General features: G+C 39.7%; 1 protein-coding gene across 1 annotated transcript; it reads right to left on the reverse strand.

Moving 5' to 3' along the window:
- Positions 1-65504: 65504 nt before the first annotated feature.
- On the reverse strand, positions 65505-105121 carry SYT10 (synaptotagmin 10). Its single transcript, XM_075116746.1, has 7 exons — positions 104858-105121; positions 92191-92548; positions 85286-85850; positions 73267-73387; positions 72735-72906; positions 71123-71252; positions 65505-70076 (listed from the first exon to the last, which is right to left on the reverse strand). The coding sequence occupies exons 1-7, from the start codon at positions 105006-105008 to the stop codon at positions 70005-70007; spliced, it is 1569 nt and encodes a 522-aa protein (XP_074972847.1). The 5' UTR covers positions 105009-105121; the 3' UTR covers positions 65505-70004.
- Between the last annotated feature and the right edge of the window lie 39058 nt (positions 105122-144179).

Raw genomic sequence — 144179 nt, forward strand, 5'->3', positions numbered from 1 at the left:
GGGAAAGAAGGTAGTCAAAACTCTGAAACGCTGTGGAGGACATCCATGAAAGTATTTTAAACAACCTAAACTATAGAGGCATAACAGGGAGCTTTCTTTTACACATCGTATGAATTATCAACAGCTAAAGGTAGGAAGCAAAAGCTAGGAATAATTGTTCAGTTGTCGCAATAGAGAGTAATTACCATAGGGAGAATTGCTCTTGTATTGCTGTGTTTCAGCAGCCCTGTGAAAAATCTGGAAAGTGGAGAGATGCATAAGATAACAAGGACTGCTAATGATATAAAATTATTCAAACTTGTCAAAACTAAATTGACTGCAAAGAGTTACAGAAGGCTCTTATGATATTGAGTGATTGGAACATAAAGCAGCTGATGGAATTTCAATTCAATAAATGCGAAGTCATGCGCATGGGGAAAACACAGACCTAACTTTATATACAAACAAATGACGATAAGCTTGAAATGAGATATTGCCAGTTAGAAGTCACTGTAGATAATTCTCTGAAAACAGAGTAAACAGGTACATAAAAACTAGTAAAGCCCTTCTGCTGGATCTTAGGGGCAAGGGCCATCCTTTAAGAATTAAGAAATTCACCTTCCAACAGTCTTTGCTAACCAGGAGTTCTAGAATCCACTTGTAGATTCACTTTAACTGATGCCAAACCTAGTCAAGAATCATCTGGAATCATAGTTCATGTTCTGCGCAAACACTTTTGTAGTTTAAATTCCTGTCTGTGCTGCTTGGGAAATTCAGGATATGTATCAAGCAAAAATTTTATTTCAGTCCAGCCTGATGAGGTGAGGCAATGTGAACTCTAAGGACTCATGAAAAGCTTTGGTTCCAAAAAACCCAGTGGGATTTGAGAGAGCTCCATGCTGGGACATATGATAGGCAAAAAATGATGGAAACTTATTTGACTCTGTGCCTCTGAGAGGGTTGTCAGCCAAGGATGCATCTTAAAGGTTGTCCTATCAATTGTCATCATACAAAGGAGCAAGAATCTAAATATATGACCATTAATAATTCGCTTCAGAAACAGGAAGGCTGTTTTTTCACCAGCCCTCCCCCTTAGAGGTTTGTGCTCCGCCTATGTTACAAGTGCAACACACATAGCTGCTTACATTTTGATTGCTCTACTGCAGCAACCCCTTCTCCCACATGCTAGATTCAGTGTAGGGGTACTGCTGTGCACACACTTTTACCTTGCTTTCCCCCAAACACTGAGCAGAGAGTTGGAGTGACTGGTATACTGCCTGCACTATTCTTTAAGTAAATTTAAATGTATAGCAAGATAATACTGTGACTTCTTGAATTTCAGCTCTGGGTTATAGAACTGGTTCACCTACTTCCTCCTGTCAGATGAATTGTTTGCTTTCAGGCTAGGACCTAGGAGTTGAATTATAATAGCAATAAAGACTCATTATTTATTTAATTTAAATACTAGCCTGTTCTTTTAAGCAGCTTTTCCTAAGCCCAAAAGTGATGTTAGCTCGCTTTTAAAAATTACATTCTGGCACAGGATGTTCAACTTTTTTTCAGAATAAAAACCTTGTTTTTGTCTCTTTTGTAAAAGGCAATATATCCAAATGTAAGCAAACAAGAGCACTCTAAAACTGGACTCAACTGTAAGAATAAAACAGATTAAAAATAAAATAATGATGCAAGCCTTGATGTTGCAGAAAGCAAACATCAGTTCTTTAAAGAAAGGCCACAGACATTTGATAGTACAATGTTATATTGGTACATGTTTTATGCTGAGAGGAATTATTATGCAAAAGGCTTGTGTAGGCTTTTCTATCATCCTATATTAAAACATTGCGGAAGGGGAAACAAGCATACACAGTTTTTGTCTGAGGAACATGGGACAGAATATATGTTGTCCTAGTCAGGATTGCATTTGCTAAAAACCATTCAGGATGCAGAAGAACAGAGAAGTACCAATATAGGGTTCCTCTGTATTTGGTTCTTTTATGACTATCAAACTAAGGAGCATGTCATTTGTCATCGCGAGTCACTCGCTGGGCAGAGAGGGTTCAGTATCAATACCTTGTTGGACATATCTGATAGGACTCAATATAATTTGTTTTTTATAGTGTAGACAATGTAGGTGTTATTATTATTATGGTTGAGAAAGACTGTAGAACATGAACCCAGCTGTGTTACCGGGTATATGTAGAGACATAGAATAGCAGCAGTGTTATGGAAATTTTCATTCAAGCAGAAAAACTGAGTAAATCATGTTCACAGTATACTCAGGCAGAGTGGGGAGGGAGCTGGAGAAAGCCCAAGAAGTCACACAGAAAGTGTGACCCACATGTCATGTGCAAGGGTATATTAGTGCTTGGGTACTTCTTTGGGAGTCTGGCCACATTTGTAATGCTCTATGCCTAACTGGGGTTGAATCAGGAATATCAAAGCAATATTGTCAGTTTCTTACTAGCACACATACTGCCTCCCTGACTGAGCAAAAGAGTCTAAGGCTAAATCTGGGGCTCTCTGGTTGTCATTTGCCACTTGAAAGTGGGCTGTTGATTGGGCAACACAGGAGTTACTCTGGTTCAGCTGAGACTGCAGGCAGCTTGCAGCTGTCACAAATAAGTGAGCAATAAGTAACTTAGCTGGAACAATTTTCCTCCTCAAAAAAAAAAAAGAAAAGAAAATTAGAAGATGTGTGTGATTTAAGATTCTAAGGAAAACAGAGGTAGTTTGGGAAAGCTTAAGAAAATGTCTTTGCAAAGATGCAGAGAGGAAAGTAACAGTAAGAGGAGGAAATGCTGAAATAAGTTGAGTAGTACCAGCCTCAAACTATGAATTGTGGTCAGAACAAAAAGCTCATGAATCTGTAAAAACTTTGAACTGAAAGAGCTGGAGATGGCAAGTGCCATCTCTATGTTCCCAGCACATCTGGCCTACAGATCAGTGAGCTCTTGGTAACAGGTAGCACGTACCATTGCTTTGCTGGGGCACACCTGCATATACATCCAGTAGGGCCAGTCTGTATCAGGATGGGTCAGAGGCTGATTCGACTGCTTGGTTACATGCTAGTGTGGGTGTCATTTTGGGAAAGGAACCTGCAGTAGTGCAAAAAGAAGCAGGTTCTCCTCTATGACATTTTTGGGGTAGATACCAAACTATTCTCAGCATTCAGGGAATCCACTGGAGATAGACCCCAAATTAACATCTTAGTAGGATTCATTAATACAGTAAGTGGGCTTCCTGTGCAACTTCTCCATTGTCTTTCTTGTGACTAGCCACAAAACCCCACAGACAGCACTGCCTTGCTGCCTGCTTCCCTTGCCTCTGCCAGGAGGATCCCATGTTGCAGCCTTCACCTGAGCCAGGTCTGGAAGCTGTCCATTAGCTAGATGGGCAAGTGGGGAAGGTGGAGATGATATCAGAATTGAGGGAGATTAAGGAATATTGAAAAACTGGCTTTTGCTGGAGTTGACCAATATTTCTGAGAAAAGCAGAGGCTGCTGAATATTGGGCTCAAGCTCTCATAGCCACAAGTAGCTACAGGCACCTACATTATTAAATGAATCATCCTTTATTAGGTTTTGCTTACCATAAATTGACAGTCAACAGGCAAGCCAAAAATCATGAGTCCAAATACCACTCAGAATAAGCTAGAGGATAAACCGGGCTATCCACTCCAAATATTAATAGAAATGTGATGTCTTGCCTTTACCCTTGGGCAGAAAAGAATGTATGCATACAAACTTTTGATAGCCTGTGACAGTCTGACCCTATCAAAGCCAAGCAATACATGCAGCAACCATACTGCGGTGAGATCATTTAGGCCTATTGAAACATGTGCTCAAACTACTGGCCATTACATGCCGCAGGTTTCTTCTCATTGTGGATCACAAAGTTCTGTTGTCAGACTATAAGACTTTTGCATGCTAACAGCAGCATTTTACAGTAGTTTTTGCCACACTTTAAATTATATTGTCACAATTTGCAGAGGAATCAGAAAAGTCAGAATTGTATTTTGTTGTTTAAGTTGCAGGTATTTGAAAACCACTATTTGAATAACACCCTCTGCTGAAGGTTATGAATTATGGCTAGAGAAAAAATTATAACTACTGCATCCAGCTCTGGGGCCCCCAGCACAGGAAAGACATGGACCTTTAGAGGGCCCAGAGGAGTGCCACAAAAATGTTCAGAGGGCTGGAACACCTCTCCTGTGAAGAAAGACTGAGGGAGTTGGGGTTGTTTCACCTGGAGAAGGCTCCAGGGAGAACATATTGTGGGCTTTCAATACTTAAAGGGTGCTTATAAGAAAGATGAAGAGAGACTTTTTACCAGGGCCCACAGTGATAGGAAAAATGATAATGGTTTAAACTAAAAGAGGGTGGATTTAGATTAGCTATAAGGAAGAAATTCTTCACCATGAACGTGGTAAGGCACTGGAACAAGTTGCCCAAAGTTGTGGATGCCCCAACCCTGGAAGTGTTCAAGGCCAGGTTGGATGGGGCTTTTAGCAACCTGATCTAGTGAAAGATGTCCCTGCCCATGGCAGTGGGGTTGGACTAGATGATCTGTAAAGGTCCCTTCCAACCCAAACCATTCTATGATTATAAAACATTCCCTTGAAGAGAAAGATCTGTGTGGTTTTGAGGGAGATCCAGCAGAAGGTATTAAAATAGCAAGCTTTTTGAGTTCTCTTCATCACTTTTGGGCAAAGAAAATATGGATACCTCAGATCTCAACTGGGTCTTGTAAAGTTATGTGCAAAATATTTTCCAAGCATTTTTAATAATAAAGATATAATACTTTTATGACATACTTGAACTCAGTCCTCACCTTTCTGTCCTTAACTGCTGCTTTGCCCCAGGAGGCCAAAGATTTGTTGCTAGCAAATCACCATGCTATCAAAATTTTCCAAAGAGAAGTTTTGCTCTGAAAATAAGACATGCCTATTGGGAGAGACAGTGACTCTATTCAGTACCTGGCCTTCTCGCAAATTGTCATTACAGTTGCCCTTCTACCCTAGACTGCTTCCCATGAATCAGTCTTGGCATATCAGACATTACCACCGTCACTATAAGTTGTTCATCAGAGCTAACAAATATAGAAACCATGCAAGCCCTATTGAACACTGCACCTGTCCCTGCAAGAAATTCATCAGGATGGAAACACATTGAAAAATGCGATAGAACATGGCTTTGAAGTGTTATACCTGTTTCCAACCCAATTATGCCTTACTGAACACTGATAGCAACTTTGTGTTCATTCTCTGCAACATCCATCTACAATACCTAAATGTACCTCGCTCACATTTTAAAAAACATTGTATTGAAAAATTAAGTTAATTCATGGCATCATAAGCTTTTGGTCTTATGACTTTCAGTGTACAAATCTTCCAGTTACTAGAGTTCACCAACCTGTAGTCACTTTTTTAAAAGAAAAAAACCCTAACCATTTCCTTTTAATCAATGTCATCAGAAAATTTAAATTCATTACTCAGTTTAAACTGTGTAATTTTGCATTTTCAGTGTTAAAAATTATCACCTTGTGGATTTTTTCTTGAGCAAAACACTTTCTAATTTCTCAAAGAACTACCATATGAACTTTATAGTCTAAATAAAAAGCATTTCAAATGCTCTTTAAGTGCATATATAAACTACTTTCTTTATGGACCTGATGCTAAATATATTGTCAAATTTATGTGGGAATAAATGAGAATTTAAGAACATTAAATAGAAGCAATAGTGTATAACTACTTCAAGTAAGGAATGAATATTTTATATGTATTTTTTTCTTGCTGTCAGACAAGATGGAAACTTACTGAGGCCAATTTTGTATTGGAGTTCACAGCCCTATTTTATCTGATTACAATAGTTGCTCAAGGGCCATAAAATATTTTGATAGGAAAAAAACCTAATTCTCCTCATACAGGCTTCTGATGAACGATAGCAATAACAAGAACATTGCCAGCAGATCAAGGGAGGTGATCCTTCCCCTCTGCTCAGTGCTGGTGTGACCACATCTGGTGAGCTGGGTCCAGTACTGGGCTCCTCAGTACGAAAGGGAGTGGGCATACTGGAGCAAGTCTTGCCAAAGCCCATGAAGGTGGTTTAGGGCTTGGAGTATCTCTTATACAAGGGAACGCTGAGAGAGCTAGGACTGTTCAGCCTGGAGAAGGCTCAGGGGGATCTCATCTCTGTCCATGAATACCTGACTGGGGGGAGAGTAAAGAGGGCAGAGCCAGACTCTTCTCAGTGGTGCCCAGGGAAATAGGCAAAATCTGAAATACAGAAAACTCCATTTAAACATATGAAAAAACTTTTTTATTGTGAGGTTGACCAAACACTGGATCAGGTTTTCCAAAGAGATTGTGGAGTCTCCATGCTTGGAGCTATTAAAAATCTGACTGCACACAGCCTTGAATAATGTGGTGTAGCTGACCTTGCTTTGAGCAGGGCGGTTGGACCAGATGATCGCCAGAGATCCCTGGCAACCCCGGTAATTCTGCAGCAATACAAGCCTCTCAGACATGACTTGAACCTCAGTTCACTAATAGTAGAATATCTCCCTTTCAAATGGTAAGCATTTGCTGTTATGCTAGATACAGGAAAATCAACAAGATATTGATGGGGGACAGGAACTGGACTACCCGTCAAAACTGTAGATCAGAACATGTTCAGATTCTGTATTACAGTTGTACAGGTTTCTGGACAGGCTGTGTTTCCTCCCTGTATAAACAGGGGATAGATGCCGATTGAGCCCATTACCAACAGGGAATTGCAAAAAGGAATTAAATACAAATAAATGCATTTATCTCAGACCACAGATTCTAGGATTTTTTTTGTTTGTTTAAAATTTAGTGAAATTTCTGTGAATCACAGTAGAAAAGAGGAGATGAGAAGAACACAAAGTTCTGAAAAAAACTCCAAACCCCCAAACAAAACCCAAGACACCCAAATTTCTGAAGTTGCTCCCTGCCCCACAGAAAGGACTGTTTGATTTAATTTTCATTTTATTTGTGAAACTCCTAGATGTGACAAAGAATACTTTTGAAACTAAGAGGACTGCCTTCACCTCCTCAAGGAGAAATAAGAAGAGATGTGCTGCTCAGGGACATGCTTATTCTAGCCACTACCAACCTACTGCGCAGTGGTGTGGTAGTGCTGAATATAACCCTCAGCTGATAAAGCTTACTAATATTTCCTGGAAGCATCAGCAGCTGGTTATTACAGCTATAACGAGCTCTCCACTCAGACCACTCAGAGGCTTCTCTCAAGCATCCCTGCCATATCCAGTCACCACCATGCAAACAAAATCCTATTATCCTATGATCCACCATGGTCATATATCTCAAAATGGCAGGAGTGTGTTGAAGGCAATTAGTTCCCTCCAAAGCACTATAATCATAGGTGTTTAAGGGGTGCCATTGTCTCGAGTACTACAACACTGCTATCTTAACTGGACTAAAATACTGAATGATCTTTTCCCTTTCATCGTTCATGGTGATTACTTTCGAACTGTGGTGACAGCTCTTCTGGAGAGTAGCTGATTAGAACTAATAGTTGAATTAATCCTCTACCATCGGCCTGGTCATTTTCAGCCTGCAAATAAAAGAAATTTAAGTAACATTTTATGCCTCTATGTGCTAGAAAAAGGTAAGCCTCACCCTACTTCCACCAAGCACCAGTGGCACATTCTTCCCGCTATCATTCAATACGCTTGGGCCCTGCAGATGCTTTTGTCTCTGTGTTCACCCGGACCAAAACCAGTTCCCTTGTATTGCTTAAAGTGGGAACAGCTTTTTTTTTTGACTAGTGAGAAGTGCTGAGGTTCTGTAATTTTGTCAGTAATACTGATGCCAACCTATGCAAAATTTCCCATTCTATTTCTGTGATTAGTCAAAGGAGAGTCAGTTTTAGAGCTGGCATAATTAGCAGGTGTGATCTACTCTGAGCTGAGACTAACTTTTAGTGCCACATGCCCACTTTCAGTTCCTAACTCCACGTAGACAATTCTCAGCTTTGTGACTGCTGATGTGTCTAAGCCTAGCTCTGAGGCTGAGCCCTGACACTGTACTAGTGCAAGTGCCATTACTGGCATGAATCATGGTCATCTGCTGGCATCAGTGTGGTTCCTAGCACTGCTCAGAAGCTCATGGGCTCAGATATGACATCAATGTGGAGCTGAATGACACAAGACAATATTGAGAGGTGAGTACTTTCATTGACATGCCAATGTTTCCATGGCTCACGTCTCTTTCCCAGGATACGGCTGCCTTTCAGGTGCTCAGAGATTTGAGGACAGTGATTTCCATGTTGTAGGAGCAGCAAATATAAAGTTAAAGCCATTAAAAAAATATATATATATGTAGTGTAGTGCACTGCTGCATGGAAACTGACAGTAAGTTTCCAAGGCAGCCAAATAAAAAAAACAACAAGGCTAAAAAAGAGTGAAGTTCAAATAACATCGACTAACAGCTTGATGTGTTAAGGGGTAAAATTTGGAAAGTGCTTAACACCCAACTGGAAGTCAATGGCAGTTGTGCTCTTAAATCACCGAGGATCTTTCGAAAAGCCCAGCCAGGAGCACCATTACTTGATGCGTGTGACTGATTATTCATTGTTGTACGCAGCTGTCCTGCAGCTGCACTTTCATTCTATGCTGTTCTCTGCTCCAGGGCTGTTCCCCTCTTTTCACTCTCCCACAGGCACTGTGCTTCAGGGGACTGTTATTCCTCCTTCTCCTCTTCCTCTCCCCAGACTCCATGCAGCTGTATATCCACCCAACAGCCAAATATTTGAATGGTCTTTCTAATACCCAGGATTGTGATGCCAAAGGGGCATCTGTCTGCTCCCAGGGCCAGTGAGCAAAGAAGGTTTGGGCTGGCAGGGAACAGCAGGACCGGCCCCTTCCCACCCCTCATGAAAGGCAGATATTGCTGCATAGCAGCCCGAGTTGGCAGAAAAGAGGAGGAAGAGCCATGCGCTACGATGAGCATAGCTAATGCGGTCCCTAACAAGAGCTTTGAGAAAATGAAGGAGCAGAACTTGTTTTTAAAAGAAACAGTTCAAGAGTAGTTGGTTGTTACTTTGGCAGCTGCTACTACCAAACGGAACTGACCCATCTCAAGCAGAGTATTGTTTTCCAAGCTTTCCTCCTCTCCATTTACATTAAAAGCAAACAAAACACTCCAGCAATTTTTGCCTCAGGGTGTATGACAGCTCAGTAGACGTTGCAAGCAACCTACAAGTGCTGGTATTTCTTAGCAAAACTAATGGAAAATGCCAAAACAATAAGAAGTCTTCTTGGAAAAAAGTACAAATAAAGATGCAGGTTTGATATGCAGTTAAATATGGTGAAGATCATTATCTTTTGTAATAAAAAACATGCACTAGGAGAGATCTATAACATTATTAACTTCTAAAACCAGCAAACAACCCCCAAAATACAGCAGAATTTTTTCATTCATACATCTGGAAGCCTGTAACCAATTCTATAGGAGAAAGCAGTCTTCAAGACTGTGATAATAAAATACAAACAATAAAACCAAGCCAGTATATAATCAGTTTTATGAAGTCTTTTTTACCCCCTTTCTATGTTTGAAAATTTCCAGGTAGTGAAAGCTCCTCAGAGATCAAAATGTAATAACTATTTTATGGCAGCTGCCAAAGAAAAGTGCAAAACCAATATATTAACTGAAAATATTCTGAGCATGGATAGAGAAGTTTCCTCTTCCACTTCCAACGAACTGGAGCTTGGTTTCAGTGGATTTACCACTTTAGATGTAGTTTGAAAAAAAATTAATATGATCATTTTAAAACTAAAGGTTCTCAGTATCTATTAAGGAAGTAAACATGTCAAGTGTTCCTTTGATTTAGAGTATAACTGAGGCTTAAACTAGTGATTTATGTAGTTGATTTATAGTAAAGTCTTCTAGATATGAAAGGAGGAGATTTTTTTCTTTACTGAGGGAGATAAATCTCTATTTACCTTCTGTGCTTCAGCTGAAAATCGATCTCTGTCTTTGCAAAATTCATGTGAAAGCTCCTTCAGGACACTGACCCAGTGAGATCCCCAAGACAGAGGCCTTAGCTACAGAGACTTCATGCAGATTATCTTTCCGGTCTCAGCTATGAAGATTTCAGCATTGAATCAGGAGTAATGCAGAAAGTAGCTAAAATCAGAAAGCTTGACTGGAGCACTGGGGATCAGTGAGTGACGGTGGCTTCTTTTGTTGCTTTTAATAGTGAGGTTTGTCACCCCAAACTCTCAGTTCTCCAAAAAGATCCAACTTATTTTCAGAGTAATACTTTCTGAAAACTATTTTTGAGGGAATATGCTGCACACATTTATTTCACTGTTTTTGAGAGATTACAGAGGTAAGTTTTTAGAAAAAAAGAAAAATCAACAGATATTAGTAGGATATTTTTTATATAAACAATAATAAAGAAACAACTGACAGCTTAACAACCTGCAGTTAAATCCCAGATCTTTGACCCAGGATGTTTATGGCAGTGACTTGTACATCTTTACAACCTACCGCACATGCAGGTGAAGATTATGTCCATAGCCTGTGGCCTCGGTCTGATCTGACAAGCAGATCCACAGCACCACTGTGTGAAATCCAGCATGCTTGAAAACTCCCTACACTATACAGGATCAATGAAATAAACATTGCTTGTGTCGTAAACCCAGGGCACTCTAAACTGTCACAAGGCAGGAACTTTGAGAAGTCACACAGCCACAACAGCTTTTATTGCATGGGTGACAGATTTGCCGGGCAGACGAGGAGGAAGGAAGGGCAGAGACATGGAGGGAGGCATATTCCTGGCAAGAAAATACTGGAGCTCCACGGGACATCGCAAGCACTACTCATTCCAGATAGTGGGCAGTAAAGTCCATGGGACTGGAGACCAACAGATTCTTCTTGTCTCAAATTATAGAACCACAACATTGCAATCCTGTGGCTGGCTGAGTCAAAAAGTTACCAGACTCGGGGCAGGAAAGCATCCAGTCAGCATTGAACGGGAAAAATGTCCCTGGAGCAACAAGGATGACTTTTCTCTGGAGATACTGAATGAGATCAGTCAGTTTACATGGTGATTGACTGAAGGGCACTGAATCAAAAGAGCCGATACCACCAGAAAGGCTGGGCTACGGATCAGCAGGGGGGCCAGTCAAGTGAGGCACAGGAGAGGAAGAGTCATGAGGGAGCAGGCCAAAAAAGCCAGTAAAATACATCCTCATTCATCACTACTGAGCTGCTCTGGAAAAGGCCGCGCTTTTCCTACTTGTGTGTTTCTTTTGGTGTTTGACTAATCACATCCTGAAGGTCTTATCATATGAATAAACACCAACCTGTCTTTCTCTGAAGGTCACACTCGTTGTTTTCACACTTTACCCTTGACATCTGATAAACTCCGGTGATCAAGTAGAACTCTGTTATAAAACTACTTGTTATTACAGTTATAACTCTCAGCAGGCTTTAGTTAACTTTTTTCCAATTCCTTGCCCATCTTCAGATATCATCTTTGAGTTGTGATGAATTTTCCTGGCAAAGAAAATAGTTTTGTCTAAATTTTTAATACTTTTACTTTGACCTTTTTCTTCAGGCACAGATAAGGCACTTACAGTAATCTCCTCTGTCATACATTATCATATTTTCAGAGAAGTAGTTTTGAGAAGTCAAGTCGGTCATGGTATTTGATGTCACTCCAGCATTTCCCTCCTGGAGCTCTCTCTTTGTAGTGTTTAGAGCAGAATGGGATGAAGTTGTGGCAAATGTTTTAGTCTGCATTTCTCTCTAAATTATTCAGTACAAGATGAGGAAATTAAGCACACTGTAAGAGGAGACTGAACCAAGTCTGCAGAAGCATCATACCGAAACAAAAAATTTGGAAATAAAAGCCTATCAGCCATTTTAAAAGATAGAGTCAGAAAAGTCTGGAAATATTTTTGATTTACGACGTGTCATTTATTTCAGCTCCCTGGCACTGCAGGATAATTTTCTATACAATTTATGTTTTTTAATGTGGTTTTTTTCCTATTTAGTTCAAAAAGACATAAGCAGGGTGTTTTTTATAGTTTCCTTGAGAACAGAATTCCATCTCTTTTTCTTCTCAAACTATTTCAACTGTTTCTTATCTGACTTTTTTCCACATATATTGAATTAATATTTTTTCCACTGCTTCTAGTACCTCTGAGAGTCCTGCGTCATGTTTGTTCTCCTTCACTAAAATCCTCCAAGTGTTGTTGGTTCCTCACTCCTTTCACCCTCACTGTGATCAAAGAAATCTCTACATCTGAAAAAAAACCCACCACATTACAGTCTCTGGTTTTTTCCTACCACACAACATTTACATGTGCCTCTCTCCCTCTTTGGAAGAATTCAAAGCAGGCTGAATGCATGCAAGAAAGAAGAAATAGGAATAATGCAGCCATAATAAAGTAAATGGATCAAGGAGGCAACCAGTCAAATTTACATTGGTTGTGGTGGCAGTGTATTTTTTCCACAACTTAGTTATTTATAGGGAAATCAATAAAACACTTTGAGCCAGCTGTCATTGTGACAAGAATGGAAAAATACTAGCCTTCTTCTGATGGTGCAATATTTAAGTATTTCCCAAATGAATTATTCCTCTGATGATCTAAATAATCCAGCGTCAAATTAAACAACTGAAAGATTTGATTTCTTTTTTTAATAATATATGGAATCATTAGAAGTCCACGAGTATGTTTAAGCATCCATTTTTGTGTTGTGCTGCCCAACATTCATATCTGGTATGTTCCTTGTACATTGACATATCAAATACCTCTGAAATTAGAAAATATATTTTGTTGTCCATTTAAATTTTCAAGACAGTTTAACTGTATGCAGTATTTCCAGAAAAAAAAAGGCTTAATTTTTAGCTTTCCAATACATTCCTTTGCCAATGAGCCTCATACCTGCTTTATAATGCATGGAGTCAGTAACGAAACTGAGATCCTGCCCTGCCTGAGCAAGGACTTGAACTCCGCGTGAGCAGTCTGGTTGTTTTCCAAATGAATTATACCTGCCGCGTTTCTGGAGCTGAGGTAATCTCAGCCAATTCATTAGAATTTTTTACAGAGTTCTGCTTGCAGACATGCTGGTGGTGGTGAAGGTCCACAGAATCAGGTGGGCAGGCAGGAGCCCAAACGTCATGGGAGACCCCTGAGTGATGTGGGAACAGGGCCCTGCTCCAAGTTACTCCTAGTACAGTGTGACAGCGTGGTTTGAACGACACCAAGTAAACAGGTGTCGTGGTTCAGCCTCAGCTGGCAACTGAACACCACGCAGCCACTCGCTCACTTCCCCCCACCCCTGTGGGATGGGGAAGAGAATCGGACAAGCAAAAGAACTTGATGGGTTGAGATAAGCACAGTTTAATAATTACAATAAAATAATAATAATAATAATAATGATAATAATGACAATAATGTTAATATAATAAAATGGAAAAGGAAGGGAAAGGAAAAAAAGGAAAAGAAAACCCCCAGAAACACGAAGGATACAACCGCTCACCACCCGCCGACCGACGCTGCCCGTCCCCGAGCTGCGATTGCTTCCTCCCTCCCCCAGCCAGCTCCTCCCAGTAACATACTGGGCATGACATTACATGATATGGAATATCCCTTTGGCCACTTTGAACCCGCTCTCTTAGCTGTGCCCCCTCCCCTCCCAGCTTCTTGTGCACCCAGCAGAGCATGGGAAGCTAGAAATATCCTTGACTAGTACAAGCGCTACCCAGCAACAGCCCAAACATCTGTGTGTTATCTCAACATTTTTTTTTCCATGCTAAGTTCAAAGCACAGCACTATACCAGCTAGAGTGAAGAAAATTAACTCTATCCCAGCTAAAACCATGACAACAGGTTTTGCCTCCTTTATTCTGTGTACATCCCAAATCTGAGTGGTAACAGACACCAGTATAATTTAAGAACATGAAAAGGAACAAGTGATTCTTTGAACTTTTGGTGTGCAAATTCTTCTTTGGGTCATAAAACCTCACCATACCCTTTGGATAAATCCCCAAGGCTTCTGGGGTACCACTCAACTAACTCAAGGGTTATCTTGCATTGACTCAAGCATTATTCTCAGCTGGGCAGAATCTGATTGATCCATTTCAGCACCAGATCTCTCCCAGCACAGTTCATGACCCTTTTCTCAGAAGCTGCCACTTCAAGAGTGCTGTACATATGGAGGGACACAGGAGAGTAAAAGTTACTGGTACACAGTCAAGTAGCTGGAGTGCCCATGTGCTGCGTCAGAAGCAAACATCTCATATCTTGCAGAGCACAGCTCCCTGACCAGGTAATCCCACTCACGACCGGGCACAGGTAACATGGATGTGAAGGGACCCATTAGTTAAGGCCTTTCACATTACTAGATGAGGCACGAGAACTGAAGGCTCAGCATGGATGGACACAGATTCCTGAGACCTCTGCAGGCTTGTTGAGAGGAGCACAGCTTCCTCCCTGAAACCACAGCAACAATTGCATGGTTGACAACTACCGCAACCCAGGCATGACCTCGGCACACTTAGCTGCAGCTACTAAAATCTTGGTATTTTCCACTATTATTACAAAATATTTTGTGTCATAATTGTCACCTATGGCACCAAGTCAGAGCCTCCAGTGACTGGTTAGGTACTGCAGGATGGACAGCAGTCAGCAGTAACCAGAAGGCACTCAGGGGAAACTCCAGACTCTTGAGAGAATTTGGTAAAATTGTTTTAATATTTTAAAACAGGTATTTCAGCTGATGTCCTCAAGCCTTTCCAGGAACAAGCTTGTTCAAAATTTCTGTTTGCTGCTGGGTATTGCAGCCTGATGCCTGGACACAGCTATAGACCCTCAACTACTGTATCATAAAGAAAATAAAGAAATCCTGGAAAAGGTATCACTGTCATGAGCAGCTACCACTCTACATGCATTTTTCCCCTCTACATGCTGAAAGTTATAAGAAAAATAATAAAAAATCTGATTCATAAAAGTGAGTTACAAGTGTGTGACATGATGGGTATGTAATGGCTTTGCTGGCCCAGGAAAGATCAGCCTGCTGCCCTGCCCCTGCATTGAAGCCTGATCCACCAGGTCCTAGGACTTCTGACTTTGAAATACATTAGTACACGGAGGCACCAAGACATGTTCAAATTTTTTTTTTGTTTACTTCAGACAGAAATGACAATATGGAAAAGAATGCTACCAAGTGATGGAAGGACAACAGTCAAGGAACAGGCCGCACTGAAAAGCAGTATTACATTCATGTAATATTTTGGTGAAATTCCAGTCCTGACTTCATTTATTGCTTTTCTAAAATGAAATAGAGTTACAAGATGCTTTTGCTTGCTATGTTAATTATTAATTTTCCATATCTTCCAATTCTGTTTATTCAAATATTTCTCTCCTTTCTATCGGTCTTATAGCACTTTTCCCTACCTTGTACAGGTCTATCCTTACCTTCCCATCCCACTTTTTTCACCCCTCCTTGTGTTTAGGAATGAAGGAAGAATTAGTCCCGAGTATAAGAAATTGTGGCAAAAGTAGATAAGGTGACCAGCAAACCATAAAATAAGATAATTGTGCTTAGTAAAATAACCCTACTCCACTCATATTTCTATTTCCATTCCTGTAAGGTACTGCCCTGAACACAGATAAATTGAATCTCAGAATATTTTTCTTGTGAAGCTCATGGGACAATTCATTCTGAATTTTTATGGACTGACTCACCATATAGCTCAGCAAAGTAAGGATGAAAACCTGTGGTGTTGATTTCATACAAGAAGGTAATTATAATAAAAAGGGGGTGCATACTGTTATTCCTGTGGCCTAAATATAGCTGTTTTTTTTAAAAAAAAAAACCAACCCACTGTGGTCAATGATGGTACTGTTTCTGCCAGCAGAAAATTTTGGTCTACCCAAGTAATATTCTAGACATTTTAGTTCACTCACCTATTTCAAATCTGCATTAATGCCAATTACTGACTACTGAATCACATGCTGCCACCCCCATCACAGTCAGAGAATGTAAATACAGACCACAAGTTAAGCAGGAAAGGGCATAAATTACATTGGCCCAAGGACAGCTATGCAGAGCAATGGCCATGCGAAGGAGACATTGATCTTCTGGTTTTGTGCATGCATAAAAAAATACTTATTTTCATTGGACAGTTGAGGCAGTCAAAGATTTTCATATAGACTTTTGTTTTCCAAATATAAAAGAACTTTGTAAAAAAATAGTTTTACTTTTTGGTTCATTCCCTCTGTGTTTCAGCTGCATCATTGCTGAGTGCTATCTACTGTGTTAATGACAATTTCTATTAGCCTTGAAAATCTGAGCTTGGCAGCACTGCCTGTCTGTCATTTGCATTGTTTTTGCTCAGATACCCACCATGCCTGGAACTTACACCTGTCTGGTGTCATCAGTTCAATGCAGCAGCAGCCCAATTTGGAGTTACACCTTTTAATGCAATCAGCTTAGAACAGCTTTGTGTCTCCATTTCAAGGTTTGCCTCATTACATACTAATTGAATCTCATTTGCGGAAACATATGATCTAACAGTTATAGCAAACCTTAAACCTCAACAAACACAGGCTTGATTAATGAATACAGAATAAACTAGATTGCCTTTTTGTGTTTAATCACCATCAGGAGTTTCGTGGTCCTGTGATCTAAAGGCATCTTCCCCATTGACTTCAGATCCCATATGATTGTGAGTACCTCATCATTTTACTAAAACTTACTAATTATGAAAGCTCTTATGTGCCTCTTTTGCCCCCTGCAGAGGGCCTAGAAATTACTTTGAACTTGAACATACTGCTGTAGGGAGCATGGCAAAGAGCAGTCATGTTTCTCCTCTCAGGCACTTTTGTGGTACCTCTACTCTTCCCAACACCTTGTGCTAACATCACGCCCAGAGGTCAGGGTGAAGAAAAGCTTAGATGAAACTCAGCTGTAAAGTGACAAATGGTTTCTCATGATGCCAAAGCCTCTACTGTTGATTAGCAATTTCAAGAACCTGCCTTTCACCCTGCCCTAAGTTATTACTGTAAAAACAGAGGGGTTAAGTTTAATTATATTGCTGCAGCTTTGTTAGCAAATTGCAGACATTTCTATTTGAGTTTTTCCCTGGCAGTTTTGAAAAAGGGAAAATCTTTGCATATTTGCACTCAAATAAAAGCATAAGCTATATTTGTTCTGCTGTGTTTTCAAACATTCAGAATGACAGGTCATCCTGTCCAGTTTTAAATGTGCTCTAGTTTGCATTCCTCCTCCTCCTCAGTCTTTGTCTCTCATGCACACCTGGATGAGGAAGAATTCACTGAATTAACCTTTCATAGGTTAGGGTAAACCCTGGCTCTGGGTTTTAGGGGAGATTTGGAAAGAAGGCAAATTTTAAAAGCCTTTCAGTAGCAACAGAGAATATTTTTAGTTTCAGACTTTACACCAGGGGGATTAATTTCATTTTGTGCTGCTATATTTTCAGCAGAATCTTACTAGCATGGTGCACCAGGTGCTGATATTAAATCTATAACATCTACAATGAGCCAGTGAAAGCCATTTCAAGCTGGTAAATATTTACAGCCAGTACTCAAAAAGGAAGTAAGAGAAGTTATATTGTCTTCAACTTTAATTTCAAAGATCTGGTCTTGTTAAGAACACTACCTGTGCATACTTTTCCTTTCAAAAGTAAGTGATGTGGTACATTGCAAAAATCCCCATAATGAATGATGGTACAAAATCACTAGGGAAAATTAATATCTGCTGAAGAATAATCTTTAAAAACCCCAGTCAGAATGGTATATTAGCTATCTGTACTGATAAGGAAAGTGAACATGCTTCCTCCCTCACTGGGAACCTCACTCAGGATGTGGCTCCTTGTCAGTGAAGGTCCTCACTGGGAATCTTGCAAGATCCCATGACCCAATGGCTACTCCTTCTGAGGCAGCACATCTACTTGGTTTAGCAGGATATAGGGTAAGGAATGCAATTTAGTAGCGTTGACACATGAGTGCAAAGTTGGGAGAAAATTACACTCAGATACTTTCCATCCTATCCAGAGTGTGCTGGTTTTGACTGGGATAAGGTTAATTTTCTTCATAGTAGCTTGCATGGGGCTATGTTTTAGATTTGTGCTGAAAACAGTGCCGATAATACAGGGATGTTTTCGTTACTGCTGAGCAGCACTTACACAGTGTCAAGGCCTTTTCTGCCTCTCGCCCCACCCCACCAGCGAGCGGGCTGGGGGTGCACAAGGAGCTGTGAGGGGACACAGCCGGGACAGCTGACCCCAACTGACCCAAGGGATATTCCACTCCATATGACATCGTGCTCAGCATCTAAAGCTGAGGGAAGAACAAGGAAGGGGGGCTATGTTTGGAGGCAGGGCATTTTTCTTCCCAAGTGTCCGTCACGCATGATGGAGCCCTGCTTTCCTGGAGATAGCTGAACACCTGCCTGTTGATGGGAAGCGGGAAATGAATTACTTGTTTTGCTCTGCTTGCGTGCGTGGCCTTTGTTTTACCTATTAACCTGTCTTTATCTCAACCCATGAGTTTTCTCCCTTTTACTCTTCTGATTCTCTCCCCCATCCCACCAGGGTGGGGGAGTGAGTGAGCAGCTGTGTGGTGCTTAGCTGCCGTTGGGGGTTAAACCACGACACAGAGTAAAGGGTAGATGCAGGTAAATTAAGTTATTCCGTTTCTTGTTTCCTACCTCACTTAAAACTTCCTGTAAGTGCTGTTATCTTGGCCATTTAAGGAACAAATACTAAAACTGCTTTTCCCTGGTATGACCGTTGTCCCCCTTCCATAGGAATTCAAGTGCCATCTGTCAGCTTCTGTTGCCACAAAGTGGGACAAGCCCAAGGTACAAGAGTAGGAGAAAGAAAAGAGAAAGTAGATCACCACCTCCTACCTCTATGACTGCACAGCCTGAACTGTCAGCAATGGTTCTGTACTTTTAAAAGGAAGAAGTAACTTGATAGAGATTGAAGGCTCAAATGATCAGCTTAAAAAAAGAGAACCAAACAGTCCTATTTTTAAGGGAAAAAGTGTGAGTTTCAGGTGTTGAAGCCCATGTACAGAATTCCTAATATTTTAAATTAAATAATGAAGAATTCAGCAAGTACACTTGTCCTTGGCTGTTTTCCAAGACATCTCAGCTGTTCCAATGAATTTAAAATGTGAAATGAATCAAGTATATGAGGATGGATCTTTCATAAGTTATGATTTTCTTCTTTAAATAATGAAAAACCCTCTGATTTATCCTGTGAAAAGGATCCTTTTTTTTTTTTTCAAACAAGTTTTAGGAGCTCTTTCACCTTGATATACATGCATTTACATAGAGCTACTGTCAGAAATAGACACTGTAGCTGATTTTTCAAAATCTCTTTTGCTTGGCGTCAGTTTTCACGTTAGCACTGTGCAGTACCTAAAAAGATAACAAATTGTATTTTCCTTCCCATCCTGCAGTACTAAGACAAGTTGCCATTCATCCCCTAAACCTAGAAGTGTCCTGCACTCATCTGTAATATTATTGTTGACTTTGAAGTTAGCTCTGCATGTTGGACATACCACAGATTACCACAGACTGTAAGGTACAGTCTTCCCCAGGCCTTAGTATTGCCTTGGGCTTTTAGGTCCCAGCCATACTCAAGCTGGTGGAATAACTCTACCTTTCCAGAGGTACAGAAAAGTCTGTGATTTTCGGATGAGGGTTTACTGAGGACTGTTCCCTGAGGCTAGAGTCCACCCTCTGTAGGACCTGACCTCAGCTGGTTTTGGTTTCTGCTGGAAAGTTCTGCCCATGTGGAATGAATAGCTTGTTTTTTTCCCAGGACAATGGCCTCCAGGTTTCCAGATTCAGGTACTCAGCTTTAATTTACAGATAGGAACAAATAGGAAGGCTTGAGAAAAATGAGGCGCCTGAACAAGCTAACCCCATTTGGGGGCCTATCTGGGATGTCATCTACTTTAGAGGTTGACTGCTTGTCTTTTCTGTGAGCAGCAGATACGAGAAGAAATAGAGGTTCACCTGATAATTAGCTTAAAAAAATGGTCTGGTGAGATTATCTAGTCCTGACAAGAGAAATAGTCAAGAAGGTCTTAGTGGCGACTTGCCAGACCAAACCAGGCTGATTGGGCAAAGAAGTAAACAAGCTGACAAAGCAAGTTTGCTGTCACACTAATGGAGGATGTAGTACCTCCTTTTCTTAGGTATTTCTTTAGAATTGTTAGAACAGTAAATGTGCACCTCACTAGCTCTTGAGGAACATAGAAATAGCTTTATAATCCTATTTCTGTTCTTGTCTGCAGTGCTTGCATTTTAAAAAGGGAGCAACATAAAATGTTTATAACTAAGGCACCACAATAGTGATGTTACATGGTTGTAGAAGAGGCGTTTCTGTGCCTGTTACACTCCTGTCTTCAGTACAGACATTTTCAAGTTTCTGGAAGCCACAGCCCCTGGTGGCCACATAAATTGTGTGTTGGGGAAAGTAGGCTATATAAATTAGGATCTTCTACTGATGATGTGTATAATAAAGCAAACAAAGTGGAGCCAGGTAGGTGTTGTGGCCATGTCAACATTAATTCTGCTTCACCTCTATTAGAAGAAATGTGCATACACCAAACCAAGGCTCTTGGTTTAACCTTTGAGCGATCCTCAAGCATGTCAGAGTAGTTACGGGTCCTACAACAAATGGTCCTGCTCTTGCTTGTGCTTAATTCAGAGTTATTGCCAGTGTAATTGTGGAGCCCTGTAAGCATAATAGCCTGACCCTTTATGGTAGTTGTGGGCTGGTGCTGATGATTTTATATAGTTGCATATTATCTTGATTTTGTATAAACTAATGATGTCCAAAGTGAAATTATTTAGTTTCCCCATTTATCCTTTTTATTCCAGGGTTTCCGAAGGATGAATTGTGTGCCTCAACAATCAAGAAACATTTTTCATCACAGTAAATTCAGGCAACACTTGCTATGCAACAGCACATGCTAGATCAGAAGAGGCTACAAAACATATGGTGAAAAATAAGATTAAGATATATTACCAGGAAAATGTTCTCCAAATAAGATAACACAGAATCAAATAACCATGCTGAATGGCATGACACCTTCTTACAGGGCCATATACTTAGTTTCTAGCATGTTCAGGATTCAGACTATGTACATTGTCTTGCATGAAAGTTTTTTTTTAAAACAAATCTTGTTTAAGTCAAGGAAACACTCTGAAACTTCTGTGTGAAGGTATGACAAAAATTGTGCATGTCTTGTGCCTCAGGGGCAGTTTCAAATTTCCTCCCCAGCTTTTGTTGTAGAAAATGTCCTTTCTGCTTTACTAAACTAATCTCAACAAGCCCAAGAGGTATTTACATATGATGTCACGAGAGCTGGAAGCCTCAGTCATTGGTAACATTTGGGAACTAGTTTCTAAATTCCAGGGTACAACTCTTCTGAATTACAATTTTAGTTTGTAATTATTCAGAACTGATGGCTCTGGGTATTCACTGAAATGGTGCTGAGGTCTGATGTTAATGTAGACAGACCTCTTGTTAGGACAGTTGCACAGTGTTTAATAAATTGGGTAGAATGAGCAGGAATAAATGAGACCTGTGTTTGTTTTCTTGTACACACGAGCAGAAACTTAAGCTAAGCAAATGCTGTGTTTTATTGGCTTGTTGGTGATTACTCTTAAAATAGTCATTATAGTCAGGAGAGTGAAAACACTTATTTCTGGGAAAATTTTAAAACTGTTGATGGAAATTCAGAGATCAGTGTGAAGAAAGACTTATTTTAAAGATGCCTCCTGTTCACGAAGTGGAAACCCGGTGAGGAGAAAATCTCCAAAGTTCAGTGTCACAGACCAACAGGAAAACAGCTGAAATGGGCACCCAGTTACTAGGTCAGGAGACAAGTTACCTTGCCAGCGGAATTTGCTCTACATTGTCTAACAGTTTACCTTGTAAAGTATAAGTTTTTTACAGGAAGGACTCTGTAATTGTAGTGGTCGCAGATGCCACCTGCTTAAAAAATTTTTTCAAAGGTAAGGAAATGTGAAAGTCTCACTTGGAGGATGGAAGCATTAGTGCTGAGATCTGAGAAAGCATTCAGCTTTAATCTGAGTTGCCACAAAATTATTTCTGATCTTCGTTTCATATCTCTGCAGCACTCCTTAGGCTGTGCTGCCATTAACAGCCTCTGAGCTATATTCATTTATATGGATGATTTGCTTCGCTTGATATAAAAAACAAAACAAAACAACAATCTCCTCCTTCCAACATGACTTCCTTGCACATCTTATCTATAATATTTGTATGCAATACTGACAGAGCATGGTGGATAAACAATATCTGGAAGCATGTCTGAAATACTGAAGAAAACAACTGCTGAGCAGTGACATTCTGCTTTTTCTTTTATTTTTTTAAATTGCAGATAGGAGAGAAGAAGGACATCAACTTAAGCAGTTTCCCGCTTTTCACAGTCAAAACAGAGAAGCTGAGGAGATGTCATATTTTAAGAGAAATCAAATTTTGCATTAATATTCTAAAATTTACACTTCACATATATTCTCTTCTACAGAGATTATATATTAATTACCTTGTTGAGCTCTGTGTAGAAATTAACTCTGTGGGACCAGAAGTTTTCAGATTCTTAGCAGGAAATTGCATGCCACTCTACTCTGCTTTGGTGAGACCCCACTTGGAATGCTGTGTCCAGCCCTGGAGCCCTCAGCACAGAAAGGACATGGAACTGTTGGAGGGGATCCAGAGGAGGGCCACAAAAATGATCCAAGGGCTGGAGCACTTCTCCTATAAGGACAGACAGAGAGTTGGGATTGTTCAGCCTGGAGAAAAGAAGGCTGTGCAGAGACATTATTGCAGCTTTCCAGTACTTAAAGGGGGGACTAAAGGAAAAATGGGGACAACATCTCTAGCAAGGCCTGTTGTGACAGGACAAAGGGTTAATGGTTTTAAACTAAAGAAGGGTTGATTTAGACTGGATATAGGAAAAAATTTTTTACTATGAGGGTAATGAAACACTGGAACAGGTTGCCTAGAGAGGTGGTAGATGCCCCATCCTTAGAAACATTCAAGGTGAGGTTGAACGAGGCTCTGAGCAACCTGATCTAGTTGAAGATATCCCTGGTCATTGCAGGGGGGCTTGGACTTGTTGACCTCTAAAGGTCCCTTCCAACCTAAACCATTCTATGATCAATGGGCTGAGGCCAGTTGTATGAGGTTTAACAAGGCCAAGTGCTGGGTCCTGCACTTGGGTCACAACAACCCCATGCAATGCTACAGGCTTGGGGAAGAGTGGCTGGCAGAAGAGGACCTGCAGGTGTTGGTCCACAGCTGCCTGAACATGAGCCAGCAGTGTGCCCATGTGGCCAAGAAGGCCAACAGCATCCTGGCTTGTATCAGGAATAGTGTGGCCAGCAGGAGTAGGGAAGCAATCGTTCCTCTGTACTTGTCACTGGTGAGGCCACACCTTGAACACTGTGTTCAGTTTTGGGCCCCTCAGTACAAGAAGGACATCGAGGTGCTGGAGTGTGTCCAGAGAAGATCAATGAAGCTGGTGAAGGGTCTAGAAAACAAGCCTTATGAGGAGCAGCTGATGGATATGAGCTTGTTCAGTCTGGAGGAAAGGAGGCTGAGGGGAGACCTTATCACTCTCTACAACTACCTGAAAGGAGGTTGTAGTGAGGTGGATGTCAGTCTCTTTTCCCAGATAACAAGTGATAACAGAAGAGGAAACAGCCTCAAGTTGCTCCGGGGGAGGTTTAGATTAGATATTAGGAAAACTTTCTTCACCAAAATGGTCATCAAGCATTGGAACAGGCTGCCCAGGGAAGTGGTGGAGTCACCATCCCTGGAAGTATTTAGAAGATGTGTAGATGTGACACTTAGGGACATGGTTTAGTAGTGGATTTGGCAGTGTTAAGTTAATGGTTGGACTTGGTGATCTTGAAGGTCTTTTCCAACCCAAATGATTCTATTAATCTATGATTTTTACACAGGATAGGCAGAATGAAAACAAATGGATTCTCTCTTTGCTGATCTCTTCTGGAGAAGTACCCAGCACAAGGTATTTTATGCTTCAAGGAAATCCTGCTAAGCATTCCAACTCGGGCTTGGAAGTCTGCATAATCACACACCAACTTTCCCAGAATGATCTCTACATACAGAAGAAACTTTTGGAGAGACCAAGGATTTTGGATTGCCTGCCCCTTCCTAGGTTTTTTCTATCTTGGAGATACACCAGGACTTAAGTTACCTTCAGGTTTGGTGAGTGGAAGTAGCCTTTGCAGGGGTGACTGCTGGTCTACTGCCTTCCCTCACAAGGACAAGGAAAGGCATCATTCTGGCTGGCAGCGCTCTCCAAACTCTAATTTTGGGGCTGACTGTCCCTGAATACAAGGGATGCCAGAACCATCCAGAGCTTACCATATCTGAAAATCTTTAGTGAAGAAAAGTCAACTGGATTTAATATGTGCCAAAGAATGAGTTTCCTCATTCAACACTGTAACACATGCTGCCCATTTAACTGAGTTCTCTGCTAAAAATTCCAGCTTTCTTAGCACAAGAGAACCTTTTTCAATATCCTTTGCTATTTATTGAAGCAGGTTTGTGTCACGTTTGCCAGTGGAGGATTTACCTCTATTACTAGCTGCAGTATTAGGATTATTTCAGCAGCCTCTCTCTGCTAAAAGCTGTACATGCCTAATAGTGACATCATACCATGACTGTACACATCACTCTTCCCCAAAAGGAACTCTTAGTTTCAGTTTTGTGTATGGTAGGTTGTGCACACCATATGCATTTCATATGCTCCCTTTAAGCTGGCCATGGGGCTATGAAATTTAATCTTCTCAGTCACCAGCTACACAAATTCCAGCTACCAGGCAGAAGTATAAAATGTAGGGAGAAAGGTAGAAGAAGAAAGAGATAAATCATGGGGTTACATTTAAGTAAATTTAAAAAAAAGAGAAATATATATTTTTTAGAATTTCTTCACAAATTAGTTTTTACAGTGTTAAAAATATGTAATTTTTGTGGAACGAAGAAAAGCTTAATTCCAAGAAAAATGGTGTTCTACAATCCCATTTAATATTCTTGTTATTATATTTATTAAAACAGAGAGCATCCCCTTTTTATATATACACACACAAAATACTGAACTCTAATAGGAATTTAACTGATTACAGTAATATTCCTACTCTCTTGTCTCTTGCCCAAACTACTTTTCTCTTTCATTGCTTCAGTATCTCTGCGCAGTTGCTGCAGTAACAAAGTAATTTTCTGATAAATTCATCAGGAAAAGTGCACTATAGAGAACATGTATAACTCTAAACCTGTCAGACCACCACAATTTTAAAGCAATTATTCTCCTAGGGAAAAAAGGAAAATTACATAACATAATTGCACAGAGAGAAAGATAAGTTATCATAATTTTATGCCACCAAACCTAACTTTCTTAAATGTGCTCAGCATAGGACGATGCTCCCTTATGGACAAAATATGTCTTCTCAGGCTGTATCAACCACAACCTCAACTAGGCTGGCATATAATGTAAATCAAGATTGCAAAAAATTATGGTGAAGAAAAAGTTTTACACTAACATACATCTTCTAAGCTGTGGTGAACATTTTGCTACAGTCTCCTTGAGCCAATTATTTCAAGGGTACTCAAAATCTATATCATAATTGAAAGTATAATCACTGTAGTTAAGCATAAAATTTATTCTGTAAAACATGAAACCTACAACACCTGAAACAAACAGCAAATCCTGGATAACAGGAATAAGAAACTGCATTTTAAACAATTTACAAGAACCCTCTGTCACCTGTTAAAAAGAAATTCAGAACGTCACCAAGAATGCTGAAAATACTGATTTCTAAACAACTTTCTGTTGCCTTTCCTTCTTCTCCTGGTCCAGTAAGAGATTCCTAAAAAGTCTTCTGGAGTAAATGTAGAATAAGTAGTTTTGGATGCATTGCTAAACTAAGAGATATCTACAGAATCTCATATTTTCTATGAATCTTTTACAGACTCACTCTGAAATGAGCAGCATTATCCCTTATAGCATTCTACATGGCTTAGCTGCCTATAAATCTGGTGTAATCTCTTTGCAAATTTTTCACAGGTGACTGTTTACTTTATAATTTTTCATTATGACCCAAAACTTTTAAAACAAAAAATTTGCTTAGGATCTCCTCTTCCCAGGTAGGAAAATGGTGTTGGTATAAAGAGATAATGCCTGCTCAACACAACTTCATTGTTTTCTAAGACACGATCTCTCCACTGTTTGAATGATGTTAATATTGGAAAGTATCATCTCCTCACACCCACAATCTGACACTATTTCCTCCTCATATCAGGGTCAAAGATTTTTGTAAAAGGAATTCCAGAATTCCAGTACTCTCAGTTCATAAATGATGATTTGATTTGAACATATGGATTTCAAAAGTAGGGTAGAACCTACTTACCCAGCCCGTGCCCCACCAAACCCAACCCCAAACAAACAAAACCCAAGTATTTTTTATTGAAGTGTATGGTACCTAAGCTCTATATTTAGTAGCAGTGATAGCAAGCATATTTGGGCATAAGGAAAATAAGATAGGGTAGCTTTGGAATCAAATGCTTGCATTCAGTAAAGCAAGCAAATGGCTGGAGGTAATATTTCACAACACAGTACATATGAGGCAGTCTTGCTCAATTCCTAAGTTTACAGTCCCCAGAGGAGCACAGTAATTGAAAGCTGAGAAATGCCAGCACCTTATTTCAGGGCAGTCACTTCCGGAAAGTCTCACAGAGATATGTCTGATCTGGACTCTGATATCACCTAGATTTCATATCCCAACAGAAGATATCTTTGCAGTATTCTTCATGGTTGCAATTCCATATCACATGGCTCCATACCACATGCTTGTGTGCTGTCAAATAAAACTTTCACTAAGGAAATCCCACCATACCAAACAAAACTCTTTTTCATGAGCTAATGAAGACAACAAAGCTGTCTTTGATATACCATAAATGTCAAAATGCTTGTGTTATCTTTCAGATATCTTCAAGATATCTTCAGATATCTTGAATCTTGATGTATTATGGAACACCCTCAAATTCACTATCTGTCTATGTACAAGATACAGATTTTTTGTTTATGGTGGAAGTGTACTATATACTCTTAGCTTAAGCAATGCTCATATTCTCTTGAGTCTGCAGCAAATTATTCTTCTAAGACAAGTGACATGTTCAGATGAGCCAAATGCACATTGCAAAAAATGTCAAAGTTAATACACTTAACATTGTCACTAGATCTCTGTGAGAAGATAGCAAAATAATCAGGAATAAGTATACAATCAATGTATACACGATGTATATAGTGAATTCAAGAAGGTGCCCCACTTTGTAGCTACGACAGCAATGAGACGTAGCATACACGATGCTATGCAAAACACACTAGTGATGAATTCTACTTCTTTGAGACCAGCATTTCAGATGGCACTAGCTGTCACTCCCAGGGCCTAGGCCACTGCAGACGTTGATTTAAAAAGGTAAAAAAAAAATGACCTTCAGTGTAGTTCAAGATGGCAACTATTTCTCTCTCAACAGAGATGATGGAGGTAAGGGTTGAAGAGGTTGAGAATCAACTGATAGACTGAAAGTAGGTATTTGCACATTATAATTTTTGTCTGCCAAAAGGAGAAGGTGGCAAAAGTGTATCATAACACTAAGAGGATAGTGATTTCCTAACCTGAAAAACAAGCACATAGAGAGAGATTAAGCTGGCTGTAGTCAGTTCAGAAGAACTCCTCTCTTGAGTGTAAAAGGACCTTTCTGGGAGTTGTTCTTAAGAGACTGAAAGTTTGTAATGAATATGCATTCACAGAACACTGGCACCATATCTGAGCTGACAAACCAGCTTTAGATACGGTCTTTAGCACAATATAATGGAAAGTGCCTTAAATAAGGAAAAGCCACTAGATGCCTTACATATTTGTTCAACAGGAATGGAATTTTTCCAGTCAGAGGGAAAAAATGGTTGTCCCAAATGCTTAGTCTGATTTGATCATTTCACAAGGTCCAGCCCAGTGTGATGTGATCTAGCCGACAGTTTGGAACATAACAGGGTGGTGTTTTAGCTTTTCTTTCTGTTCTATTCATATTTCAGATTGGTTTTGTGTTTATCCCCAAAGGCATATTTTTCCATACAAACTCAGACAGAAAGCTTGTCAACCCAGCATGTCTAAGTGGAAAAGCAAATATTAAAATTTCTGACATGAGTTCCTTTATGGCAGTGTCACACTGGTTCTAGACCACTTCTGCTCTCTGTGAATTGGTTTGTACAGTTTGGACTAATTATTAGTTGGAGGAACACAGTAATTTTGATATTAAATTCTGAGATTAATTCTTTCCTCAGAAAGATTGCTACTGCATTTTTACTACCTCATTAAATAAAGGTGTCAAATAATCACATCTAAGATATGGATGTATTTGTGCGTATCTCTGAATTCCCAGCTGTATAGTTAATTTACATCATTTATTGCAGCTTGTTTTAGAAAATGTTATCCTGCAGCATTAGCCGCCAGATGGAGACTTAATCAAAGCCCCGGTCACTAGCTAATGCAGACCTGGAATCTCTAGTACGTTAAGAACTGGTGGGACTTCTTCCTTGAATTAATTGCATCTCCAGGGTTTGAATGCTGGCAAAGGTTTTGCTTTGCCTTTGGAAGATGTTCAATGCAGCTACACGTTCAAGTGTGAATGCATCATATCCATATTTATGTGGACACACTTTCATGGACAAATGAAGTGAAACACCAGTGTAACAAGTTGGTCTTCATTCTAGGGATATGTAGTCACTAGACAGTTCACTCAAAGCTAACTTTTCTCATAATTATCCTCAAATATTCACACTAGGTTGACGAAATAGCATTCATACTAGGAATATGTCCGCTGTTATGTATGGAATATCTTGCAATTGACATGTGTTAGCTTTAATATCACCTGATCACTTCACATTAGATAATCTCCATTAGAAGTAACATTCCTGAAAGAAGATGAAGGAGAATGAGTCATGGAATAGTAATTTTGAGAAATACACACCTGTCAGTATTTGAGGAAGATTTTGGATGCATGTATGAATATTTGACTTGCAATTCAGAATTTCAAGACTGATGCATTAACAGCTCCTGCATATTCTGATGTATTATTTTGACACTTGTACTGAGCTCTTCAAAAGACACTCACCTCTTCATTCAGTGTCTATGAAACACAATGTTCCAAATGTATCTCATAAATAAAGAATCATCTAAGTGCTGCTCACATTTGCAAGTCATTAGATCCTTTTGGAGCTCTTTAACTGGAGGTAACAGCTTCTCACCTGCATGAGAGTTCAGTGGGAGATGAAGTACCAACTGTGTCCTGCTCCTCCAGTTTGAGGAAGGGGGCAATCAAGAACTCTTGCTCTTGCAACTTCTGCCTAAATACTAGACAGACAAGGATGGCTTTGAACTCCAGGAGCAGAAAAAGCTAGGCTGCCCATCAGCCAGGAAGCAGGAGCGGATAATGCTAGTATTATCATTCCTCTATGCTGACCAGATGAGCTCAGAGAGGTCTTAGGAGCACAAAATATATAAAAATCAGTATTTACACTGCAGTCAATGGAAGACAGCTAATTGCAGAAATAGTTTAGTTCCCTTCTGGGACATTTTTGGCCCTGGGATGTGCCACTACAAGAGTATTTCTCCAGAACTGTGTTGCAGATAGGCCTGTCTTCAACCCTTCTTCAAAAACTCCCAGTGAACTCGCAGTGTTTGTTGCTTTTTTCTAGTGTGCTCTAAAAGTCATAGTTTAATCCAGTTAAAACCTCAAAACATGAAATCTGTTAAAGACTTCAGCAATAGGTGTACAGCAAGAATAAAAAATTATCCGTGACCAACACAGAGCAAGAGGAGCAAGTGTGAGTTCAGAGGATTTGCATATGCATACATGGAATTTTATTACTAAGCCAGCTGTAAATGAATAGTAGTTGAATGTAGACGAAATCAGGCTAAGAAATCTCTAATTACTAGTTCAATTAAGAAATATAAGGTGCCACTTGGGCATGGAATAGACTAGATTTACTTCAGTCTTGGAGTGGACTAGCCCTTTTGCAAGTCACATCTTATCAACCCCTAAAACTAGGAGATCAAGTGATAATCTTAATTTTCAGTGGAAAGTCTCTAGGCATTGTGTTTGTGGAGTAAAGCTCAAAATTGTGAAGCAAAAATGTCCCCAAGGCTCACAAACCAGCTTAGATCAATAAATAGCTTTTTCACTGCCTGAGATTAGCAATACATGATCAGAAACTAAAGGATACTGGCTATAAGATGAGGGAGCACATCTCTATGGGAAACCACATCTTTATTCCACTGAGTCCTGCTTCTTGTCATATCTCCTGGTTTGTATTAGTGTCATTTCGAGAAACACCATTTCCAGAGGGACTATTTCTGTGACTGATTATTGTGTGTGGAAGAAATCAAATACCTGACAGTCTTTAGGTTAGTCTTCGAAATATAACTGCTCTGTAAGGGCTGCTGCACTCCAGTGCAAGCTACATGACTATAGTTCTGAGATATGCTCTAACTTTTCATTATTAGTGGTAGGATTCATCTGAGTGCTACTTTTCAGATGACAGTGACATGCACAGTGTAAATGTATGTTTAAAATCAAAAGAACATAAGAGAAATGCAAGCATCCTTTTCCAATATGCACAAGTTCTGTTAATACTTGTGTTGGTTGATTTCATAAATGTAATTTCAAGTAGCATCCACAGATACACTCTCTATTATTGACTCAGTAGAAACCACAGTGAATGGTCCCTGGAAATAACTCTTGGTAATGAATGAATATTTGTATATGCTTGAAGAGAAACTTGGCTTATTTTGTATTATAAACTGTCATAAACTGCACTCAGTTTAGCTAAACTGAAAGCACCAGTTCGCATCCAAATTTAGAAAAATGAAATTTAAGGTTAAAAAGGTTAGCGAAGTCATCAAGTTGGCCAAATAGAAATGTTTGTACAATATAATCAGTGTTGTAGAGCATTCATATTTTGACCTGCTTCACGTCTCCAATTAAGTCTGACTTTAGATGAATGTTACTACATAGATGGATGTTGAATGATATAACTAAAAGTCAGTAATGTTTAGGGGTTTTGCTAGAATCAAGTTTTGATCCAACACCTATGATTCACTTGGCCCCTTCTATCACATAAGTGATTCTGTATTTAATTCATGTTGAGTTCTGATCTTTCATTATAACTTTACCCAAGATTTAATCAGCTGTATATCTAAAACTATGTTCTGGAAACTCCAGCAAAGAGGAGGAACAGTATTGTACCAAGCCTTTCAATGATAAGCAAAAGTATTGGGGAATGAACATCTGAAAGGATGGAGAAAGGGAAATATGAACAGCAACATAGTTATGTAAGCACTCCTGACAGATTAAAACAGATTGAGAAGAAACAATTAAAACCAAAACTGTTGCAGCACATTTCACAATCTCTTTTGCTGTCTATGCATGGTCATGCAGAGCATTGGCTCACTGCAGTAGAGACTTACCTAATGTGTCTTAAAAAAACCAAACTGTTCTAATGATACTGTGTAAAAAATGACATTTCATCCCCTTCCTTTCCCTCATGTCCCCTTAAATCGTTTGAGAAGTTAAAGTGTTGCTAAGTACAGTCTGGAAAATTAAGGTTTCTACGGGAAGTATGTTGAAAACTGTGATGATATGTTTTTTCAAAGCCTCAATATTCACAAGTTCAGATTTCTAAAACATGGCTATTTCTGCACAACTCCTTTTGTGATGGGGAAGTCCCATATACTTAAAAAGAAAACCTGCAAACAAACAGGTGTAACACATTGTGGTATGATAGGTAACAGCCACAGATAAAGAGTGGGATATATACACTGCAGCTACATAGCAGGAGTAAGCGGGAGGGAAAGGAAAAAACATTTTTTTTTGTTGACTCATCATTTTCTTAGTATTTATTACTATTACAATTGCAGATTTTGTACTGGTTTAATCCAAGATCATTCTCCCTTTACAACAAAATTATTGCAATTTCATTTCTATTTAATAAATCCTATCAATGAAGTAGAGAGCTTCTGTAGTGCTGTAAAGTATCTTTATCAAATCTCTTAATCTGGACTATTAGGATGAACAGTCTTGGGTCTAGTGCTTGTTTTTTAAAGTCTCGTCTTCTATGCTCTATTCTAGGTGAGTATACCTCTGGGAGGTTGGGAGGATGAGACACATGCAGGGAATTAATTCTATTTACCTTCTTCTGTAAGTTAAGGAAAAATGTTTTGATCATTTTTAATCCTTGAAGCTGACATTTTGGCGAGAGCCAATTCATAAAAATGTCAGCAATCAAATTTACTAATTATAGCTATAGGTTATTCACATTTTGAAGAATATAACTGAAAGCCAGGAGAATAAGGCAGTTTGGCTTTTGTGTAAACAAGCTAAACAACTACCTCTAAAATTCGGTTGTCTCTAAGGTTTCAGAGAAATCAGAGCAGAAAGCTAGTAGCATATCGAGTTTGTTTCCTAGGTGACTAATGAACATGCAGCCTGAGAAGTGGCCTGGATTTGGAAGAGAGCTATTCTTTAGGAATTAAGACAATAAAGTACTGAGAAGAATCTCAGGAGAAACCTGAGAAAGTATTACTCCCCATTGCCGAGCAATAAAATCAAATGTGTTGTGTTCCTGCTTGGAGCTGTAAGTGATATCTCAAAGAAAGGCCCCCTTCAGGTTTCCAGAATTTGTTGATTTATTCTTACTTCAAATTAAATTATTAACTTTGCACCTCCAACACAAGAGATTAGTGTTGTACAGCTGTGAGACTATGCCTTTAAAAGCCTGAAAGTCTTCTAAAGCTACAGCAGAATATCAAACCAAATCTTGTGAGAAATATCTACAACACATTTTAGTTTGAGTGCAGATAACATTTGGTCTTCTGATGCTTAAAAGAAATCTAGCAAAACCCACAGAAACCACTATAAAGCTTAACAAAGCTACCAACGAGCCCAGTTTCCCCTTCCAGCCTTTCCCCTTTGGTTAGGAAAAGAAGCAGAAATCTAACATTCTGCATGTATTTCTCTGAGCTTGCTCCGTTGTTGGTTTGATTCACCTGCTTCAAGCTTCTTAGTCTGTACAGTGGGGTCTAGGATGAGAGTTTTGAAAGCCTCAGTGTACATTTATAATAAGAACCCTAACGCACATCCAAAAAAGATCACTGAATGTGTTTCACATTATATTTTTGTTCAGATGTTTTAAAGTACATGCCCCAGGTATCTCCAGTTACTGTGTCTCTGCTTACATCATGGGGCAGTTATTGTTCAGGAAAACTGGATCACTTTTGGATGACACTAAACCAGGACATGTTCTCCATGATTGGATTTTTTTGCAATTATTGATGGGCATTCAGTACCTGAGACCAGACTAGAGTTAACCTGAAGTAATGCCCCTGAGAACATACAGTGTGAACTGTATGTTCTCTTTTATAGCACCATGCTAGTTGTTAACACACACTTGGCCACTGGGGGACTCTTGCTTAGTTGCCACCTTGCTTCTATAGAAGTCCGTAATCACACCATGATCCCTCCTTGAAAGCCCAAAAGCATTTTGTCTGCTCAGCAGTGCTGGTAAGAGGTCCAATGGAGGAGACTGATTTTGGTACCACCTTTCTTTCTTGGCAAATTAAACTAATTGGAGGCAGTCCAGAGCAGACAGTGATAGTGAGGAAAGGTCAGGTTATAATATGACCTGTGGAGAAAGATTGGAATAAGTATGTTGCTGAGCCTAGAGCAAAGAAAAGCTAAATAGCGAAATTCTGGCAGTCTTAAATATCTGAAAAGGAGTCTGCTGAGAAAAATAATATTTTCTCTGGGTCCATTGGAATTAGACAAAAAGAATGTGCCAGTTTCGGGAAAGGGAGAAAATTGCTTGAGGATGTCATCAAATCCTACCCCAGAGTCTTTTAAAAACAGGCTAGACAAATACCTGACAGGTATGGTTAGTCATGTTGTGGGGAAAGGTGATGGACAAGACAACCTTTGAAGTTGCTGTCATTCTGCCTGACGTAAGTCCAAGTTCAGAAGGGCTACATTTTTATAAGTGTGAGCAACTTGACACCCACTGAGATTTCTGAGGTCGTGTAGAATTAGAAAATGGATATTGAATGGGTAAAGTGTTGCCATTATTGTGATAAATCTTTAGGCACTGCCTTTTCTTATGGCAAAGTCAATAGGAAGCTTAACTGTTAATGAGAGCAAGAAGGGCTCTTTGATTCAATAAGAGTTTATATGTGCAAATGCTCAAAAACTGCTGCAAAGGTTGAGTCCTAAAAGCAGTCATTGAAGAGGGAGGTGTACAAGTATTACTGCCCACATTGCATTCTGGGGAACTGAGACGCTAAAGGCAAAGTGCCTGGCAGCCCAAAGGAATACATGGCAGGGGCAGAACATGGGCTGCTTTCTTCTGGGTGTGTTCATTCTGCCAGATTATACCACATTTCCACTTCAGAGTTTTAATTTTTTCTGATGCTTTCTTATGTAACTGCACTTTATGCATCCAAGACCTGCAGTTAATAACGCTTAAACAATCTCTACATGAACACTGCTGGGTATTTATTTATTTATGGTGTTGGTAGTCCCCTGTAGTGGCAGGAACTACTCTAGTGCATACCGGAGAGGATATGCCAAGTGGGGTGTGTGTGGAAGCAGGAAGACAGCTGCATTTATGAATGAATTAAGCATTCTAAATTATTTACTTCAATATATGACCTGAGTTGCTTCATCATGCTATTCACAACTATCCATAATTGTGGCCATGTTGGCTGTGGCTGGGTCTGACTCTTCACACCTAAAAACATGAACTTTTGCAATGTAAGAAGACAAATCCTGAAATCAACAGCTAAGAAAAAGTAATTTTCATGGATCAGAGGCAGAATGCATAACTGCATAAGTGGTGTGTACCTGGAACCAAGCAAATGATGTCTCTCAGTGACTCAACAACAACAACAAAAAAAAACCCAGAAGGAAGTTATACTGACCATTATTAGAAGGATGAAACCTTGTCTAAAATTTCATTTTGCAAAAATGTGAATAACTTCTTTTTTTTTTTGAATCTGAAAAGATTTTTTAATTTTAGCTGTTAGTTTTTTTTTTAATATGATATTGGTTAATTGTAGTACACTTTTAAAAGGAAGGAATAAATTTAATTGTGATAATGTCAGAATGAAACAGTTCTCTATATTCAGAACTCCACTGTATTTTTCAGGAAACAATAACTTCTGGTCTAATTTTAAATCAGAAACACATGATATGCCTGACTAATAATTTTTCTTTATTTTTCCCTGAAATTAAAAATTTTTGAAAGAATTAATACAATTCTATGAATTACACATACCAAAAACTGATTTATTTGTTTTTCTTATCATATGATACAGCGATTCAAACAATCATATCTAACATACAACTGCATAACACTTCTCATTGCCTAAAATGCCTAGTCATCTGCTTATTTCATTCTTTAGTCTGTCTAGTCTTTAGTGTTATATATTCTATTATTTATTGGTTGCTTATTTATTTTACAGCTTGAAGAAGCAAGGCAATATGGCCAAAGTCAGATTGTCTCCATCCTTACAGAAGACCATTATACCATTCTGCGTAGAAGACCACACACAGCTTTAGCTTACCTAAAGACCGAGGAACACACTGTTCACTCCCAGATGATCACAGCAATGGAAAGTGAGCTAACAGGTTGTGGACTTTTCTCACAGTGTGTACATAGTAAGAACTGAAGAGGAACTAGAGGAAAGTAGAACGGTCTGAACAAGTTTTGAAAATATCCTAGACAGCCAGTCATCCCAGGTGCACGGAGTATGGTACAGAAGAATTGTACACTGTGTTTTCAGTAACCATATTTCCCCCATGTGAGTTCTGGGAACTGGACTCAGTGGTTGTGTTCTGTTTGTCTAGTGATATGTTTCTCCTCTTTCTGTGGCTGAGACTCATTGTCAGAATTGCTTCCATATAGACTTTTCTATTTTTTCCCCAATGGTAACTGGCTGTTTGGGTATCCAAACTGAGAAACCATAAGGACAGAAAAGCATCACGAAAGACCCCAGTTTCTAAAAATAGAACCACTCAGTGGGGAAATTATGAGGGACAGCAAACAGAAAATTAGTCTGGCATATCTGGAGGAGCTTGTTTAGCAGTAATATGCTGTGATTACTGGCTCCTGGGTCATGGTTTGAGCTTTGTGACATAGCTTTACTAATGGTCCTTTGATATCAAGCAAATGTGTAATCTTAATAGTACCCCAGAAGATTTGTAAGTATTAATACGGAACAGTTTGACTAGAAAAATTATGCACCAGATCAGCTGTCTTCTTTTTATAGTGATTCTTTTCTTAACAGCAATTTTTCCTGGTTTCCCATACATCTCAGTGCACTTTGGGGTGTTGGGTACAAGCGAAGACAGCATACATTTTAGTTGCTTGTACAAACATGCATAAGAAAGTCCTCACATGCAGATCAAGTAAACCAAAAGTCATATATTTATTCCAGAAATAATTAGACAATAAACTAAAAAATATGTGCCATTTGGAAAACACAGGGAAATTACAAATATTACAGAAACTGTAGCTATTGCAGGGTTATATTAAAACTGTTAAAACTGTTAGCACTTAGCAAGCGACAATGGAAGAATATGTAGCCCCATTATAGGAAAAGTTAGTGTCTGCAGTAAAATTGCTCATCTGTATGTGTATATGGACTGCGAACACAAAGATGATGAAAAGCCTTTAAAATTTTTTATTGTTAAGCAAGAAGACAGGCAAGATAAACCATTTTTTTTCAGCTGGTATTAGAATAATCTTTAAAATAAAGTAGTGAAATATGCTAGTTCTGCCTGTGTAATGTTAGTCAATGACTTGCAAATCTATATTTATAGTTACACAGGAATTTGTCCTGAGGTTCCAGTGCAGACCACTGATGCACTGAGCAGTGATGTCTCACCTCAGAGCTCTGAATCCTGTAAGAAAATGAGCAACAGAAACATCCAGTGCACATGAATAGGAGCCACTGCCTATGGCCATCTTGAACACCAGGCACAGGGTGGACCACCTGGCACCACTCATCTCTAGGTGTTAATATTTATCTTTCTAGATAACACAAAAAGCAGATGGTTACCATCTCCGCCACCTATGCCAGGCTCCTACTGATCACTTCAGTAGTCTTGGAAGTCACAGGTGGTGCTAAATTCATAACAGAGCATTGTTCTTGAGGTAAATTTGGGCACAGTTGTCTCAGGAGAGCAGGTAGGCTTACCAGATGGGACCAGGCAGGTGGGAGAAAAATGCTGGTCTGCTACTAACTAACTTTGTTAAAGTCATCAAGAGACTCTTGGCATGATAACCATCAGGAAATGCTCTACCTTTTCAGCTGTACATACATGTATGTGTACATGTGAGTACATATATATTTTTATATATGCAGGTCTACACTTATTGGTATGTATATTCCATGTAGCTATTGAGAAGTTTCATCCATCATATGCAGGGCCCAGCTTAAGAAAGTACAAGATGCAATGCCAGAGGCATGCAGCTTGCATTGTTCTCACTGAGTAGGTTATCATATAACCTACTACCAACATGTCACTAGGCAGACAGAACACAACCACTGAGTCCAGTTCACAGAACACACATAGGAAATATCGTCACTGAAAACACAGTGTACAATAGTGTGCCCTGGCAACCAAGAGGGCCAGCTGTGTCCTGGGGTGAATCAAGTACTGTATTGCAGCTGGTTGAGGGAGGTGATTGCCCTGCTCTTCTCTCCACTGTTGTGGCCTCACCTTGAGTACTGTGTGCAGTTTTGGGTGCCACAGTACTTTAAGGGTATAAAGCTGCTAGAGAGTGTCCAGAGAGGGGCCACAAAGTTGGTGAAGGGTTTAGAGGAGAAAATGTGTGAAGGGTGGCTAAAGTCACTTGTTTTGTTCAGCCTGGAGAAGAGTAGGCTGAGGGGAGACCTCATTGTGGCCTACAGCTTCCTCACATGGGGAGGAGAAGGGGCAGGGGCTGATCTCTTCTCTCTGGTGACCGATGACAGGACATGAGGTAATAGCAGGGGAGGTTTAGGTTGGATATTAGGAAAAGGTTCTTCACCCAGAGGGTGGTGGAGCACTGGAATAGGCTTCCCAGGGAGGCACTCACAGTGCCAAGCCTGATGATATTCAAGAAGCATTTGGACAATGCCCATAAAGATAGGGTGTGAATTTTGGGGTTGCCCTGTGCAGGGACAGGAGTTGGACTCAATGATCCTTGTGGGTCCTTTCCAACTCAGGACATTCTATGATTCTGTGATTCTATGATAAAAATGAAAATATATTTTCCTCCAGTGCCAAGGCAGTAGATATCCCTGGGTGGGGCTCTCACATGCTGTTTCTCATTGACTGCATCTTACAGACCACCTTTATACACTTGAGACTTCTTTTACCTGGGTTAATGAAGTGAAGAATCAATCCTTATCAACAGTCTTTTTTTCAGGGCACACGAATATAAAATGTCTGGCTGAGAGAGGTGAAGTTATATTTCAAAGTCTGTTCTTTAAAAACTGCTGATTAGTGCTAAGAAATCAATTTAACACAAGAAAACTTCATAACAGTATATTCACTCTGCAAAAAATAAATCCATAATTCCATGAGGAAGTGAAAGAGAGAGAAGAAATCAGCTTCTACAAGATTCTTCTTCCCTAAAGGGACTTTCTGTGTGTAAATTAAACCACTGTACTGGAAAATGGTTGACTTGAAGAGATAGTTCTTTGTTTTAAAAACTGACTTACTATTATGCTTATACCTCTGGGTCTTGTGTTTTAAAGGTTTGGTTTATTTTATTTTATATAAGATGTATATAATATTTATTTCATTTTGGGCCAAGAAAACAATATTAGAATATACAATTACATTAGAGTTAAAACAACAATCCAGATCTAAAATCACTGTATAATGAAATTTAGACTTTGGTGTTAAGGCCACCATTTTTCAAAATTTCTCTGCCTACTGCTAGGGAAGTGCAAGAGCAACTCAGGATCTGTTTGTTATAAACTATATACAACATTTGAAGAAAACTGCTCTTTTCCATGAAATTTCTGCTACATTGAAATCAGAATTTGAAAAGAAAGTAGAACTGAAATCAAAGTAGTGGAAGAAAGTTCATATTTGGCAATTTACATTTCAACACCCATGTCTCCATGTTTTGAAGGTTGCAGTTTTGTGTTGTCTTGGGGTAAACTCCAGTGTATGTCACTATGTTTTTCAGTGTCTAGGCAAGTTTTTTGGCTTAGTGATTGACATTCTAGTAAAATACTGTAAAACATCATGGAACTATGATTTTTACATATATTCCTTTAAAGTTCAAACTCTCCTTACGCTTTGCAGGGAAAACGGCAGGCATTCTGGGATGAAGCTGGGGCCTTCATTTATCTTCAACAAAGATTGGATAAATTTTCGTTTTATACACTTAAGTGAGTCTGTAAACTGACTTTAAAGGCAGAAATAAGGGAGTAAAGTGCCCAGGAGGGAAAGAGTGGGTGATACCTTATCTCTGCCCGATCTCCCTTCCCCTTGCCCCAGCTACTGAGAGAGCTGAAGCCATCTAGCTGAAGTGTTAGGACAAGAGGAAATGGTTGCATGTGGCACCAGGGGAGGTTTAGGTTGGATATTAGGAAAAATTTCTTCACCAAAAGGACTGTCAGGCACTGGAACAGGCTGCCCTGGGAACTAGTGGAGTCACCATCCCCGGAGGTATTTAGAAGATGTGTAGATATGACACTTAGGGACATGGTTTAGTAGTGGAGTTGGCAGTGTTGAGTTAATGGTTGGACTTGGTGATCTTGAAGGTCTTTTCCAACCCAAATGATTCTATGATTCTATTGCAATGATTAGCACTCCCAAGCTGTTGATGGGTAAGTACCTTTTCCTTAGGCTTTTCTGCCCATCCTCAGTCACTTGTCACTTTCTAGTCCTGTCAGTTCTGTGTTTTCTTACAGAGGATTATGGAAATTCATGTCAATTAAAGCTATTTTTGTTGGAAATTAACCATTATTTATAATGCACTCAAATTACTAATTATGCAGTTAATTTTCAGATCAGTTGTTTACTAACTGTATTGTTTGACCTCTAGCAAAGAAAGTTTCTGCAGGAGCTGTCAAAATAAAACATTTTAGCTAAGATACATAGCATGCGGTCTTCATCCTTGCGGCTTAAATTCTATCATGACTTGTGGCCTATTGTTCACTCTAGTCAGTGGTTTTGAGTGGGCTATGGAACAGAGCTTGGTTTCATGATACTATTTAAAAAAGAATATTAAAATTAAAAGCCCAGCCCCAAATACCAGCATCATTTTTAGCCTCACAGCAATCAGACAGTAAAACTGACAACACAGAAACCAGTAGAAACTGACATCATAAATCTGACGCTAAGTTTTTATTTTTGCATTACCATTACTACCTGATTTTAAAGCAAAATGGTAATAAACAACACAAAAGGAATCTACAGCAAACCAGCAGGGAAGAACTTTAAAATGTTCCTCATCAATCTGCCAGAGGGGCAAGACTGGACTGGAACTGTTAAAACTTAAAATTTTACTGAAGACTTTATTGCTGTAATTTTTCTCTAAAGAATACGAGAAATAGAAGTAACTTAGACTACATGTAGAACAACACTGAAGTCAAATCATAATTTTAGAAAGGGTCATCATAAAGGTCATCCACTGTCAAGGATAAGCCTGTGTTGCTAATGAGAACCTCTCCTCATTCTTGTTATCAATTTGTTTTGGAAAGTTATCCATTTTGTTTGTTAAGCTGCTCAGATTACTGGTGAACTTTAGCCCATGTTGCAGAGTCCTGTGAGTGGAGAGGACTTTCCTGTGTCACAGCTCCACAGCTCCCTGAGGTCCTGCAGGGAGACAGCTACTGAGAAGAGGTACAAATGATCTCTTCTGATGAGAGAATTAGGTTAATCTGATTCAAGAACTCCTTCACATGATGAAAGGCTTCCTATACAATGTAGTTGCATTTTGCCTATCTATCCTTCTAGGATCTTTATTTTCCACCTATTCCCTGTGTTGATTCATATCATTTTTTCCTTGCTGTTTTCTTTATTTCTTCATTTCTTTTTTATTAATGTAGTTGTTACTCTTACTCGGTCAAGTCTATACTATGTTTTCATGACACAAAAAAGAGATGCAGGTATAGGAAGACCTTTTATTTATAAGGACAGAAACAAAGCTGGGCAAAAATCAAACACCTCTTCCACTTGGAGAAGGGTCAGACAACATCTAGCACAGTTTCTGCATGCTAAAATAAGTACTTCCAGTGGAAATGGGGAAGATACACATTACTAACACATGCCCTTTGTACCATTCAGATATAGCAAAATGCCCATCTTTGTTTAGCAGAGAACTGCCTCAGTAGGAGAGGAGCTTATCTGAGATATGACATTTTAACTGACTGTCAGTCACTGACCATCTTCCACATGGAACACTGTTCAGGTAATACTGTGCTCAAGAAGTGGCCAAAGGTTGTGAGAAAAGCATGCCTCATCTGTTCCAGTGCTTCTTGCTGCTTTAACATCACTGTGGAGCAAACAAAGATGAAGAGAATTGACTCCCAGAATTTTACACTTGAGTAGCACTTGGATGCAATGAAGGATTTTCTTTGACACATCTGGTAATGCAGTGCTCCAAAACACACACAGTGTTGGCTTAGTTGACTCACTGATGCAGTGCCTGGCTTCTTCTGAGACATGGGCCTCCATGTAAACAGAAAACTTAAATTCTACATAGATTAGCTTTCTGCGGAACCTTAAAAGAAATTATATTAATGCAAGATCATTTCTTCTTACCTCATCGCATGGATTATAGTCAAGCCTATTTTTTGACTGTGTGCACAGTCATTAACTGAAGCTTATTCTTTGCTCTTCTTCATCTAACACTCATCTGTCTGAAAGTACACAATGGGAAACTTCCCAGGATGACACTGTAACAAACAGAAGTGCCAAATGTGAAGTTCCTCTAATGAATCACATCTCCAGTGTTGAACGCATGGAGCTTACGTTTTGGATTTTCTTAACACAACTTAACAATGGCAGAGGCAGAAATAACAATCTTTTCTTATTCTTATTCTGATTGACACATGTTAATTTACAACACAAAGTGCATCAGGGCAACCACACTGCGATACCTTTTTTCTCTTTACTCCTTGATTTTAGCCTTTGGCATTTTTTTTCTTCTTTATTAACCCAGCATTTTATCCCTGGAATTCAGGAGCACAAGAGAAACTCCACAGAAATCTAGAGTAAAATTTATTACAAGTAAATAAGAAACATATCCTATAACCTCCTTTCTGAGACTTCTTCAAATGTTTAGATCTTTTGCCATTTTATATTAAAAGAAAGATTCTGGGTGAAATAGGAAGAGTTTAAAATGTGAGGCTTCTGGGTGGGTGCATGCTTCATGTACCTAGCTTCACTGTGCAGCTGTATGATCATACCTGTTTTGAATGACATGAGTGTGCCAGCCTCACTGGCCACTGCTCATGTGGTTTGCAGGGGATGGCTACTTAAAAGGGAAAGCGGTGACAAGAGCCATTTCCCACCCTGTTTCCCTCCACCCCCCTGCTACATGGCCCTATGTACTTCCTTTGCTTTTGTGGATTTTGCCAGGTTGTCAGTTGAGAGAGCTGCTAGCATTCTGTTAAGCTGTTGGCTAGCTGAAGGCAACGCAAGAAGTGCCTGAGGCAAGATGTGCGCTATCAATCTATCAGCATGCAGCATATGAGAAAACCACACAGACTTCAAAGAAACACACACTTCAGAAGATCACCACGAGCCTTTCAGTAAAATTATAGATGGCATTTGCAGTGATCCAGAGTACAGAGGCTGTCAGCCTGGTGATGACCTTGTGCCTGTGTGTGGAGGGGGCTGCACATGAGCTGGGGGAAGGGTAGGCTTTTGTACAGCAAGGGTGCAGTCACTTTTTCCTTTCCATACAGATAAATGAAGGACATAAAGATCCTTTGACTGGCAAGGTAGACCTTAGATGAAAAATCTTGGGTTGAAGACCACTACTTTTGTATTTCAGTGTAATGAATGTTAGACACAGTACATAAAAAGATGCACTGAAAAGTAAATTTTTAACTGTAGAATACCATTGGAACTACATAAAAACCCCCAGAAACCTTCAGATTGTTGTATTTTATTTCAGATTGCAGTGAAAAATCTGCCTAGGTCCATGCAAGTTGCACGCTAGTTTACAAGTACATATGTGTTTTTAATAGGAAAAACTGGAGTTTCTATTTTGTGTGTTCTTTCAGCCATGCTAATTGTCCTCCTACTTTCTCTTTTAGTGAACTATATGAAGTATAGTGTTATTCTAATTTTCCATAAAACATATAAGGAAAATACATAAGAATCTGTTTCATTAAAAAAATCCAAACATTCCTGATTGCAGAAAAAAAAATATAGAATATAAGCCTTGAAGGTTTATCATAGACAAATAAAAAAGTCACAAAAACATATGACAATGACCTTATCAACATGTGTGGGCTTAATAAAATATATTATCTCTTCTAGTAATCCCTCCATTGCCTTTAAAAAAAAAGATATTTAAGCTGCTGTCATGATTTTTAAAAAGCTGGTTTGATTTTGCTGGGTCTGGCTGAAGGGAAAGGACTGTTTTTCAGAGGTTATTGCAGAAAAATTAGTGTTGCTCATCTCCTGTAGTCAGCTGGAACACTACTTCATACACTCCTTATGGTTATGCCTGCCAACTGATGGGTTTACAGGGTCAGTGGCAAGTCACAATCTTCTCTCCACTTCTTGTTTTTTTTACATTACTGTATTCCAAGACACTTTTGCAGGCATGAAGGGGCTATGTCTATAATATATGATTCTTAAAATATTTTCCCAAGACCTTTCATTCAGTTACAGTTAAGACCTAACTTCAGTATGTGTTTTTCCATGTTAAATATCCAAGGCTGAGGTCTCTCTTTTGGTATTATGAGCTGACTAAAATTTTTTCATTATAGCAACATGACAAAATAAAAGCTACAGAATGATCTTAACCTGTTTTGAGAAGCAAGTTTAAGAAATTGCAGGTGTCAGTTGTACCAGGGGGTGAAGAATTTCAGCAATGCAATGTTTTTTAAGTTTTCCATGCACAAAACCCAGTAACTCCTCACTATACACAGTTTCAATATTTGAGTGATTTTTGTCTTGTTATTGAGTTGTAATAAACTATTTTGTAATCTTTCTTAAACTTTATCTGCATGCTCAGGAAATCTTTGGTGAGATTGAAAGGCTGACACTTTTTCAAATGTCATAAAGATATGGTACATATAACAAATTCTCAAAAAGAACAGTGTTAATAACTAAACACCAATCACAGTTTTCCAATACTTAAAGGCTGGCTACAAAGAGGATGGAGGCTTTCTCTTTACAAGGAGCAACATGGAGAAGACAAGGGGCAAAGGGTACAAGTTGCACTGGAAGATGTTTTATCTCAACATAAGAAAGATTTTTTTTTTTTTTTGCAATAAGAACAGTTATTCACTGGAACAACCTCCTCAAGGATGTGGAAGAATCCCCATTGCTGGAGGATTTCAGGATGCAGTTGGATAGAGTGCCAGACAATCTCATTGAGGCTCCCTTTCCCATGAAAGGCTGGAGCAGACGATCCTTCAAGGTCCCTTACAATCTAGGGTATTTTATGATTCTATAATTCAGTCAAAGCTTACTTTGAGTTTCACACTGAATATTTAAATTCCACACAAGGCCACGTTGTACGTTACAGAGGATATGAGCAACAACTGAGAGGATTCAGTCTGGCTGCAGAGAAGAAATAAAATCCAGAGGACCTTCCTATCACAACATAGAAGCAGAATGAAAGGAAGAAATTATGTAATTTAAAATAATACTTGTCTTATAGATCAACGTTAACAGCTTTCCTGGTCTCTGTATGCATGAAGAAGTTAGAGAAGGTGTCAAGTTTATGTTCACATTACATTTGAGATAGCTGGTCTCCAAAGCAATTTGAACAGATAGCATACTCTGGATAGCTGGCATCTCATGTCCATATTGACCTTATTGGCAACTGATGCTCAGTTTGAATTTCAGAAGATTACAGATCCCATCTATCTTTTCAGCCCTCACCACTGGTCCTTTCTAGAAGGAAGTCATGCCAGACTGTCCTGTCCACCTGGAGTTGGTCACAGGGCAGCAGCACACAGAGAGTTTAGATGGAGGCTGTTGGGCCAGTTTGTATATTTTGCACGTGGAGAGTGTTTTCATGTGGACCAAGGGTGCGCCTGGAGGTAGATAAAGTGGATGAAGATCTTGGCCTTGATCTTGGTAGCTTACTAACACAGAGATGTGGAAGTAGGCAATGACTCTTACCTTAAGCTGAGGTTGAAATCTGAGGGCTTCCTATTTTTATTTGGAGGAGTAAGGGAGGTAGGGAAGAGAGGAAAAGCTGTTTTTCAAAGGTAAAGTAGATTTTCTCTTAAACCAAAACTAACTTTAAGATGCCAAAATTGCATTGTTTGGAGTTAAAACTATTATCATGAGCATCTAAAATTGAAAAAGCAAGATATTTCAAACCAGTAAATGTATATTTTTTAATATTTATAAAAACTAGAAACATTTTGGATGACTTCACCCTGCCACTGTTTGTCATTTGCCCTTGCCCTTCCACAATCCACTTTCCTAGTGTAGCGTCTGATGTTTCTTGATGACATTTGAAGAGCCAGACATTCAGTTGACCTCCATCGACACCCACTTGCAGAGTAGTTCATAAGTGCTGTGGGAGGCCTTCACACAGATGGATGCAACATAGCTCGTCTTTATGTAGGTAGATCAAACTCTACCACTGTCAGTGTAAATATTCCCTTTTATGTCAATGGCCTAGGTATAACTCCATGGGATGGACATACCAACAATGCTACTGGAAGTTGGGCTTATTTTCAATGGCTTCTCCTTTCTTTCCTTTTCCTGAAGACTGTGTTACTCACGAATATTCATACATGTGTTTAGAAGACCACATAAGTAGCTTTGTAAGTTGTAAATGTTCATTCTTTTCTTCTTTTTTTTTCCTACTTAGCAATGGCAAGCACATTTAAAGACGACAGACTAAGGCATGAAAGATGAGGAAGGAAAAGATGTTTGCTGTGATCCAGCTGACAGACGTACAATTAAACTGCCAGGGAAAAAAATACATGGTTTACTTGTCTAAAGAATGGTTTCTAGCCAAGCACATTTTGTACTGCACATTCAAGGAAGTAATTAGCATATCTGGCATTGTAATAGCTTAGGTGATGGGCAACAAGATATTAGTCACTGCAAATAGCTGCAGTATGGGACTAAAGTACATTACACGGATGGTTGTTGGACACCATTTATCTGAGGAGAAAGAACATAGAAATGCATCTAAATAAATTAGAATGCAAAATGACATTTCTCCCTTCCTTTTGAAAACAGGACTAAATTTATTGAAATAATTTTTACATTCTTGCCTCACATTGACTTGTGGATTTTTTTAGAAAAAAAGGGCCAAGGACAGTGGATAATCACAGATCTCCTAGTCTTTGCATTAGCCTCTCTAGGAGCAGCAGAGATGGAGATTACTGTATTTGAGTCCCTGCTTGCAGTGATAATATGTTCTTCAGATGGGTTAAGAAACAATTCATCAGAATCAGTTAATCATGAAAAGGTGTAATACAAGACCTAGCGTGGAGTAATGCCAAGGTAAGGAAATCATTGCAAGGAACTGCACTTAGGTCCCAAATCTCAGTGGCAGCCAGAAGGCAGGTCAGCCTCTGTACGCACACTGGACAGCCTGAGATCAAGGACAACCACAATTCCTTTTTTTGTCTAATAGAACCAAAACAAAACACAACAAAGGTCAAACTGTCAAAAGGAAATTCTTGCCTGGGGTGCAGTCTTCTTTCCATGAATTGCCTTCCATAAAACTTCTACTGAGATAAATTATTTGAGTCTTCAAAAAGACTATGTGTCCCTGTGTACTCAAGGATAGCGCATGCTCAGCTGGCGCAGTATGAATGGCAGAACTGATACAGAGCACTAATTAGGTGTCAGCTTAGATGTGACAGTAAGTTCAGAGTTAAATTATCCATGAACACTCACTAGATGAGTCTCTGTAAAAGTAAGGCCACAGCTAGATAGCAGACCCTTGTGCATTGTGGATACTAAGAAAAACTTATTGCTAAAAGAGCACTATTGATATACAGGCCTTGATGTTTGCCCATGGCTGTACAACATGCGTGTCACCTTTTACAAGATGCTAATCTTAGGCAAAAATCACCAAAGACTAAGTGATAGAAAAGACCTATCACACTTCTACGTCCAGGAATGGAGAGATTATTTTCTTCAGCTACAAAAACCAGCCTATACGGTTTTAGGCGCACAGTGAAATGTCAGCTGTGATTATCAAGATTACTGCTGTAGGCAGGTGTCTAAAGGCTAATTGCAGAGAATGGCTAAAGCAGCATATTAACTGTATCTCTAACTGATTGCATGGAGAAACTCCTGATATATATGGGGGTCTGAAGAAGGCAGCCAAGAGGGACATTATTACTTTTCCTCAGTCTCTCAAAAGGCATCAAACCAGTTTAGCTGCTTGTCAGAGGGCTTATTTTCATATTATTGGCCAAATCAGAGTAGATCAAATTGAACTTCAGTAGTCTTAGATATAGTGTTATTGAACTAGTCATCTATTGGGAATCTCTCTGTATCATTAGCTAGTACTTGCTGGCACAAATGGTAGTACCTTTTGTGGAGAAATACACATAGAACAGGTAACTTGCAGGTGGAATTACAGTTTATGTATAAGTAGGAACCACAGGGGAAATTTAATCCTCTTCAGGAGAAAAATTATCTTCAGAAAGCCTTGCATTCTTTTTTATTTCTCAAGAACTTCTCTATTCCTGCTGTTTTTATTTTGATTCTGTTTTGGCTCTCTGCTACAGTCTATGCTTTATAAATCGGCAGTAGGAGTAGTGTATACTTCCAAATTCTTACTGCTGCAAATATTCTCATTGTTCATTCAAGAATTAATCCCACATCCGGAATACAGTTATACTCCTATTCCTAGCCCAGGTAGCTAGCCACTGTGAACTGAACTATTCGGCTTTTCACTCTTGGCATATACAAAAGTAAGATTTTACTCTGAATATTAGGACGTGTTCAACTGTACCTAAGTCCTTGTGCCCAGGGTCTCTCCTGGAAGAGCATTACATCACTGAAAGATGAGACATGCCCTCCTGAAATAATTGATTTGGGTGGTCTCGCTGGGGTCTGTTCACATTCAAGCTGATTGCCCCGCTGTTGTATCCCAGGCCCTCTTGGGACATCACCTCTGGGATGACACAAAATCCTTTCTACTGTAGTCAGAGATGTATGAGCATTTTTTGTACATATATAAAAAGACATTTACAAACTGTACAGACTGCAATACAAGACAAAAGCAGGCCGGAGGAGTAATTCTGCTTTGTCTATTCTTTTTTATCTTACGGAATTAGTTTTGAACTTTTTCAAGTGATTCATGGGCAAACCTCAAATAATTACCTGTTGTTATGATGCCACATTACCAAATTGTGTTAGCCATGGCTAGTATTAAATTGCGCTGCTTTAATGTTTTGGGGTTTGTAGTGGAGGTTTTATATTTGGGATTTTTGGGGTTTTTTTACTGGTTGAGCCACCTAAAATGACAATCTTTTAATTTGTAATCTGCGCTACTTCCACATATAGTTGTTTTAGTGCAACTCAGCAGGTGAAATTGGTCACTGCTGTTTGAGTTGGTGGAGGCATCACCAGGTATACTAGCTGGCAAGTAGTTCTATGCTATGTGTTGTCCACAGGAGCTTATTTTTTAGCTAAACTTGAATTCAACTTTTTTGCAGGATATTTTTACAGTGAAAAATCTAGTGAAAAGTACAAAAGTGTAAGAAAAGCAATAAGAAAAAGTATTCAAAATGTGCTGAATGACTGAAGTATGCACATGAGTATAGGAGTTAGTGTAAGCTAAGCCCAGTTGACAACAGCATCAGCATTAAGTAAGATGAGGTTTAGTTAGTCCCTTAGAATCAGGGAGTAGCTTTGTCATAAGAATAGAGGAGTAACTTAAATGTAGTCAGTTATTCACTGTGAATGCTGCAAGGGTGTCGTGATCCTTTGAGACAAGCAGATCATGAGCATTGGTGGTGGTGGCAGCCAGTTGTGGGGTGCCAATTGTAAGAATGAATCAACTAAGAATGAGGTATTCCTTATCCAGTCCTGGAACACTCAGTGCCTGGAGTCGCTGGGGAAGACACTAGTGGAAAGGTAGAAGAAAGGCCATGTCTGTAATAGTCAGGTCTACAATTTTCATGTCCAGCCTTCTGAGATTTACTCTACAGGAAGCTTCAGAATAATTTTAATGGAAACATACAGATTGTTCTAAGCATGTATGTGTGAAATGAAGAAAAAAACGGTATTTTATTAGTAATAAGCAGTTTGTCCTTATGTTAAATGAGACAGAAAAAAAGGAGTTTGAAAGAGTTGGTTCAGCTGTGGCATTTGTTCAAATTTGACAAAGTAAACAATCTTTTAAACAGCAAGAGGTCACAAAGAATATGGGATATAAGTATTGCACATTCATAAATCAACATGTATTGCTCAGTGTTATCAGACTGTGAGGACAAAGAGAAGAAAACTTTTCTACTTACAGTGATGGCTTGATTTTGCACAAATATTCTCAGAAAATGAAGAAATGATTTCTTCATCCTAATTACAGCATGACACAAGTTACCTTCATCCACACATGCCTGATGAGGTGACTGTAGTGCATAGGAAATGTACAGGACAGCCAGACTTGTCCTTGTAGTGTTCTGAGGTTTGGATAGAAGGGAAGATGGAACAAAGGAAAGGGGAAAATTTTCCCCTTTCTGTGACAGAAGGGGAAGATGCTACTTTTACATTTGTGAGATGAGTACTCAGCAGGTTGAGGAATATGAACATGATGCAGCTGAGGGAAGCACTGGGGAACTGAGGGGCTTTGGAGGCTACCACTATGAGAAATAGTTTCAGACTCTCAGGGGTGAGTAGAACAGAAACTATTTGTCCATGCAGATGGGTAGGACAGGGAACAAATAAGATAACCTTGGCTCTGCTTACACTCTGTACAGCGCAGGAAGCTTAATTCTGCCTTTCATAAAGAAGGAGATATCCTGCAAACTCTTGCACATTATCCCTCTAGTCATCCACCCAAAAAAACCTTGGCTTTAGTTGCTGTATTACTTCAAAAGTGAAAGAAACTACAGACTACTCAGGAGTGTAAATGCAATTTTCCTAGTCCAAAGAGTCACAAATTCACAGGACTTTTTCAGACGGTATGTGGTATATACTTGTGGATGGTGAATGTCAACATTTATCTATATCTATCTTTATCTATATATAGATATATGTGTGTATATAAATATATATACACACATGAATTTGTAGTCTCCCAGGTACACTTCAGTTGCACTTTCAAATTTATGGCATAATAATAATGATAGCATTTGCTTTAATAAAAGCTTAAAACTTAGCACCTTCATGTAGGGCCAAAGGCTGGGGTTTCAGGAAATGAAACAACAACAAAAAAACCCAACCTCAGAACAAATACTGTAGGATTCCTAAGAAACCTAAGATATCTGGCAACTGCCAGATCAAAAGGACCAGGTCTGTGTCTTCGTTTGTACCTTGTACAGACAAAAGCCCTACACCATGGCTAAAACAAAGGCTGCAGTGATTTTGATAGACAATAATGAAATCTATCACTGTTTGAAAACCCTTTACAGATTGTATACAGCAGTCAGTGCTGCATGCCTGTGTACCAGCGCTCCTCAGCAACAAGAACTGAGCTATATTACCTTGGCTTTGCTCATCACAGAGGGCAATGGGATTGCTTTGGAAACACTCAGGACTGTGAACTGTAATGAATCCACCTGCATATTCAGAAACTCTCCTTTGGATGCAGGAACAAGAACACTCCTTTTCGAGGGGAAAATTAACCTTTGTAGGTAAAGAGATATTATATCTTTTTGCATATCTCATTTGTTTCTCTGGAAAGGATAGTTATATTTGAATCAAAATGCTTGCAATTAGGATGTATGTTCCAAAATAAGAAGGGGAAACAGCTTCATCGGGTTATTAAGCCTAAATAATACAAAGTGACACTAAACACTCAAAGTAATTTGCCTGACTGCTGTCACCAAGCGTTGCTACTGAGAATGGATTATAAAATTCATTGAGTTTTTCTGTTTCCTAGCTAAACAGCTGAAGGAAATGTGTCTGTGTTCCTCTATTCTTGCCCTAGGGCATTTTGATTAATATTGCCATCATCAAGCCCTGTGTCAGTGGACCAAAAGAAGAATAACATATTATGGTGACTAATCCAATACTGACAGCAGCAGGCAGCCTGAATTCAACACAGAAAAATATTTTTAGTGGATTTCTCCTGAGCCTAGGACTGAAGCCAGCACTTGGCAAGAGTCATCACTCACCAGACAACCAGCTGTAACTCTGAAAGCTTTTGAAGATATGAAACAATATATCCTTACCCGTTAGCATCTCACCTTGCACAGTTGCTTTTAAAGATAGCTCCATTTTTTAATTCAACTTCTCTGGACAAACCAGTTATTTAGAAATATCTGCCAGTCTGTAGTGTTGAATACACTAAGTTGTATGAACACAACCAAGCAATACCAGCTGTGGTACACTTACAGGATCAAAACTGCGTGACTTTCACTAGCATTGAGAATGTTCCATTTTCTTCTCTTTCCCTTCTCCTTGTTCACCACCTCCTCATCATTCTAGTTAGGTTGGAAGTGTTCAACAGGGGCAGATACTGATGGGCAAACCATATTGTCATTCTTGCAGCCTGAAAATTATGTTGGCGGGAAACAACATGTTTCTGGGCTGTGCTGGTGGGGCTCCATTTTTGCATGGCATAGAGGAGTTGGGTGTAGCCAGTTGCTTTGAGGACAGGATATGGTCTTTCTTAAACAGTGGTGGAAGATAGACCACCATCTCACACTGTCTTCTACTACTTCTGCATGTCAGGGCTGCAGCCATTCAGAGGAAAGCGAGTTTTTCATGTCATGTTCTTCTTCGTGCAGGTAGGGAGGTAGAGAAGGTAGCAAAAGGGCTAAGCTTTGGATTTTTTCAAAGTATATTTTCAAATGGAAATGCCTGGATTGAGCAGAGAATATCTTGTTATGAGGAGAGCTGTCACATGTGCTTTTTTCCTGAAGCAAAAAAAGAAGCCATGAAGACAGTGAAATGTCACAGATTACATTTACTTCCCTAGGCTGATCCTGGATTTTGTAAGTTCTGTCCCTGAGGAGAGAAGTGAGGTTCAGTCCAGTCACCTAAATGTCAACCATGAAGGGTGAAGGAAAGGAGCTGACTGAATGGTGCAGAAGACTTTTGGGTAAGTAAGTGACATGCCTGAAAGGGAACAATGCATTGTTCCTTTCACTACAATCCCACAGCTTGCTGTGGTAGGGTCTCTAGCTGAAACAATATAGAAGTTTATGTTCATTGGTAAACAGGAAAGAACCTAGATGAGAGCTTCCCAGCCACATGCACTATTCCTGAGTTAGTAGGAAAAAACAAACACTTTAAAAGAATTTAATTTCATAATGTGCTTACACAGTCATTCATACAGCATACAGTTTTAAAAAATTACTTACAGGTTTTCAATTAGATTTGTGAAAGCTGTGCTTGATATCATTTTACTTGAGAATGCCGCCTGTATTTGTCTCCATAATATAACTTAAATATCCAAATTAAATTAGAACTCAATGTAAATATTTAAATCCAATTATTACTAGCAGGCAAGCACACCGATAAATACAATCAGACAACAATGTCAGTCAAAATTACACGTAAGTCACTGCACTTGGAAGACAATCAGAGTTTATATCAGCTTGTGAGTTCTTTATGCAGTAAAATAGATACCAAAATTAGCTTGTATTTCCACACTGTAGGCAGGTTATCACAACCAGCTAGCTAAGACCCCATGTGGCACCATGGATGGGTAGCGTCAGACAGCTTTCCTTCTCTCATTTGAAAGAATTAGAGACCAGGCTTTACTGCTATTCAGATAAATGGTTCTATCTGCCTGTCTGCTAGAGATATTTATGTAAAGTCACATTAAAATCAGGCCATGAGAACTAATGAGAGTTAGCTGAGGGCAACAAAACATTGTGTAGCTTGTCAACACTTTTTGTTTTCTTTTTCTTATCTACCCTGGATTTCTTCCTTCTGCCTCACCCCAAAGGCTGCTTCTCTGAAACATCCTGAATGGTGGTTGAGTTTATGGTTATGCTGATCTTATTAAAGAGGATTTGTGTCACCGTTAGAGCACATGAACAAGTTTCTGCTGCCAACAAAAATGTTTGTGAGACATCAAGGACCAGACCCTGTGTTATTGCAGTGGGTGGTCATTTTGAATACATAAGTAAGTTCATGGAGCTTGGGAAGAAGAGGAGGGAATATTTTTTCTGATGCTTGCCACTGTTGTATACTTGTGTCATGGATTAACTTCCCAACTCTTAATCTTAGTGGATTGATTTTATCAGGTTTTAGGAATAAAGAACTGATCAACATTTTAGGAATAAGGTTTTAGGACTAAAGAACAGACAAATATTTCCTAGAACGTCTACATGCACTTTTTAGCCAGCAGCCACAAGTCCAAACCAAAGTTTTGCTACACCTTCATCCTCTGAAACACCTCTCCTGATTCTATGCATGGGCAAAACTATCCAAGCTGCTAGTTCCCTACTGCTAGTGATCTGTGTACAGGAGGTGATGCTCTCCTGAGAGGTGTTTCCCATGCCCACCTCACCAGTTAGAAGACCTGACTTTGCTTGCTTAAATCCCAGCACATTTAAGTCAGAAACATTATGCACAAAAGAAAATAAGCGAGGAATTGTTTGACGCTGTCTCTCTGGATACCTTCCAGGTTAGGGAGGTTGGCTGCTGTGCTGGTCTGTGCTCTGGCCTTAAGGACCTGAGCTCAGGTACTCTTCTGTTTGCCTGTAATTTATTAATGATGTAGAAGATGTTGGATGACTATCTAAAATGTTTAGCCAGCTCATTTCAGACTGACTTGGCATGAGAGAGATTTTAGCAGGATGTTTCCTTAACAAAGAATTTCAAGATTTTTAATTCAGGGGTGTCCAAAACTGATAGTTATGACTTGGTTTTCACAAGCTGGCTTTAACAAGCATATCCTAAAGAACAAGGCTAAAGAACAGAGAAACTTATTAGGCAGGTTTCTTTGTGGACTTAATGGACACACAGCTCAGAAATGAAGAGCTCAAATGTCAAGAATTCCCAAATGTAAATTCTAAGTTAAATAAAATCTGAGTGTAAGTGAACCATACTTCTGTTTTGCTAGTTTTATCTATATTTAAGTACAAAAGCATTATCATATTTCAGTATTTTCAGGATTGTTTTGTGCTATTGACAAAATTACTATTCAATGATTGAAACAGCCAGCTTTGCATAAAACATGTCTACTCAATCCCACTATTGCAAAGACTGTACAAAGAATTTGTTTTTATGTAACATCACATATGGTATTTAATATGTAAAGTATCAGATCTTGATTTGATTCTTGAATCTCAGGGAGTGCTTCATAATAGCCAACCTTACAGAAAGCCTTCTTCAGTCACTCCAAAAAAAATTCTGATCCTCAAAGGCTCTATGTTTCCAATTCTGTTAGAGCTGGGACAGGAAACAAACTTGACAATCTCACTCACTCTTTGGAGCAAAGCAATTTCTTCACCATTTATCTTGAGAAGCAGCATTAGAGCAAAGAGAATTTATTTTGAAAAGCTATGAAAGAAATTAAAATGGGAAACTCTGGCTTGTCATCTTAACTGAAAATGCACTACTCTATGGGACACATGACACTGACACAAAGAGAACTGCTGGTTTTTGAAGAGGTATAGTGTGAGGCCTGGGAACATAAAAGCTATATGCTGGCAAAGGCAAAAAAGCACCTGAGTGGGAGTGCTTCAGTAGAGGAGCTAAAGCTGTGACTGCTGCATTTTAAAATTCCAAGGGGGAGAGTAATTGAGCAATTTAAGCATGGTGGGCATGTTACCCAAAATCAGTGCATGTGCAAATCAGAGCACTGCTCCCAAAAATACCACCTTCAGAATGTGACAAGTGATAAAAATTTCTGTCTTTATACTCCCATAGACTTAAAGCTTTTAAAATAATCTGTTCTGTATGACTATAACCAGCATTGTGAACAACTGAGCTGCGTACAAGCAGCACAGAAAACAGAGTTCAGGCAGGACCTTTTGTTCTAAAAATACACGTGTCTGTCATTTGAGTTAAACAACAGACTGTTATCTACAAGAGTAGCAGCAGGAGGGCTTTTATTTAACTTTCAGAATGACATAGTAGGCAATATTGTGAGGAAATATTTCTGTTTCCTTATCTGAACCAATGGTTTTATCCTTCCAATGTGTTTTAGCAGGATAAGGAGGCACTATATATATATTTTAAAATTAATTTTCCGCCTCCATATGCATAACAAATTTTCCTTTGGGAGACTCTCATGTATTCCATGCAAAGTGCAAATCCATCTAGAGGAATGGTAGTTTTGTGGCCTAGAAGACAGGAGATCTGGATTTAGTTCTGATCCCCAATTTTCTCTGCATCACTTTTAATGTTGTGGTAATAGTGTGCATTGGCTGAGACAGAGTGCTGTTCTCTATGCATAAGAATATTGAATAATTTGTGAAATTATATCATGGTTTTTCTTCACTGGGCTAAAGGGCTAGAACACTGTGGCTTTTTAAAAGAGCCATTCTCCTCTCCTGAAGTCAATAGGATGTAACTGTTTTAGTGTATTTCTGAGGCAAGCTGGAAACAGAGGCAACAGCCATGAAAAGTTTCCCCAAACCATAAGGTTGTCTGAAAACACATCCAAGTCTGGAAACACATATCATGGTGCATCATGAGCCTTTTCACTTGCAGGAACAGGTGCAGGAGAGGGGGAGAGGCACAGCTTCCCACGATGCAGCATGACCTGAGCCCCACGCTGGGGCCAGGCTGGGGACACGGCACTGCAGAGCAGGGGAGACGCCCGTACCTCCACCCTGACACCCCTCCCCGTGCAGCCTGCGTTGGGAACTAAGGGGAAGGCACCACACCGCCCTGCAGAACACCCATTTCTTGCTTTGTGATTGCAGCAGAACTAATAGAAAGGCTAAATCTCCCAGAGTTTTGTTTGCTCTCCTTTCTTCTCCTCTTTCCCTGACAAATCTGCTCCTGGTTTCCCTTCTGGTTCTTGCATCATTTAAAGCTACACTTTCTCCAGCTCCTTTTTGGGCTAGTAAATTTGATTATTGTAAGGAATGCAGAAGCATTCAGGAATGATTTAAGTAGAAGAATGGGGACTTTAAGAGAAAATTATATTGCACAGACTGCGAGGAAATCTTAGAGAAGGTGGTATTCCATTTACGTGAATTAAAGCCAATTTTCCAAAATAAACTACACTACTCATAACCATCAAAACCCATTCCTCTAATGAAATCAGTGTTTTATATATTAAAGAGGGAATACCAAGATTAAAGGCAATGGCAAATGGGAATGACATTACCCTTGCTAGATAAAGACAAGCAGTTTTTCAAAGAAAACTGAATCTTTCAATCACAGATGTAAACCAAGTCCCTGAATTGAAGTGAACAGAATTGCATTTAATATCTTAGCAGAAATTCAACTTAAGATAGATTAATGTTCAGCCAGCAGAGATCAGAAACAGGACTGGAACCTCAATGCTATATATCTAATTTCACTGCAGGAGAATTACAAAAGCCTGCCAAGGGGCAATTGCTTTTATGTTGAACTTGGATACTATTTGTCTCCAGACAATATTCTCCAGTGCTGCAGATACACTATGGTGGTGTTTTTTTCCCAGTTTTTATCAGATGGAATTAAGCAGCTGCTAGAATGAAAAAAAGATCACATCCAGCTGAAACCGAACAGCTGCACCTTAGGTTCCAAACAGTACTGTCCTGCTAAGTGCCAACAAAGCATCTGACTTGCTTGAACCTTTCTACCCTGGATCATCATTGCTTCATAGCGTGTTGTCATTAGCACCAATTCAGCTTAAACGTAAGTTAAGCCCTGTCCAAATCTGGCTTTTTTTCCTATGCATGGTGGTGAAGTTCTTGTCTGTTTGATCTAAACAATTAGGCAAGTGGGCACAAGGAAGCTGGAAATTAGGCTTATGTCTCCTGGGTGAAATACTTCACTAATCTTAAATACTTTAATAATCTTGAATTAAATAATTAACCCATTATTTAAAATATAGTCTAATGACTTTGAAGATTACAGTAAACAATATCATTGCAGGAAATGGAAGATAATGTGAAAAGCATTACACAAAATATTAGCTAGTTAATAATGGGGCTGCTTGACTTAATTGTTTTCAAAGATTCTTTTTTCGACCCTGTAAAGCTGGTGGCAAAAATGTCCTCCACCTCTTCATGGTGTAGAGTTTTAAAGTAACAGATTCATGAGAAGAAAACATTTTGTAATGATACTGGGATATAGGCAGGGGTGCTCAACATGGGGTGAAAAGATTAAGGCGGCTGCTCTTCCCACCCATGGAAATGAAAGTGAACCGACTTTTCCATTTTAGAGTTGATCTTAAGGCATCAAGTCAATGGAATATGTTGTAGGTGCGCAAGGAATCCTGGCATGTTAAAGGGAGAGACTAAATGGGAAAAGATGATCTCTACATCTGCTTAGTAATAGCTCTAAATTTGGAGCTGATCAATAGCATTTTTTTCCCAGTATTGTCCAGTATTGTTTTCTCATAAAACAGAATGCAAAAAGCCAGTTCTAACCCACTGGCCTCTATTTACTTTTGAACAGTTTGCTCTTATAAGAAAGACAAAAAAAGAAGAATAATTTTAATCACTTTATTTCTTGTTCAAAATACATATGAAACAATTAGAATAAAATTATTTCAAATGTGTTCTTTTCTTTTTCTTGTCTTTTTAAATATAAAATTATCACAAACTGTACACTTCATAACATCTTTTGAGGTTTCATTGTTACATATTTTTTCAGAACTGACAAATAGATTCACACTTTCTAGAGAATACATTGTAAAAATACTGAAATGTGTTACAGGTCTCAAAGGCTAGTGCAAAAAAAAAACCATTTACTATCAGTAGTACAATTTTATGCTGTCAAGTTTCACAAATGGCCATTTAGCGCATACAAAAAGCCAGTAACACAAGTTCAAAAAGTTTTGTTTTCTTGTCTCTATAATGCAGAAGCCAAGGATATTGACTTGAACAATGGATAGGTATCAAATCACAGACTTCTTTTTAAAAGTCACATCATGAACACTGAATAAAGGGTACTAAAACAGTCAGGTATTTAATATTAGATCTTGGTCAGCCAACACCACATAGCAAGAAGAGACAAAATCTTAGAAGAACTCTGCAGTTCTTTGTAAGCTACACAGGCTTGGCAACATTTCTGATCTAATCATAAAGTTTATTTTAAAGGTAGGGAGTTCTGTTAGAGTTTGGTCCAGTTAGGGCCTAAGCCGGACCCCACACTGTCACAACAAAGATGTTTATTCTGACAGGCATTGTATTGGGTGCTTTCTTTTAACATTTCAGAATACTAAGTGTTTAAATTTGAGTGGTTTTTTTTTGCTGTCAGGGTTTCCTATGGCCAGGAACTCCAATTTAACTTCCTACCTTTTGAAGCATACAGTCCGGAGAACGCCTTCGCCACAAACAAGCATATATTAGAAAACTGTAATGTTCTGTGTTGAAGAAAAGATGTGGCTAATTTCTGAATTCTACTCCCCTTGCTTCGTTTCTCATGAGGAGTGCACTGAAGCCAGTCGGCTTGAACGCAGTGCAGACTACAAGCTCATGAGAAGAAAGGAGAAGCTTTTTGGGACCCCCCCTTGCAGTGGCTAGAGGAGCCTCTGGCTGGCACGCAAAGGAGCCAGTGCTGCAGTCCTGCTACCTAAGGTGGTGAGGACTGGGCAGAGCGGGGCAATGGAGAAATGCAATTTGGCTTTGCCCACTCCCGTCCTGGCTAGTGTGGCTACACTGGCATGGAGGGTGCCGAGATGTGCTTTTAGCATAGACCAGCTGTGAGACTGCCCACATCACTCCATTCCTAGCCAGCAAAGCACCTGAGAAGCTGCTCTGCTCAGGGTGTGTGCCCAAGCCTTTGTGGCTTCACGGGGGCTTGATCAGCAGGTCATACGAAAAAAATATTTCACATTGTTTGCTGAACAAAAGCCCTCGTGATCTCCACCAGAAAGTGGAGAAAGCACAAGTCAGAAGTGCGTCTCCAAATCAGGACGCCAACAGTGCCTACATGTAGGGTAGAGAACTAGCCGTATCCCATCCTTAGAGATGTGCATTTAATATCCTACTGAGACTACTCATGTAAATAGAGAATAGAAAGAATTTAGACTCACACTTGGAAGAAAAAGAAACAAGAAACAATATGAAATATATATCTATAATTTTCCTTTCCTTGAGAAATAGTTTTCTATTTATTTAACAAAAGTAAATTTTGTTCAATATTTTTCCATAGAAATATAGAGTGAAAAGAAGTGCTTTATATCTGATGTGCAACAGGACTATCTAAATGTTACATATTACAGATTTAGTCTATATAGATGCCCTCTGAGCTTTAATAGCAAGATGGCATCATGTGGAAAACTGTAGGCCACTATTAAAAAGGAAAAAATCCAGTAAAAATACATCCGACCTCCATGCCTGACTACAGAGACCAGACTTTTTTTTTTACCAAACCAGGCAGCTGAGGGTCGTATTTCTTACCAGTATTAGTAAAATCAGCATTTGCAATAATAGTTCATACCCTAGAGATACACTGAAGACTTTTCATATAGTCCGAATTGTCAGCAAGCCACAAACATCCATGGTGGATATAAGAGAATTCAATCTGCTTGCTGTGAGACTCCTTACACATTCGTTTCATAAGATGCTACAAGACATCATCACATGCAACCTGATGCAAAGCCAACTGAAATCAAGAGCAGTGCTTCTGCTGGATTTCAGTGGCGGGCTGGTCAAGTGCGTAATGCTGTGCTTTGAAAAGAAATGAGATATTAAAAAGACCTACAGGAGTAATTTTGCTGGATATATTTAATGGTCTATTGCCATGATATTAAAAAATATTTTCATTTTAATTAACACAGGAACAATTGCCATATTAAGTAGCAAGTGATAGAGTAAAAGAAGCCTTTTGAAAGCATGTTATAATTCTTGTAAAATGGAAATAAGGTAATGAATAGATTTTGGTAAGCTTTTGTAGTAATGCAAAATATAGAAATGTGTATTGTTAAAACTACACCTTAAAAGGCTGAATTGAATCACTTTTTCTGCGCTATGTTATTTCAATAAATATTAAAGCTACAGTAGATACATTTACCATTTTGTGTTTTTCTTGAGATAGCCCAAAAAAGGGAGGCAAAGTATTCCAATTCTATTTAAAAATAAACAGAAGAAATATCACAGAAAAAGCAAAATGTCCTTTTCTCAGCATCCTTGTATTTTGCTGCCACAGGAACTTTTGCTAAAAGGCTTTTTAAATTTTTTTTTGCGTCAATATTATTTTCAGTGCATGAGTAGACTGGTACTTTAGTACCACTTTTTGCCCTGCTAGAGATTAAATTATAAAGTTTTGTCTTAAGAAAAAGTTAATTTTTTAACAACAGTACAGAAAACGAGGCAAAAAATTCTAAAAGATGCCTTGGAACAATTTGAATGAAATCTCTTTTCTCAGCATGGATTCTTAAGCCCTCTTTAGGTCGGACTGCTCTTTGACTTCATAGGCTGCCCTGTTTCTGGAGGGCATGCAGAATTAGACCCAAGACTTTGGAGGTTAATCCTCAGAGCTTCTCTGAAACCTGGCTATGACCTACAATTGTTTGTCTGCTACTGGCAAGTAGCTAAAGTGCAATAGTGCCAGGCTCCCTTTCAGAATTACACAGAAAAGGTCTAGCTGTGCAGATTCAGTTGCTGGCTAAGATAAAGCTATACTTTTTCGCTAGTGATTTTGATTCTCTGGCCCAAAGTTACCTCGATGGACTAAGAACTGAAAAGGTTGTAGGTTTAAATAAATGAACCAGGTTCTTGTGCTATAAGGATAATTAAGATCCTTAAACACTTATACAACATAAAGCTTGAAAGCAATAAATGTAAGAGTGCAAAGTGCTCTTTGGAGAATCTACCAAAATCTCCTTTTTCATTTTCTGTGGTAGCCAAATCTCCATTTACATAAAGACACACCCGTCCACACATACCCATTTGCCAAAAATAATTATAACTGGTAATTCTATGTCTTGTTCAGCTATGCAGTCATTTCCCTCGTAACTATGATTATGCAATTAAGCCTCAGAAAACTGTGGTGAGGGAAGTAATGGTCCTCTATTGATCACCCTGATTTTCAGTAAGAGGCAGCCACTCCCAGGGTGAAAAAATCACAGTACACCCAGTACTATGTGACGATTTAGGACAAAAGATTAAGAATTCATTATTCAGCTGAACCTGCATGAATAGGAAGAACAGGAGGAGACAGGATTTGCCTGGAACATCAGTTCCAGGACCCTATTCATACAGAAAGACCTGTGGGATATTAAGTGCAAAATACACCATAATTATGACCTCAGTTTTGTGAGTCATGGGAGAATTAGCACCTGCAACAGCCCAATGACTTTTTCACCATTGTGTGACATTAGTTTAGGCTTGACTTGAAAGCAAAACCAGTACCCTGTGTATCACAGCAGCATTTTCAGAGGTGTTTCCTATTGGTAATTCAAGTACAGATTGTCAGAAGCTTTGAAAATGTGAAGGGGTGACATTATAAAAAATGGTTTTTCACCTATTGGAGACTTTCCAATCTATGCCAGGTGCAAATAAATAGGAGGCCATTACAGCATCTAGAGAGGAATGTGTTTGAGCACATGCTGGCAATGGGCCTTTTTGCCTCAATTATGCTGCAAGAGAAAGACTGTAACAGGAGGACATGCCATGAGCAACTACCAGTGCTCTTTGCACTGTGAATCCTCTGCAGCCAGGATCTGCGGGGTGGAGGGCTGGTATTATTTTAAGAACACATCCAAGTTTTGCAACATGGTTCCCACTACCCTTGTAAGCTTGCAAATGGCTATACAAGATATGAGGTAGGGGAACTGCATCAAAAATCTCTTTCTTTTGGAAGTGTTTGGTACAAATACATTTTCGACCATTGAAAGGGCTCTCAATTCACCCTCCTTTTATATTTTCCACTTTTAAACAGTTTTTTTCTAGAGAGCTCTTTACAGGCTCAAAAGACTTTCTCCCTCCTCTCTCATGTCCCTAAGTCAGATGCCACAAAAGATTTAAAATATCTTCTTGTTCAGTCCTCTTCACTTCTGATGCAACTGTCAGCTTCAACTCATAGTATATTGAAAAAAGCAACTCCATCCTTTATCTCTCTCTTCTTGCAGACTGTGTTTATAGAAATATATCTGCTTCACAAAAACAGCTAACACCCCACAACCTCTCCTCCCCTGAAATTAACCTACAAACTGTCCCAAAACCCAGGTTCCTTAAGATTAATTGCCTAAATGCCTGTCTGTTGACAAGCATTTGTTAGAATGTCTCTGTTATTAGGAATCACAGAGGAACTAGGGAATTAGGAATTCTGTACCTGCAGAAAAATATTGTTTTATCATAGGAGACACAGCCTTTGCTTTTAACTTCAAGAGCTCTCAAGATATCAGGTCTTAATTCTATACCATTGTTCTACACAGGAAAGCAACTTTCGGTATGTTTTAGAGCTTCATTGATTTTTACTGACGGTTTTGATTTCTCCCCCTTTTTTCCCTCATAGGTAGGTGCATGGGTAGATTTGCTTTACTTCAAGGGTTTGATATTTCTATGGTATGATAAGATCCCAGACTGTTTAAAAAAGTAAACTCTCCAAAACATTTCTATGCTTGATTTTTAGGGAGAGTAAAACTGTATACAGAGTAGGTTGCTGTCATGAAAACATGTTGCTGGCACTCTTTTGCTATGCCCTGTGTAATAAATGAGTGGCAAAGCTCTCTGTAAGCTCTGAAGTTGTCATGAAATAGCTGTACACCCATCCTTTCCTTGGACTGTCTTCAGATCTCCCTTAATGTCAGGCTTCCTGACTTCACCTCTCCAGGGGAGAGACAGAATTTCACAATTCTCCTATAATTATGCTGGGCTCTGGGACACTGTCTGTGTCTATATTAACTGTGCTAACCCAGACAGTCTGAATGGATTCACAACTTTTATTTCAGGGAGTCTGTGAATACTTCATTAAAAACAGGATGCTATTTAAATTCATAAGCTTAAATATTTCAAATAGATGGATTTGAAAATAACAGTCTATATGCAATTCTGTCCTGCCTCAAGCTTTCCTATCCATTAATGGGAGATTAATCCAACCTAATTTCTCTGTAAACCATAGCAACAGCTTGCATCCCAGCCTGCTCAGACATAAAACTTGTCTGTCGTGAAACAGACCTCTTGACCTTTGCTATGCTTTTTTTCCTGTGCCTGCTTGGGTTTTCACCATTTTAGATGAGATGCATTTTTCAGACTGGTTGTAGTGTCGGTAAAATCTCCCGGGCCACCAGTATGGACATTAATATTTTGTGAATCTCACTTTCTTCTACGAAGCACTCCCTTGTCAAACATTTTCTGCCTGTTCTTTTTTTCCCTAAATCCTACTTATTGAACTCACCTAATTTGAGACCAATAGCCAAGTCAACATATTGTATTCATAAATTATTACAGAGAAGCTCCACTTTCATCATAGGAGCTATGTGACTTCCTGCAGATCCAATTTTCAGAGCACACTGTCCTGAATTATGTATCAGGGAGTCTTTCCCACCGGCGAGGGCTTTGGTACTCTGACAACCTATGTAACCTGTATTCATAGTTATTAGTTGTATTTTGACAAGGTTGATACTGAGGGTCTTCAATAGTGTTAACATGGTTCACCAACATGGGCTTCACAATACAGAGTACTGTACGAAATGCCCTGTTTTGGATCAGTAAGGCACCAACACTTGTCCTTAGTATCAACAAAGTGAATAGTCCTCCTGATGGTATAGTGCAAAGCTTTGATTGATTTTTTCTGTTCTGCAAATTTAACATGCTTTGTGCCCTTCCAGAGGACTGAGATCCGTGTAACTTAAGAGTCACAGTCTATACTTGGGTGGAAAAATTTTACATAGCAATACCAGAGGCGTTCTCCTCTCTGAGTCGGTAAAGAAGAGGTTTCCCAGCAACAGCAACAGTAGAGGTACTATCAGATAAAGCATAAAATCACAGCCCTGAGCACTTGCTATCATCAAGCATCCCCTAGCACTCAGCACAAGACTGAGGGTGTTAGTTCCATTTTCCTGGACAAATTCCCCTGTGATATTTAAATCCCACCTGCACCTTCACTTTCTCTTAGAGTTCCAGCTCTTGGTTTCCTGCACGCTGTTAAAAACCTGCCAGTTTCTAGCTGGGGCTAAGGAAAAGGGGAATTGCGTAGCAGATATTTATACATTTTGGATGAGTAAACAAAGGACACTTTCTGAAGTTAAAGTATTATTTGCCTTGGAAATGGGAAATGGCTGCGATCAGCCCCTCAATTAACTCCTGTGCCTAACACTGACTCTTTTTCAGGAACGCCCCTCTTTCTTCCTGCTTTACAGTACAGAAAGAAAGGAAAAGTGATATGAATATTGTAATGATTATCAGTTTTGAAGGGAGGCTTTTAATTTCAGAGTGTTTGCAGTTGCATTGAATAGCTGTGTGTCTACTGCCACATTTTCCTTTGTCTTCCTTAGCTCTGTGGTCTGCTCTGTGCCATGATTTAGCTATTTTCTGACACCAGAGAGCTCCGTTTAGACTGGCAAGCCTCAGAAGCCAAGAGAAAGTGAATCTTGAGCAAAGGGCTTAAACTAAGTTTCAGCTGTGGTGTGAATGAGAGGGAAAACGTTCCATCAAAACATGCATATATATTTTGGATGGTCTGACAGATATTATCTGACATTTTCAGCAGGACAAGAACTCTATTACAGAATTCTAAAATAGCTACTTACCTTTCTTTTAAATGTTTACACACTTTCAAAATAGAGTCAAATGATTTCAGATATATAAAGACAGTTAAATTAATGGACTGTAATAAAAAGTACATATAAAAGTTTATAAGGTACAAGCAGTTAATTGGTTAAGAAGATACAGCAAAATAATTGTGGAACTACACTATCATGTATTTGTTGTGCATCATCATGTTAAAAACTTTCAGAAGGATTACATTGAAGCCAATTTAAAAAACTGAGAAAGAGGAGAAATGGATGGATCAAATAAATCTCTTTTGAAACTTAAAGTTTTCTTAATATTGCTCCAAAAATGCATCCATAGAAAGAAATTAGGAAATAATTGCCTTTTTTCCCTTGGAAAAAAATCAACCCAATGAAAACATTTCATGTTTACTCAAAATTTTCTTCAAAAATATTGAATGTGGTTGTGATTCTTTAAGAAAAATGTATAGTTTTGTTACTTAAAAATAAGAATTCAAAACCATTCTATATATTGAAGAAGAAAGATTGCAGGGGAACTTTTGTTCTGATATACTAAGTTTTGTTTTATGTTATTGGTTCTGGCCACTTTCTCTGTCCCTGACCAATATACATATCCCTGAGATATGTATATTGCTCTTCTAGTGCTTGCTAGAGGAAAAAGCCAGACAGTATTACTGATTTCTGAATGTCTGCTGATCATAAGGGACTGCAGAGAAGGAAAGTTTCTTCCTTGACAGCTCTTTATAGAATGAAAATGAGAGATGTAGCTATCCTACACATTTTGATCAAGATCCCACAGGTTTCATATTACTACTTTTTAAGGCCAGGAGTCATCTTTCAGCAGGGCAGATAAAAGTAAGGGTCAGGTCTCTACTGCTTGAAGAGAAGCCCAATATAGACAAAAGTAGGTGGGGGAAGAGACGGTCACTTGCTGGTAGAGAGAGGGGAAGGGCCATATCAGCAAAAGTATACAATACAGTGAGCTAAAGTTGAGGTCATGGGGTGCAACACGTGACTTACATCTTATCGAGCATCTGGTCGCCTCTGCTGCTGTCTGCAGTGCCACTAGAATCCTAAATCTACCGGTGGTTTAGGGTCCTACTTAACATTTTGCATAGACCTAATAAGAATTTTATGGTTGCTTAGAGCAAATCTAATAGTCCCTGAAAACTTATTTAATGTGGGGAAGGGAAACAATTGCTTGCAATCAATATTTACCCAAAAGACTAGAATGGCTCATTAGATACATTTGTACGTGGGCTTTTTCACTTTACAGTGCATTATTGAAAATAAATATAAAAATTTAACAGCTCCCCTGGAACCACTTAATCCATCATGTACTTTCTCTGTACAGTTCTGTGGTTTACTGTTGTGAAAGTATAAAAAAGCTCTGCAGTGCAAAATACAATTCTTATTAAGTACCGTTACTGTTTCCAGTAAATCATTTCAATAAAAATAACTCAGGCTTTTAAGGGATTTGAGTTTTTCAAACTGTTGTAAAATTACTACAATATATTTTACACCAACCATTTGCCAGATTTGATTTTGCTCAAATTAGGCTAATGTTTGTGATATGGCAGAAATGCGGATAAATAACAAACAACCATTCAGGATGGAAGCCGGGAGTTTACAACTTCTCCAAATTAAAATATTTTAAATTTCTTAATAAAGAGATACATAATGCAACATATTCACTGACTAAAACTGTACTAATTTTTTACTCAGGGCTTCTGTGAGTACGTTCAGTGATTAACTTGTTAACCAGGCTCTAAAGGTGATGGCTTGGTTATACCAAATATATACTCTGTCTTGTGAGACAGCTAAGCAAGCGGTGGAAAAAAAAATAAAAATCTTTTGCATTAGTTCTATTAATCACTGATAAGGGACTAAAAAGAATTAATTAGGTGATCATTTTTGAAGTTAGATGTTCTGATAATTTTGCAGCCTGATTTTTCCTAGATGCAGAGCACCCATAAATCAAGTTTAGACACAAAAGTCATTCACTATTGTTATTAACAATATCAAAAATAACACAACAAGAGGGGACAAACTGAGCTATTATTCCTTTGGTGTTTGACAACAATTTAAATTTAAGAACGTGAATACTGAAATACCTTACTACTTATGATGAAACATACAGGATACTCATCGAGAACAATGAAATAGTTAAAAAGATGTTGCTCATTGCTGAACACTTATGCTACATTTGATCGTGAAATTGTTAGCTTTTTGGATATTAGGTGCAAAAAAGTGCAAAGAATATTCAGTTAACCGTTACAGTACCACATTACAAAAAGTATTTTCTAGGCCACAAAGGCCACTGCTGATATAATTTATATTAAGATAAATGTATACACAAAATAGTTTTTCAATCTCCACATATATATATATCTGTTTCTATATCAACATTGCAAAATCATGATGAAAATTATCTAGGCCACAAAATCTCATAATGATAACAATGATGGGAAGAAAAAAAAACCACAAAGGAGAGCTTGTTCTCCTATTAAAAAGATTACTCAGCCAGAGCAAACAGAGGAATGAAATTCTGCAAGGCTGCTCTGTGTTTATGGTGATGAAAATACAATCTTGAGCAGGGAGGATCAGTGTTCAGCATTACCAACCCTCTCTGGGAAAAACTATTTCTGTCTAGAGGATGTGAATAGCAACCTGGAACAGACATTCAAAAACTTGGGCTGGAAGGGCTGGAGCCTTTTTCTTTCTTTTTTTTTTTTTTAATTTGTAAAGAATGTCTGAAAGCTTTATTTATTTGTTTGCTTGCTTGCTTGCTGTGTTCGTAGGCACAGAAGGCAAGGAATTAAACCTGCCTCCTTTTTTTGCCTTAAAAACACCTGTAATGTTAAGATCAGCCTTCCTAACTTTCCTGGAGCAGTTAAGACACTTCAAGGTGTATTTGACTGTCTTAGAGATTAGTTAGCAGAATGGATCTTCATAAATATATTCTGTGTCACCTGCATCAACCAGTCCAAAGTAACCAAACCAAAACGGTTCTGCAGAAGTCTCTCTCAACTGTCTTTTCCCTTCACAACTAGATTAATTCTCACAAATTCTTCCACTATCATAAAACAAACTTCCACTGGCATTTTTCTCATGTATGACACTCTTCTGTAAAAACACTGTTTTAGAAAATACTATCTTAGTTTTCTTTTTACATTACAAAGATCCAAGAAGAGCCACCACCCCAACTTTTTTCTTGCAGTTCAGTTTTCAAAATCTCAGGCCAAATCATGCAGTCTTTGCCAAGCTCTTCGCAGAAAGGAAAAAAAAATACAGAAAAAAAGAAAAAAAGAAAATAACTGTCTGATTGAGGTAAACTGCAGAGCTAAAAGAGCTAAATCCACAAAATAATATGTGGCGCTCTTCCAGTTTTTAAAACAGCTCACTGTAGCCAATACCTTTCTGCATTTGCTGTCACTGTGTTTTCTAACAAATGAGTTTACTCGTTTATAAAATTGTTACATTTCAATTTCTGTCTCCATATATTGACACAAAACGTATCTCAAATTCACATTTGGCATATAATTCTAGAGGCATCCAGCCAGGGACCAGAAACTATTCCACGTGAGCTATTCACTCCGTCAAAATAACTTCAAAGAAATTTAATATTGTCACACTAAATCAAGGATCAGAAAAATGTGCTGTGTAACTGCAGCTTTTGGTCAATTTTTTGATCAGCTAAGACACATTAAATAAATTCCTTTACTTCAGAGAATTCTCTCACCTACGGTTTGACCTGTATAAAGACCGAATAAGGACCGCATGATGCCAGCAGCAAATGGACTATTTCAAAGGGCCTGGATCCACCTTGTCAGGAGCCACCTACATCTCTGTTGAGCGACGTCAATTTCCACACAGCTCACAGCAGACATGTTTGCTTTCCACAATGATATCCGTACATGCGCTGTTCAGCGCCATGCAGAGACATCCGAGCTAGCTCTTCATCAGCCAGTGGGTAGCTGAAGAAAAACAGCCGCTGAGAACAGCCACCTGCCTGGGTGAGTGCGCCTCGTTGTTTTGCTGGACGGGCTAACGAGTTCCTGTAGGTGCAGCGGGTGTCTTGATTGCTGGAAGATTATAACTGCATAGATCCAGTTGTGAATCCTGTTCCATAAAGGCTGAACTAAAACCCAGTGAAGCCACTAGGGTCCTTCTCACCGGCTTCAGTGGGCTTTTGATCAGCCCTTCCTCCCTGCCCAATGAATGAACACTCAAAATGTGACAACAGTTGATTTTTCATGCAACATTCAGTTTGAAGTGTTAACCTTGAGAAGTCAAACAGGATTTAGTGCAATTTAGAATAAATTTACTTCAAGAGCCATATATGACTTGTTGCTCTCCCTCAGAAGAATTAGGCATTACAAGCTGCAGTGGTTTTGAATTGCTTAAGGGATTTTTTTTTTTTTCATTTCTTTGTCTATGCAAAGGTATAGGTCATATCAAAACACTGCTTGGATATGACACTGGATATATGCCAGAGAGAAAACAGGTGAATGAATTTGTATGAGGAAGGGTTATACTTGGCTCAAGTCAACTTCATTCATACATTAAGAAATTATTATAAATTGTAATATAAGACGTAGAATAGGAAAAATGTATTTTAATAAAAAAATATGGATACAGTTCATCTGCAGAAGCCAAACCTTCTATTTATCTAGATGTGAGCTACAAAGGAGCTTTGGACACTGAACATGATGAATCCACTCTTGGTCCCTAGGGCGTAAGCGGTGGTTTTGGTGATGAACAAGATCCCTGGCTATCAAAACTGGTTGCTCGGCCAGGTAACTGCAAGAAAAGTGTTAGTTTTATAAATTCATCATATCTGACCACACATCACACTCATTTCAGAGGATGAGAGTCTCCCTCAAAGAGGAACATGAATCACATCTAAACCCTTTCTGGATCAAAGTCTCCAGCAGAGTAATAATGGAAAGAATTTCTAAAGTGAGCTCCTAAAATGCTTCTGACTTGTTCCATAGGAGTGGGTCTACTGCACCACTGAGGGGTGGTACACAATCCAGAGAAAGCCATGAACCTCTGAAAAGAGGCTTCTCTGCTGCACTGTCTCAGTTTTCCTGCCCCCACACTTTAGGTGTTTTACTGAAGCCTTGCTGTTGGGCTTTTTCTATCTGTCACTGGAGATGCTGTGCAGCCACGTGCTACATAGTGGAGAAAACAAATGGCCCATGATGCCTCAGACAGCAACTCGTTTTCCTACAGAGACTGTGTTTGGGGAGGGCTAAACAGTGTGTCCTGTGTCCCAAAGCAGGGCCTGCTGCTTCTTGAGGCTTTAACATGCATCTTTCTGAACCCAAATCTGTGAGCATTTTGTATACAGAAAACCAGTAAGATGTGGCCACAGCAGGTTGAAGAGGGAGTCCAAGCCCAGGGCCTTGCAGATATAATCACCCATGTGTTTGAATAAGCTTCCAATAAGCATCTGTCTGAGTAACTTTGGAGGTAGCTGCTGGTATGTTGCCTCAACTTAGCCTAATTAGCAGGCCAGTTTCAGATTAATGTTTTAGCAACATAACTGTTCATGATAAAGATATTTTGTAACAGGAAATGATTGCTTTTGAAATACCTGCAAACGACCTTTCAAATGTCTTACTTGTTTAATGGTACAATGCTGTCAGCGCATTATGGAAAATTTTGAAGTTGTGCATTTAAGTAATCCATAAACCCATGCAACTAGATTTGGAGTGCGCTAAGGATCTTACAGCTGCTCCATACATGCTGCACTGATTTTCATGATTCTCAGCTGCACGTAAGTGCGAGAGAGACAAAAACATTCAATATATTAAGAAGGAGAGAATTTTGCTACTTCTTACCTCTACTAGAGGATGCCAGTGAGTTATTGGTTTACGTGGGTAAGCCAACATTTCATTCCAATGATCTCTTCCAAGCCCTTCAGCATCAATTCCTGTCCGGCACACCCCAATGACCTCATTGTGCCCTACTCTGAGAATTGCAGAGAGGCAGAATTTTTTTAAAATAAAAATAGTTTTAATAACATATGATGTATAATTCAGTTTACTGGTTTAGTGCAGCACAGTATACATGCCCAAAGTTTTCACATTGTTTATTACAGATATTAGGTTTAGTGGTAGTATAGTAATATTAAGTTCTGTAAAGGTAGCATCAAAAACCTCCAGCCACTACCAGAGTGCTTCTAGCAGCTATAAAAATAGCAATGAAGACATAACTCTTGCCATTAAAAGGTTACAACCCTAATGGCACAAGGACAGAAAAGGACTGTAATACATGAAATGATCTAGAAGGTAAACATGCTTAAATTTTGTGGGAGAAGAAGGTGCAGGAAGATGGTGGGGAACACGTTTTGTGCTGCAAATGCTTCAGATGTCATTTCACACTATATTTCCCAGCTCTACCTCTTGTGGCCATTGGAACTTCAGCTAAAAATGTGAAAGAGAGTTGTATAGTTACAATAGGCAATACCTTAATACTTCATACTCCTCGCAGCACCATAGAGCTGTTGAGGGACTCCAGAAAGTAATTTTCTGCACCTTGCCTCTACGTACTTTAGAATAATGTTTGCTAACTTCCCGTTAGCACATGCTTTGAAAGGAGCAGCTGAAGAGGACTGAAAGTGTGCAAGTTGCTCTGCTTTTCTCCCCCTAACAGCACCGCAGTGCCCCTTTCACATCTGACTGAAAAAGTCTTCCTGACAGAAGCTGGAGGATGATCAGAAATCTGATGGCAAGGAAAAATAATCTGGAGGTTCATCTTACTAAACTGGACTTTCACTGTTTATTTGCCCTGCAGTCTCAAGAGCTCATTACTAAAAGCACTTGAATGAAGCAGACTTGGCTCAGGCATTATTCTGGCGCTGTCTAGTTTAACCTGCGGTCCTTGAGCTACTCTAAGCAGGAGTATCTTCCTGTCAGTTCTCAGTGAGGACACAGATAACTGAGGCTCAGATGTGTTATCACTGAGTGCTGAACCCAAAGGTTGCAAAGTTGCTTTATTGAGTCAACTGAAGGATTAATTATGACTTAATTCAACGAGGTAATTAGCATCTAATTCTTTTTTAGTTAGCCAATTTTTCTTTGATTTAAAATACCTGGCTTTTAAATAGAAATTAGAGGTGTAAAGGTCTTTTTTAAACTGAGAAATACCTCATTTATAAAGCTTTTACATAGTCGAGCCACCAGATGGGGACAGAAATGTATGCCAATGCTAGTGGCCCGTAAGAAGACTGAGCCATGTTTCTTCCTCATCACAGTTATTTATGATGCAGATAAAATGGCCTGAGCTCTAAAAGGCAAGAAAGCTTTAAACCACTTCAGGAAAAGACCTGAAGGCTTTATCTTTTGTGATGCTGAACTGACTTGAAAGTTCAGGGAGGTAGAAAGCAGTCGCTTGCAATGATCAGGTAACCTTTCACTGACAATTAATGTTCAGGAAGCAAACTGTGCTTACCGATCATAATCCATCACTGCAATGGAGAGGCTGACCTGGTCCACATTCTCTGGAGGGATATCAAAGATGATGGCCTCGTTATAAACGGGATTGAGTGTGTTCTTCTTTGTGGTTGTTTTCCGCTTTTTCAGTCTTCGACCCTCACACATCAGTGACACTTTGACATATGGATCTGTGTAACAGATAATCAGTTGTGGGCATTTGAACTCAACGTCATGCAAATGTGTAGCATAAAAGCAAATATTTTCTGTAGGACTGTCATATTGATAAGACAAAAAATTACAAAGATTTTAGTGACCCTGGCAAAACACTGCTTTCAGTATGCTGTCAGTTGAAAGGAAACGCATATCTGTTCTGAACAGATGTACCAACTGCCAGACCAAAGATAGTCAGTAGGCCTGAACAGGGTCTATACCCATTCTTCTGCTACTTCCATTTCACAACCATGCTAAGCACACAGAAACCAAGGAATTCCTATTTTTCCCCTTCCTAAATGACTCTGCCTTGTCATTTAAAAAAGAAGTAGATTCACCTGAGGCGCCAGTTATATCCATTGCTTTGAGATTCCTACATTTGATGACTGTAAATGTCATTCTCCCAGCAGTAGGCAAATAACAGAGGGAAAACATGATCTCACCCAAATCTATGCTTTCCTGAAAAAGAAAAACAATGATTAGAAATCTGACCATATTGCCAACAATTCAGTTCAAATCATGCAAAAATTTAGAATTTTGTTTTAACACTGAGAGACTTATTCTGCAGCCTCAGATGCTTTTGGAGAGGTCACAAACAATTTTCAGAAATTCTTTCTATAAAATATGGAAATAGTACCAACAGGATCTAGAATTACTAAACTGAGAAATTAAACCAAACGCAGAGCCCAAACTTTCTGGATTCCTGACATGTTTGTGTTGAATTCACACAAATGAAAAAGTGCTGAATGTAGAATGTCAAGTTCTGATGTTGAAAAGACTCAGACTCCATCCTCCCCAGTAGAAATAAATACGGTGAAATATTCAGATCACACACATTTACACGCCTTTTAGCCACTGGAATTTATGTAGGAGATTTATTTCTATATACATGAATGCATACGAAAAGCTGGTACTAAGTACTTTGAAAAGATGAACGTGCTTGTAAAAGTTGCTAGCTTTATTGCTCTTACTGTTGAGGGGTTGTTCTGCTTTACAGGAAAGCAAGTAAAGGAGTAGCACCTATAGTAGCACCTATAAGTTTCCTGGCTCAAGGCCAACTTTTTGGAGGATAATATACTCAGAAAGATGGCTAAGATCCATCTCACAAAGAGATAGTTTCTATGTTGAGACAATGTGCTGTGAATTCATGCGATATGATGTTGCTATACAGTTCAGATGCTGGAACACTTGAGAAATGTAATCTAAGTAAGAGAGGTTCCATCAAGTCTTATTTTTTCTTTCCTCACAGTTATATAATTACCCTAATACCACAAAAGTTGAGTTGTTGAGATGTTGGTTATGTTCTAAATTCCTAATTCCTGTTCTTCTAAAATTTGAAAAACATTCCCAAAAAAGCCCAAACAAAATTGCGTATTAAGAACAACTCAGGAGTTTTAAATACAAGCTTGTAAGGAAGTCACTTCTGTAAGGCAGCCATTCTCAGGCATGCTCATGTGATCTCAAAGGACTTTCTTTGACTACATCTAAAAACCTTATTTTTAATATCCTAGCTTCAATATTTTATGTGTCAAACCTCCAGCTACCCCAAGAGTACAAATCTCTTTGAGTACTGCTGGATTTATGGTACAGCTGTTCTAGCATCAGAAGGCAAGCATGATATATTTTTAAGTGATACATACTAAAATAATGATTGCTGTGTAGATGACAAATACATTGCTTACAGTTACGAGACAGACTGGGGCTTCTTGTTCACATTTTTCAGTTGCTTATATGAACAGTTTTATTGACTTCCCTCAGGTTAATGCTTGCTCTAAATTGAAAAAGGTACTTCAGATCTTTCTTGAGTAAAGATGGACTTAATCACATGCTTCAGGGTTTTTGAGTTTTTTTTCCTGTATTGCAGACTCTAGTCAAAGAATGCAGTTTTAGAATAGCTTTAAACTCTCTGTTGTACTGTTAATAAAATATTGACTTTTGTGTAGGTTGGTCAATTCGCGTGTTCAGTCATTTTTCTGGGATTCTGTTCTGAGAATTAACAGATTGATAAGTATGTGAACATGCACTGTGGGCAAATTTCACGTTTGTTAGGATTTCAGGATTTCAGAATTCTCAGGATTTCAAAATTATCTCATACAGCCCACATAGGATAAATACAGCCATTTGACATCTAGCTCTTACTTTTCCACACAGAGCACAGAATTTTGTGCTATGGAGTACGTTAACAAATTCACTTTTCTATTTCAGAAAACATAAATAAAACTTGAACAAATGAAGTGGAGTTCTTTCCACTCATTTGTTAAAGTGGCAAGTGCTCTCTGTCATATTTTACGGTGTTTGTCATAACTGAAATGTTTTAATCTCCGCTTCTGTTGCTAGCATTACCTTCCAAATTCAGAGTCTGATTGCTGTTCCTCATATCCGTATGTGAAAGAATTGTCACTCTTTTGTTTGAAAAGGAAATATAGTTCCCCCACATTCAGTACTTCAAAGTTTAAGGTCTATGTTGAGGGAGGTGATGAGTTGGATCAAAAATCACAGTGGGCAGCTCATAAAAGGGACCAATTCTTCCTTCTTCAGAGACATGACTTATGTAGGTGAATAGAGAAAAAAAACCTTTGTAATATGGCAGTATGACCTTGAGTATTCTATTATTTATTTTTGAAGAGAAATTGGATAGACACTGTAAGGTTTGGGTGAGCTCAAATGATAAACAAGAATGCAGAAAGACAGGACTATTAACCATGACTTAAATACTTTAAAAGAAACATTGCTCAAAATACTTGCAAAACTCCATTTGGTGGTTACTTTACCCTACTTTTCTGAAGAGCAGAGAAAACATCGACGCTTAACAAAATGGCAATAGTTTGATGCTTATGCCCAGTCCTTTTTCTTTCCTTTCTGAACACCATGTACTGAAGTTATATTGAAAAAGAGCTCGGAAAATCCCCTGCAATCAAACCCAGTGATTTGACGATGCAATGAATAAGCAAGATGCCTCAATGCAAAAAGAAATGCTTGGGAAGCAAATGACAGGAATCTTTTCGCTCCGCACAGCAGACTGTCCACAGGGCAGATATACTGAAGTTACTGGAGCTCTGTAACCTGTGTACTGACTACTTGGTTTTAAGTGGTAAGGGATGGTTTTAGCATTAGGAGAAGGCTCTCTACCACTCCACTACTTATGCAGGCATTTTCTGATACCTATAACCTATAACTGAAAAAAATGTTGTTTGTGCTGCCCTGAAATGTATGATTTTCATTTTGTGGAACAACACTAATGTTGCTTTATGCACTACTTCAATAAATTCTGCAGTAGACTAGAATAGATATTATTTCAAATAAACACTCGTCTATATCAAAGACATTTGTAAGTCATGCATTGTAAGATCAAAGGGCTAGAAATAAAACTAGTAGTTACCCTGCACTAGTTCATAGACACCATTTAACTCGCCTTGTGGTGGACAGAACCGGATGACCTAGATTGCCACCACAGACTAAGAGTTCCCATGTCCTCAGAGCAAGTTCAAATACAAGTCTTTTCAGAACTCTGATGATTTTATCTTTTCAATTTAATTTGGTACTAGTTGCGGCAGCTGATGCTTGGGAGACAGTGACTTTTTGATTAGTAAGGAATGAGAAGTCCTAGTACTTTTACTCAGTTTCTACTCTGAGTGACTGTTGAGATTGGTGGTCTTTCTTCATACTTGTGTGAACTGAAGTACATTTTGTTAGGAGTTCTAAAAGTCATAAGGCAACTGGGGATTAAGACATTAAAATGCATCAGTAAAATAAACACTCTTTGTAACTCAGTTGCTCAAGACTTACAAACTTTTAAATGTTATCTTCAAGGATTAAGATTAAAATTATGTGCATATATATGATAGCATCAGAGACTGGGTATTGGGTAAAATGTCTGGAATATAACCATTCCCCTCCAGCCCCTCCTCCTTTTTTTGTTAACTTGAGCACTACAGGTTCATAAATTTGGAGCTGAAAACACAGGTTGAAACCTAGATGATGAACAAAGTAAGGCTTGGCATTTAAATTTCTCATGGCAGTCTTTAAATGCCCTGGATCCTTAAGAATTATTCATTTTAATTGAGATTTAAAAATAGGATTTAGATTACTTCAGAATCCCAGGCTCTAGAAAATTTTTATTTCTCCCACTTTAGATAATTAAAATAAATAATTAAATATCTCACTCACAATTAAGTTCACACAACTCATCTGACAGGAACCCTTCAGTACAAGCAAATCTGAGGAAGCCAAGGCACAGGCTGTCCTCAAAAATCATGTCTGCATTACAGTCCACTTCAAACAAAACAAGACTCGGGAAACACAAGTCTGAACCCAGTGGTTGCCATTCATGCAAATTTTTAACTATGCTTCAGACTGTCTTAGATGTACCATATATTCAGCTGGAATTGCACATTACTTAAGTAACTCCCATGAAATTTTATCTCTTTCTTAGGCCTATTTTGAGGGTTTCTTTTTCCTCCTTAAATTAAACTTAGATTTCAATTAACAGCTAGTTTTACAGATGCTTGTAATGATTCCCATCTCCCCAACTTCAAATAATAGGTACAGAAAAAACAGCATTGAGCACAGCTGCACTAATGCCAAAGGAAGCATTTGTTGGTACTGCATATCTCTTCTTCACTGGTTTCCCTTTTGTGTACACAAGCCATCATACAGTACTAAGGAATTGGAACAGTGCTAAGCATTATACCAGCTTCACTTATTTTTATGGCTCCCAGTTTACCTCACTATCCAATCCATTTTCTGGTACAGCAACGCTAGAACAAAATAAACCAGAGAAAACACTGACCTCAAATGCATGTGTCAGCTATTCAAATGAACTTGGACTTTTTTAGCTACGCTACAGAATACAGGTTCTTCAAATAGCATAATTTTCATGCATCCACACCTGAATGGACATGCTAATCATTTTTTCCATTAGGTTACCAAGGATCTGTCCGCATTGCCTGCTTTATGGGCTCTTGGGACATCAGTCTAGGGGTTGGCAAAGTCAGATGAAAAAAAAGTCCTTATTCTACTACGTTTTGTTTTCTGACCCACTGGACACCAGTGCTCTCATTTTCACACACCTGTAAAGAAGTGGCAGCACTTCTACAGGGGCTGGGGTCCCTACTCACAACATGGATAAACAGTGGAGGGGTGTGAGGAGAAGTCTGAAGCCCTTGTAGGGAGCATCGATTAGTCTGATCAAGTTTTTAGAACCACTGTTGCTGGAGAAAGCTTTGCTGTTTCTTCTCCTAATTTTCACATTCTCCGTCTAATTGTTTCCATTAAATTCAAGTGAAGAGACAATTTTTAGCTAGGAACCACTGCAAATTCAGTGAGGAAGTTAGGCAGAGAACTTTCCATGTTCAGGGTAGCTTCTCACATATCACTGCTCATAATCCTATACTGAATGAGAAAAATTATTTACTGACAGTGTAAGAATTTGCATAACCTCCCTCCTATATTCCAAGACCTTCACTGGTTTCTATGCCAGCAGGATTGAAAAGCTTACAGGGAGCTAATATGTGAAATAAAGTGTAATTTTTTACATGATTTCTGTAATCACAAATGAACTCTAGGTCATTTTTTTACTGATGTTTGCTTCTTCTTCTTTTCCCTTGGTTTTTGAAGCTTTGCAATTCAAACGAAGTCATAAAAGAACAACTCACTATGGATTCTTACAAAAAGCTATGTAAATGTTACTGGAACTAAAAATTGTATACTTTCATTGCTACTGGAATGTCATTAATTTCCATAGTTAGAACAAGTATTTGCACAATTAATACTGCATTAGAAATGGAATTCCCTAAAATAACTGTTATTTTCCTTATTATTCAGATTACCATAACCCACAGCAATTAACAATTTTGATTTTTAATCTCAATTTTAATGTCCAGAACTACTTTACTATTAATTTTAATTTAAATGATGTTTTAAAGATTGCATGTGAGTATAGCATAGTGAAAGCACAATGGGTGGCATGAATTTATTTTGTGCTTGATTCCTAAACAAGTGATTCACATTTTTTTTCTCTTTGTTTTCCTGATGTATTTTGAATAAGCATCAGTACTAATTAATAATATTTTTCTAAATATCAAAGAAGTTATTCAGGCATTTACACTCCTAGACTTTTAGCTGTTTCCTTTAGTCACAATGAAAATTCCTTTTCTGTACAGGACACAAATTAAGAAAAACATTGGCAGAATTAGCCCTTCAGATTACTTGAATACACAGGAAGATAATTCCCCCAAAGGATAGATTTAGCTCTCTCTCTTCTTGTTCTGTTTAGAAACATATTATATATGTATAGTCCTGCTTTCCAAGAAAAACTACTGACCTCAAGCTTCAAGAATCAGGGATAAAACATAATGATAAATGTTGGGGGTTGGATGAAAAGTGAGAAACCTGTCCCCTCAGACAGCTAGTTAAGAATGTACGAAGACATTTATGGTTATGAGGTATAGATTAAAAGAAGGATAGGAAAGAGCAGTACAGAAATCTACCAGTCTCTCTGTTTTCTCATCTATGCATTTGGAGTTTGATGGCATTTATGCTATCACAGAAACTGTCAAAAGTTACATGAAGCTTGAACCGGATAATTAATTCCGCTACCTCTCAAGAGGATTTTGCGTTGGAAACCTTGTCCCTACAGCTAATATTTTTTTTCTCTCCTGTTATTTTTTGCATATCAAATCCAGCTCTTTTTCTTCCTCCCAGCACCACTTACTGATTGAGCTGTTGTTCTGGGAAATGAATCAATGAGGTTTGTGTTTGTTCTTGCCTCTGTGGAAGGCAGTATGGAAGCAGTGGGGCCTGTTGCTCTATAATGACTCCGTCTTCTGCTTGTGGAGGCCTAATGCTTGTTTTAGCCTGACATCCTGATTGCTCTGGGTAAGCGCAGCTGCTGATTGCAGTCCTGATTGCAGAGAGAGGACTCCCTGAGATAGCACGCTGGGTCCAGCAGGCTGAATGCTCTCAATATCATCCCAGGAAGCCTCCTGGGTGCTGCTTTTGTCACTCCCTCTGTACATAACCATCTGTCTTGTGCATCAGGGGCATAGTTTCATCTTGCCAGGCAGCAAGGAAGCCCATTCCTGCTTCAGAACAGCTGACAACAGAGGTACTTCCGTGAACTAGGCACGACAGCTACCAGCACGTGAATGAAACAAAACGTATGCGGCTTTCAGCACAAAGATGCTATTCCAAAGCAGCAATGCATTGACTGCAAAGAGATTATTTGCAGTGAGAAACTCAGAGAACACTTAGGGCACAGCAGGTCAGTCAAGCTGTGCACCTTAGTGTAGCTACCATGGTACCACCTGGATGCAGAGATATCAACTTCCCTTGAAGAAACCATATTCTTCGTTCTTCTAGTATTTCTTATTTTCAATATTCAAATAATTTATTGTTTCAAATGAAAAGAAACATCCAGTACTAGGAACCTTCCCTGCTTTCAGTAACTGGACAGAAACCCACCTTTTCTCCATCGTCTTTTCTAGCTATTGCCCAGAACTAAAGTAATCCCGAGCCTAAATGAAAAACATCAAGATGTTTCCTGTAAAGACTGTCCCAGGCTATTCGCTCATGTACTCAGCAGCAGGTGATCATGTGAATCGTTTATGTCACTGGCCCTGAGTAGAAATGACAAGTGCCAGCTATTCTTGGCTTTAAAGGGGCTGTTCCCATTATGGGGATTATCAATGTTTCTATACTGACAAGCCTTTACTCTTTGACACATTTAATATTGTGTTAATGCTTTTATGTATATTTACAGAAACACTAATAGTCCTCTGATGAGGATGGCTAATAGTAGAGCATAGTCCCCTACATTGCTGGTGATAAAACATTGCCTGATATTGCTGCTCTTTAAATACTAAGAAATAGGAAAACCCTTATAATGTGGCTTCAAAGTTTGACCACCATAAGACAAATCTTTGTTAGCTCTATATGACTACTGCCTTACTCACAGTAGGACCTAATGTGCCGAATTTTGTCCGCTTACGAAATCACTAACTATGGAGAAAACTAAGCAAAGACAATGCCTGCAAGTGCTCTGGGTGAACTGCAGAGGTGGACTTCGTTCTTGTTTGATCAGGAAGTCACAAGAGTCTTTTTCCACAACAGGGGCCAACAGCGAGGATTACCTGGGTGACATCCTACTCTGGCAAGTGTTTGAGATTGACCTACTGAGACAAATGTTACTGTCCCGTTTATTAAAATAAAGGTATCTAAGCTCTTCTGTCTTTTCCAGCAGTGTTTTCCAGCAATGCTATTCCAAGTGTTTTAGAAAGAGCAATCACACATCAAGTGCATCACATGAAGTCTGTTTCCTTACAAAACCTTCTTTTATATCCCACTTCACAAATGAGAAAACTGCAGCGCTGAAACGCCTAGTGCTGGAAAACTATATAATGATCAAGTTCCATCCGTCTATATGAGATAAATTCAAGAGGCTACAAATATATGACAGCTCCATAACTAACATCACCAAGAGACTACCACTGTGCTGGAAATGGCTTTCATCTGGATTCTGAGCCCTATTTTTTTTTTCCAGTTGCATAGTTTCCTACAATTGCTTACACTGAAAGAGTTCACAGAATACCTTTGGAAAGAAAATGTTTCTGACAGTCACTTGCCAATTTTTTTAGGCAATGACGTTAGAGGCAGAGGTTTCCAAAGCAAAGAATCATTTTAAAAAGTACAATAGGAAGTTAATAAACTTGTACATCCAGAAAGTGTTAGATCACAAGAGGTGGTCTTTTTGTCTAAACAATTTTACAACAGTGAATATTTGCACTTAAGTGCTTGTTAGCAATTCCTGTATATGAGTTTTCTTTCTTTAAAGTATGAGGTATATTTTGATAGTAACAAAACCTCAGAAATATATGCAAGACTCACAAGCACTTTGCAAAAACAGAAGCTAGATATGTTGACTAAACAATCTGATATTATTTGTTTGCCTCTGATGTTATGAATTAATGTCCTACAGTACATTAAGAATTACAGTATTCCAATAGACTGAACAACCTTCACAGGTGGTTCAAAGCTGCCTCTTGAGGTTTTTTTTAATCAATCAAACAAACAGAAGTAAACGATGGATTATTTATTGAAAATTCAATCACCCATTTATATGCAAAATTTGGGGATATTAAAATCATCAGATATCTAGGATAATTCTTTTCCATAACCGATTTTGCACCAGATTTACCTTGATAATGTAACATTAAGAAATTAAAATGCTTTAGCACTTACAACAGGCACATGCTACATGTTATACAATAGCTGCAGTTTTTCAACATAACATATAACAGAGGAACAATGATATGAAAGAAAAATTAAAGGAACAAAATGCAAACTATGAAAGATGAATAAGCACCAACAGTTGAAAATCATAAGAGTAAAAATGAGCAAGTGGGGCAGCCAATCCTGCACTCGTATAAAATACTTTCAAATTAGTATTATGAGCAAACAAGAAGTATTAAGCCTGTGGATTCCTACAGAGTCACTGGTTTTACAGCCAAAAGGACTCAGTGCAACCACGCAGTCTGATCTTCCCCAGACTGTGTATTTCCTGTACCAAATAAAAACTCTTTATGGATGTGCAAGCAAATCTTTTAAAAATGTTATCTACTGACAGAGTTTTTGTAGAGCAGAGAATCTCCCAGTCTCTTGTGGTAACTTCATTCACTGATAAAATGTTGCCGCTCATTTCCTTGGTAAAGTTGTCTTGTAGGTGTTCAACTCCGAGACTGCAGAGCCTTCCATCATAAAAATAGGTTCTCGCCAAGCAGGTAACAGGAACGATTTTTACCCTTACTCTATCTTCCGAATAGAAAATTCTTGACTATGGAAAAGATGTAAAAGACTCAAAGATGAGGAGAGGCTAGTTCTGCTCTGTTTTTTTGAGTTTTGGATGAATCCTTTGATCTACCACTTCTACCATTTCCTACCATCTATCATTTAGCAACAGCGTGAGCAAACCACTGGGTGTAGGAAGCTTGACTGAACAAAAGGCTGAAAAACTTCACAGAACATACCACAAAACAGAGCAGAAGTGAAGAAGGAAAAAGCATGGGAGAAATATACATGCAGAATGGCATCTTGGTTCCTATGCTCTACCATGTAAGGCCCTTCCCACTAAGACAGCCAGTTTGTTTTTTAAAGATTCTTTATGAAGACCAAAGCATGCTTGCCTGGATGGAGTTCAGCTATTTTTCACTAATTGTAGAACCAGCTGAATCTTTTTTTTCAAGGCTTAATCCAAGTCCAATTGACTCTGGCAAGCATTACTTAGCTATTTAATTGCTAGTTAGTGACTTTGGTAGACTTAGATCTGGTGCTTAAGACTGTAATTCCCTGTTGATTGACATTTTACACAGTGTTTATTCCCATGCAGGATTGGCTCCCTCATCTTACAGCTTCTGAAATGCCAGAACTAGAAACCTTTATCATGAACCAATTTTAATCTACATGAAACAGCTGAAGTAAAACACAAGGCAGCACATTGCACATATAGCAACAGGACATCTTATAGGAGGGTTTCATTTTGCCACAAAAAATCAGTTCAATCAGTTTCTTACATAACTTTCTGAGAATAGTGTAAGGCTTGTGAAAGCTGATGTGGTCACCCAATACTAGAAGGTATCTCCATTTGATGTGTTTATGGTTCATGATTTAAGTGGACACAACTTATTCATACACATGGTAAACTGTACTAGCTGAAAGGCTGAAATCCAAAAACTTCATGCTTTCTCTTAAGCGTCATACATATCAAAACACCCGCAAAGTGACTTAAGCACTACAACTGCATGTACTAACCCTTAGTGAGGAAGAAACTTGAATTAGAATTCAGCACCAAGATTAGCAACCATTTTCATCCAGATGTGTATTAGTATCTCTCTGAACTGCATAATTTGGTTTGGCATTTCAATCTGATCAAAACCAGTGATGAACAGTCCAGGGATTTGCTGAAACCATTCTAGTTATCAGCTAAAAATCTCACACACATGCCTGTTGCAAAGGGCCAGTGAGCGTTTAAATCATTACTGAAGTATTAGAGATAATATCAAAGCTGGAAGAAATTAAAAAAAATTTACTGGGCTATTAGTCCAAGACCTCAAACACAGATTCAATTTTAAGCTTGAGAACACAGCTCTTAAATTGACCTGAAATCTGAGCTTGATCAAACTAAGCACACACAGACATGGTTTTCTGGAGGTGTGCCGCAGGCTGTTCAGACCAGTTTGGTAGACCCAGCAGTTAAAATACAATAGCTGTTGCTGTGAATTAACATTCAAAATCTATCTCCACTATGCTCCAATCCCTAGTATTTCTCCTTTCTTAGGAAACACAGTGCTTATATGCTCAAACTCATGAGGAAACACCAGCCCTCTTTGTCCTTCTAGTCATGCAGACCTAGGCTTCCCTGTCCAGCAGGTATGAACAGCAAGAAAAGATTTGGGAGAAGAGGCATGAGAGGCCTCCAGCTCTATTGAAGGGATGGCAAGAAGCACCTGTCACTGAAGCAAGTGTCTAGTACTGCCCTGTTCTCTGTTTATCCATGCTGTGGAAGTCCAGCCTATGCTCAAACTCAAGGATAACTCAAACTGTTTTGGATTTCTCCACAGAACAAGGGATGGGAAAACTTCTATATAAATAGCATAGTAGTTAAAAAAGAAACCTAAACAAACAAAAAAACCCACATCCCACCATTTAGTTTCCCCCACCCCCTCAAATTCCAGTGAGGGAAGATGAGTTTGGATTTCAAGGTTAATAAATACAATGTTTGGAGACTGGTGGTTTTTCCGCTGGTATCCTGTCATCCACTCTGAACAATTTCTACTTCCTAACTCTACTTTCTTGTGCCTGCTGAATTTTGCTAGTAACCAGCAGCAACACAGATACATCTACTACGGACCCTAAGCACAGGGCAGCCAGCAAACAACATTTGTAGACTTCAAGCATTTTTAGCCTGTCTTCCTTCACAAGATTCCCAACCTATGAAAATCTGCTAACCAGAGCAGAATGGGCCCTTTTCCTTAATAGATGGTCTTTTTGAAGGACAGGGTATTTTGCCAACAGGAACACGTTCATTGTTCTTATTAAGCAGTGACTTTCATGATGTTCTATTTCATTAATAAACCTGATTTATATTTGCACAGTGAGCCATAAGGGTGACAGTATGTTCCCAGAAGATTTTTTAGTAATTAAATTTTATAGCTTCCTAAGCATCTTATTCTCTATGCTCAAAGGAGAATATTGACAACTTTTTTTTTTTTCTTCCAGACTCTGCTGATAAACATGATGCTCTCCCACAAACTACAAAAGAGAAATAAAAATATCACGTTAATGCTTTTGGAACACATTACTTACTGTGGTGGCACAGTGGATGTCTTTCCATACATTGGCTTCCCTGGAGAGATCTGAGACTTCAAAAAGGTTATCAAGAATAACTTCCCCAATCATGTCATGTCTAGAAAATCTGTCAAAATCATAAACACTGAAATGCAATTTCCTGTTGCTGAGTTGATCATAGGCTACAGGAAACTGAAAGGTTTCATCAAAGACAGGATTTAATGTCTTTCTGTGAACTCGTGTCTGAAACTTCTTTTTCCTATCTGGAAGCAGATAAATCTTAACGTAGGGGTCGGATGTTCCTGTGAAGTCTTTAGCAGGCAGATCTAAGGCTTTGACAATTGTGACAGCCAGAAGTTCATTCTCATAATCATACCGGAGAGTGAAGTTAAGTTTTCCACATGTTTTCACATCTTCTTGTTGCCCATCAGAATCCACAGACTTCTGTTTGTAGAGTTCCGGTTTTATTCTCCCAATGCTGGTTGTCGTCTCTCCCCTTTGCAAAACTGGATCTGTCCCCATGTTAAAATCAACACTGGACACTTGCATCTGCCTTGGCAAGTGCCTCCTGAAAGAATTGTGCCTGCACACATACACACACACACACAAAATGAGCCACGGTTATCTCCGGGAAAAGACCTGGCTGTTTCTAAGTAGAAAATACAAGGAGACCATATTAGTAAGGGTTCTTCTCTTTAAAATAATTTTAAAATAATGCCCCCCAAACGTTTTGCAAGTGTTAAAACATCCTTGAGAGGAAATGATCATTCAGAATGAACTTCTTGGCTCAAGAGACACCCAGTGTCCTGGCAATACATATATTTATAACCTTGTTGTCAGACTATTGCAGCTGAAACGGAATTCGGGTTCTTTCAAAGAACAAGTTGATAGTCCCAACATTGCTTGATCCCACTGTGCTAGGGCCTGAGTAAAGTATAGTCAGGCAAAAAACCCCAAAAAATCACTTGCGGAATTGTCATCGGTACTTCCTGGCTTTCGGAGGCAGTCCATGGTGGTTTCCCAGTTAAATATTTACCAAGCTTCACAATGATCACTGTGAAAGGCACCTGAAAAGGCCATGCAGAGCTATGTCTGGAGGTTTTCAGCATAGTGCTTTGCCACCCTACAACATTTTATTTATACCTGCTTGGTATTTGCCACACTGAGGTACAACCTGCCTTCTCCAATCATACTGGGAACATTTTGTTCTGGCTGCAATACATTTCAAAGTTTTGGTCAACATTTTTCTGTGATAGTTTTCACACTCTGCTGTGTAGTGTGTTAGAAAGCTGATTCTTGTGCTCCTAGCAAAAAGCAATATGTTTAATTCCTTGTAATTCTGAATACAGCGTTGCATAAGCATATGTATTTATGGGCTTATCTTGACTCGTGATCAATGGAAATTTGTGCCTTTCCTACTAAGACTGAAATCAAGCCCCTGGTATGCCAGACAGTCTTACGGTAGTATAAAACTCTGGTCCAAAAGCTTCATAGAATTAATCAGCAGCAGATGCCATTATGACCACACTGTCCACTTTATTTTTTGGACATTTTCACATTTCCTTGGTACTTCACTATCCCAACAATCTGTACTGGAAAAGCTTACTACCTCCTCCTGTGAGCATACTTAGTTGCTATTAAAAAACAATTTAATTGTCAGAATTTCCTCTGCTTTTTGCAATCAATTGCTTATTAATGCCAAATGCAGCATTGCCTTATTGCTTGGTTTCCCTGTGGTGTTGTGTTCTGAAAACAAGAGGTGTCACAGCTGTGTGTTTCTTTCTTTAAATCAGAAATGCAAATTGTCCATTTGAAAGCAACTAGGACTCATTTCATAGATATTATTTGTATTTTTGCTGTAAGTGAAGTGGTTGCAGAAGGCATGAAGCACAAAACTACCGCAGTTCAGCTAAGCAGAGATACAAGAGGGTAATCTGCAGCCATTAAATAATAGATAAGAACGTTTCCCCTTTTGGTTGTTTCAGTACTGGTAGGTGCAGGGAACAGTCCTGTCGTAACACAAGAATAGGAGAGGGAGAACTTCATCGTCTAGGTTTGAAGTAGCTCCAAAAAATCCAGGTGTTTTGATCTCAAATTTAGATGAACATTACATGTCTCTCAACAGTCTACCTTTCTTTTTTACAGACAGACAAGGTGAAAGCTCTTCTTTTCTCTTAGATGTTAAAACTCACCAAATTCATAGTATATGATGTCTACACTGGAATGGAGTGAGGAACTGAAAGGCCCTAACTAGTCAGAAAAGTACAATATTGTCCTCAGGGAGTTTCAGGGCTGTCCTTGTGCCTTTGCCCTCTGCGAATTCCAGCCTCATAGGTGTGCTAAACACAGGGAAGGAACTGAACTCCACCCAAAATATAGTGGCAATAAATGTTTGGGCACACAGCAATTTAGGCACTAGCTCTCTTGTACCTTTGACTCATAATGAAGTCCAGGAAGACCTGTGTTACTGCTACTTTGGTCTGTGCTAATGAAACCTGTGCAGGTAGGCCTTCCTGAGTGCTTCTCACGCCTGCAGCTGTAGCACTGAGGCGCCCAGGTAACCACGGTCAAACCCTGTCATAGACAAGCAGTAGGGGAAACTACCTATGCAGGGAAAACAGGGAAGCTGACTGTATGGCAGTTCCAGTTCGAGTCAAAATGGATACAGGACGAATTCTCTTTTCCTCAACTTCTCTTGCATTTATGAAGATCTGAGTTAATACTTGTAAAAGTGACATATAAACCCCCAAATCTATGATTTCTAAGGTACCAACATTCTTTCAAATTTCCAAACTTTATGCACGCAAGATCCTCTAGTGAACGTAGTCAACTGTTGCGAGATGTCACTAAGTAAAACAGTGCAGCTGTGTGGCTGTTCCCTGTGGGAACCAGCAGAGCTTTTGCTCTACTAAGCCAAACTCCTAATTACATAGCACTTAGTATCTGTTCTGAGTCACAGCATTTCACCAAGATAGCTAATTCGTCTGTTAATTATTAAGATGCTTCATTGTTGTCAGGGCAACATATTTATCTTCCTTTGTTCTGCAATAACAAAGGAATTAATGACTGTGATAATGAAGTACACGGATATCAGGCCACTATATTGTGAAAATGCTGCAAAGCTATTAACGTGTGCAAATCCAGGTACTTCAACCCCTACTGGCTCTTACACGTAGCACTCCTGTAATAGACATGCCTTCCATAACTTAGCACAAATGCATTTTGAGTGACAGTAAATGCATATGTAAATCTCTAAAACAAAATTCTCCTTGCACAGGAATAATGTTAGTACGAAGCTGACTTCTAACTCAGTAAGACTGCCACATGTAAGACAAAAGAGAGGGATAGGATGCTGAATTACTACGTGACTTGGGATTTATGAGGGGTGACTCTAACCTAGCTTTCTCAAATGACGTTAGACCAGTCTTTTGGACCAAATCCAGGAACAGACTCCAGCAGTTGTGGTGTCTAGCCAGAACAGAACTGCTGCCTCCTCCTCGCAACCACTGAAGTCAACAGACCTGCTCGCTTTCCTCTGACATTCCCAAGCACCTCACTTTTGCCTTTGCGCCTCTTGGGAACCAACTTACTCTTAGCAGAGCTGAATGACAAGCTCCTCTCCCACCTAGTGCTAAAGGGCAAAAAGCATGTCCTTGGAAAATATAGGTCAACATCTGAAAGAAGGAATATCATAGAAGTGATAAATCATATTACAGAATATTTTCAGAAAGTGTTGGGAAGAGTGGTTCTCAGTAACACAGAGCAAAAATGAACACCATTGATGCAGGACTTCTATTGCAGTTTACTGGTTAGGTGGGATCAAGGATTAAAGAGCTTTTTTTTTTTTAACAAGCAGGTCTTTTCATCTTATTGGGAAACATGAAAATGATACAGTCCTAATTAAGTAGAAGTTCATAATTTCCCTACACTAACATGTCTCCATGAACACCCTATAAAAAGTAATCAGGCACATTTTATTACTGCTCTGAATGGTTTCTTAAAATACTTACGCTTCAATTACAATGACTTAATATGATTCAACTTCTTTTATTAAGAGATGATGGCCACACAAACCTACCACAGCACTGGTCACAACCCTTTTCTTTGCCCCCACTCAGGTGAGATCAGCATAGAGAATGGATTGTCTTATCCAGACAGCAAACATTTCTCTTCGATCCTTTGTCAACTGAATAAAGTTAGGAGATGGTGCATTTGGGTCACTCGGGACTCCTGAGTACAACGACGCAGTGCTGCATCGAAGACGGTGCAACAGAAAGCTATGCTACCTCTGTGTCTGCTAATGGCTCCTCTTTATTTAGAGGTTCCCAATGAAGGAATCATAAAATGTTTTTGGTTGGAAGGGACCTTCAGCGGTCATCTAGTCCAACCCCCCTGCAGTGAGCAGGGACATCTTCAACTAGATCAGGTTGCTCAGAGCCCCATCTAACGTGACCTTGAATGCTTCTAGGGATGGGGCATCTACCACCTCTCTGAGCAACCTGCTCCAGTGTTTCATCACCCTCATTGCACAAAATTTTTCCATATAGCCAGTTTAAATCTACCCTCCTTTAGTTTAAAACCATTAACCCTTTGTCTTGTCACAACAGGCCTTGCTAAAGAGGTTGTCCCCATCTTTCCGATAGCCCCCCCTTTAAGTACTGAAAGGCTGCAGTAAGGTCTTCCTGCAGCCTTCTCTTCTCCAGGCTGAACAACCCCAACTCTCTCAGCCTCTCCTCACAGGAGAGGTGCTCTAGAGACAGTTTTTAGTCATTTTGTGATCCAGTATTCTGTGATACAAAGGAAAAGAAGTAATCCAGAAAGCTGGTCTAAATGTCCAACCTTCATCTCATATGTGATATTCTTGGCAGTAGTAATTAGTAAGGGCTGTGGGAATGTTAAGACTCATTTAAGGCAGACTTGGGTATTGAAAAAATGTGCTAACAAACACAGAAAGGACCATTTCTGGGTATTTTTAAAGACACATCTCATTCTAAACATGTTTGTAGTAAGGGTGCAGAGTTTTTCAGCAAACTGTAAAGGAAGGTGAGGTCTCCACTCTGCTATGAACTGGATGAGATGGGACAACCAGGGTTACTCAAAGCAAAGGAACTGTCCTTCTCAGGAGAGATTTAACCCTGATAATCTAGAGAGAATAAAGAGGAAAATCTCCTTTATAGAAGTTACCAACATGTGCAGAAAGTGTAGGATTGATGGCAGGTTTTAATTTTGTAATACTGTCCTTGGCTTCATAGATCTTTTATATGCATTTAGATCCCAGTCCAAACCACGCTAGAGGTCTGTGGGAATACTTTCACAGCCTGAAGTAGCTCTGTATCATGCCCTAGAACTTCCTTCTTCCATTATAGGACCACAGGGACTATTCAAGTCCATTTGCCAGCCAGCTATTTCTTTTGTCTGTTCAGGAAGTCAGACAGTCTGACTACCTACAGATTTTCCACGATGGATAAAACTCTTCCAATTAATATCGTATTAGGTAATAGTGAGTTGTGTAAATATCCTTGTCATGCTAAGCTGAATCAATTTTGGTCTCTCTGTGTTTAGTGTAACAGTTACAATTTCAAAGTTGTCTTCCCAGTATTTTGGAAATGTTCCTCACAGCGGCTTGGATACTGCGCTCCCTCTCCTAGCAGATGGATACAGTAGCTGGAGCCAGGCATAACCAGGGCAATGTGGCTTAAAGCCAGCTGTACAGTGTCATAATTCAGGAGATGGTTCAGCTGCTAAAGTCAGTTAGACCTCCCCTGACTGGAGCGCTCTCATTTTTGGGAGCCTCCTGTGGTTGCCTGTTGGCTATTCCACACCGCTGGAATAGCTGGGAAAAAGCACTTCAGCACTCACCAACCCAGTGAGCTGGCAAAATGCTGTCTTAGGGACTCATAGAAGGCCAGCAAAGTATGTGCCCACTAAATGTAAAGCATGTGTCTTCTCCAGTCTTGTGCCTCCAAAGATTATTGTGAATGTAAGCTTTTTTTTTTTTTTGCTTTGGTAATGTGTTCATTTAGCAAATGTTTTCTTGAGGAAAAGCTACTTCTATACAGTGTTTGTATTCTTGCTTATGGCATTATGCAACACTTCAGGTGCCTCCTTTAGCCTTCATTTTCCTATTCTTTCTTTATGAAACAGTGTCTCTCCCCTCCTTTTTATTCTGACGTAGAAAGTGATCTTTGCAGTTCACTGTCTGTTTTCCACACATTAGATTTGCTGGCAGTATTCGAAGAAAACCTCGTTTGAAATTATAGGTCACTGCACACATCTTCACTATTTTTCAATATAAAGCAGTACCTGAGACAAAATAAAAGTTTGCCTCCTCCACTTTAATACAAAATAAATCACTTCAGCAATACTATGCGCTTGTCATTTATTTAAAGATCTATATCTGATCTGCTTTAAGATCAGTCCGTAAGGTTCCACATTCTTAGACTGAGGTTTTAATTCCTTTAAAAGTGGCAAACCATGTCTTAAAAAAAAGTGCTATCAACAACAAATCTGTTGCTTATTTAGTGGAGAGGGAAACTTTTGTCTGCAAATGCAATGGCTGTATCTATAAAAATATCTCTGTGAAAAGCCAGACTTGCAGTACTTTAAAAAGTAACACTAAAATAGATTTTCCTATACACCAAAAAAATGGGAATGCTTAAAGTAGTAACATACGTATTTGCAAAGTAGTAGAAGACACAGATTTAATGTCCATATGTTAAAATAATGATGTAAGTGAAGGTGCATGATATGTTTCAGAATATTCTGTTCAAAGGACACTGAGGCTTCGCCTTCACGTGACTGCTGTTTCTCCCATAACTGCTAAGAAGACAGTGAATAATCCAGGATCCTGGAAATTTTCAGCAGTGTTCTGGCTCTACTTGTTCCCAGGAAACGTGCCACAAACGCGAGTGCCCCTGACTTACCTTGATGATGATGTGGGCTCAGTGATCTGCCTCTGCATGCGTGCATGTCTGATCAGATGCTCTTTCAGTGCATTCTGGACCTCTGCTGGTATATCAGGTGAAGTGTGGCTAATTTTCAATGCAGCTTCAAGTACCTTTGTAGTAGGTTTCCCATTTTCTTTAACTTCCTTTTTCTCAGTGGTCTCAAAAACCTCCGTAGGAGCACTGGAGTTGCTCTGAGGGACATTATTGGCACTGGAAGTGAGAGGTTTGCTTCTCCAGCAGGGCCAACACAACTTCCAAAAGACAAAAAGCGAGACCACCAGCAACGCGAGCCCGCAGAAGCTGACGACTACTGCTAACAGACTGACTGAGATGTCTGCAAGGAATTAGAAACAAAGATCATCATGACAGACAAACACGGAGAGAAAAAAAAATTAAAAATAACACAGGTAAGGGCTAGAAGCATTTTGATCATTGTCTTGCGTAGAGCTTTAAAGTTCTATTTAATGTTTCTTTCCTTTTTGATATCTAAGCCTGTGCCTTTAAAATGTTATCATTCTCTAGTATCTATTTCACAAATACTCCATTAATTGTTGTTCAGGCCAGGGGCCGGTACCTGTACCACTAGTCACGCACTAGTCAGGCTTCTCAGGAAGTGAGGACTACCCAAGTGGTCCCGAAGACACCTAGCTGTTGTTGTCAAAGGGTGTCTGCTCAGGAGCACATCTTGCTGAAAAAGTCTAATGACAGTCAACATATTCTATAAGTGCACATGAAGATAACCCAGTTCTAACCTGCCAGGCTGATACAGAAATTTCTTCAGGACTTGCCAAACTTTTGACTCTGTGCTAACTGCTTCAGATGTTAAAATGTAATATTTAAGCAGCGTAAATAGGGATAGGACATATTCTGTCATAAATAAGAAATTTCTAGGGTTAAATCTTAAGCTCTGGACCACAACTGTGTTAGACCAAGGCAGCACATACACATCAGTATCTAAAATTCTGCTCTGAAAATGCAGCTGACTTCAGAGTACCCTGTACAATGCCCCGAGTTGTACAGATACCATACTGCACACTTAGATACCTCTGCTGCCCTGTATTTGACTTTTTCTGCCACAATTAGATAGCATATCCAATTGCATGGCCAAAGATAGGAGAACAGATTTCATACCAACAAACTCCTGTGAACAGACTTGTATTTTAGGAGGTGGTGGATCACCAGAAATGCCATTGGGCCCTAATTAGGAGTCTTATCCTATGTGACGTGTTTCAGTTTGATTTTTCCAGTATCATGTAAGCCTCTTGTATGCTTTAAAAGTATTCAATAAATGCTGCTTAAATGTCCCTCAAGCAATGGCTGCTGCTGCTTGTTACAACAAGTTTTGACAGTTTAACAGCTAATATTTTGTATCCATAGCTCCAGGCTAGAGGCTACTAAACTGAACCAGTGGAAAAGTGCAACAAGAGTTTGAGCATATTTTCCCTAGAGGGCCACAGGAAGAAAAACAGTCTTCTCGGTATGTATTAGCTCCATGGAACAGTATGTAGCTCACAGGACCCTTTGAGAGATAAAGATTCCAGTAGAAAATTTGGGAACTTTTTTTTTATTAATACATAAAATCCAGATACATCTCTCAGTAACAAACACTGAGCTTACGGCCCACTCAACATGGAAAAGTGCAAGAATTAGCAAAAGCAAATACAAAGCGTTTGTAGTCTGGAGATTTGAAAGACACAGTTCCGCTCAACCTTCACTACTTCATACACTTCCTGGCCAGTGTCATGGGGGAACTGGCAGGGGATGTGCTTCTTGATTTAAAGAGTTTGGCACAAGCTGCTGCCCTGCCTTAAACAGAAGTATGTCTCCTTCAGCATTTCCTGCCAGTCCTGAGAAAGGTGTCCTCTTTTTCTGCCTGTAGGTAAATGTCAAAACGTAGCCCTTAGAATTTGCATGTCAGCTTAATGAGAAATTCATATGGCAAATTCTGATTTAAGATGCTTCCATAAAATGAATGGATGCATAATTATATCTAATAATAATGTAACACAAGAGCAAACAATACTTTTGCATGTGAGTTTTCTAGATAATTTATCCCCAAAAAGGATTATTCGGCTAGTTGGTTTAATATACTGTTTACCCTGATATCCTTTGTGAGCCCAGTAATTTTTACTTGGCTTGTGCATGTTCTGCAGCAGACTGTCCTATCCTGACAAGAGAAGAAATTAAGAGATGCTGAGGTTACAGATGCTTCATTGGTTAGTCACTTGTTGCAAATTTGTATTTCTGAGTTGTGTTTTTTAGTTCTCATTTACAGTCATTGCTGGTTTCACGTCTTTGTATGAGAGATTAAAAGGTATGATATGGTTCATAAGACATGTCTATACAAAATACAAATAAAATAAAGCCTGCCAGGAAACAAACCCAGGACTTGAAACTCAATTGCCTAGGACTCAAGTCCCTAGAATGGTTTTAAACTGGGTCAGTTCATACTTCCCAAGCCAATTCCTGGGCATGGATCAGGAATTAGAGTAGGCCAATGATCATTGTTGATAGGTGGTTTAGACATGGCCCTTCTGTTTCAGCAGATGACAGACTTCAACAGCATGGAGAGAGGCTCTTACATGAGTTGGCCCCAGTGCCAGAGAATGATCATAAGTGAATTTAATATATTAATACAGAGGCATGCCCCACCAAAGGAACTTTTTTGATAAACTGAACCAGCTGAATTTTCAATCAAGATGGACAAAATATTTTTCCATTCTCAAAGCCTGACAAAAAGTTGAAAATGCCAATGTTCTATCAGAAATTAAAAAAAAAAAAAAAAACAAAAAGCAATTCAATTTTGGCTTATTTGCAATATTTCCAGCTCAGTTTAGAGATGGTTGGGATAATTAGGTTACATTTTGAGAGGAAGGCTTTGAGAACTGGTTTTTCTTTTTCATTTAGAAAATGTTGAAACAGGATGTTTTAACAACTTTGAAACTGCTGGAAACATTTCAAAACCAGAAATATGAAAATTGATCCCTTACAGCACAGTTTCAATTTGATGAATAGATACTATCAGCTGAAAAATATTCCATCAAAGCATTTCTAGCCAATTCTATTTCAACGTTTTCACTGCAAGACATTTTTCAAGCCTTCAAATAACTTGGTGCCTCCTTTTCAACACCTACTCCCGTACTTCAACTTTCGCTAAGCTTTTCTTCTGTATTGCCATTAAACAATGTCAAATCTGAAGTAACTCCCAAAATCTTTACAGAAAATATATGTTTTATAGCCCTATGAAACATCTGAAGGCTCAAGAGCAGAAAAAAGCTATTTCTACAAACAGTTGTAAAAATTATAGTTTCCATTTTTGCTATTTTACTAACAAATTAAACCACCTCACAAATTGTACTTCATAATACAACAAATACTTAAACAGAAAAATGAAATATTTTAATTCCCAGGAATATGACAAAAAAAAGTTCATTACAAAAAAGTATTTAATTACATTTACTGCCATAATTGCCAAAAAACAATCAGTATGCCATATAAATTGACATAAAAAGCATATTACTTCATTTCCTCACTTCTGAGAGTCACTCAGTTGAGCAATTACGAGATTTGCTGTTATGTGAAGACTGAAATCATCTGTAGAAGAGCAGTCAAATGCAGCTTCCCAGACCCTTTGCATGTTAGACTGGATATCTCTCTTACATTACCTTTCTATAGGCAGCTTGGTTAAGAATATAAAACATTAAGAGACAGTTCTGCAGACTAGGAGTTTCTTCATATCCCTGCCAAGGAAATTTGGTTGGGAAGGAAAATGGGTACTGAAGGATGGACGTGTCATCGGACCAGGGCTGGAGTTCACATATGTAAGTATTATTTAATGATATAGAACTGGTGACAAATTCAAAGGCTGCTTAAGTTTTTAGAGGGAGATATACTTGCTCTGCTGGGACAACATTAATTGCCAACATTGTAAACAATGTTCTCACTGGCCTCTGGTATGAAGGAAGAGAAAAATTATGTCAAACTACAAGTAGTTGTTTGACAACTCTTTTTCTGAACTGGTAATTGCAGCTTGTCTTCAATGACACACATCTGACCAGAACAGGACATCTTTCTGAATATTCATTTGCACATGCAGATTATGCTTTTGCCATTCCTGTTTTCATGCTGGGTAAACCCAGCAATGTTAAGAAAATCCTCTTTCTCACACACCCCCTTCTAATCAGTGGGAAATCATCCAGTGACTTCAATGGAGTTACCATTTCACTCCTGGCGATTTTCTGTTACTGACCTCTGTCCTCAATGTCATCTTCATAGTCTTGATAAAATTTCATAACTGAAAGAAAGTATCCCATTTCCTCATGGTTTCCCACTTAAAACTACTCTTTCAAGATATGGAATTTGGGACAGTTCTGTATTTCTCATTTGAGAAAGGGCTATTTGGGATGTGCGTGAATTCTATTTACCTCAAAATCTTTCTGCATTTTTTATAAATAGCCTCAGAAACATTTCCACCATAAAAGGCTCCTTGATAGCCAGTCTTCCATATCAGGCAAGTACTTCAGAAACATCCTCATCTTTTTTCTGGATGCTAGGGAATGTTTTGAGCAAAGGTTTCTGTACTATGGCTTCCAACAACTTGTTGTTTGAAACTTGCCTCAGAAAAGTTCTGCCCGTGAAACCATTCACAAACATGCACATTGGCAGACTTCAATTTCCAAACCAAACTGAGTTCATTTACATTTTAGTCAGTGCCCTGAAAGCATATGCCCCTTGACGCTTAACTTTGGAAAAACATGCTCCACAGACCCATGGTCTTGGATGGAGAGAGAGACCAGATAGTGCTGTGGCGTTGCTGCCCACGTGCATAAGGGGCAGCTACGTGTCTGATGTGGACTATGCTAAAGAGAATGTACTCTTGCCACCAAAGGAACATGGGGAAAGGAACACCTGGAAAAAAAAAGAGGTTTATACTCTCTTTTGACCCATCTCTTGGTCTATATCTGATCTTGGTTCTCTTAAAAACTTAAAGTACAACATTTCTGTAACTTTTTTCACACTTGTTTTTCTTTAACTTTTAATTTGTTCTCTTGCTCATCAGCCGTAAGAAACTTCACTCTTTCCATAGTGACCACTCTAAAGGGAACTCTTGTGTCTGGAGTATCAGGAGTCAGCTCAAACAGATAAATTAATATGTCTATGATTTTCTAGGATTTGGAGGGAAACAGGAACTTTATCAATTATAGACGGTCTGGGTCCAATAAATCTCCCTTATCCCCACGTATATTAACTAGTTGGTCCAACCCATAATTTCTGCTGTTCTGTTGTCCTTGGGGAAATTTGAAGAACATGAAAAGTTGTTGGTGTTTGTTTTGACTTGGCATTAACAGATCTTCCACAATTACCTCTACTTCATTCACATGACTGCGGATTGCATGCCTCAGAAAGTGGCAGATGCAGAGTCTTGCATTTTCTTTCATAACCTGAACCTGTCAAAACATTTTACTTCAATTTCAAACAGCAAAAATAGCCTTTCACTGAAAAGTCTATATGTGATCTCCTCTCCTGTTCTCATGGCAAAACATACTTTGAAGGTCTTCCTCAAATCTTTTTACTCTGGCCCTATTGTGAATGTGTTCCCTCCTAGGCTGTGAATCCAGTCTGATGGCTGAATTTGTTCAAAACAGACATCACCATCTACTGGCTGGTATATCGCTGCTTAATGCTAACAGAGCTCTACAGTAGCATGTTTCTTGACAATAAAAGAATCAAATGAAGTCAGGTATCACTGTGATTTACTACATGATTACAAGCACATAAAATTATTAATCTCTTGACAAAATAATTTTATCTAAGTTATAATATTTATTAATGCATCTGATAATCTGTCTCTCTCCCATCACAAATGGAACGCCCTCTTTTGCCATTTCAGACTCCATGTATGGGACTTTAAATTATGTGACGCAGAGCAGATACAGGGTATTTCCCAAAAGCCTGTCAGCCTTCTTCTAGCCCACATTATCTTCAGTTTTGCAGAAATCAGAAGGAATTTGCCATAACAGCTGTGTATTCATGAGCCTCAGTACATGATCTGTGTGCTGTAGGTAACCAGAGAAGATGGCTCTCACTTTTGCCTGACTGGGGCACTGTGTTTTGCCTGCAGTGTAGCAAGCAAAAGATGTTGCACTGAACGTTGGCCTCCTCTCTCCAACACACCAAATGGCAATTATTTGTCTCCACTTCCGAGGCTCTTTCTGGCCTACCTACTTTCCTACTTGTTAACTCTCACTTGATCTCAACAGGAGGTGACTCCCATCTCTCTAACCCACGTGTGCCCCCCTTGCCTTCTGTTAAACAAAAAACCAGCTTTGGGCTTGGTCCCATGCGGCTCCCATGCTTGCAAGGATGTCTGCAAGCATCTGCCAGAAAACCTCATTATCCTTCTTCAGACAAGAAAACTAAATGAAAACACATCATAAGCCCACTGGACTGCCATTAATCATAAGCATGCCACAGCTGTAACAAGGTTCACACAGCTCAAGTGACATGTTTGAATTGTCATGGTTACGTTTATTCTTACCCAGCATTATATAACGAACATCTCACACATGACGAGACCCAGCAAAACACTGTGTCTCTTTATCTTCATCATTACAGATCTGTCCTCCAGCTGTTATAACTATTTCTGTATTTTTCATCTGTATTTCTTTGCAAAATTTGTATGGAGGAAGATTATTTCATAAAATTCTTGCTTTTACTGCATATCACTGCTGCCTGCATGTTGAGCACTTCTGCATTGTTGTGACTGCCTTCGCATTTACAGTAAATAAACCTGGTCTCTGTGGTACGTTTGCCCCTCTGTTCTACCTTTACGATGCTGAATTAGATGCATTTCTGGTTTTCACAGCTTGTTAACACTGATTTTGTAAAGCATATTTTTCAGTAACCCGGTACATTTTTCCCCCCCAAACCCATATTTCTCTCTGGGAATAACTTTGTTCTGACCAGGTGATGAGCTGTATCATAAATACTTTGACTGGTCTGTTAAATGTTCAGATGTTTGTTGTTTAATTTTATCACATTTTGCTGTAACAGAATGCTCAGTTGTTTCACACAACAGTTACTTTCTCCTGAAGAAAAATGTTCCTTTCTTGTATGACAGTGCTACACTGAAGACAGTAGTCTTCACATTCATTCGAGCCATTTCTGCCCCCTTCATGCTTGCTTTGGCACAGTTGAGAAGAACTTGCAAGCACACTACTGGATAAATCTTTTCTTTATCCACCCTGAATGTGTCCAGGCAGTGCAGGTATACCTACAGCTTATACTTTGTGTGTCTGTGTGCACGCATGCATGCTTCAAGGAACGAAGACTAAATGTAAACCATCAGCTGCCATCAGCCGGTTGAGACTGTCAGGGAAGCGGCTGACGGCTGATGGGGGACTCATGGCAGCTACAGCAGGACCCACGACATCGTCCTTCAGGGAAGAGCAAGATTATGTTACAGGATGGTCACGCACAGGATGCTCCACACTTCTATAGTAAATGGTGAACGGAGGTAAGGTTAGAAACTTGCTAGGTTAAACTTCTATGGTAATAAAATAATCGTGAGTAGAGTATTTAGGTGAATAACATATGATCCTGTAGAAGCTGATGCTCTTTGCATGGTCAACTTAAAAAAATTTGTTGTCTGACAAGTAAAAGAGCAAGAACAAACATCACTCTCTAGAACTCTCTAGCCACTCTAGATGGCTAAAATATGCCTTCCTGGCAGGGAAGCAACTGGGTTCCCAGCTCTGTTATAAACATCAGTTCCCCATGAGAACTCATAATGAGATAGTGAAGTTCTGCAGGGCCATCAGGCCTTAAAATAAGCAAAGACAGCTGAAGTGCCCACCTTTTGCAGGGGACACGCAATGAATTTTAAACAAGTGTCCCTAGAGCGGGATGCCAAAGCTCCTCTTATTACACTCTTGTGCAATTGGCTTAGCCTTCAGAAACGCTCCCAACTGAGACTTTTATCTGCACGGTTCCTTTGAAAATTAGGAGGGATGTTTAACTGGCGAAAATTAGAGTCCTTTATTAATCAGATAACCTGAGTCAAAATACAGGTATCACCAAGCTGCATATATGAATTTTGGACACTTCTAGAAAATTATTTACTTGGGTTAGACATAAATTTTGTTAGGTGCGATCCTGTACATCCAGCTCCCATTTATTTTCCACCTGAACTCTTCCTACTATTTGATAAACATCTCAATAATTTTGCCCGAATCTACTGGAAATAAAAGGTGTAAAAAAAACCCAAAACAACCAAACCTGAAACTGCTGCACATCTAATTCAGCATTTTCTCAAAAATGTTATACCCTTCAGAAAAAAGCTCACACAGTCATCTAACTGTATAAAGGTACCATAAATGTAAACAGCTTCCTAATCTTTTCTCTTGAGCATTCCCGAGATGAGAGAATTAATAGTCCTTGTAATTACCCAGGCAGAAAATATAACAGCAGATGTCATGTCTTCACTAATTGTCTAAAGCTCTTAGAAATCTACAAAATGATTTATCTCACTAAGATTCTTTGCTCTGAGTTCCATAGATTAATTATCCATTAAACTAAATATGATTACCCCTTCTTGACCCAAGCAGTGAGCAGTAATTGAAGGTCCTAAGGTGGCAGTGTTGTCACTGAGAGGATAAAAACATAGAAGAATCAGCCATTTCTCTGATGTAATCCTGTTTGTCCACATAGAATGTCCAAACTCTTTATTTCTCTGACAGTAAGAGGAATCAAGCACAAGGAGGTTATTTTTTTTTTGGTAAGCAGCAAACCTGAATAGCTCTCTTTTCTGCTTTGTTGTTTCACTCTGTTGTACTCTGCCTTCCCAAAGCCATACTCTCCATTTTCCGTTCTGTCTGTGTCTCTGGCTCGCTCTTCTTTGTGTTTGATTCTGTCATCCGTGTTATGCTTTTCTTCTCATACTTAGACACCTACGCTATCAAAAAAATCAGTACCCAGCCTCTCTGCTTGCCAGTAAAATTTCTTGGGTCATGAGGTTAATATTGTCTTGTATTTTGTTTTGAGCCTGTGATTGGGTGGTGCATCTTTTGTCTCAAGGAGCTGATTCCTCTGAGAAGCTTGGCTGCTTTTCACGGTCTAGCTGAACAGAAAGCAATCATCACACCCACCAACACAACCATATCACAGCAGTTCTAGCTGCCTTTTTAAATGTTTTTGACTTCCAGAGCATGTTTTTTTTTCTTGTATGAAATAGAAATGGTCTGCTTTCCTTTTTACCATCTACTTTTCTGCTTTCTGAAATGTTTCTTGCTCTGTTCTTTCCAAATATGCGTCTCCTCATCTTTTAGACTTCTTTCCTTCAATGAAATATCATTAGTCATTTTTACTTATGCTACCTTTGTGACACTTTCAGGTGGCATCTTTCTGAGATTAGGAAAACTGAATGAACCCACCATTTAAAGAGAGAATACGCTATCCCTATATAGCCAGCTATTATTTTCTCGCCTCTTTCTACCATCTCCTGGCTTTTTGGGTTTTCACTGAAAGTCTAGCTGTGACATAACAACATATAGTAACAAATCACTATTCTGCAATAACCGTCTCACAATCTTCTATCTTCTCCTCTTCCAGAAGTCCTCCTTTCAACTCAAGTATCTTCTTACTACAGTAGTTTCTTTTCCACACACTTCAGTGCTTGTTGCAGGAGCTGATTCCCATCGCAATGCCAAGGCTGGAGCTCCAGACAACAAGTAACTAAACTGCTTCCATGATGCGTATCACCCACTGTGGGCATACACTGGGAAAGTGCTTCCTGTGTCATCGCTTGGGGGACACAGCAAAACTGGTAGCGCTAAACTAGCCATTCCTCCCCTCTGCCATACAGCTACACCTGCATGACACCAGAGCTGTGCAGAATTTACTCAGCCACAGAAGGATATGGCTACATGATATGGACCCTCATGCCAAATGCTACCACCCTATGCATGAGACAGATATTTCAGGAAAACCCCAGCATTTATGGCTTCATTCTCAGCTGATGATGGAGAACACTTAATGTTCTACTTTTAGTTAACAGGAACTATGGATGCTCAACACTGTGGACAACATTAACTTTATCCATAGAGATGACAAGGAACTCTATGTGCATTTGAAGAGCAGAAGAGATGGCATGACTGGCCTTTCAATGATCACATTTCTTTCAGCCTAGACACTGTGTCAGCCTAGACACCCTTCAGTTCATAAAATTCGTGTGATATTTATGTCTTGTCAATCCAAGTCTTTTCATATTAAAATATGGCCAATTACCAACAATGACCTGTGTCTGTTCCTCCTCTGGAGCCAGAAAGTATTAACATATGCTCACTGGCAGTGCTATTAATGTTTAATTTAATACATGTGCCAAGAAAGTCGTCACCCATCATCTAATAATTGTTTCCTTTTAAGGAGGAAAAGTGAGATTTAGGAAGTCAGCTGAGATGTGGTTGAAGCCCGTGGTCTGTTACATATCAGGTTTTTTCTAATCCAACAACTGCAAGTCAGTTAGGGTTTACAAAGAAAAAACAAGAAGATTGTTGGCTTTGAAGAAATGTCTAAGAAGTAGATCCTGTAGATCTGTAGATCCACAGATCTACAGTAGATCCTGTATACAGTGCAACATCAAGACAAGTGTTGAAGATTCAAGTTTTCTAAACAGGGTTTACCTCATGGGACATTTTTATATCCTTCACATCCCACCTGTTTATATATCCAATTTTTTTTATACAACACCTAATACTGACTCCCCGTGCAGTACTCTCTAAAAACCACTTAGAGAAACTAATCTTTCCAGAGCTCGATTTTCCAAGCTCTGTAGGGTAATTTTATTTTTATGCAACCTCCTACGACTCGGACCAAGACAACTAATACAGTGCGTGATCAGAATATACTCGCTAGTTTACATTTACAAAGCACAACAAATGCACTATCTGTGCTGGTGGAAGCATGCTATGACCCCTGTGCCCTGCTGCCCCCCCGAGCCGGGTCACGCTGGGGAGGTCAGGGTCACCCCCCTCCCTGGACACCCCTGCCTCCACCAGCTGGAAACTCAGCACTCGCCTCAAGCACAAAGCCCTGCAAGAACTGTACAGGTACCGGAGACTGAAAGAAGAATTGCTCCTCTCTCAGACAACAGGGTTTTTTTCTGAGATACTACAAATACCCCAGAATTTGCTGCAAAATCTGCGGGCATTAGAAGCAAAAAAAAAAAAAGGTAACAGCCGCGGCGGCAGCAACAGCACATCTAGGGCACATGCTGAGGACCTGCTGCTTTTCATGACTTGGTGTTAATTTATTTAATTTGCACTGTATTGTTGCCCATAATGCAAGCTCTATTTTATGGACAGACAGAATAGGTTACCAACCCCTTCTGGCAGAAATTAAGGACTGAACTTGGACTAATTTTCAAGCCCCGTCCTAAAAATAAGTACCATGGAAAGCAAGGGGTCCAGAGTGTACTCCACAGCATAACGCAACACCGTAGAGCCAATCCTGAAAGATCCAAACAATCCAGGGATCAGTGACCAAAGATACCACCATTAGGAGTCAAAATCCTGGTTTCGATCAGAGTTTTTCTGACTTAGGAATATTTAAATTAACCTGAATTCTCCCACCCCTCTCCCAGATTTTCCTGGACGCCTCCTGGACGGGACAGGACGGGACGGGAGGGCTGCCCTGACTCCACAGGCTCCCACCGGCTGGCACAAAGCTCTCCTGCCGTCCTCAGCGACTACCGGAGGGGATGTCAAATATCGCAAACCCCGCTCAAAAAGCACCGGGGGCTCCGTCCAGTTTCACGGCACGGACACCCTGAGCCGCGGCCAGGCCGAGCTGCGCCCCGAGTCCCGGGGTGCTCCCCCCGCCCTCCCTCCCCCGCCGCCGAGCCCCCGCGCAACCTGCCGCGGCGCCGCCCGAGTGCGACACGCCGAGCACAGGAGGGCGGCCGAGGAGAGGAGAGAGGGCGAGCGGGGGCAAAGCACGCGTGGCGCGCCCCTCGCAGGGAAACGCTGCCCACCCCGTCACACGAGCACCGAACACAGCCCTCTCCCCCGCTCCCCGCCCGCGCGGACCCCCAAACACAAACACATGCGGGCTTTGCGTGACGAAATACCCCCACCGCGGGGAAAACCTTGCCGAAGCGGAGCTGCGGGGGGCAAACGAGAGAGCTGCGGGGGAAAGGGGCCGGCTCCGGCGGGGCGGCTCCGGCCGACGGCGTGGCTCGCACGTCGGCGGCGATTTCTCTCCCCTCGGCGCCTCTCCTCGCTCCCCGTCCCCCACGCCTGCACCCCCGCCCGCGGCCCCACGTTCGCCACGCCGCCCCCGAGGTTCCGGCCCCCGGCCCAGGGGCGCGGGGTGGGGGTGGAGGGGGGGTGCGCAGCCGGCGGCGGCTCGGCGGTCCCGACCCTTCTCCCTCGCCGCTTCCCGGGCGCGGGAGCCTCCGCGGGCTGCGAGAGGGTGACGATTTTAAAGCGGGCTGTGTGACTGCCCCCCCGCTCCCCCCCTCCGCCCCCTCCGCACGCACGGAAGGCAAGGGAAAAAGTTGCGTTCTCCGGCCGCCCACGCCGGCGCTGCCCGCCCCGCGGCGGCGGCAGGACGGGCTCGGCGGCGGCGGCGGAGCCGGTGTCGGTACCTGTGCCGCCGATGCCCTGGCGGGCGGTCTCCAGGGGGAAGATCCCAGCGCACTTCTCCCGCTCCACCTGCCCGCCCAGGCACAGCTCCGAGATGATCTGCAGCGCTTTGTGGCAGAGGCTGCCCACGCCGTCCTCCGCGGGGAAACTCATCTTCTGCCCCGGCCGCCCGCTAAGCCATGGCCGGTGCGGGACGGCTCCGCGCCCGACCCGCACAGCCTCCCGCGGGGAGCGGAGCGGGGCGGAGCGGCGGCGGCGGGAGCGGAGCGGCGGGCGCGGAGCGAGTGAACCCGCGCTCTCATCCGAAGAAGTAGTGAAGGGGGGGGGGGCGGAGGGAGAGGCAAAAAAAAAATGGGGGGGGAGGGGAAAAAAATGGGGGGGGGGGAATAAGCATCCACTTAGCAACGCCTTTTGTACCTAGCGGGCTTCGGTAGGCGGCTCGGCCAATGGCAGCCCGGCGCGGGGGGCGCGGGGGGGGCGGGGGGCGCCTCGCGTCCCCCGGGGAAACTTTTACTTCCCTCCCCCCCCTCCCCTCCCCCCCCCCCACGGCCGGGGCGGCGGCGCCCGTCGGAGCGCGGCGGGAGGGCTCGGTCGGGGGCTGCGCGGGGGGGCGCGGAACGGTGCGGGGGTTGCGCTGGTACCGGCGGGCGCAGTCCTGCGCTCCTCCCCCCCCTCCCCCCCGGGGTGGGACCCCCGAGCCCCGGTGGCCGCGGCCGCGCTTCGTGCCGGGCTCCGCGGTCGGTCGTCGCGGCGGCGGGACGGGACGGAGTTTATTGGCCACCGCTCCGGTCGTTTTTCCAGGAGGGTTATTTCTTGGGTGACCTGGGCAGTTAATCTTCAGCACTGTCTTACCGGGCAGCGTCCGATGACTTCGTTATCCTAATCGCCATCTCCACTACACTTTTCAACAGCAGAGTTACGGAATAGTTGATTTCGGTTTTTTCTCTAACTTGTAAAGGAGTTAAAGTAACCTTACGATTACCCCGTCTATTTCCTCACCAAGTTCTGTAAAGTTGTGGGGTTTTTATAGGCATAAAAACTTCCAGGTACTGCGTGTGCTTGAACATACTTCTAAAAATCAGTACAGCATACACAGCTAGTGGTTGTTTCAGTTACCGGCTGCACATCCGAACAGGGCTTAAGCTGTTAATTTGTTCACATACTTACTGAAATTCTGACACGTTTTTAGGTTTATGAACAAAAATGCTTTTACTTCGGCAGCATATGTATGTCTTTCAGTAGTTAATTCTAATTAGGCAGAGCTGAAAGAAAATCTGCTAGTGGTTGCTTAGAGCACTGCCTGCAGTCTGCTCTTAGGGTGTCTTGGTTTCATAAGCATGAGAAGTTAACTTGCGAACTGCTGTGCTTTTCTTCCCCCAGATTTCCGATCTTTTATCTGTTATCTGAAAATTAATAACTCTAACAAACTGTGAAGTTTAACATTTGAAAACTTTATAACCATCAACCAATAACTGTGTTATTAAATAATACAGAAAAGTTTATTCCAGCTTTTTATTAAATAATACAGAAATGTTTATTCCAGCTTTCATTCTGAAATTCCGTACTTTATATAGTACAGAAGCTTGCAAAAACCACAAGATGATACTTCTGAAAATCAGCTTTTTGGCATTTTGAAGGCTCATGCATTTACACATATGAATTCATACACTTGCATTTTTCAGAATCTTAGGAAAGTAGTAGACTGTGTTGTGTACAAACTGTAACATCAACAGAAATTCGGTTGCATAAAGCTTTTTCACAGATATAGCAGGTATTTCAGAAATACCAGATGCTACTAAAGGAATCATTCCCTATTCAGTTCATTTCCTGAGACTAGCCTTGTCAAAACTCTGTGTTATTTCTGCAAAATGTTCTGACAAATCCTAGAATGTTTAGACTGTAACTAGTCAGGGCAGAGAACTATGTAGTACTATTTGAAGACTCATTTAACCCTCATAGGGACCTAAATCTGTAGAATTATCTCATGAAAATAGGCTTCTTAGCAATAAAAAGGTATGTACATATTTTCATCACAGCGAAGGCAACCGATGCCAACTTCCAAACTTCAAAACATGAACACATTTACTGTTAATGTGACATTTACAGTCCTGTTCCCAAAATTCTGTCATGCACCACCAACTAATAATTAAGCAGTCTGTTTATCTTTGAGACATATTCAGAACTCTAGCAGAAGCTAAGAGGAGATAGACATACAGACTGATGAAGGAAGGGTCTTAAACAGAAATTGGTTTTAATGAGAGTAAGGACTGCAGTCAAAGGCTGAGACCTAAGCTCTTCTATTTCTGAACCTTTCCACAGCCTGTCTTTGTGCTCATGGATGTATCAGGCAGTCCATAAGTGAAGTTTTTTGTCTCTGAAGTTCCTGGCAGTTTTGCCATATAATAGAGTCAAAGTTTCACACATAGATCAGTTTGCCACCCTGCTTGTTTACTTACGTGGTGAGACTTTGGTACGTTCTGATATTGTGTGCCTTTGCACACAAGAACTTCATTTCAGTGAAGATCATACCACCTTATTACTATTACTATTGATAGTATTGATAAGTACATAGATACAGAAAAGCACAAACAGGTATATTATACATTAGTAACTAAAAAAAAAATTTGAAGACTGAGATTTTCAGGTAAGTGTCTGGAGACAGGTACCCAACTGGTATCTCTCTTAACTGCCCTAAGTACTTTAAAAATGCTTTTAGGTATACAGAAAATACCAGCCACAGTAGATAGTATCACTGTATCTTTATCAAATGCACCATCTAAATCCTGTTCTTCAGCAATTAGTATGGATATAAACTTTAATTCATCAACAGAATAGTTTTTCTCAGCTTAAGTACTATGAGATGAGTTTCACTAGGAGATGAATGATTCTGCTGGTGAGGTATGCTGACAATCTGGTCCTAAACCAGATCATAGAATCATAGAATGCTTTGGATTGGAAGGGACCTTCAGAGGTCATCTAGTCCAACCCCCCTGCAGTGAGCAGGGACATCTTCAACTAGATCAGGTTGCTCAGAGCCCCGTCCAACCTGACCTTGAATGCTTCTAGGGGTGGGGCCTCCACAACCTCTCTGGGCAACCTGCTCCAGTGTTCCATCACCCTCGTTGTAAAAAATTTCTTCCTTATACCCAGCCTAAATCTACCCTCCTTTAGTTTAAAACCATCACCCCTTTGTCCTGTCACAACAGGCCCTGCTAAAGGTCCAGGCTTATCTTTTGTTGTGGGGTCAAGTTACTGATGAAGGAAATTCTTCACTTTTTTCTTGAGGAGTTTAGTCTGAAATGTGAATTCAGATTAGGAATCATGGCATTTTTCTCCAATGCGTTCGTTCAGTGGAAAACTACTTTTTCTGCATATAAAAGGATATAAAAGTTTGGTTTCTAACTTCAGGTCCCACTGCTTGGATTTTCAATAGCCTGGCAGTTTTTAAATGAATATGCAGTTGCATCATGTACCCTTGTATCCACAAAGACCATTTCCCCTTTGGAAGTACTCTCAGATTATCTCACCACATGTGATGTGATAGGACACAGTAGACTCATGCCTCACAGGTTCCCGCTGCTGGGATCACACCAGACCTTATCTACTCTTGCTATGCTGACTACTGGTCATTACCAAGTTCATACTGCCTTGACTGCTTTCTGTTGATTGATGTTGACTAAGGGATAAAATTTCCTTTTTTCACATCAATTGCATGTATTCACACCCTCATATTGTCTATGCAATATCTAACCAGTGGTTAGGGTACTACGCTTTGGATTGGAAAAACATGGGATAAATACCCAGTTTTGTAAGATGTGTCCTTTAACAAACACTGTGTTAGGATTTTTGAAGTTTAGTCAGTATGGGTAGCCTAAAGGCAGATAAGGTTCAGATGTCTTTCAGAGTTAAGCTGCACTACTAAGTGTGAGGCCACAAAAAATCTAAGTGAAGGCCTAGTAATTTGCAAAGGAAGAATGGGCTGGTGTAGAGAGTATTGGGTCAAAAGTACCCTCTGCTACAGGTGATGATGAGCAGGTGTAAGAATAGCCATAGTAATGGTATACTTCACAATTCGTAGCTTTTGACTACTTTTTGAAGTGAATTTCTGTCTGAAATTCAGCTAGAGTGGCATTTTACAACGCCAAGGATGTCTAAAAGAGAAAGTAGTCTCTGACTGCATTTGTAGCCATGCTTGCAAGCAAAGGCTTGCTCTGAGGGTACTGCTGTGTGTGGCCAAATGGAGGCTTTGTAGATATACCCAGGGAGAACCATGATATAGTCTTGACTTGTGCAGCCTTCAACAGCTTCCCTTTGTGCTTCTTGTACATCATGCCTATTCACTTTTTTGCACAGGGACTCTGTATTTTTAGCAGGATGGCATCCCAGTCTTAGATGGAAGCTTCAAGTGTTTCTTTTTTCCTCAGCTGAGAGTTTGGCCTTGGTCTCTTGATTTTAGAATTAAATAAGGATGCCAAAAAAGCAACAGAGTTGGGGGAGAAGAAACATTTCAGCATTCAGCTTTTCAGAAGCTATGACTAGAAGATGAAGAAAATGAAAACACAGGTTACAATTACAGTTTTTGTTTATAATAGTTACAAATACAATTTTTTTTCCTGATAGCATCTCCTTAACTTTTAAAACCCTTTTAAACAGCAAAATAAACTCTGAAACGTTAAAGATTGCTTTACTTTAGCTGCATATTTTTAACCCTCTAATTTTGAGTAAGAAGTGCCTTTCACTCCTAATGTAAAAGAAAAAAAAAAGCTGTCTGACAGGCATTATTACAGTTATACAGCAATCCAGGAGACAGTCAAAGCGGAACATTCCTAACCTGCAAATTAGAGAGGAAGGGTGCCATGAGCTAAGTAAAGGTGCCAGTAATAACAGACTGAAACATTATGTCAGCTGAATATGGGAATGCTGCAGTTCTTTGCATCCTAATTACATGAAGATGAGATCATTTTGGTCAGAATTGGGCCTCTGCTCATGAGGTGGAAGGCTAGAACAGAAGTGCAATGCATGAAATCATGCCTTCCTTTCTTGTGACGTGAAAAAGTAACTGCTTCACATCATTTTGTCATCAAAGCAAATACTGAATAGGTTGGGAGACAGCTTCCAGCTATTTTAGCATTCAGAACTTCCTCCTTGGAAGAGGACTTAGGCCTTGTTGCTACAGCAGTGAAGGGCCACAGTGTGAGTTCTCATTTTCAAACAGTCCTCAGGCTGTCCCTGTGACTTTGAGGGAAACTCTTAATTTCTCTGAGTTACAAGCTATAACATGAGGACAGTAACTCTTTCTGGTATCCTTTATTTTTCTTGCCTACATAAGGTTTGAACACTTATGAACAGGAACTTTATCTTAGTTTCAGAAGCAATACAAAAAAAGTTTAAACTTCATTTTCTCTACCATTCTTCTCAATTTGCTCTTCTCACTTCCATGCTTTCATAGTACATGGTACAATGGAGCCCTCACCTGGGTTGCTTTTTCCAATTTCTAATGCACTATGAATAAAAAACATCATCATAAAGAGAGCCCCCCACATTTGGTCCAAACAGATGCTTCCTCGATTTTTAGAAATGCTGAGCAACCATTACTTTTTTTTTTCCCCCACTTAATTTGGTGCAGTTGATACTTAAGACTACAAATCTGAGCAAAGAGAGTCCTGCAGGACCCTTGAAGGTAGCTGAAGCAACTTCTGAGAGTCACAAGCAAATAACGTTTGCAGTTTTGTGGAAATGTTTTTTAAAAGATATATGGCATGGAATAATTAATGGCGATGTAAGTTGTTATAATTCCTTGAGAATAATTGGTTAGGGAAAGAGGGCAAAGTGATTACTATTCTATTTTATTTCAATTTGTGCTTTGTAAGTGATACACGAATGAGGAAGATTTTGATGTCCAAGAGTCCTGAATCCACTGTGAATTGTTGTTTGCTTTTCAGCTCTTAGCTGGTAATAGATGCAGTATGGTCTTTTCTGTGGCTATTTGAGCAGAAGGAATAGCGAAGCAATCGATCAGGAAGCCAGCAGATCCCGAGAGCTCATCCTGGCCATCTGGGCTGTGTGGCCTGGCACGCCATTTGCCCGCTATGAAGATTTAAGGCCTACCTAACTAGTTATGTGCAAAGGAGCTGTGAACATTCATGGATTAATCCATGCCATTTATTATGTCATTACCTCACCTGGAGTGCTGCGTTCAGCTCTGCAGCCCTCAACGCAAGAAGACATGGAGCTGTTGGAGCGGGTCCAGAGGAGGCCACAGAAATGATCCGAGGGCTGGAGCATCTCTCCTGTGAGGAGAGGCTGAGAGAGTTGGGGTTGTTCAGCCTGGAGAAGAGAAGGCTGCGGGGAGACCTTACTGACAGGGACTGTAGTAAGGATGGGGACAACATCTCTAGCAAGGCCTGTTGTGACAGGACAAAGGGTTAATGGTTTTAAACTAAAGGAAGGTAGATTTAGACTGGATATATGGAAAAATTTTTTACAATGAGGGTGATGAAACACTGGAACAGGTTGCCCAGAGAGGTGGTAGATGCCCCATCCCTAGAAGCATTCAAGGTCAGGTTGGACGGGGCTCTGAGCAACCTGATCTAATTGAAGATGTCCCTGCTCACTGCAGGGGGGTTGGACTAGATGACCTCTGAAGGCCCCTTCCAACCGAAAACATTCTATGCTTCTATGATTCTATGATTAATGACCACAAAATGAACAAGTATGCTGGTGCCAGGGTGTGGGAAGGGCTGTCAGCTCACTGAGGGCCAAGGAGACAGGAGCAATGGTGGCTCCCCGTGTGGGTGGCAGCAGCATAGGGCTTGGCAGCCAGGGCCCATCCCACCCCCCAGCCAGGAGCGGGGCAGCTGGGGGGCACTGGGGGCAGCCCTGGCCCCGGGCATATGGTACCTCCTGGGGAATGGGGGTGGGCTGGGTCCTGGCCAGGACGTGGGCCCATGAGTGGTACTGGCTTGATGCTGCTTGTGGCCAGGCAGGGCAGGGCTGTGGGGATCTGGAGATGGGCCCTTCTGTGGTGTTGCTGGGGCTGATGGCCCCAGGGGGCTGAAATGGAGTCGTGGGTCATGAGCAGGGAGAGGGGAGCTCCAGAACATGGGCAGGACTGGTCTGCTCTGCAGTGCCCTCAGGGCCCTGACAGTTGATACATAAAAGGTCACAATTATTATTAGATGGAAGTAAAGGGTGCTTAGAAAAGCTTTTCTGGCTAATTTTCAGTCCTAAGTGGGGTGATACAGTGGTTGAAGACATGGTGCTCTATAAGGAGATAGCTCCAGGCTGGTGACAGACAGTGGGGCAAGGTAGCAGTGACTCCTGTTGCGTGATGGCTAATTACATGTTGGAAGAGGTGAGAAGAGCAGTCTGGATACAGTTTCCTCCTCTGATAGTTTTTTTCTATGAGATAAAGTGTTTTTGAGGCTAATAAGCCTTTTATATCTGCCATTTCTCAGTTGAAGGGCTTCCTTGTCTCCGCTCTGTGACAGCTGGCTGTATCACCTGCATCACACAGCCTCTCATTTTTATATTTTTTCACCTACTTCTTGAAACAGAAGAAAGGCAAGGTCACAGAGAAGCAACGTGTTTAAGCATGTGTGTGTGATGTGGTGCCTTAAAAGGACATATTCTCGAATGGTAGAATGTTAACAACCTCTTGCCTTTTTTTCTTCCTATTACCTTCCTTTCTCTTAGTTTCACTTATTGAGGAACGAGGTTGTGACTGGCATTAGAGAGGTTTCTTCAGCTGTGAATAAGAAGTCATGCTGAAATAATCTCGTGATATGTGAAGTAGGTGGGTTTGAAGAACTCAGAATAATAGAATAACGATTTTTTTCTTTCTCAGCAGACTTCTCAAAGTTTTTGCTCAAAATACTCTGTCTCTGGTAATACAAGCCAGCCATAAGCCTTGGTGAAATAAGGTATGTTTTGCTGCTAGAATACTTCAATGCAGCCAGATTTTACTGATGAATTTGGGCTATTCACCTGCATCTAACAAATTTGTGTCTCCACGTGCCTTCTAGTGAGATGGCTATAAGCATGCTCCTTATTGATTTCCAAAAGCTCTTATCAACCTGAACCCAGCCACAAGTAGTTTGTTTGGTGATTATAATTTTTGTTCTGGTTTTGTTCCTCTGTCCTTGATCATTTCATGGTAGAGTGGCTCTTATAAGAGCTCCACATTCTGCTTCCAAAATATTTCATTAAAAAGCCTAATAAATTAAGGATTTTGTGGCCCATTATGTTATATCCCCTCTCACAGCAACGCTATTTGGTGAATGTACAATTAGGTCCTAATGGAGCAGTACAAAACTCACTGAAATAATTTGTGGTAGTGCAAATACAGCAAAAGCTTTTGTTTTGAAGGACTACGCTCTTTTGCTACAGTACATGAAGACATCTCCTGTCTAAGCTAATTAGAATAAAATAGATCAACTGTTAATGAAACGAGCACCTGCTCATCTACGCTATCAATAGCCATGGAATATTACATCTATATCAATCATTTAGTTCCACATAATAGAAATAAATAATAACTACTCAGCATTGGCAAAACAGTAAAGCTTCATGCTTTTAAAAGACATCAGCTCTGCCTCGACATTCATTCATGATAAATGAGCCTCATTTCAGCACTTGTTTAGCGGCAGGAGACCTTTATCCTGTGACATTGTTCTATTCCACTGTCATTGTTTCTTAATTATCTTTTATCATTGCTAGTTTGGAGCTTGGTATATGTTACTGGCCAAATTCAGCTTTGACTTAAGTGAATACAATGCCATTTACTCACAACAGAAATTATGTCCATTTGTGCCAGGACTGAGCTTAATTCTCAGTAGCACATGATTCACTTTCCTTGTTCACAGCAGATGCTGGAAAATGACATCAGAAAACTAATTTTTACATGAGAAGATGCCATTCAATACACATCTGTGGATCAGTCTCACCCTGCTATCTTCGTCCTCTCCTTGCCACCTGCCCTTATTCTGCTGGGGAAGAAGGAGAGCTGCCCTAACAGGGTGTCTGGTGACAGGTTTGCTATTTGCACAGTGAGATATGTTCTTTGAAGGTGTGATGGTGGCAGCAGTAATGCAGTACTCCTTGGCCAACCTCAACCAAGTTGGTCCCCTTAGGTAACTGAAACTCACGTTCACACTTCTCTGCTCAAGTCCTTTATACTTTAACAACTGCTACATAATACTTTGGCTAGACCATGGGAACATAGTGCTGTGCCCAATCATAAATTGATATATCATCTGCTGATTCTGAGAGAGCCTGTTTCCCACCTAGGTCATGGTCAATAAATGCTATTAGGCTTAGAAGGATGTTTTCTATTCTCTAATAGTTCGTAATTTTTTTTCCAGTGAGAGAAAGGAACTAATCTCTGGTAATTCTAATTGACACAACTTCAATTTTGCATAATCAGTCATTTCAGGGATTTCTTCCTAGCCCTTAATCACAGCTTTCCCTTTAGTTTACAGTCAGGGGAATAAGCCAGAAACAATGCACAAAGACAGTGCATTAGCACCATACAGAGACCTGTTCATGGGGTCTTTCCTTAGCAAGCAGAGTGTAGTTGTTTCTGACAGAAGACTTTGGTAGGGATGGGGGCTGGCATAGGAAGGGAGCACACAGGGCCATGGCATCAGTTTTTCTTCCAGCACTGACTGACAAAATGGGCAAGTCTGGTGCACTGGAATGAATTTTCTGCACCTCTTTGAAGAGTTGTCTTTTCCCTTTCACTTGGCTTGAGGAGAGTCAGATTGCCTGGTGGACTCTACCTTATACAGTAGTTGTGGTTTTGCAAATGGCATAAATAAATGCCAGGTATGCTGATTCCCTCCATTCCCCCCAAAACTCTGTTTATCCATTTTGAATTAATTATCAGATCACAAAGTACAATATTTACAAATTTATTCATCTAGGATGTGAGCATTGAGGCTGCTGACTGCAGGAGAACCTGCCTAGAGGTCACAGCTGTTAATAATTGTGAAGGCTATATCAAGGCTATTTTATTTTAAGTGCATTATTTTTTTCACATTTATGGAAAAAATTGGGTTTTTTTAGCTTGTTTGAATATGCAGTCACATTGGCCCACTAAAGTCCTGTGACGCATACACAGATATTGGAGTGGATCAGGATGTAGGATGGTATACCTATAGTAACAACTCAAGCATGTAAACCAACATGTTTCACATGTGGCTGAATCATGAATATTCTTAACAAGATTTCATATCAGGATTTCTAACTTGCCATTCAGTCATTGCATATATATATGAAGAGTATTTAAATAAATAAATTCTGGTGAGGCACAGAGTTAAAGGGGTGGGAGCAGAGCCAAACATTCTTGCTAGTACATCTGAGTCTCTAAAACATGTGGTTCACTAATTTTCACAGTCAGCTTCTCTTGATATTGGGTCTCTGTATCCTTACAGGAAGGTGTCATAGTATGTATTTCATTCACAAAATACCTATCTGAGAAGGAGTGTGACAGAGTTGTAGAGGATGCTTTACCATTTCAAGGTCCCTTAAGAAAATCTATACCTGCAAAATGGCACTCCTACATTTTTCCCAAAATTAGTTGTCACAAGTACTTTTTCTCTTAAAAGCATGAGTTTTTCCCGAATGGTTTACAGTGCACACACTCAAACGCAATAAATATAATGATAAAATCATATAATGAACACTTGAATCAGTCATATATCAACAAACCTCTGGAGTACTCTAATTACAGCATCTTCCCATTCACTGTAAAATTCAGAAATCAAGCCACAGTTTTAAGGTAGAATTGCTGCCAAATAACTGTGATCATTGAGTGTTTAGTGTTCTTTTCTTAACAGTGAATGATGCCCTTAGGGAGAAGACTCTGAGATAAACTTTAAAAATGCAGGGTTTAAAGCAAAAGGAGAAAAAAAAATAAAAGCAAGCTTTTTCATAAACTTGAAAGGTTTTACAGTAATTTTGAGTCTGGCACTGTTGACATCAATTTCTTCTGCCAGTAGAGATAAAAATATGGCCAAACACTTCTCTGTATCTGCTCATCATTTGATTTAATGCAAAGAAGCCCGCAAAGAATCCACCTGTAGGTCTAGTTGTGAGACTGGTACTGTGTTCAGGTTTCCATGCGGTTTTGAGGTTTTGCTGTATTTCAGAGCAACCTAAAAGCTTTCTTAAAATACATTCACAGATTGTGACTCCATTGTGCCAGTCCATCAGCTAAAGATCAGCTAGAAATCACAGCTCATGAGTGCTTAAGACCTAGGCCTATAAAAAAAGACTGTAGAAGAATTTATGGGTAGGATTCATCTTAAGTACATTTAGATAACTACAGCGTAGATGCTTCTATATCAGCTGTCATCCATTTATAGCCTGTGGACAGAAGTGGTTACTATACTGGGATTTATTTGAGCTCTCTTTCTTGTTTACCTTAAGAGGAGATAAATTTGTCCCTTAGCTTACCTATTCTCCTTTGACTGTGAAGGGGGAGACCAGCTCAGACAGGTGCATGAATCCCAGTGCAGGACAGTAAGTCCAGTGCTGTGATTTAGAATTTCAGTCTTCTAAGATAATGGCACCTGTGGGAAGCATCAAGATGTTGCAGTATACCATGAAACTATAGAACAAAGAGGTTCTGGGGAAAGCAATTCCCCTTTCACTAGCCTCCCAGTTCCTCACGCAGTCTGATCTCATGGGAGTGTTTGGATTTGCTCCCTGATGAACATCATCTATGATGGAAACTACAGGCCAAGATAGTCCTGACACAACCTCATCCTTCAGCTACTCACCTTCTGGGAAACCAGAACCCTTCCACTGATCTCCTGCATGCAGTGTCTGCTTTGGCAGACTGGTGCAGAAAGGCAGAAGAATAGCTGCTTGGTGATAGGGCTGGAAATGGGGTGGGAATAGGACTGATTTGGGAGGGAGGACTAAAACAAATTATGCTTTCCCTGAATAACTCCCTTCCTCTGGAGCAACCATGCCTCAGTTCTGGAGGGTGTGACTGGGACTAGAAAGGATATGCAGAGGCTCCATTGTAGGTCATAAGATTGTTATTAGCAACTAGATTATGAAGTACTGATACGGTATTTGCATACCGCCCATCCTCACCAGGTAACAGACACTCTCCTCTCTCAATTGCTTGAGTGATCCAATGTAAGAAAGAGAAAGCATGCTCGGATAGAGCTATCACACAGCAGCAGGGTTTGGTCTCTTACAAAACGTGACTGAGACCCCATACTTTCTAAAGCTCCCTGGCAATGGCTAGCTGTTCACGCAATGAACAGTCGATTCATGCAGGTCTCATGAGACTGACAGTCAGAAAGTCATAGATTTCCTGCATATGCATAGGCCCACGTGGGCAGCACATGTTAAAATTGTCGGCTCTGAGATGTTTGGAGAGCCCACTGTTGATATAACAGCTTTGCAATTACAGCCCTTGCTCACTGAGAGGAACTACCTTCTTTGGGTGTCTGTTCTTTTCCCTGAACCCACATACTCTAGGTGTTGCATGGTGGTGTGTTAGAGCAATTAGGAAGAATCAGGAATTCCTTAGCCTGCTAAGCTGCCTGAATGAGAGCAGAGTTTGGACTGAAGATGTGAAGCTGACCCACAAAGCATATCCATGGACCCAGCTGGTATTGCTGTGCGGTTATGTGGAGTTACTTACAGTGAGTATAGATGTGCCTTCTAAGAAGTGGTAAATCTGTTCAAAGAACCAACTGGAATAGGCTGGACTTGAACAGCCTTAATAAAAGAATAAAATAACTGCGTGCGTCTGCACACTTGCAAATGCACTTGTATGGATGTTATACACGTTGCGTATGGGGAACAAACCTAAATAGCAATTATCTTTGTAGCAATTCTTTCACATCATAAATAAGAAAACATTACATCAGTTTTAAATAGTAAGGTAATCTGTCCTCATTAGAGAGGGCAGTAAGACTGGGTGCTAGTGAACTAATGGGTTTATATTGGTATTTTTTGTGGAAGTAATGGTGAAACTCATGAACTGAAAGTGGTTTTTATGGAAATATCAGCATGCAGCTGTAACGGAGACTGGCATCTAAGGGATCTATTATAAAACATTTATAAAAACTTGCAATACACAACATTTATGTGATATTTCATGAAAAAAATCTACTGAAAATAAAGTTCAAAATAGAAGAAAGACTGGCATGAATATGAGTTGTAGTCAGTCAGCTACTTGAGTGGTGAGAATTACTAACCAGAGGAGGTTCTTCAAGGGAACTAAGGAAAAACATCTGAAAAGATAGAATCAAAGAAAAGGTAGGTAAACTGGGAAAATAAAAGATAAATGAATGCATAAAGTTATGCTTACTTTGACTAGTAAAAAAACCCAAACCACCAAAATAAGCAGCAAACTTTGCTTTAAAGGCAATTAAAAACAGGAACTAAAGTAGAAAAGCAGGCTAGAAGAGGAGGCTGAGATTGACACCAATATATTAGTGACAGTATTGTTAGTAGAGAGAGAATTAGTGAAGTTGGCCAAAAAAGTTCAGAGGCACTTAGTTTTCATTCAAGAGCTGGGGACATGTCATATCTTTTATAGTACGATGGAGGGAGTTTGGGGTTACATTGTTTTGGCAGGGGATTTCTAGCTCCTTCATTTTGGTTGGCAGTACCAGATAGCTTTCACTCTTACTCACACTTAGTAAACAGTATGCTGAGGAAGCATCATAATTTGCTGGTTTTATCTATGATCCCAACCAAAAATTTGTATGACCTTTGGATGGGAGCAGTGTTAGACCATATCAAAGATAACTTGGTTCCTTTGAAACACAGAGTGGGAATGCATGTCTATATTATCCCAAAACAGTGTGTATCCCTGCAGTTTTTGAGCAATTTTTTAAAAATACTGATTAAAATACTATACACAATGATGCATTCAACAGTTTAAAAAATACAATAGTACAGCACTTTAAAGTATGAATTTTGTTTAATCTCAATCGAATAGAACCATGATGGTTCATATCTGATGAGAAGCTTGTTGAACAGTAAGAATTCAATCAGCATTCAAGATTAACAACTCACTTCAACTGTTGTGGAAGGAGATATATGCAAATTTTTTTATATATACATATAATGTACATATGTGCATCTATAAATGGTTTCTCAGTGTCCAAATTTCAACCACCTGCTGCTTTTGCTTTCTCTAATTTAGTATTGTCCTATAGTAGCAGATCAGTCCTGAAGTTGCCTGTGTAACTGGTTAATATTATAAAATACCTACTTAGGACCAATCCAAAGCCACTTGAACTAATGAGAAGATTCTTATTGACTTCCAGGGGTTTTGGAGAAAGCTCTCAAGAGATGTCCGTTACTCAACAAATGCACTGGATTTCTGCTGTTATATAATCCTAGCTCATTAAAAAAATTATTTTCAGAAAATCGGAAGCAGAAGGAACAAACACACCATTTTTAAATTTATATGTGTACACATATGCATAATGCACTTATTTTTGAAATAGTAAATTTGCTCTAAAGCCTTTCATATATCAATGCATATATATTTTAATAATGTACAACTGTCTAATGTGTTTTGTAGGCATTATATCTTTGGGTGCTAAATAATTAATCACTTCATCTTACTTTTCAGTAGAGGGCACTCAGAACAAATCATAGATCAAAATAATGTATAAAAGACACTAAACATAATGCAAGATATTCATTTAAAACACTCCTGTGTCTTAAACAGGACTACTGTATATTTACATCTGTTTCATATGATAAGCAACTGTATGAAACGATAAAACATTTCAAAACTTGAGCTGCCTCTTGTACACATTCTTACATATTTCACAGCATGATGTAAGCAAGCTATTAAACGTCGAGAAAAAGTGGTTTGTTCATTTTTATGGATGAACTAGCCAGGGTCTGATAAAAAATTTAACAACTTTTTAATGAACTAAGCCTGTCCTCTCTTTCCAGACATAATGAATAGTGTGTATAGGTCTTGACAATAAACATTATTTCCTTTTTTGGTACAGATAATTTGAAATATGCAAAATAGGAGACATTCAGGCTTTGTTTCCAGCAAAATCTGATCTGTTAATAAAGAGAATAAGGCCTGGTTCCTCACTGTTTTCGTCTAGCTTTTATACCAGTATAACTCTAATGAATGCAGCTATCGCACCGTTATAAAAAGAGCAATGCAGTATGGATCTGGATAAGCAATTTGATTATATTACATTTCATAAGGAGATGCTGCAGATTTAAATGAGCTTTTATAAAAATGCTAACGTTTTAAATAACATTCAAGAAAAGAATCAACCTTTGTCACTTAGAAGTCATTTCCAAGGGGATGTGAAACGTAACAAACTTAAGGAATGAAAACTTTTGATGGCTTTCATACTGTTGTTATATGAGAGCTCCATTTTGTTCGACACATAGAAAAGAGAAGCTATGTTTCTTTGGGTTTTTTTAATTTTATCATGTCAATATCTGAACTTAGAATATGTATCTGTAGTTGATAATATGAATGCTTTGTGAATTAATATTTACTAACGTGAGCCCACAACCTTCGTACACACAAAAGTGTTCCATGAACATATGGTTTAGCTAGTTTTTGTTCAGGATGGGGCTTCCATGCCTACCTGGAGATTAGTGTCTATCATCTATTACGTCTGGATTAAATCTAGAAAATGGGGGTGGATGTGTCTGTATCTACATAGAAAGAAATGTCACCCACAAACTTTTAATTATGTTTTCAAATTATAATTTTATACTCTTTTACACATTTTCTATCCTTGTGGAATGCTAAAACTACTACTGTTTATCTACAGAAGTAGTACATCAAGACAGTATATGTTCTTATACTTTTCCCAAAGCATGATTCAAATTCGATCTGCTGGAGGAGAAGGAAGTTTTATCTGCATGCTAATTCTTTACTGGGCATGACTTCTTGAAAAATGGCCATGCTAAGGTGAATCATTAGCACACTGTTTTTAAGACTCAGTGACTGGAAGCACTGACTTTAGCTACAGGTGCTATGAATTTATTTTGCCGTGTAGTGCACCTTACAAATATTGCACTACCGCTGCTGTGCTAGTGCTAAGTTTCTATTAAACTGGCACTGGTAATCATCTGGAACCAGGCACCAGTTCTTTGAGACTAACCACTAGGTATTAGCAGGAAAATTGCAAACTCATTTTATTTCTGAGCTCAGCTGGCACCAGAATTTGAAGCTACTTCTGTAGAAGTGAAAAGCTAGAAAGCTAATCTACCATACTGCTACCTCTCAAGGTTTAGCCAGTCCCATATCACTGTGTGACATAATTCAAGGCTTTTATTTTTTGAAATGTATAACCCTAGTGATTTTGATATTGATTTTAAAGATCTTCCTAGAAGAAAGTTTATTATATTATCTGTTCTACATGTCAGAAAAGTACATGCTGTGAAATTAAAGTAACACACCATTTCTCAGGAAAGGAAGCTAGTCTGTGCTACAGCTTTATTGGGGGAAAAGTCTTTATCACAAAGTAATTTAAATGTGTTTTATAAATGTACATGTTATGTTTGAAGAAGACTGTGACCTGAAGAGAAATGCATATACATGGTTATACTCTTTGAAATACGTTTATAGATATAGTATTTTATGTATATGTGCTATTATTTTAGACTCCCACATTGATACTTAGGACTACTTCAGAAGTTTAACTGCTAAATAGAAACATTGAGTATTTGTGGCTCTATTTTGCATGTAAGTACCTTACATTATGAATTCTGACAACAAGCAATGCCCACATAAGGTACACGTACATGCCTATTTTTGTTTCAGATCAGGAGTTCAACTCCAGTTGTCCCCTCTCTGTGCTTTGGTTTGCATCTCGGAGTGGTCTCAGAGCCGTGAATTGGATTACTTTCCAAAGAAACGAACCCGCGAGAGGAGATCCAGGAGTGTGCTTAACATGCTCCAGCCACTAACGAGTACTCACTTGTTATTCATTCATCAGGGGGCCAGCTTAAACCTCCTGAAAAATGTGATGTGGGTATCGGGTTCTCAGCACCAATGGTTTCACCCTGTGGGGCTCTCTCCTATTGTGCTGCGCTTCTTGTAATACAAGCAGTGCCAAAACAACCCAAAATCTATATACTTCAGACATCTTTAAAATTCTCATTAGTATTTCTTGGTTTATAAACTATGCAGAGGCAGTTTATCACAAGCATTTGAAAGCTCAATTTTTTGCTGTGTTGGTTGGTTTAAAATGCATATTCAGATCAGATGGTAAGCTTCATATCGTGATTAACCGAGGATGGGAATGGAATATTTATGTTTATAAATTCACAGTTTGTTTTCCACAAATATTCTCCAGTGGTCACTTAAAGTTCAATGTTTTATATATTTCTGCCAAAAAGCAAGTTTGCTGTAAAAGTCAAACACAAAAAGGTTCATGATTATAAGCACCGTGAGAGCAAATTAATTTTCTTAGAAATGGTTTTACACTCTTTGCCCAGGACTAATTTGGTCTGCATGCTTTTTCAGCAACAGAAAACATAATTTTTGACTGTTTTAATAAACATTTATAATGTTAAAATATTAATAACCACAGGAAAACTGATTATTTTTACTTGAAAAATAAAATGTTAATGATGGCTGGAGGAATCATTGTCATTTTGCATAATGGTATGCACTGTAGCCACATAATAAAATACCAGAAAAGAAGACTTTTATTTTTCTTTTCCTAACACAACACATTTTACACTGTTGAAAATATTTTTCAAAATGTCTGTTCCTATTTAACTTTATATGTTATTGCACTCATCCAACCACAGCTGTAAACAGTCTTATGTGGATTTTTCTGTTAAGATGCCATACCTGCTTAGATAAATGAATAAAAATAGGAATGCAGAAGAAACTGTAACTGCCTGCTCCCATAAAAAAGTTTCCAAATGTGCACAAGCTTTGATGGATGCCACAACAACAGGGGTTTTTAGGCCTCACAAGGAATTATAGAAGTTGAAACAGCATTCACTATATGGATAAATTTTAATTTAGTCTTAACTCTTAAACAAAATGTATTGGCAAAAGAGCAAAGACTTTATCCTGCAAGCTTTTCTGCACAAAGCTTTGCTGCTGTGTCTCTGTGTAGGTGCGGTAGCTCTGCAGCACAAAGCCATTTGCAGAACTGTGGCCTTTGCACTGCTTTAAAAAAAAGCGATCCTTTTACTTAATCCATATTCAAGAGCTTTAGAGGTTGAATGGCTTCGTTTATCAATGGTAAGCATAAAGCAGAGCAATTACCAAGGTATATCAAATCACTCGTGTTAAGTTTGGCACCATTTATTTCCCAGTGTTCAGATAGAACTTTTGTAACACCAGCTTTTTGCTGACATGTGCCTCAAGAAAATACCTTAACTTCTTGTGTAATGAATGAATATGTCCGTTACTCATACACATTTTTTTTTAATCTTGTCTTTTATAATTCTATTTTGAGCTGGCCTTAAAATAATACTTTCTGGAAGAAGGCTTTTTATCACATTTCCACAGGTCATAAACATTAGATTTCAGATCAGATATATCCCAATAAATACTTTTAATTTCTATTCTGTCTGACAGTTACATGGAAAACTAGTTGTCCTGTTCCCTGATTTCTAGAACAGAATTAAAATAACATTGGTCCTAGAATGGTTTATTCTTTTTTCCCAGGCTCTGAAGAAGAGGGAATGGGTTTGAGCTAATTTTTACACCTCCAGAGTAGATATTAGGCATTTGTAATCTTTCCTGTGTTTGAATTATATTTTACTATGCTGTAATGTTGTACATGCCTTTATTGCCACAGATTACAGCAAACATTTCAGCAGAAAAAGAAAAGTGCATTCTTCTGTGCATATTCCTATTAGCCTAATGATGCCAGTACAGGCGTGATAAGGATAACAAAAGAATGCAGTCACAGCTCTGTCAAACTGCTTGATACCAGTGTCCATCTATCTGTGGATCTGCTTTCTGACAGTAGCCAATATTTGGTGCATTGGGAAAGAGTGAAAGAAGCAGGACAAGAGCAGAGTGATCATTCTCCATCTACCAGCTTCTAAACACCTTCCTGATTTAAAGTTTGCATTAAACTCACTGTTAATAGCTACCAAAGGACGTCTCCCTCCTGAATTTTTCTGATCAAGATCTAGTGTCAGGAGTTTTCAGGCCAGTAGCATCATGCCTTTGATTTGAAAAAAAAAAAAAAAAAAAAGAAATTGAGATCTTTTTCTCCAGCAGATCATTTTTTTGGCTCATAATCAGAATCTATAGCATATAAATGTTTTTAATTATTTCCTAAATAAAACTTTAAATCACAACACCAAAGCAATTGGATCCAGCCTTTTACTGGTGCAGGTCACTATGCAGAGCAAGGTCACACCAGTGTTGTGTGCTCATAGTCCGTCCACTTTGAATTGCAGTCTGGTGGCACAGAGCACACACACCTTCAGTGCCGATGCTAACCAGTGACTGGAAGAACATGAATCATGGCGACCCCCATGCCATCTTTGCTGGAGGGCTGGAGGGGAGAAAGCAATAACTTTAAGAGAAGAGACTGGATTAAACAGTGAGGCACTGTCATGCCTTAAACTATGGCAGCCAGATCTGCCGGAGCTCACCTATCCTTTCTACTGCGGAGAGATGTAGTCAAACCGGCTGCTGTCAGCTCTGGTTTGATGAGGTAACAAGGTTATTATGCACCCAGGTGAGATAGCATGACATTTTCCTTTTGCAGAAAATAGCAGGATTTTCTACATGAGTTCCAGAATTCATTATTCTTTTTGATACAGGAGCAAAGTACTACGCTTAAATGAATGAAAAATGGAGTATGTGTTTCCATGTGAGGTACTTATTATTCATAATGTCTGGTGGATGCCATCCTGATCAGGCTGCAGAAAAGAAGAGGGGAGAATGGTGTGCAGCTGCATGGTTAAAACCGTGTTATAGATGTGAGAGTACATTCTGAACTAGGCAGTGCTAGTAAGGTGGTTAAATTTTCTCAAAGTCAGGGCAAGAAAGTTTGCAGAGCTTCTTTTGAAACTTGCTTCTTACTTTATATGGAGACTTCCAGCTAAATTAATAGTGCCTTCCTCCAATACTTTCTGAATTGTGGACATATGCAGGAGTCTAGTGCATTTCTTCAGAAATGTAAAGAAAGTAAAGCTTTCCTAGAAATGTGGCACTTCAAAATAAAATTTCTTTTAGCTCCTGCCTTTTCACAAAGATGTTGTTCCTATGAAACTAGCCCATAATACAAATGCATCACTAAAAGGGAAAATGAAGATTTTCTTTAGAATTTTTGTACATGTATGGCATAATTTAAATTAGAGATGTTGCAGTTGATCCCCTTTTTCTGTTAAAAATGGGAGCTCAGGGGCCTAAGTCAGGACTGTTGATCCTTCACTGTAGGCCAAGTCCCAAAATGATGACATTATTGACATACTAAGCCTTGCAATGATCAGGACCCTCTGTAAATCTGGCTTTATGTGCAAAGTGTTATTAACAAGGAGAGGACAATAAGTACAAGCAAATAAGTGTCTTTCAAGGGCTTCTTACCCTCCAATTATTAAACCAATTAAGTTTTTCCTTGACCATTTTTTGGAACAAGGAACAGATCATGTAAGGGACTTTGCAGCTGACAGAAACACAGAGGGGGACTGCCAACACAGACATTACATGAACTCTCTGGGTATCTAGCTCAATACTAGTTTAGCAAAACCATTAAACTGCTAATCGTCAGTGGTTAGAAAATAGAACGTTTTTGTAATACTCCAGCTACAGAACAGAGTATACTGCAGTAAATAATCCAGTTATAAATATATAATACCAATCAAGTAAGGGAGTAAAAAATCTAAGCCTGTCTTCTCATTTCTGAAAGGCATAGGGTGCTCTAATGCCAGGTTCAGTGACTGCAAGGAGCTTTGAGGCCAGCTCCAGGGAGCCCAGCAGACATCTTGATGCCCAGTTACTTACACCTCTGATTTGGGTCTAAGACTGCCTATTCCAGGCAGTGATTTTAATCCTAGAGCTGTATAATTTTTGACCCAAACTTAGGTCCATCCAGATGCAATGTCTGCTAAATAATAGTATGAAATCAATCTATTACTAATCTATTACTTAGCAACAGCTTTTCACTACTGATCTTTAGCACCAATGGTTTGCACTAGACTGGAGGAATAAGATTGCTCCTTTCTGCAGGATTTCTGCAAAAGGTATTTCTAGTTACACTTATGAAGCATCAGGTTATGGCTCTCCATAAATATGTACAGATTTGGCAATGAGGGAATCACTGTGGCCATTTTCAGAGCAATGTCCTGTTTTAGCGGGAATGAGGTTGTCAGAATCTGGCCAACACTCGCCGCATTTGGCAGTAAATTGCAGGACACCATATACTAAACAAATGGGAGAAAATGCAGGGTAAACTTGGATATTAAAGGCTTAACAGAGCTACATATTCCCATGTGTATTGGGTTTGCATGGCAAGGTTTTGGTAGCAGGGGAGCTACAGGGGTGGCTTCTGTGAGAAGATGCCAGAAGCTTCCCCAACATCTGATAGAGCCAGCACCAGCCGGCTCCAAGATGGACCTGCCACTGGCCAAGGCTGAGCCCACCAGCGATGGTGGTAGCGCCTCTGGGATAGCGTATTTAAGAAGAGGGGAAAAAAACTTCTGTGCAACAGCAGCTGGAGGAGAGGAGTGAGAATATGTGAGAGGAACAACTCTGCAGTCACCAAGGTCAGTGAAGAAGGAGGGGGAGGAGGTGCTGCAGGCACCGGAGCAGAGATTCTCCCGCAGGCTGTGGTGGACACCATGGTGAGGCAGGCTGTCCTCCTGCAGAGGGGGAGGGGGAAGGATAGAGTGGCTTGGTGAGCACCTCGCATCCAGTCAAGGTCAACCCATCACACCATGTTACATGTTACTTTCTTTGTGACCAGTTCTTCTGCGACCAGCAGTGGGAAAAGGAATTATAACAGGTAGGACATGGTGGCAGAATGAGATCTTCAGTAGGAAGTATTTGGAAACAAAAGTAGAACAGGCAAGAATGGGTTTTATATAATTTCTGCATGAAGACTCAGTGAGGGTGCACTCATCTTCAGACATTTTAGCAACTGCAAGATCCAGTTGCATATCTGGGCTAAATTCTTTTAACTGCAAATAACAAAAAATTCTGCTCAGTCTATGCATCATGACAGGAAAAAGTTGGGTTGGGAAACTTTTCTCCCTCAGTTTTGCTCTAAGCACCAGTCTAGAGCTTTTGAGGAAGACAATTCACAAGGGAAAAGATGAGCAGCAGTACTCAGGCTGTGCTCTGCCTGCTGCCTATCCTGCACATGTAGCACAAAGGCATAAGGCTGATAACCTGACCGTAAATTCTACATTTACATGACATCACAGAGAAATCACACCATGCTCAGCTAGAGTGCGTAAGGGGTCTCCAAGGTCCTTTTGTGTAGGCCTGACTATCACCTCCACTACAGCTGGATGATGGTGTGAAAGCACAACCACTGCATTTGGGGCTTTCTACAAGTGAAGAACAGTCAGGACAGCTTTGCCTGAAAACCCAGGTGCAGGCATTAGATAATATGTTATATGTTACTACTTGATTTTAAATTGCTGTAATATTGCTGATGAAAAGGTTAGGCATAAATGGTAATTCCTAACGTCTGTCACAATCAACTGAAACAAAAAAAAAATATTCTCTGTCGCTATAGCTTCTACAAAAAGATTAACAAAGTGACAGCTTTAAAAAATGTTCCTGTTAGATTTGGAATGAAAGAACGGCGGTATAATCTGCATTTCGCTGTATAGGAAAGAATAGAATATACTGTAATATCAGAGTTAGAAAAAGCCAGACCTAAAAGCTTGTGTAGGGCATTAAACACAAGAATTGAATGACTTTTGGATAGCATTATGCCTTCTTAACTGTCCAAAACATGCATCAGATATTAGACTGACTTTTAATAAAGAAGTGATACTTCTATTTTACTATTTCATTTTTTCAAAGCTGGAAAATATTAAATAATAACATATAAATAGATTTGAGAAACAAGCAAATAATTTTCATTGAAGTAAGTACTTCAAAACACTTTAGGAAAAAATTGAAGAAGAAATGTTTGAATGCAAAAACCACAGTGAGCATCATTACGTGGTCAGGGACATGATCTTTGGCTTCTCTTTGAATCATTGCGGTGAAACAGAGAACCTGGAAAGCTGAGATAACTAGCCATCTGAAGATTTCCCAGAAGACGTCTAAGTGCTGGAGATTTAAAAATTTATCACAGTAAGGTGATCTTGGCGGCAGAAAAATTGCTCACAGTGAGACAATCTGCAGGATCCAAAGGAGAGTCCTTACCTTCTGCACTGTCTGCAAGAAAGAGCAGTCAGCTATTTCTAGACAATTAGGAAGACACGTTAACCATATTAGCCTCTGAAGTGCAGCCCACTAACAAGCAAGGGCTCTACTTCAGAATCTTGATTGGCTTTGAGAGCCTCCATCTGCACATCTCCAGCTACAGGAATCCAAATAAATTCACTGGTATGGCTGTGGCTTTGTTGCTGTCTTTCTAGTCTGGTCTAAGTTACACAGAAGGTCAGGAAGATCATCTTGGAAAGCTGGTTACCAATTTAACCAGTAGAGGAAGAGCAGCATTTTGCAGACCTTGTTTTACATGTCTATACATAAAACTCCTCACTTGACGGTTCCAAGCTGAAGAACGGAAGACATCTTTAGAGTGTCATTTGCTCTTGTGTGATTTTTTTCCTGAGAACCACAGGCAGCTAAGTAGTGTTTTATCTGCTAAGTGCCGTAGTTATTGGAAGAGTTCACATCAATCTGCTACTGCTTTTTACATACAGTGGTCTATAGATGATGTCCCAAAGTTCAGATAATCCCCAGTGGCTTAAAATTTGGGTGGAAGTCTAGGCTACAAAAGATTACAAAAACAACCACTACGTGAATAATTTCAAACAAAAAAAAAAAAGGCTGCATTTAGTTTATTTTGAGAGTGAAGGAAATGGGGGGGGGGGGGAAGCAGCCAATCTTTTCAGAAGCAGAACATTTTTTTTTTACCATTTTTGCATTGGGAAAAACCCCCTAGTAACTGCTTGCAGTTGTTCTGAAGCAAGAGTGTCTTTATATTTTAAGAAGTATGCACTAAAATAGAGTTAAGTTTTCAAGTTTACGACTTAATCTTTTCAAAATTGTGTTTAATTTTAATGATGTTTTGCCTGACCTGCATAGTATCTGCTTTCCTAGGGCTGTTCAATATCTTGCCCTATTTTGGCAGGACTGGGATTTTTTTACTTTTTAGCTCCTTGTTTTTCATATGGGACTTTGATTTCGTAGGTGTTTCATTTGAAGTGAAGATGTTGTCTGTGTGTAAAGTTTTTTATATTCTGGGTAGTTCAGCACTTTTTAAATGTTTGTTGGTAAAGGTTGGTTTCATTTTGTTTTGTTTCTGGATCAGTTACCCACTCATTTATTTTTTCTTCAAGAAGTCCACTGATCTTTGTAGTTTGCTGTGTTTTCATGAGGATGTAGCAATCAATTTTATGTTTGGTTACTTTTGATGTACTTGGCCAGATTTTTATTTTGTGCCTTTATAAATTTGGAATGATTCCTTTGACTCAATGTAGTTAAATATTTCATCTTATGACAGTCTTACTGAGATCAGAATTTGACCAACTGTGTCTTCCATGATCAGGATTTAGACTCATTTGAACAAGGGAGAGGAATAGAGAAACAATCACATCATTAATAATAAATAAGCTTAATCACAGTAGGGACTATTCCATTAAGTGATTCCATAGAAATAAGAATTGTAAAGTAGCCAAAGTAATTATAAAAACTTAAAGCACGTCCTGATTAGGTATGAACGGCGGTCCCAGTATCCCTTTCAACTATGACTGGTCGTTAGCAATCTGTATAGGTTCCTCGTTGAATATTTAACGCCATGAATGAACTAAGGCTCAGTCGATTTGATTCAGTGCACACCGTTGTATTAAGATTATGACTGTTGTATTAAGATTATGTAAGTCTAAAAGGTTTAACTCATGTCTCTTATGAGATCACCAGTTTCTCCCCTTGTGTTATCAGTATGGAAGGGTGCATGCACACCTGCAGTAACGTGCCAAATAGTATGACTTCACAATAGACAACACAGTAGTTATGAAAGAAGTCAGAGCCGTCAGCATGTTTATTTTCACTCCTCAGTTCTCCATGACAAACACAGAAACATCACACTGAATTTCTAAACAAAAGGATCAAAGCACAACATTCAGGAATTTGGTGGCAGATCTGCTTGGCATAACCAGAGAGTGATACAGTTCTCGAGGGGGAGTGCTCTGAAAGCTGTTGAGTTGGACCTTTGATTTATGTTCCGTGTTCAGTTGTGACACATTATTTGGGGATTTGCTTGTGCGAAGTTTTGCTAGGAACAGTGAAGGAAAGTTTTAAATCAAATCAATCGTAGAACCTAAATTAAGTCTGTTTTTTGGCTAGATTCCTTTACGCAGTCTGTTACAAAGCAAGTCTTTGCAACCATGTGGGTATTCAAGGTTGTGACTCATCAGGCTCGGAAAATAATGTGCAATCTGAGCAATAATTGGCATTTTAGAGGGAAAGACAGGAAAACCTAATTCCTCCAATCTTCTCCTCTTTTATCCACTGAATGCCATTTTATAGATGTAAGTGCTTTTCAGAATTCAGGCGTACTGAAGTTTAAATGAGGTCAGCTTGTTCAGCATTCCTCCTTAAATTCCTGGCAACACTTTATACTGCTGGAGGCACAATGAAGGGCCTTATTATTCCCTTGACAGGTAATTTTCATGCAGACGAATGGAAATTATGAGTTTGAACTAATGATGTTTTCTCTTGTTTCTCTATTGGAGAATTTTCCTTCCATAAAATAGGCTAAGAACTCAGCATTTTATGTACACAAATTGTCGTGATCTGGAGAGGTCAAGGTCATGAGCATAGAATAAGGCCCCTTGTAGTACAACTGCTACCCACCTCTTCTCTTATTTGATAGGCAGTGGCTGCCCTAATGCTATTCCTAAAAGTCACTACAAAGATGGAGAGGGAAAATGGGAGTGATACTCTGTTCTACTACAGAGAAAAGATGAGGGAATCTCTAGAGCACTTAACTCCCTAACATGCTTTGAAAATACTTTCCATTTACTGAGGCAAGTCCCTTTCATGCTCACTTGCTGCAGCGCCTTCCTGAGGATGTGGGTGCCCCAGGGACTGTACCAGGCTAAACTGCTTGTTCTTGCCGCACTTCATTGGTGGGTTGGGACATTGCAGCAACTTTCATATTCTCGTAGTGACTCAGTGTGTGTTTATGCCTTCTCTTAAATGAAACAAAATATTCAACTACCATTTGTTTTATGGATGATAGGCAGAGGCAGGTCTTTGAGAAAAGGAGAAAGAACACTTGTGATCAGTATGTGGGTCGCAGATACATCTCAGTTATCGTTTGTGTTTTCAAATTTATATGCGTTTTTCACTACCTTATTCTTTAGTTGTGAACGTGTCAAATTCACGTATGAATGATACTATAGATATGTAATTTAGGATTTTACCAAATATAAAAATCATATGAATTATATAATACTGCTATTTAGACTGTGCTTTGTCTGCTCATTGTATTTGCAATAGGATAATGTGTTACTCTCATCTTCTGTACAAAATTAGCCAATATTTAAAATCCCTAAAACATGTTCTTTTATAGATATACTCAGGGTGAATATGTAATTTCATAATGGACATGTTAAATAAATTAAGCGATCACTTAAGAAGTATGCTAAAACTCTTCTTAAGACCTTTCCTGCAAGTGCTGCTGAGGAGGACATGTTTTGCAAAATACACGAATGATCTCAGCTCATAGTTACACTTTAGACCACCTGGGAAAGAAAAACTCCAGCTTCATAATTGTGAGAAGCCAAGGTTTAAGAAGAGTTTAGAGACAGATATATCAGAAATTGAGAACAGGAAGATCCCTTTAGAGCTGTTGAACGTCTGGTCTTGGGCACTGGGTGTGTTCACTGGAAATGCTTACTCAGCCTCTCTGGATAACTGAATCTGAGAGAGAGCAGAATATAAACTACTGCTTCTAGTCTCACATGTTACCTAAAGGCATATATTACCTTCCTTAACATCTCTGGGGTATTGGAATGCTCTTTTATTAAGTGCGCACTGTGTATGGGTAGGGAAAGCAGCCACCCTTAATTTCTGAATTCATTTAAATACCACAGTGGTTTTAAAAATGTAAAAATTTAATTCAATCGAAAAAAAAACGTTCCTAAATTTATCATAATTTTCTGCTCAGATGTTATTTTCTTTCCGTGAGTGCATGAGAACATGCACAGGTTCTAGAGCATTACAAGCAGGGAGGGTTATAAAACACCAGAAGCTATTGCCCCTCAAAGCAGGCATTTTCCCTACTGTCCTGTCATCAGTTTTCTGGAGGTGATGCAGGCTTATTAAACCACTGAGATTGAAATGAGTAAATAAGTAAGTAAAAGTGTAATCCAGCAACACTCCTTTGACAGCAACCCTACAGATACAGTGCCAGAAAACAAATGGAATGAATCATTAATTACAATTTTTGCTGGACTTAATGGAATCTGGAAACAATGCTAAGGTGGACAGGGCATAGTAAGTGGTGATGAATGTCAGGATAATGGGACAAATTTAGCTTTTAGACATACCTACTGCACATTAACTCTGATTTGTCTTTAGATCATATGAGGAGGACAATTTCAGGGACTACAGGATGTGCCCAACTCTTATAAATTAATATACTGCCTGGGGAGCTATTGGAGCTTTGCTGATTTAGATTAAGAACAGGTCTACTCCTATATTAGCTGTGCATCCTTAAGAGCAAAGTTTTGCCAAGAAAGAGCTGAAGCTAGAACTTTGTAAAAAACTGCAAAGTGTATATGAATCAGTTGAGAAGGACGTGAGGCTAGAATCATTCAAAGTGTTCGCAGACCAGAAAGCTGTTCTGAAGGAAGATATTACTGGCTGTATTGATGTACATTTCACTTCTGGGTAGAGATTAATATCATTGTATTTATCTCATAAAACCATAAACGATTTAAGTCCTGGCTCTGTTAGAAAAAATCCAACTTTCTTGTACGAAACCATTTGAAATGGTAATGGGAAAAATTGCTCTCATTAGTGGCCTCTTGGATCAAAAGGTGAGATGAGGTAAAGATACACACAAATTACTAATTGCTGATATGGAGAATAGTGTTGTAAATAGCATTTTTAAAGATACAACTGGAACACCACAGATCCATTTTTATGGCTGACAGATGTTCATCATGATTTCTACTAACTTCAGATACACATCCTTTTAACCCATAATTGAATTATTTTTTTGTTTTTTTTTTTTTTTAGAAATTCCTATGACACTCCTATCTAACATAACTAGAGAATGGAATTAGTTTTAAGGACTCATTTATTCAGATCCTCGGCCTCTTACGTATGTTGATGGAGGTATGTCCACCCATTTGTGGGATCTTACATTTCTAGGGGAAATAATGCCATTTCAGCATTATATGTTCTCAAGAGAGAAAAATGAGAGTGAGAAAGAAAGACTAGTAATTTATTCCTTTGCAATTAAGTCCTTGGTATAATCACTTGGGAAAATGCTAGTTTAAGCCAGGTGTGTTAAGGGTGCGTGTTATGTTAGAGTCCCCATGTGTTGTTCTCCCATTAGTTAAATGCTCGATGGAAGGATGGAAGTTTTGTTACCTCAGCCCTTGTAAATGACACACAGATGCTATCAGGCATACCCTCTGTGCTCATGCAGATGGAGGGCTTAGAGATAATCCCTGATGTGATTTACCATTAATTCATTCAATATTTTGGAAATGAGGTTAAATTGATTGAATTTCCACCTGATCTGGATTACAGGCAAAGAAAGAATGTGATGGCCTATGGAATGGTAAACTTAAATGTCTGAAGCATGCACATATGTATTAAGGAAGCAGCTATGTATCAGAGCTGTTATAATGTGCTGTTTATGCTAACAGAAGAGTATGCATTTTATTTAATTCACATACATATAGAATCATAGAAATAGTTTGGGTTGGAAGGGACCTTTAAAGGTCATCTAGTCCAACCCCCTGCAGTGAGCAGGGACATCTTCAACCAGATCAGATTGCTCAGACCCCTGTCCAACCTGACCTTGAATGTTTCCAGGGATGGGGCATCTACCACCTCTCTGGGCAACCTGTTCCAGTGTTTCACCACCCTCACTGTAAAAAAAAAAAAATTCTTCCTTGTATCTAGTCTAAACCTACCCTCTTTTAGGTTAAAAATTTACCCCTTGTTCTATCGCAACAGACCCTACTAAAAAGTTTGTCCCTATATTTCTTATAAGACCCCCTTATAAGTATTAAAAGGCTGCAATAAGATCTGCCCAGAGCCTTCTCTTCTCCAGGCTGAACAAACCCAATTCTCTCAGCCTGTCCTCACAGGAGAGGTACTCCAGCCCTCGGATCATTTCTGTGGCCTCCTCTGGACCCGCTCCAACAGTTCCATGTCTTTCCTGTGCTGAGGGCTCCAGAGCTGGACACAGTACTCCAAATACTCGCAGGATCTCACCAGAGCAGAGTAGAGGGGCAGAATCACCTCCCTTAGCCTGCTGGCCACGCTTATTTTGATGCAGCCCAGGATATGCTTGGTCTTCTGGGCAGAAAGTGCACATTGCCACCTCACATCCAGCTTTTCATCCAGCAGTACCAAGTCCTCCTCTGCAGGGCTGCTCTCAATCCTTTCATCCCTCAGCCTGTACTGATACCAGGGATTGCCCCGACCCGGGTGCAGGACCTTGCACTTGGCCTTGTTGAACCTCATGGGGTTTGATGATGGGTAGTTGTCATAGGTGACTCCCTTCTGATGGAAATGGATGGTCTGATATGCTGAATGGACCCAACCCAAAGGGAAGTCTGCTGCCTCCCTGGGGCCAGAGTAAGGGGTGTCACTAGAACACTCCTTAGTCTGGTAAGCTCCTCAGACTATTATCCACTGTTGGTTCTTCATGTCAGCAGAGAAGAGGAAGCAAAGAGAAGTCTAAAGGCAATCAAAAGGGAATTCAGAGCCTTGGGGCAGTTGGTTGAAGGTTCAGGTGCTCAGGTAGTATTTTCTTTGATCCCTTCAGCAGCAGGGAAGGATATTGATTGGAGCAGGCAGACCCAGCTGATCAACACGTGGCTCTGATGCTGGTGTCATTGGCAAACTTTGGTTTTTTTGATCATGGGATGGTCTATTCATCATCATGTCTACTAACATCTGATGCGGTGCACCTTTGCACCTTTCTCAGAAGGGGAAAAGGGTTTTTGCTCAGGAGATAGCAGGGCTGATTGGTAGAGCTTTTAACTAGATTGGAAGGGAGAAAGGGACAATACCAGGCTAGTCAGTGACGAGCAATGGGATGGCACACCAGAGTTCGAGGAGCATCATGCTAGTGAGAATCTTGAAACTGCTCCACATGGCAATGGGCACAATGAACTGCACTTGTGTTTCTGCAAAAATGTGTGCAGCATGAGGACCAAGCAAGAGGCGCTAAAAGTTTTGGCCCAGTCCCAGTGATACAACATCACTGGCATAAGTGAAACCTGGTGGGATGAGTCCTGTGACTGGTGTGCCATAATGGATGGTTACAGGCTCTTCAGGAGGGATAGGCAGGGCAGGCAAGGTGTGGGGGTGGCATTGTATGTAGTGAGGAGCTGGAATGCATGGAGCTTGTGGTTGGCAACGGTACAGTTGAAAGCCTCTGGGTAAGGATTAAGGGACAGACAAATAAAGCAGATGTTGTCATGGGAGTCTACTATAGACCACCCAGCCAGGATGACGACACTGATGAGTTACTCTTTAAGGAACTGAGGGATGCCTCTCAGTCATCTGCCCTTGTCCTTATGGGGGACTTCAGCTTGCCAGATGTTGACCTGGAATACCACACAGCTGGTACAAACAGGTCCAGAAGACTCCTAAACCATCTGGACCATGAAGCAGTCAAGTTTAAAATCTATGGTAACAGGAGGAAACCTGCCAGCAAGACCTTAACTCTGGATATGAGGAGAGAAGAATTCAGGTTGCTTAGGGGACTACTTAGTAAGATCCCCTGGGGGAAAGCTTTTGAAGGTGCTGGGGTCCATCAGTGCTGGTCACTTTTTAAGTATGACCTCCTAAGATGACAGGAGCAGGCAATTCCAAAATGTAGGAAGCAAGCAGGTGAGGCAGAAGTCCAGCTTGGCTGAGCAGGGATCTTCTAGAAATTAGGTGAAAAACTATATGGCCAGTGGAAGCAAGGTCAGGTGACATGAGAGGACTACAGAGATGCTGCTTGCCACTGTAGGGAGGAAATTAGTGTGGCTGAAGCTCACTTGGAGTTGAAGCTGGCCAGTACTGTGAGGGACAATAAAAAGGGCTTTTTAAATTATGTTAATGCCAAAAGGCAGGCCAGAAATAACATTAGCCTATTACTTGATGAGCATGATCACCTGGGACATAAACAAAGCAGAGACATTTAATGCTTTGTTCGCCTCTGTCTTCAACACTGATGATGAGCTCAGGGACCCCCAGAGCCCTGGGCTAGAGGACCATGACTGTGGGAATGGTAAACTCCCAAACAGCCCTGAACTTGTGCAGGACTTGCTGCTCCAGCTGGATCCCTGTAAGTCGGTGGGGCCTGATAAGGTTCATCTGAAGGTGCTTAAAGAGCTGGCTGATGTCATAGCAAGACCTCTCGATGATTTTTCAGTGTTCTTGTTCTAGTCCAAGTTAACTAGAAACTGGCAAATGTTGTCCCAGTCTTCAAGAAGGTCAACAGGGATGACCCCAGTAACTACAGGCCCATCAGTCTCACTTCTGTGCCTGGAAAAATTCTAGAGAAGATTATTCTGGGAATTATTGAAAAACACCTGAAAGACAATGCAGTTATTGGTCCTAGCCAGGACAGGTTCACGAGGCGAAAGTCCTGCGTAACAAACTTAATTTTTATTATGACAAGGTTACCCATGTAGTTGACCAAGGGAAGCCAATTGATGTGATCTTTTTGGATTTCAGGAAAGCTTTCAATACTGTCTCTCACAGTATCCTCCTGTACAGAATGCCCAGCATACAGCTGGATAAACACATAATGCAGTGGGTGAGCAATTGGCTGGCAGGTCAGGCTCAAAGGGTCATAGTAAATGGGGTTACATCAAGTTGGCGGCCAGTCAGTAGTGGGGTTCTGCAAGAATCCATCTTAAATTTAATGTCTTCATAAATGACTTGGATGCAGGACTTGAAGGAATACTAATTAAGTTTGCTGGTGACACAAAACTGGGAGGAGCTGTTGACTCTCTGGAGGGCAGAGAGATCTAGACAAATTAGGGAGCTGGGCAATCACCAACCATATGAAGTTTAACAAGGGCAAGTGCCGGATTTTGCACCTGAGGCATGGCAACCCTGGATGTACAGGCTGGGGAACGAGAGGCTGGAGAGCAGCTCTGCGGAGAGGCATCTTGGCGTTCTGGGGGATGGCAAGTTGAACATGAGCCAACAGCGTGCCCTGGCAGCTAAGAGGGCCAACCGTGTCCTGGAGTACATCACGCACTGCATTGCTCTCTGGTCAAGGGAGGTGATTGTCCCGCTCTGCTCTGCGCTGGTGCGGCCTCACCTCAAGTACTGCGTGCATTTTGGGGCACCACAGTATATTAACGAAACGAAGCTACTAGAGACTGTCCAGAGAAGGGCCACGAAGTCGGTGAAGGGTTTAGAGAGGAAGCTGTATGAGGAGTGGCTAAAGTCTCTTGGTTTATTCAGCCTGGAGAAGAGCCTTACAGCAGTCCAGATAGATGGCACCCATAACTCAATGTAAGTAATATGAAATATGAATTACTTCATATAAGTAATATGAAAAGAATAAACAAGCACCTTTTAAAGGAATTGTAATAATCAAGAATTCATTTAGTAATAGCAAGTCTTGTATGCTGATTTCTGTTTATTTCATCTTGTCTGCTCCATGATTTTCTATAGAAACCAATTTTCTAAATGAATATAAAACTTTGGTTATTAGCCAGGACCTATGTCACTGGAGAATTTATATTTATCAATTCTGATGATGTTTATGAACAGACTTTTTTGTTTAGAAAAAAATCTTTTAAAATAACTTTAAATTTAGAATATTTAAATTAATGCAATTACCTAAAAAGAAATTGTACCTTACTTGCATATTAACAAAGGACAAATGAAATCTCAAACTACTGAATTTCTGTGTAATTGATAGGTATCTGGGTGATAAGCTTTCAGCAATACAATGCAGTTGTTATGATTCTGGTTTCTTCTGTCAGAGGATTCAAGATCTTCACATTCTGTTTAATAAATGTAGAAAAGTATAGTGCTTAAAGCCTCTATAACTAAATAAAGGCTGGGATGCCTGTGCTGTTTGTTTAAGAAGGAATGATTATGCCAATTTCTTCCTGTGGAGTTCCTTAAAAAATGCTCTTCTGAAATTTATTTTTTAGAAAGCTAAAGAGCAATTTTATGAATTTAGAATATTCAACCAGAGAACTGCTGTTCCTAACTTATTTTGTCTTTCTCTAGGTAAAAATGTTCCTATTATCATTAGTTTAATTTCCTTTATCAGAGAAAGAAAACGTGTCTTCTAACTTTATAGATGTTAAGCTGACTATTTCAGTCTTTTTGTTCAGTGGTTTTCAGCTACAACGACAGTAGGATGCTGGTTTTGGTTGATGGGAAGGGAAAGTAATAAATAATTTAATGCTATCCTTCTTTTCCTCATTGCCTAAGTCAACTTAAAAACTGTTAGAGGCTGTCTCTGGCTAATGGCAACTAACATGGTCCCTGTTGATGCACGATTGCCTACCAGCTTCCTTCTGGCATACCACTGACTGCTGTTTCCAGAGGTTGGGCAGGGGAACTGATACCCTAAAGCATGTACTAAAGCATGTATGCTGTATGATTTTCCCAGTTGGAGTGCAGAATGTGGCTTCTTCCCCCCCCCGCCCCTTTTATCTTTTTAAATCAGGATCCCCTCAGTATTTAAAATGTAAATCTACATTTTGGAACATTTAAAGTAATTCTCAGGACTCATCACTTTGTATTCTTCAAAACTCAGCATTTTCTTCAGTTTCACTGAATGGGATCTGAAGAGTGGCAATCTTGATATGCTGAACATCAGAGAGGAGTAATTGCTTATGGTGCATCCTTGTTGCTGCTTTATGGGGTAGAGAAGGTGGTTCCTGCCTGCTTTGAACTCTGGTATTATGATAACAAATTAATTTCTCCATAGATGAAAGAAAATTTGTAGTGTTACTGTGAAAAAACTAGTTTAAATAACTACTGTTCAAGTGGAACATACATTTCTGGCCAAGACAAATAGGTCTAGACTGGTTTATATATAAACAAAAAGCAATAAATATGAAAAATGGAAACAGCAAGAAAGAAAACTGACATGAAATTCTTACTTCTGATGTTGATTTTTGTAACCAGGAATCAAAGTTAAAGGGGGATTCAAAACACTTGCAAGCAACAAGGGGAAAGAAAGTTTTAACAAGGGCCCAAACTTTTATGTTACAGGATTTAATCAAATTGCAGCATAAATTAGGAAGGATAGATTAGTGGGTTTCTTGTCCCTTCCAGTGAGACATCTGCTGTTGAAGAGTCAGGCTGTTGGGTTAGACAGTCCTCAAAACTACCCAGAGGACAAATCTTACATCCTTAAAGTTGTTCTTGAAATGAATAGATTAGGATGGAAAAAAATCCCCAAAACCCAAACTGGGCAAAGAAATCAGATGTGGGAAAAGTTACCTTGCTTTGCACTGAAATCTTTTTATGTCAGTCTGGGAGAGTGGTAACTTTAACTTTACTAACAGGTTGTGAAGCCCAAAGGAATTTGAACTTGCTGGACAGTCTGATCCTTGAAGTTAATGTCTAAAAATACCACTAATAAATTCAGATAAAGACCAACAGGAAAACAGAACAATCTTCTGGCTTTAACAGCATGCTTTCCAGAATTTGGTCTTTGTTGCTGTCTGACAGCTCTCTGTGGTATCTCAGTCCTGGGGTTTAGCCTGAGGCACCTTTGGAAGAAAGAAGCCTAACCCAATCTCTTGTCATATTAGTCTCAGACCAAAACCAAACTTAAATTCCATATGTATGTATTTTAACAACATTCATCTGCAATGAGGAGGAGAAATGTGCCTGGGTGGCTGTGCCTGTGTTCTGATCACTAAAAATCTTTTCTGAAGAAAGATACTAAGAAGGGAAGGATTGTTTTGTTATTAAAGTCTAAGACCAGGACAGTGGATCTTCAAGCAGTCCCTGGTTCTGTAATACGTTTCTTGCACAGGCTTAGGAAAACCATTACAGGTTCTGAGCTGTCTACGCCTCAAGACACACACACACACAAAGCTCAAGGGAGGAAATAATTTATTTTCTACCTACTTTTTAATCCATCTTTCATAGATAGCCTGAGTTAGGGTCTGTCTCTTTCAAATGTCTGCACAATACCTAGCAAAGCAGCTACTGGGATTGCTCAGTTCTCCTGTTTCATACCTGGAAATAATGTAAACTCCAAATATTTAAAAAAAAATAAAAGGGGGCGGGGGGAAAAGGAGAGAGTAAGGTTAAGAACTCATTTGCCTGTCAGCCTGGCCTTAAAAAGAAGTAACACAAATGGGAGGATGAAAGGAGAAAAAGGGAATCTCATCTTTACTATCCTGTAAACAACCTGTGAAAATGCCAGACAGTTTTCACAGTATTTCATCTAGCTCTCAGCTGTCGAGGGCAAGGCCTCTTGTGGGAGAACTTTGCTGGGTTTTGCTGTACTAGTTTGCTGGGTGGAAAATTCCATCTATTGACAATAGAGTTTATCATCTTTGCTTGTTTATCCAACTAAAAGTGAAACAAGGGAAAACACAGTCTTAGTTAATACTTACATATTTTCCTACTGTTTCTGATGGAAAGTAATTATATGAATCAAGTGTGGTTTTGTGGGCAGCTTGTTTTCATATAGGACACACCAAGATTTGAAGCCAGAAACTCCTCCCCACCAGCCAGCTGATGCAGTGACTGCTACGAAGCGCTGCCTGTACTGATATGATTCTGTAGCAACCTTGATCTGTGGTAGTCCTGGGCCACTGCCTCAGTGAACCGTATGGAGCCATCTGCTTTTGGTTGTCAGTAGTGCCAAGACTAGCATTAGCTCTGCTAAACCGAGACCTCTATCATTAAAGTAAGGTGGGATTCTTTTATAAAAATTGTAAGACAAAATACTGAAGAAACACAAATAAAAATGAGTGATAATTAATATACATCCAAAGTGTTGATTAAAATGTTTACATATGCAGATGAAAAAAACCCATACTTTATATATGCACACATGCATTTAAATAAACTTTATATACAATCACATCTACGTATCTATCTGTCTGAGCAAAAGTAAACACCTAAACAAGCAAAAACTTCCCAACTTCTGTTTTTTTAAACCCTGATTCAGAAAACAAAAATCTTAACTTATATAAGATATTCATTCAGCTGTCAAGAAGTGATAAAAAATTGACATAACTTTCAGCATCAACATCAGCCCTTTAGAAGTTTCTCCTTATGTATTACTGATACAGCATCACCAAAGATGTAAATTTATGGTGCTGACAACTGACTACATTTAATATAAAGTTTCTGACATTGTAGTTCTGGTAGAGCTTGGAAATTCTTAAATAAAACTCTCCTGAACTCTCCATGAACAAGGACAGCATTATGGACTCAGAGCTGGCTTTAGATCTTATGCACAGATATTTGCTGAAATATTCTGAAGTAGAAAAAACCCCACATATTTTAGTACAGCACACACTACTGGTCTCTACACAGTTCATTTTGAGGATGATTCCAGATGAGTCATGACACGGTTTCTGCTTTTTTGTTCTGCAAAAATAAAGCAAAGGCAGGATTTTTGTATTCATATAAAGCAAACAGATAATAAATGGATACATTTTTCAGTTGACCTTCTCATGCGAATTAGGAAATCGGAGCATCTTCTTTATGCCTTATTTTTTGTGCACACAAAGAGATTGAGCACTTCTGGATCCTTCTCCTTATGACTAGTGAAATACTTTTCCCATCAGTTTGCTGCTTCTTTTCTTCTAACTACCCCAAGGAAACCCTCTGCTTTCCTTGCTGAAGAAGGTCTAAACAGGGACATTCACCTCTGCCTATTCCTACACATATCTGCTACTAGTCAGCAGTGTAGGGTATACTTGTGTATGTATAAAGCAGAAACACACCTCATCAGTGACAGTTCTCCAGTGTTGGGAAAGCACGTGCCTAGAAGTTGTTTGTGGATAGTCAGGAAGACTGAAGGGAAAAGTAGGCGGTAGGTGGCAAGGAGAACCACAGCTATAACTTTTTCCTTTGAAACAGCCAACTCTCTTCTCTACTGGATCTCCTGATGGAGGAATCAAGTCTTCCTTTCCTCTCAGATATCGTACCACCAGGCTAGTAAGGACTACACTCAATGAAAAAGGAAAAAGTTCATTAGGCAAGAGCCCAAATACTAGTATTTTGAAACAGGTTTGAGGCCAGGAAAACCGCTTAGTCAATGTGGATGTGAAAAAATGGGGAGACAGTAAACAACCATCTCTGGCTTGAATGAACATCTGCAAGTTGGTTTCTTAGAAGGGGATCTTTCATAGATGTTTTCCTGGTGTGTTCCTCTTTTCTGCCTGAAAGATGACCTTAGCTATGTTACCATTTATGTCTGCTTTTGCAGCTCAGGCAATGCCAAGTGCCTCAGGTCTTCCAGCCAACTCTGTATTATTCCAGGCTAGTTACAATGTTCCTCTCCTGTAGTTTTTGTTTAAACCACCTCTACTGCATACACAGACAGCACAGCTGTGAGGGTAACATGATCGGCTGAGAAATGTTAATGGTAAACTACTAGGCTTGGTACAGAGGCTGGAGAGAGAAGCTCTTAAAAACAGTGCTGATATTTTAATTATAACGTAAAGATTTGCGAAGAAGCATAGAGAAATTTACTCCTACTCACCTGTAATTGAAAATATAAATAGTAATTAGCTGGTGTTGATTTCCCAGAGGTAAGTGTTTGCCTACATGTGATACTGCATGTGGCTGATGCAGCTGGCAGAGAGGCAGGCAGGCTATGGCCCCATGCTGCCTACCAATGTAGCTCATCAGATTGTGCTCATTGGAGACTGGCCCAGAGGAAGCTTAATTAACTTTCTTTAAAATTATAAACACTGAGGCCAACAGGTGAAATGCCAGAGCCTTCAGTGAGTTTTGGAATGTTACTAGCCTTATTTATTCAGAAAACTCTTTTTAAGGGGCCTTCATGAGAAGGTGGATGCTAGCCTGGTGACCCAGAGCCTCCCGTCCAGCCCAGTAACGTTTCTACAGCAGCAAGCAGTGGTAGGTGCTGAAGAGTTTTCTCTCAGCAGCACTGGCTGTGGCAGTGTGCTCCAGACACTTGCAGCACAGCCGTTACTGCTTAGTATTCAGGCATGGAGAGACGATGACAGGATGACCACGGTCAGAATCGCTCACTGTCTGACACAGAGTTTCTCAGTGTTGGATTACTGTGAGATCCTTATTTGCTTGTGGATGTTTAGGGAGAAACTCTGTGCAGACTTTTGACACCTGTTCTTAGCTAGAAGGGTGTAGGTCTTACATTCAAATAAGAAAGCCATTTGAGAGGTTATAATAATTTCAGCATTATTCAGAAGTTAAAAATTTTTGAAGAATTCAGCTAGCCAATGTTCTACACCTGCTGTTGTTTCCAGCAGGAAAAAATTACTGCTGTTGATATAGAAAGCCTCCAGCTCTCTTAAAAGCAAACGTAATGCTAGTGCCATAAATCTGCAGTCTGCAGACGGGACTGGTAAAACCATGGTTAGCTGATTCAGAAGGAAACAGCAGACCATGTCAGGAAGCCTGCTGTCGTAACTTTAACGTATTTCCAAGCTCTTTATTTTTCAGGATTCTTGATGTGACTGGAGTATTTTGGCATGGGGCGGGAGTTAGGAAAGGGGAGTGACAGGTGCTAGGGTATGATGGATTCTGGGTTCTGCTTGCAGGGGTCATTTCAATGGACAGTATATAGTTATCCCCAGACATGCACACATTTTACCCTTCACAGAATCACAGAATGGTAGGGGTTGGAAGGGACCTGTGGAAATCATCTTGTCCAACCCCCCTGCTTGAGCAGCTACACCTAGAGCAGGGGTCACAGGACTGTGTTCAGGCAGGTTTTGAATGTCTCCAGGGAAGGAGACTCCACAACCTCCCTGGGCAGCCTGTTCCAG

This window comes from Phalacrocorax aristotelis, chromosome 1, assembly GCF_949628215.1.
Source record: "Phalacrocorax aristotelis chromosome 1, bGulAri2.1, whole genome shotgun sequence".
In the NCBI taxonomy this organism is placed as follows: Eukaryota; Metazoa; Chordata; class Aves; order Suliformes; family Phalacrocoracidae; genus Phalacrocorax; species Phalacrocorax aristotelis.

Bases quoted from the DNA above. Each gene is read 5' to 3' on its own strand.
- SYT10 (XM_075116746.1), bottom strand. From the start codon at position 105,008: ATGAGTTTCCCCGCGGAGGACGGCGTGGGCAGCCTCTGCCACAAAGCG. The intron at 85,851-92,190 runs GTAAGTCAGGGG...GTATGTGTGCAG, and splicing joins GAGCCCACATCATCATCAAG to GCACAATTCTTTCAGGAGGC. The intron at 71,253-72,734 runs GTAAGCACAGTT...TGCAATTCTCAG, and splicing joins GCAGTGATGGATTATGATCG to AGTAGGGCACAATGAGGTCA.